Source organism: Manacus vitellinus, unplaced genomic scaffold, assembly GCF_001715985.3.
Source record: "Manacus vitellinus isolate BGI_N305 unplaced genomic scaffold, ASM171598v3 scaffold_1_pilon, whole genome shotgun sequence".
Taxonomy (NCBI): Eukaryota; Metazoa; Chordata; class Aves; order Passeriformes; family Pipridae; genus Manacus; species Manacus vitellinus.
The window spans coordinates 50,158,162-50,302,340 of NW_021939396.1; the positions used below are offsets into that span (position 1 = coordinate 50,158,162).

The window sequence follows — 144,179 nt, forward strand, 5'->3', positions numbered from 1 at the left end:
TCACTCTTCACGAGTACCTGATACTGGGGGTGGGAGGCAGGAGAAAGAACTACTGTATAGACAGCTATACTGCCTAATGTGTACCACTGTATTACATATCACTACCAGTCTTCCAAAATCATCTGTCTGGATCATGTAGCTGTGTGCAATTGTAATGCCACAAACCATTCTCTCCTTCCTTCCTCTGTCACACACACAAATTTCAGGAGATAAATGCTAGGTAAGAAGGGGCATATGACCCTGGCTCTGCCTTTTACTTGATACTCTCAGAATTAAGTCTGTGTAATGCCATACTATAAGATATGTGTTAATGGTGCCACTTACAGTCACCACTTGTTTTTGTCAAATATTATAGTTTCTTATTTGTAACCTAATTATTTTTATTTTGTTTATTTTAGCTTTAATATGTATGCAATTTTTATACTATTCAGCTGCATTGACAAGAGAGATCTTTGTTCAGGTCTTGTATAATACAACATGGAGAAGAAAAAGAGCTTCCAATGAGCAGTGAGATTTAATAATTTACACATTAGGTCTTCAAAACAATAGCCAAACTAGGCCCAGTCATGCTAGGGGTTTTACAAATACACAGAAAATTGCAGCTCCTTTTACGAATGACGTGCAGTCTATGAAAACACAGGCTGAGAGAACAACGTGCTGCAACTGCCTTGGAAATGTAAGACAGTATGTCTAGTTTGTAGCTAGTTACAAGGGCAAGCACTGTTCTTCCCTAGTCATCTCCTTTGGGGCTATACTTTACTGAACTAAAGCATGTTTGTTGAGCTGGGAAATCACAGATCTCTGGGAAAGAGCAAGTCTTTTTTTCATCTTTGTCATATGCAAAAAATGGGAATTAATACCTTCAACTGCACTGCAATATCTCCATCATTAAGATGATGATATTGCACAATGAATCCACCCACAGCCTGAGCAGTGGGTTTTGTTCCTGACCTGGATGCACAGATAAGGCAGAAGCTGTTTATCATGTAGCAGTGTAAAAGTGTTCTGAACCAAGTCCTCCAGGTGAACATAAAGGACACTGTCCTGCAGAGGAAGTCTGTAACTTGTGATGCTCTGCTGAAGCTGTGCAGTGAGGACCTGAACCAGAAGCAGGGCTTCTAGAATGTGCTAAGTTAATCGCGTTGTTCAGTAGTTAACTTTCTTTGTTAGTGATCAGTGAAAGAAATCAACATGGAATTAATAACTTTACCAGCAACAATAATGTCTACAGAGGGCAGATCCTGTCTTCTTTCTTACTTTCTCGATAAAAAATGATAACAATTTAGCAACATAATCCTTTCATTTTCTTTAAAACAGTGACATTTTAAACTTTCCTGATGTTTTGTTTGGTTTTTTGTTTCTGTTTTTGTTTTTTTTCCCTTTCTTTTTCTTCTTAACACTAATGGAGACATAGCTGCAGCCAGGAAAAGACCAGGACAGTTGTATTATAAAATACACTCCTTATTTTGACAACTATTTCTTATAAGTATACAAGAGATAGTAGATCTGTGGTTTGTTTATAGGACTAAGCATAATTGTTTTGTCATGTGTTTTGCTCCCAATACCCTTTAGTTCACCCTGTGGCAATGGAGAACTCTTCCTACTTATGCTGCCCTTTTCTTTCAGCTGTAAAGCAGGAAGAGTACTTTCCATATAAAGGCAACATGATAATTAGTTGAGTTAAATTCTACTCTCAGATGCAGTCAAACAATTCCCTGACCAAATGAGGAGTTACAAACATCCATCTGGAAAGGATAAACTTAGCAAAGGTGTTTTATGTGGAAAGTGCTTTGAATACTAAGAGCATCATAGAAATGCTAAGCATCACCGTATTTATAGCCCATTAAAAGAGGTTCTATGACTATACAGAAAGCCTAAACATTAACAAAAGCATTTGAAATGTCATAGCAAATGAGCTAACTTTCTACAGTACTTTCAGACAAATACACTGACCTCCTCCATCTTGCCCACTAACTTCATACTGTGTTCTCAATGGCCATGCAAGGGAAATTACAGAGAAGCCCTGTGTTCATGCTGTAATTTGCTCAGCATGAACCTCATGCACTGAACCTCATCAGTGTTATTTCTGAAATAGATCTCCATGTATTCCGTACAGAATACAGTGGGTTTTTGAAAGACTGATATCACTTCACAACTTAAAAAGTCAAATATGATGTAATAAAATCCATCCTGTGAGCATTTGTTTTATGCTAAAACTGCCTATAACTTTATAAGACACGCATATTACCAGATGAACTAGATTCTACGTACAGTGCCCAGACTACTATAGCGTGGCCAAATACCTCCCGTCTCTGAAACAGAATGTCAAAATTCTTTTGTGATACAAGTGGACCTAATGACCCATGTGTACTGTGCTTAATACTGTTCTACATTAAGTTGTTTTGTATTGTTGTGGTACACTAACTAGATTTCATATGCTGCAGACAAATGGAACAATCTCAATGACATTTTGAAATATGAGGTCTCAAGTTTAGGCCTTATATTTCAAGATGCTGGTGGAGGCATGAGAAATTTTGTTCCTCCTCACAGCAGCTGAAGTCAAAACCAAGTTACAATCGGATTATCACCTAACAAAAAGCAACATATGTGGAAAGCTATTAATAAGAAAGTGGTAGCAAGCAGGGAGAAATTTATTCAAATTCCAAAGATGCTTTGAGCATTTATTTATGTACTCCATGGTTCTACAAAGACAAGCATTTTGCATATCAAGACAGAGAGAGAGTATTGTAAAAAGTAGGCTTTGGAAACAGACTGGAATACACTAACCTGTTTATGCAGCTAATGTCATTCGAATGTGTGAGTGTGTGCAAATGTGTCTGTGTCCATGTGTAATATTAACTACCTCACTCTGCATTTTTCCAGGAAAAATATTTTGGCTTAGAGGTTTACTATTCAAGAACTTTCTATTCTCAGTTTCACCTCTCCACTAGTCTTATCATTGACAAAATGTCTTTTTCTGTGGGGCAAGATTTGAAATTAAAAAAAAATATATACTAAAATACATATTTCAGGAAATTTTATCCAAACTGTGTTGCCTAAATTACTGCTTGTAATGTGAACCTTATGAGATCAGATCTTGGGTTTAAATAGACAACAGATACACACTGTGTTTCATTTTTATTTTTCAATGGCTTTCTATTAATGTGTGTCTTCTCTGGAAAATAATACAATGCCACTAATCAAAGCAAAGTGTTTGTGTGTGTTTCCCTTACAAGCCTCATTATGTTCTGTGTTTTGTTGAAGTACACCAACATGTAAGTGTATTTGTACAGCAGAGTGTGTCCACTGTATTGTACCCATGTCAAAAATAAAAGCATACCAACAAAGAAAGCTCTTCAAATCTAAACGTGGTTTTTTTAGATAGAAGCAGAGGACAGAAATTACAAAAAGCAGTGGTGAATCTGTCTTAAAAGCAACTGTGTTGTTATAGCACCAGTACAGCTAGCTATACAAAGGACTGTGTTCTGCCACCCTTGCTTAAGTGGAGGAGTTCTTCGCTCCAGGAGCTCTTCTCTTGGACTGCCTCGATGCAGGGTACAAAAGGACACTACTTGGAATCCCGCCTCATTGAAATCAATGGCAAACCACTTTGGGGTTTCCTATCAGACAGTATTTTTTTAACTAGTATGAAATACATAGAGCAAAACTAACTCCAGAAAAATTGTAAAAGTGCATAGTAAAAGTCAAACAAAATTGTCAGGAGCAAGCAAAAATACTACTGGTTCAAAGAGGAAAAAAAGTAGATGGAAGCGACTTGCAAAGAACTATGTTTATTATAGATGTATATTAAAGTAGGAAACAAGTTTGCCAGTGCTCAGTGATCTGTCCAGTTGATGAATGAATGTCCTTACTTGAGTCAGATTGAGCACATGTTCCCCAAACCTGGATCAAAAGGAACTACTGGAAGACTCATTTTAGAGAGGCAAGCACAGTAAGAAAAGGCAAAGGCAGAGCTGCTTACTGGCCTGTGAATTAGGAATTGCAGAGCACCAAAAGTGCCTCCCTGTGTCCTGTAGGAAATACAGTTTTCCAAAGAAAGATGCATTAGTTCTAATTGCAAAAATGCCTGGTATTTCCCAAGTCAGACCCATATTGTTTCTTCACCAACACAACACTTCATGCTTGTCTCTGTGCTATGGAGTTGCTGCTTGTCCTGAAGCTGATTACATGAAAGCATAAAGAGCTACATAAATCCTCCTAGATTTATCTATAATATATCTATAATGTATCTATAATGAGGGTCAGAAGCACTGGATTTTAAGGCAGAAGGAAAAGAAACTGGAGCTATCATATAAAGTATAATGTAGAAAATTCTATTGATTAGACTCTGAATTTGAGACCTTCAAAATTACACCTTTAGTCAGTCTCCTGCTCCCTCTGCTGGACTTTATGCACTTAACACTTCTTGCATCAGAATCATAGAATGGCCCGGGTTGGAAGGGACCTTAAAAATCATCTAGTTCCAGCCTCCCTGCTGTGGGCACATTTGTCACTTCTTAGCCTGTCAGTTCTTTTTCCTCTGACTGAAATGTATGGACAACTGAACTACATGAAATAATGCACAGTTTATTTAGTTTTATTTGGTGGTCCAAAATAATTACCTTTTTATAAAACAAACAACACACAATAAAATGAAATACTGTCAAGTAATCAAAAGAAAACATACTGTAAACACTGATTAATAAAAATTCCCAAGAGAAAAATATGCAATTAATGCCATTACATTGTGGTAGAGGTATTTGTTGTTTAAAACCTTTTAGTTAAAATGTAGACATAGAGCTGATTAAAAAAAAATAAATGACCTGAGTTGGAAAACAACCAGAAAAATCAAAGAGATGCAGGCTCTCACCAATTCTTTTCATTACAAAATGAGAATGCAAAATAACAGATCAACAAAAAAAAACCTCTCTCAGTCCAGACGGGCTTTGCTACAGTTCAGTGCTCAACCCCAGGGCAGGAATGAGGAAAGACTCCACGGAGGTCAAAAGCTCTGCTAAAGTCAAACAATTCTGCATGTTGGCTCTTGGTCAAAACAAGGTTCCTCAAACAGCCACGGAATGAGCTCTTGCTCGTGAGGCAGTTTTGCTTCACGTCAGCTGAAAAAAAAAACATGAAATACATAGAATCTATTTCCAGTGAACAGAAACAATACAAAGATCCAGGTTATTAAACTGCTTCTCCTCCCTCTAAAATGAGAGATAAAACCAACACCTGAGGAACACCAAGTTCTATTCACGTTTGGATGATCTAGGACATACCAACATGAACAGTCTCTGCTGCCTTGTGCAGAGTTTGCAGAAATACTGTGTCCCAGGGGACAATGGGAAATGAGAGGGGAAATCAGAGGAGAAAGCCATTCCATAGAGGTGTTTTTTAAGTTAAATCAAAACTGGTAGAATATGAAGTAACAGTTGAAGTGTACACCATCTCAGACTCCACTGGTAAAGTGGGGTGGGGGTGGAGGGAACACATGTTAAGAGTCACTCTCGTGAGAGTGAGAGCAAGAGGGACAGAAGGGAAGGGAAATATTATTGTACCTACCAGGATAGCCTCCAACGTAAATGGGATTGTTCGTATCTGCAGATGTGGACTGGACGTAGGGATTATCAGTTTGAACCAAATTCCCATCAATTATCAGTGAAATGTGATGTTTGCTTTTGTTTGCTTGAAGCTTGTGCCATTTCCCATCACACAAATTATTTGTGCCTCTTGGTTCATATGAAGCTGTTATTCTGCCAGCTCCATTGTTGACATGGAATAAAACCTGCGTCAACAGCCAGATGCCAATAAAGATATAAAGTAAGAATACATAAACTAATTTGCCTAGATAAAAGCACAATCATGCCGGTATAGATACTTCTATTTTAAATGTTTGGCAGTATGCAAAGTAAATGTTTATTCTGATGGATAGAGTGTAACCTTTTTGAAGTGTCTTTAAAACCTAAAAGACGTAGATCGATCTATGCAATGGTCTATTGGTTTAGCTTGGTATACTTCACTAGGGCTTTCATTGTTTCTTACAAATACAAATCAAGACATTTTTCACAGAACCTGAGAGTTCAGACCTGAAAGAAGATTAACTGTATCTAACGGAAGAGAAAGAAGAGTGAACTGAAAGCGCTTGTCATTGCCAATACACGTATCGATTTTTTTCATGTATTTATTTTTCAAAGCAGTAGACATTTCCCCAACTCTGTGGTGAGGATTAATATGCAAATATTAACTGAGAAAGTATGTCCCACAGAAACAGTGGTATTTAACACTGTCTCTAGCTAGGAAGCTTTGAATAAAAAATGAGCTATTTCTGAGAAAACAAAATACTTAAGAGCAATCAAGTATACATTTTTTATGCGAGACATGACTGGAGAACTGTGTATTGATTGTTAAAAGGTTTATGGAGTATATGGCCAGTAGAAGTAGAGAATGAGTTAATTGCTCATGAATATTGAAGAAGAGATTACAAAACAGTGTGTTTAGTACATGCAATAATGTTTCTCAAGGACAAGTGTAGCTTTATGGCAGAAAAAGTATTAAGCTACAAAAAAGATATATATATGGTTTAAGATACAAGGTACATAGTACAGGAGGTCAGAGTGGCTGCACACTGATATAAATTACACTAATTAAAAATCAAAAAAGTTCCAGTGTCTTTGTTGTTGCTCATTACACATTTTATCATATGATGGCAATGAGAAACCTTGAGACTGAAAATGTCCCATACTCATTCTGTGGGGAGTTGCCTTCATCACATTTCACTGGTATGTATTCAGTGCATTCCAAGAGTTCTAGCCTCCCTGTTTCAAGCAGTCTTTGTGAAATGAATGTGCCAGCACAGGGCAGCCTACCTTGCCGTGTACAATCTCCAGTCCAATGGCATCAACCTTAGCACTGCTGACCCCAAGAAGAACACCATGCACCGCTGTCGTACGGAACTCCAGTGTGATGTTCACATCAGACCGCACTTTGTAACCTTCTCTGACTGAAAAGAAGGTAGAAGACTTGTAACCCACAGTACAAAGTAAAATTGTTAATTATTCTGCTGGAATATGACCTTGCAGTACCTCTGGAAAGTAAATTTTCCAAAGTCATAATTCATATTTTATACTGGAAAAAATAAATTCCCAAATAAGTGGAGCTTTTTATTAATTCAGATTTAATACATTCTGTCTCATTTGTAAGAAACAGTAAAGAGCACAAATGTAATCCTTCATGTTACTTCACAAGTCTTTTGTCTCCATACCCTTTTACAGACTTTAACATCAGGAACATGGATATTCTTAGCTGAAGAAAGAGGTAGTTCATTTCTTTCCCAGTGCTAAAAGCATTAGCTCTTTCATTTGGGGAAGACAGTCCTTTGCAGAAATGACCACTTGCATGTAAAGGACTCAGTTAGAAATACACATGCAGGGCATGCACTTGCTGTGTGAGGAGTCAATTAACTGCACACAGTTCCAGCAAGACCTAAAAAGTGTACATTTTCATTAACATTAATTCAGTAAGGTACTATTTTCATTTAGTGATACTTACCAAGAGCAGCAAAGCCACTTCCATCAAAGAAAGTACCATCCTGCACTTTTACATAGCATTTATTCACAGCAAAGATGGAGACAGGACTCTCGTTGTCCAGTTGTTTGCTATTAATTGTCATGCTACCAATGCAGGCAGGAATACTGTGAGTCACCTAGGCATATAAGAGATAATGTTTATTATAAACAGCTGTAATGCTCTTTTAAGTGATTCACCTGATATTACTGCAGATAAAAAAATTATCTGAATAAATCACAGCAAGATCTAAAATAGTTACATAATTAAATTTCTATTATTATATATAATTATGTAAGGTTACAAACATACATAATGTCTTAGAGTCAAAATAAATAGCTTAGAAGCACAGTATACACTCTCTATAGCATACAAAAAGGATTGTATTCACTTAACTGTGAGCAGGGATGCACCTAGCAGTTAGACATTCCAGACATGCTTCAGCAAATTAATGAGTAAATCAAGATTTTGTAAGGCATTTTGCAAGTTCTATTTGCCAAGATTCATCTGAATTTCTCACTATTACTATTTTCAGTAATTGCAGATTCAAAGTATTAAAAAATTTGTTAACCCCATTATCCAATTAAAAAGCATTGGTGAAGATGGTGTGCCCAGAATTGAGAAGAACTGAGAATTGTCCAACTACTCCAGAGGGTGGTGAGGCACTGGAACAGGCTCCCCAGGAGTGGTCACAGCACTGAGCCTGCAAGAGTTCAAGAAGTGTTTGGACAATGCTCTCAGACACATGGTGTGATTCTTCGCGTGGACTTTGATGATCCTTGTGGGTCCCTTACAACTCAGAATATTCTGTGATTCTATGAGAAACATTATCATAATCACCAGCATCCTCACCGATATAATGGGCTGCACAAGGAAGAAAGCAACAAAAACCTACTCTCTAAAAGCATGTGTACAAAGTATGTTTTAGTCTCAGGTAAACCCAGCCTTTTAAAGATATTTTAATGCAATAGGACTTTGGTACCAAAATGTCTGAGATTCTAGCTCACGTATATGTAAACTATGAAACACAGAAGTTTATATTCTTTATCCATTTTTAACAGAGAGATCGATAGAAGCTATTACTAACAAACAAGGATACAATCTCTAGCTAGAGTAGTTAAGCCATAGAAAGCTGGAAAGATTTACCTGGTAAAGGGTCATTACTTTCTTTGTTGCTTTTTTCCCTAAGTACTTTTTTGCCCATCAGAGACAGGATACTGAATTAGATGGGTTTGATGCAGTATGCTCATTCTAGTCTTGCAAAATGTCAGAGACACCCCACCATCCCAAACCTTCTTACATTCCCAAGATTCTTTGGCACGTAGTCTAAGGGGAGTCCTCCCACATAGAGCTTCCCTTCCACATCCAAAGTGCTACCATCTCCAAGAGCGCTGACAGCTACCAATTCCTGTCCATCCACAATGATGGTACCTTTTCTTTTAATGTATTCCGTCTTTACCTGGAAAAAATGAAAGCATGAAAACATGAATCAGTAAGCTAAATCAGTTATCTAGTCATCATTTGCCACAGAAGTAAGCATGACAATTTTTTAGTTGTTTGATTGCTTTGACACACTGTTCTCAGGCACCCCTTGAAATTCATCCTGAGGTTGAAGCCATTTCAAACTGCAACTGAGCAGCTAAACAGCTTCCTTGCCTCTCGAAGTGTTCACAATGATTGCATGTGGTCCTAAGCTTTTAACAATCATTATTTAAAATTACTAGTTTATTGTCTTAGGATAGAGGTACATCACTGAGTTTGAAGAGAAGAGTGCTGGTCTTCTACAATTACTGTGCTGCCCCCACCAGCTGACCCATCTCAGCTCTCTGAAGTGCAAACTCCTATGCTGTAATATTAGGATGGGTAGTCCTAAATTTGCTATGACTAAAAAGCTTTCCAGTTCTGTCCATCTTGTTCACTCATGTCCCTATACCCTCCTTGCCCTAAAGCAATTGCTTACATGCAGCTGAGGGACTTGATTTGAAGTCAGCCAGCCATTTGCTCTTCTCCATTTACTTTTAGCCCCACTCAGAATTTTGACTACGTTCAACATGAAGTTTCGTGAACATGTGGGTTTGGTAAGCGGATAAAGCTGTAAAGCAGGGTGGTACGGGCAGAGGGCAGAGAATGGAAAGAAGTGGTGCTTCTTTCAGTAGCAATGCATATCAGTTCAAATTGTTTGCAGATTGGCTGCAGTAACCCCCAGCTGTGAAGTGGTGTGACTCAGCCTTAATCTCTGAAAAAGGTGGAAGTTCATGCTTTTATGTCCTGGGTAGTAAAGGTAGGTCAGCTCTTCCATGGAATCTGTTCATGTCTTATAATGTGGATAGTGTAGTATGAGCTTTATGTGAGTATATTTAAACATGCAGCTGTAAATCCCAGAGCATTCTTCCTTTCAGGCAGCAGAGATTAACTGTGATATCTCTCTCTGACAGAAGTTCAAATTTGCTTTCTTTATATTAGTTTTTGCTGGTTTTTCTTCTGCTCATTATGTATGAAAAGCAAAAATAACTCTGCTGATTCCCAAGGCACCTAGGAGAGTTGACAGCTTTGTGTCATCAATCACTTTGTCTCACAGAAGCCACTTACTGGAGTTAAGGCTTCATGTATGAGTAGGGGAGGGGAAGCTTAGCAGGATGAATATTGTCATCCTCAGCTGCCTTTAGGAGAAGTAATGTGGTCAGAGTTACTGTTAAAATTCATGCAGACATCACAGTCATTTTTCACAAAGAAAGCCTGAGTCAGCAGCAGGTGGGCTGCTCAGAGGAACTGGGCCAGTAGAGACTGACATACAGTCTTTGTTCAGAAGACTCTGAATGCTATGTGGCACCTGAAAGCTGTAGCCATAGTTTCTCCTCAAACTCTCCTTAAGCCAAGTCCTCCCCCTCCAGCCTCTCTTCTTTTCAAATGTCTCCCTTTCTCACGTTGCCTGAACCAAGGAAAGGAAAGACAGCACTTCCCTGTTATCACTAGCCACGGTGACATGCTCAGGTATTAAGCAATAAGCTGGAGAAAAATGAAACTGTGCACCCACAAATCTTTCACCCTGTCACATAATGTACGTGTCATTATGACCACATAATTGCAGGTCTTTGGTGACATAGTGCGCGGAAAACTTTCTGTGGAAAATGTCCGAGTTTTTACACCTCTCAAGTTAGCGTCTTCTCTGTTGAAGATGACCATTATTACATATTTAATTTCTAAATAATCTGAGATACTTGATAGTAGTTGGAAGCTGGAATTGATGTATAATTAATGAGAATTTAAAAAGGAAATAACTATCACCAAATAAAAGTTTTCTGAATGGTTACATGATGGGGTTAAAAACCAGTTTGCCTCTGCAACAGAGAAAGCATACAGGAAAGGCAGGGGAAAACCATATCAATAACTCCAGAGAGAAAATGGAACACAAGAGATTGGTGACCACCTACCGTATGCCATTTTCCATCACTTATAACAGCAGGGTGAAGAGCTACTGCTTTTCCTTTGCCTAGATCAAATGAGAAATGGAGCTGTCCCCCATAAAGCTGTAGGGCTGCATAATCAACCTGGTTCTGGTGAGCCATGTAGTAAATCAGGCCACTGGAGGCAAAGGTTCTGAGATTCAACTGGATGGAAAGCCTAGACAATAAAATTTCATTGTTACTGAAAAATATTTCTTCTTCAGTGAAAAAAAGCTTTTCTGGAGGCAGAGAACAGCCTCAACCAATTTATTATTATGAAAGGAAATTTATTTTTCTAAGGCCAGAAAAGCAGGATTTGCATGGATTCTAAGAAAACATGAACTATAATGTATTTCATAATAGAAATCAGTCCTGTACCTGACAGAAATACAAAAAGTGCTTGTCACAGGGTGAGCTGGACTTTAAGAGGGACGGGCTCAGCTATTTGTGACTACAGACTTCCCTACTGCCTCAAGAAAAGAACCCATTCCAGGATAATGTGATGGCATCCATTACTGCTAGCCAGGCATGCTAGGATATAACGGGCAGACTGAGAACAGAGGGAGGCTTGAAAGGCAGAGGAGCTGATTGAGCCATTTATTATGGAGACACTAGGTTCAGAGTACATGGCATCAAACCTCTGCAATGTCCTTATGTTCAATAGCTATAACAGAAAGGCTGGAAGGAAAAATCACTCTTTTCTCATTGCCTGTGGAGACTTCCTGAGTTGAAAGAAGCATATACAAGTGACTTGAAGGCTATGTTTTGGAGACCTTGTTGGGAGCCTCTCAAACAAGTAGAAGAGGCAGAGAGGCTATTGCACCTTAAGTCTCAACAAAATGATTCTTCTTAGTAGTCTTGTCTCCTTCAGGTGCACTTTCAGCAAATACAGAGGAGAGGGTGAGATGTTAGCACCATCAGTCAAAGGAGTAGGCATGTATGAAATCAAATTACTTATGGAAGGTACAGTGAGGCTCTTAAGTCTGAGAGGAAAAAAAAATGCAGAACTCTGACCAGGAGTTAATAAACTCATGACCACTAACCTGGGAAAGACATGTTAGTTACATTATGATGGTTGTGATATTTCCTTCCATGAGAAGTCCACAGGAACCTGAAGTGAGGGCCATGTTCAAAGCTCACAATGCAGTGATCATTCATGGAAACTGTCACTGCACTTCTTGTAGCTCAATACAAAATAACACTGTGTGCATGTGTAATTCATGATATACTCACTTCTTCCTGACAGCAGACTGATTGAAGAGCAGTGTCAAGTGGCTGCCTTTGGCAAGTCCAAACTGATGGGCACCTTGAACATGATCGGGCAGCTCATCTTTTACACAAACTACCTGTTAATAAAAGGAATTTATTAGGAAGAATAGAAGCAAGCGCTGACCAGCAAGTGTTGAATGACAATGTGCCCACGTATAACTTTGTAAGAAGCAAAACTGAGCCACAAGGTAACCACAAAGTACACAGCAACATCAATCAGCTAAACTCACAATCATTCCAAGCTATCTTCAGGCTCATAAAAAACTAGTTCTAATGATTAAGCTATGCCTCATAGACAGCCACTGTCTTTTCTACTGTGAAATGTCTGTAGTTTGAGAAGTATTCATTCACTGTTTGTCTTAACTGATAGCCCTTTTGATAACAAATGCTGGAAAACAGAGTACAATTTCTGTGTGAAAATCTTATGGACTTGGTAGAAATATTTTCCCATTTAATGAGCACACATATAATGTTATGATTTGGGGGATGGAGAGCTGAGTAGCAGAGTATGAGCCAAAGCCATGCTTTAGCTCTAAGAAGGACAACTTATTTCTTTTTATAGCCACAGCTGCATGAAACGTATAAAATTTTGCTTTCTGTTGACACAGAAAAATGATTTCAGGATGCTTTGGAAACGATTCATTATAAAGATGTGCAGCTGGAGAAGGAGAGAAGTAATGCTTCCTTCTCTCTTGGGAATGGGGACCATGTGAGAGGAAACAGGTGCCACACAAGCTGCATTCAGACACTGTGTGTCTCTAGAATGGTTTGTGCCTCCTCTTTGACACAGAGCAGACACTGCATGTGTGTGACCAGGAAAATGTGAATGCAGAATTGCACAGCTAATGCAAATCTCAGCACAGAGCCACTTTGGTAGGAATACACTACAGATAATAGTTACTGTCAAGTCCTTCTGCTGGGAGATTGTCACTCCACTTTCTCTTTTCTTTTTTAGTGTCGCTGCCTGAACAATGATAAACCTAACTACACTTCCATTCCAAGTGGCCAACAGGCTGCTACAAAGATTAACATCAGTATTTCTACAGGGAATAATAATTTCAAATCCACATTCATTGAACCATTCCATACCATAGAAGAGGTAAATATACACAGTCTGTACTTTGATAATTCTCCACAAAGAATGGACAAAAGAAGAAGCAACAGAGCTTTGCTCCAATACATACATTTTTAGTATCTGTAAGAGGTCTCAGGGGAACTGGTAAAGCCTGAAGTTCAGGCTGAATCTCAATGTCTGCGGGCTGCATGGCTGGTTTAGGCTTCTCTGACAGAAAGCAACTATCCATATCCACATGTTCATACTTCATGGAAGTGGTGAAATATAAAAGCCTGTGGTTTTTTTTTAAAAAAAAGACATTTTAAGAGATGCGATCCCCAATCCCTACATTTCCCAAGCACAAGGAGAAGGTCTTTCACTAATAACAGGAGAAAGGGATAGAACTGGCATCTGGGACAAACAGAGTAGTGGCAAATAATCTGTCCATAGAACAATATGAATAGACAATATTTTTGGAAAACCATCCTGTCTGGATGTGAATACAGATGAAATTATAGTAGAGAAAGCAGTGTTTTGTGCAGCATCTCTATAAACATTAAAGACATTTTTAATGCTATTTAGAAATGTAGCTGATAATATTAATTTTCTGGCTGCTATAATACTCAGATCATGAGTATCATTCTTGTCTTATGTTAAAAACCAGGCAAACAGAGATGTCATACAAGAGATCACAAACTACATTTAATAATTACTATACACAGTTTTCCAAAACAAAGCAGTTACCCCTCTGACTTACTCCTTGTTAAAAATAAGATTGCTGATACAGCCATGAAAGGAGCCAGCCAATTTTAGCCCTAAGATGCTTTCTCCTACTGGAATGCCACCAGCATAAAAGCTGGAAATATTAATGGGACTCATTTCTGCTGATGAACCAAGCCTCAATTCCGCAGGTTTACTTTCATCCACCTGTACAGTTATGATCCTGAAAAAGATAAAGCAGGGAAAACATTAAACGAGGTCTAAGACAGCCATTTTCAAATGAAAAGCATTCCTTTCAGCCTCATAAACGCCCTGTTCTAATAAATAAAGATTCCATCACTTTGATAATCCTTTCTATGTCTTAAAACTAAAAGACCTTCTTTAGATGATTTTTAACATGTCAAGTTTTGTCAAGTATCTTTCTAAATTAATTTGATAGCTGTATTTTTTCTAATACTATTTAGTATACTTTACTCAAGTGCCCCAAGCTGTCTAGAGATTTTGAGAGCTTTCAGCTACACCTTTATCAGTAGCTGTATGCTGTATACAATTACCATGTAAATCAGAACATCTGCATCAACAGCAGAAAAACATAGCCCTGATTATTCCACCTAATAAGCTAGCAAAGGCAATTCCTCAGAGAGTGCAGTGAACTGACAACAGCATACAATAATTAAAGAGGTAGTACTCTTTGCAGTTGCATGTACCTCTTACTCCGAATTAGGATGACAGAGTGTTCTTGTCCATCACTGTATGTTCCATTAGCAGACTGAATAACTACTTTCCTAGTACTTGCTCTATCTCCAGCATTAACGTGCACTGCAAGATGACCATCAATCAGCACGATGGAAAAGAAGGGCTGTGGATATAATCAGAAGATTAATTTTTAACTACAGCTCAATTTTCTGACATTTATTGAGTGTTTAAACAACATTCATTGGAAAAATTTTCCTCCAACCTTGTTTTAAACAAACTTTTTAATGAAACTCAGAGACTAGTAGGCATTGTATTGGTACCTCTCAGAGTGCAAAGTCTCCTAAGAGCAAACACAAAAGCTGGAAATTTCTCTAGTCAGGCTCCAGTTAAAATGCAGGAGTTTTTTTATACCATCTCCCCACACACACACTTCTTCTCTTAGAGGCAGGAAATAAGAAGGGGCAGGTATTCCTTTGCCTTTGGATTCTAGAAGTTCCAACTGTCCATCAGATATAAATAGCAACCTAACTTGATTTTACAAAATAAAAATGGCAAAAATAATCCCCCCCAAAATCTTTGTTTTCAGTACTTGCCAAATGTGCTTGTCTTCGTCGTCGCTTTTCCAGCCCCCTGCTGAGTCCAGCAAGGATGATGCCACTGCTGTTCTTGGTAGCAAAAGTTGCCATCAGTTCTGATTCTGGGCTTAAGGACTTAGGTACCAATTCAATATATCCATCGTTCATGATGTTCACACTACGAATAGGCTATTTTATGAAGAAGATAATTAATTACAGAATTTCTCCATACATAGTGACCAGTAAGAAAAAAATGAAAATTCAAGTATAGTTTAATAATTTTAGAATTTTTAAAAATAAATCCACTTCAATTCGCTGTAAACATCACTATTCACTGTTCTATAACAATAAATGTTGCAAAACTTTAGTCTCTTACCTCCAATACACAGCCTTTTCTTACTCCATATGAATTTCTAAGCAAGTCAAAGGTGGAACGAGATATTTCCAGATTCTTGATGCATCCCACATACATTCTACTATTAAGACCTTTCCTGAAACACAAAACAAGTCTTTCTTTCCAAGGAATAGTATTTGGAATCCCCTGGGACAAAAGATTAAGTTCTCTTCAATAAGAAAAAAAGAGAGATCTCATTCAAAGAATGCAGTCAGCCTGGTGTAAGGGAAAACAGAGGTAATTTAGGTCTTACCCTTAGCAGATGCTAAATCTAATCTTAAAGAGAGTCAGATAATGTTGTGCCCAAATGGAAACATACAAGTGTGTATTGTTGTGCTGCCAGGTCAGGCCATTTTCCAAAACTTTAAGATGAATGTTTAGCTGGAACATAATGGATTTTGTGTGAAAGGGTAACTGTAGCTCTCTACTACACTGTATTTCTTTTTGATTTTTCAAGTCTGGAGGATGCCTAATTTGGTCCCAGGTTTAAGTCAGAGAAATCTAAGGCTGTCCTGCCAAAATCTCTCACAGGTTGATATGCCAGCTAAGATTAACAAGTCTGCAGCTCTACAATAACTTTGCAGAGACCAATAATGTGCTAGAATTTACCTTATTGTCAAGACCATGCAGAAAGTTTAATTTGATTTTCTCTTGCCATGTTTATCCTTTCACAGTGAAGCCAGTAGAAAAAATGTGACTTCACAAGTTCAGCATGGATGTACAAAACAAAAAACCTAAACATAAACCAGAAACATACTATAAAATATGTATTTGTAATGTTTTTTGATGATCTCTTCACAATTGTTTCTCCTCTGTTCTAAGTTACAAAACTGAATTACAAGAATTCCTTTCTGAAGTAGATCTTTATGCCTAAGTGCAGTTTTGCCCAAAAATGCCAGCCAGAAAACGCAATATTTGCACAGGTACAGATCAAAGGAGCATTGTTGCAGACAGCAGTGCTGAATTCTTGCTACAGCCTGACCCCAACAGCACATGGTTTCTATGGCAGCTGCTGTGGTGGAAATCACCCATGGAGGAGGAAAACAGAAACTTATTATGATCTGAACTGCAGTGTCATCAGACCTAGCAGTTAAAAGCACCACATTAGAGTCTGAAGTCAAAGGACAGATAACTATGTGGTATACATGGCCATAAAGAAGAATTCAGACTTCACTGATTTTTTCTAATTTCAGTGGAGATAGAGTTTGTTAGTCTTTCCCTCTACTTACAAGAGTCTTAGCAAAGATGGAAAAGTAAGACACTTTACCTCACAGTCCTCGATCTTGGCAGCCCCCCAATGAAGATTGGGTCCTTATCAGAGCGGTTCAGGTCTGAAGCAACCCCAGGAGATTCTCCTTGCCTGGTTTCTTTATAATTAAGGTTATATGCATCCATGACCACCAAAACTCCTGCAAATGAAAGAGAGTAAAGATCTGGAGAAGGACACGAATACAAAATTCTTCCATTTTGGCAATCTTGTCCATAATAGAGGAAAATGCATTCCTTGACTCAGACATGTATGGACAATCTTCTTATTTTTAGAATGAGTAATTTATTGTACTTCCAGCTATTCTGTTAATCTCATTCATTCTTCTCTGCCAAAACCAAATCTGGGGAAGTCTGTAGGAAAATATATACATATGAGAATATCTTATAGCTATTAACACATCCTCTTTGTAATGCATTACTGCCCCAACCTGGGCCCTAAAACACTGTTGTACTAGGTACTATTAAAACACAGAACAGAAAACATGATCTCTGATATACAGACTTGGACAAAGATCTTTCACTCTTTAGAGACTACAGATATGTTTTTGTCCGGTAGTTTCTGCACTACTTGCTCTTTATAAGATATGCTAAACCAAGCATAAGATTTACACTGCTGTCCTTCTAAAGGCAAAGTAACATAGGTGTGGCTACTAAAGACACTGCACTGGAAGTGATCAGATTTGGTTGCAGTGATGTTCCCTGCAGCTGTCTTAGATATTTGTATTTGTAAATGTGCAGACACCTGTTTTCTTTCAGTCTGTAGCCTACCTTGCTTCTTGTTCCGACTAAATGAGATTTTGTACCATGTTCCATTGTTGTAACGGTTTTCCGTTGTAAGAGCAAGAGGTCCTGAACCTAGATCAACAGTCAGTCTCACTCTGCCATCAACAAGCTCGAGGGACAAGAAATCTCTCTGTGAGGGAAAAAAACCAAAACCAAATAAACAACAGATTATATTCCTGGAAATTAAATATTCCAACAGAATGCACTGTTGGCAGGTTTGGGTTACTGCATGAAACAGGCTTGGTAACTCTTGTACCTGACCTATTTGTTAGGGCCAAGATGCTTATCTTTCCTATATCTAGGAAAATTAAGTTACAAATACTTCACAAGGATGTTTCTTTTGTTTTGTTGTTATTCTTATTTAAATGCACCATGAGGTTAGATTACTTGGCAGAAAAAGGCTTAAATAGCAGAGTCACATTTTTCTTTTTTTTGGACTAAGTTGAAAGTAATTTGATTTGACTGCTAGTATAATGATCAAAAACACTATCATGTTCTTTCTGCAAGAAGCAAAGACCCTCTTCACGCAGTAAAAATGACTTCCTGGATTGCATTAAAAGTGCCCCCTCTGAACTGTAAAATTTAAGTCAGATATCACTGTGCAATGTATTCAGGCACTGAGTACATAAAGCAAATGAATAATGCAGTAACTCCAAAACAATCTGTATCAAAACAAAGCTTTGACCTCCTTCAGGAAAACAAAACCCACCAGCTAAGTATGCAGTAAACTGCATGACATGACAATGAAGGTCTGGAGATGGGTCTGGGTTATATTGCTTTTGCAGGGACTTTTATTTAATTTATTTCAGTTTACTGAATTCCCATGTTATGGATTTAATTCAATATGTGTTTTTAACATTACACTGTCCTTCTGCAAGCTCAGTTCCAAAACATGTTATACTGAAAAGGTTCCTCTAATTGAACAAAACTAGAATGTTGTCCCTACTGTTTTCTTTTCTTTCCTTTAGTTAATCTCATTCTAAAATTGAAATGAATTGTGGGGAATTATTTTCATTGTTTAATTTTGTCTTTAGTATAGGTGAATATTTGCTCTAATGAATTATTTCTAGGGTTCTTGTCTTTACTCCTTTGGCTTATGATGTCAGTTACAGGTTCAATCTACACAAAGGGAGTAAACTGCTCTAATATATATAAGCTGAAAAATAACATAGAAAGCAAGAAACCATCGAATCATCTAAACATAGTTTTTGACAGTTCAGGAATCTGATCCATTTTCTTACAGTGCCATTTGAAGCAAGATACAGAAGAAGCCCATTAGGTGAAAAGGTACTGAAAAATATTATTATCTGAGTCACTGTTGAGCGGAGTGCCTTCTCCACAACTGAGTATCCACTGCCATCAAAATGAAATGAAGTGTCCTCATCCTGCGGGCTACAGAAGTAGAAAAACAATTACAAATGTTAACTGAAGATTTGTGTTTTTACAGTAATTTTTATATAAAATACAAGAAAAGTTAGATCATAGAATCATAAAATGGTTTGGGTTGAAAGGGAACTTTAAAGATCACCTCATTCCAACCCCTCTGCCGTGGGCAGGAACACCTTTCACTAGACCAGGTTGCTCAGAGCCCCATCCAAACTCTCACTGAACACTTCCAGGGATGGGGCACCCACAACTTCTCTGGGCAACCTTTTCCAATGCCTCACCACACTCACAGTAAAGAGCTTCTTCCTAGTATCTAATCTAAACCTACTTTCTTTTAGTTTGAATCCATTCCCCCTTGTCCTGTCACTACATGCCCTTGTAACTAGACTCTCTCCATCTTTCTTGTAGGCTCCCTCCAGGTACTGATCAGTCAGTGTAACCCCCAGGAAATATGTTTAGAAAAGTGTGGGAAGAGACTTGAAACTTGATGTTATGAATAACTGAAGGATTCCAGTCAAAGGCTACTTTCATTATAGAATCTCACAATACATGATTTTGCCATGGAGAAGGATGTATACAAGATAAGTATTCTTCCCTTATGTATGAAAAAAAACCCCAATAAAATGCGTCATCCATTTATCAAAATGTTTTGCATAATTGCACTTAAAATAAATGTTATCCCCTTTCCCTGCAATACAAGACGTCTAAAAAATATCTCATACAATCAAGCAGCACCCTCTGCTGTTTCTACTTGAAATATTCTGCAAAAAGGAATCTGGGCAAGCATATTTCTTTTCAATTCTTTAAACATAAAAATAGTACAATCCACAAAAGGTATCAAGCTCAGTGGCTACAGTTTTGCTATGGATTTGTTTTTTAAGACTGCTTTACACTGTTTCTTACTCTAGGAAAGAATAAATTTGCCTTACTGGAAACTACTGAAAAACAAAGATTCCTGAATATTTTGGTTAGCTAGTAGTCCCTACTTCCAATGGACAAAACAGACAACAACAATACACTGTTCTGAAAAAGTGATTAAAAAGTGAGAAAATTCCATACAATAAAAATATTTTACACCAATGGCACATTCAGATTAGTGTTTTCAGAACAGTACGCTAATGATCAAGGAAACACTGAGATTTGTCTGAGCTCATTATTTTTAGTTAGCACAGAAATATAATATTACAAATGTCAATTATTCTAAATCCATTTTTTAAAAAAAACAGAAAAAAAAAGATGAAATACCTTCCAAAACAGCCATTGCACTTGCCCTCTCTCTCTATGTAGTTCCAAAGACCAATAGATTTGCCATTCAGGGATGCCTCTCCCATGCACCCTTTAAAATGGGTCACCTTAACAGCAGGTGATTTCTATAAGACAAGAAATACTTCATGAATACAATTACTTAGTACTCCGAAAATTATGCAGCAAAATTTTTGCTTGGTTGTTTTCCTTGAACTTTAACTTTGGTAGATATAAATCATAACAAGAGAACAACATGTTTCAACATAACCATTAACAATTATCATTCAAATCATAATAGATTAGTATGTAAAAAAGTAAAATAAGTATGTCCTTGACCTACTTACACACTTCATGGCATGAATAACAATGGTAAATTAAAAGAAGCCATGGAAGGTGCAAACAAAAACCAAATTCATTGTTTGATGTCTATACAACCTGCATGCACACACAGCCTATCCTGGTTAATACTTTATGCAAAAATTTTCAGGGAAAATTAACTTCAGGTAACTAGAAGACCCTTACAGTATCTTTGCTTTACAGTCCAAGTACCTGGCATTTCTTGATGAAGTAAACAAATCATGCAATTATTTCTAACACAAAAGTATCTCTCAAACATGTTAAAAACCATTTAGAGAATCTCAGAATTTAACCTTGATTTGCCCTCCAAGTCCTCCGATAAACACTAAGGTCGATTTGTTAACATCCAATATGCTGGCTGTCCCTGGAGAGGTTGCAGATTTAGGTGAAGGCTTCTGATTGGAATTCATTTCCTCTATGCTGAGCGTACCTGTTTTTCCAAACCTGCCAAATACAAATACTAATAAATAGTTTTAGAAATCACCAGGCTTAATCCACACATACTATAGGCTTCTCTTCTAAGGATAAGAAAAGTCTCATCAAAGAAAAACTCAGAAGACGGTTTGTGTACAACATTTACGCATTCTCATTTTAATTACCTGGTGGCATGTATTCTGTGCCATTTGTTATTGTCAATTTGAAAATCCGGGTATTCCAATCTTGTTGATCCAGAGCCCAAATCCCAAAGAAGAGCAACCTTACCCCGTCGCATCTCTACTGCAAGGAAGTCTGTCTGAAAAACAGCACAGCTTATTCTAATACATGGCATCAAATGTGTATTTTAACAAGTAACATCGAGAAAGTCTTTCCAGATTCATGCCCCTACATCCCTTATTACAGGAGTTGACTTTGGCAAAATCAGGAACAGCAAGTTTTCACTCAGTTACCTATAATGAAACAAAACCCCCTTAGGTTATACACAAGTAGGTGAATGTTTTTTTACAGATAAGTAGAAATGTGATGTACACACAGAGAGATGTATAGAAATATAATCTTCTGAGAGAATGTGACATGACTTACCAGTTTGTGAAGAAGTACTCTATTTCACATGATAGCATGCCACAAGGAGCTAATAGCTGTGCATTTTATTGGGATTATAGAGGGAATGAAGAGGATGGCAACGTAGCAGTGAGCCATCAAGTTCTTTTTAAACTGGGTGGATGCACCATGCCCATGAGCACCAAATTCAAGTACTTTTGCTGTGTTACCTAGCAAATCACTTGATATACTCCAGCATGCTATATGAAAGCATTCCATCGAGTGTTAAACTTCACAAGGTTAATGTACAACATAGGAAAAGGAAGGGAGAGTTTCATGACACGGTCAAGAGGCAGTGCTAAGGAATCAGGTGTTTTTATTCTCTACCTTTGAGAACCTCTGGAATCATCTAAGGCACAAATGTATTTCCACCCCTAGTGAACAAATGTGTCTGCAAGGGGCTTTGCTTGGTTACTTAGTTTGAAATCAAGTAAGAAAAAACATAACTACAGTCATTTAAAACATTTGACTCCCATCACCTTCAGAAAATGTACACCAGAAACTTACCTTTCCATTGCTACCCAGGTAGAAAAGCAGGTTATCTGGTTCAGCAGTTTTCACATTGAGTGTTAAGGTGTTGTAATTCGTGGATGAAATTTGGGGTTGGTAGGCACGAATGCAATCTCTGTCTGCTGATACTGCAACTTTAATCTGGGGGGAAAAGAAGGAAATGGAATCTAAAGAAGTCTCACACAGCACATATTTCTGGAGTATGTACTTAGCTTCTGATCAACAAATGCAAGATTTTTGCTGAGATACCCCCATGCAATCTAAGTATTGCCACCTGGGTTAGATCTTAGCAATCTTCCAGGTATCACTTGACAAAGAGATTCACAATAGAAAAGAATGAAATCTGTCTTAATACACTCACTCCGAAGGTTTGAAGTTAGTAAAATAAACTATCCAAATACCTTAGAAAATAACAATAAATCTTGGGTTGGAAGCCCATATATCAGTAAAAGCCACTGTAATAGTAACAGAAAATAAAGATAGAGAAACTGAAAATGTTTTACAATAAAAGAAACCATTTCTAGTCTATGTTGAGAGAAAGGGTTTTTTTATAAACAAATTTAAAAGATACAGAGTCTGTAATATTTCTGGTTATTTCAAAGTTATAACACAGTTTATAAGATTATCCAAAAAATACATTTCTGAATATATAAGAAGTTCAACTTTTTTAAGGTTAAATAAAGAAATTCTTATTCCTGTTGTCATACCACTGATGCCTTTGACCACTGACTAGTATACTGATAAGACATTCATTCAAGCTAAATGCAGTCATCTCCAAAGAGCTTGGTAGTGTAATGACAGAAAACACATTTTAGCAGAAAAGCCTTAACTCCATCAGCTTCATTGACTATGCCTGTAACAAGCAAATGCACATAGCACACGTGTGTATGCATATGGACACAGACATATAAAGTTTCTTTCGTGTAGTAAAAATTTAAAAAAAAACCCCAGAACGAACTCCCAAAATTGGAAAAAGGGATTTTGCTAATACTTCTTTTCACCCCACCAGGAACATCTGTGGCTTACAACACTTCAAAAAATACTATTCCCTCTTTTCTGCAGTGGATTCATTAAGCTTCAGCAGACTGTAACAGAAGCAATAACCATATAATTAAGAAGATTTGCAGAAAGAACCGAGAGTCTTTTTTTTCTTAACAAAACCTCCCTAAACATTACAATAACATATCCACACTAAAGTTAAAGGCATACCAAAAATTATTGAGTGCAAAGTCATTTTCATATTTCTCTCACTTTAATGAGATCCATAGTACACTTTCGCTGTCTTTAAGGGAGAAGCAGGGATTTAAAAACAAGTATACTATTTGTCTTAGAGTATTCTGGACGCACAGCTGCTTCTTGCAAAGAAGAACATATTGCCATGACAGGCCACAGTTGGCAAATTTATTGATAGAATCAACAGTCTTGATAAAAAATTTGTAACTTGATGTTATATGGGGGCACTCCACCTCAATCTTGAAAATAAGCTTAAAAATTAACATCTTGTACTAAAAAGAAGAGCAGCACCCTCCCCCTCCCCTTCTTCTTTCTTTCTCATCAAAAGCTCTTGTGACTGCTTTCTGACATACTGTATTTCACTATTTTTATAGGAAACGGAAGGAAATAGTAGATAAATTACTACCTAGCTGTTCTGATAAACTCACAAATGCAAGAACAAATGTGATGCTGAAACCTTAAAATGTACCAACAGCCCGGCAAGTATGATTTTAGAATCAGTTGGACTTCTCTTTGGACTTTAGTGAGACTCCCTCCCTGCTAAAAGTAAATGTGAAGTCAGTTAAGTCTGGGATGATGGAACTTACAGACGCTGCCTGCTTGCGGGCCTGGCTGATGAGCTCTTTAATTTCAGACAGGTTTCTGTTCAGATTCTCTTCTAGCATTTTCAAAGGTTTGAGTCTATCCAATAAAAGACTTGCTTGTGCTTCAACTTCTTTAACGTGTTTTTCAGCTGTGATTGCTGCAAAAACATAAATGAAATGTTGAAGGAGGGTGAAAGCAAAAGATGCTATTCATTGCTAAAATACTTAGCCAAGGTGGACTGCTTCTGACCATTTTGGTTTCAGCAATTTTAAACATCAGTAAGGAATACATATACTCAGGGGTATCCCATGTGAATCCTCTAAAGGTCTTTTAAAAAAAGTTAACACATTTTTATTGAATTAGGAAGAAACCTTCAGTCCATCAGACTCATATTTAATGCCTATTAAAACTGAATATTAGTACTGCTTCTGCAAGAAGTGACATTTCTATAGAGCAATGAGGCAGTAAACTTACCAGCTTTTGATGAATCAGTAATAAGTTCACTTGTTTTCCTCAAAGTGTCATTAACTTGGGACAGTGTAGAAGATGTGTTCATTAGCTTTTGACTGAAATCCCCAAAGTGGTTTAAACCCACCACAGCACTGGTGTTCGCAGACACAGCCAGCTCTTTCACTTCAAGCATGTATTTCCTCGTATCTGAAACCCAGGATAAAAAAATTTCAAAACTCTGATACATACTTGGGACTAACAAATGCCTGGTTTCATAACAGCAGTTACAAACATAGTCAAAACTCTGTCAGTTATATTCTTTTCATAGTAAGAATTGTATTTTTGTTTGTTTGGGAAATTTGATTCTGCCTATCTCAACAGGAAGACTATATGAATACATCGGGCTCATAGTGTTTAAATTTCCTAAATGAGTGTTGGCACCCAGAGACACTAGTCTGAGACTTATGTTTTGAATCCTACACAATCCTACACCCCTTGCTTTGGGCTACAATCGCTTATGTAGAGAGTGTACCACTCTCAATCTCAGCCTGTGCCTTACACCCTCTGTGCCCAGAACAGTGGGAAGATGCTCTAGGTGGCACGAAAGGTTTGAGTTAGGCCTGAAAGGATCCTCCTTCATCATCAGTACCCTACACAGAGGGTAATGCCACCATGAATCTCTGCCCAGACAGAAAAGAGGCAACTTGAAGAAATGTAAAAACAAAACTGAAATTAAACAATGTTAAACTGGGAGTTAAGAAGGACACTCCTGTAATTTTCATACTGCCTTAATTTTCAGTGTCTAGCTTTATGTTAGATAGCATCCTGCAATTAATATCCAGAGTGACTCTATGTGGCTATCAGAGGTCCTCGTGATTTAAAGTTATGTGAAATGGGAATCAGATGATCGACCTTATATGATAACCCAGTTATGTCTAGTGGGTTTACAAAAAAAATGTAAAATATTCCTTGTAAGGAAGAAGGCTAAATGTAGTCTCCAATATAGTTTATTTCTACATCTCTGCAATCAGACAATGAATGCTTATTACGATTGTACTAGACATTTCTGTAATAAGAAGAATGTTAACATAAATTTCACTTACTGTTGGGCAATACTCTTAGTGTCCACAGAGAATCATTAAGTTGGTTGACAATTTTATTAGTACTTTCCTGAATCTTTTCTACCTTTTTGTTCAACCCATTCAATCCAAATAAAAGTCCTGTGGAAAGAAGTAACATATGCATAAACAAATACCACACAACCCACACAAATCCCAACTACAGGGATAACAAGCATTCATTATTTAATCAATGGAACTTCTTTTTCCCCTCCAACAGAGAAAGTGCATTTTACAAACAGGAATGCAAAATGAATGCAGTATGAACAGATAAACTCCTGTGAGCACTGTTCTATTAAAAGCTATCCTTTTTGGCCAATTCCATGAGACTGGATTGGTAGAAACATAGTGAGGAAAAGGCTATAAATTGATTCAATGATTGTGAACTCTAATAATTTTCATTAGAGTTCTTCACATTTTGTGGTTATTTGACAGAAGCCAAAGAAGTGGGGGGTTTTCTACATATTTGTGATCTGTTTGCAGAATCCTCTCACTAGAAATAAAAATATGTAGAACAGAAGGAACGAAAAAGGCATGCATTTCTGTCCATCTGAACTACACAAAATGGCTCCATAATTGTAAAGCCATTGATATTAAAAGACAAGACCATTTTACAGTTACAGTTTATCTCTGTGAAACCTTCACTTTCTGTCTCATTTTGTCCGAAATTTAACTTGGGGTCTGGTTCTGCTCCTACACAAAGTCTGTGTTCAAAATGCTTTTGAATTTTCGTGGTGTAGACTTCAATCCCTTGCTGGTATCTTTGCAATAATAAAAAAACCAAAAGTATTTTCAAATTTAGGGAGACAAAGTTCAGCTTGTTTTTGTATCTCAGCTGTGTAGAACAAACAAGTAAAAATCATTATGGTTTAAATATATCATCCTACATACATGTGCAATCCATGATTTATTAAATAAAAATGGATTAACTGATTTTTTCACAAACTGTGCTTTTTTTTTGTCTACTGCACAATATCTAATGATTTAATTCATGAAGTTTGGAAAAACAGCCATTTAAAAAAGGCACTGTTTGTAGATAAATGAGGAATAGTGAAGGCCAACTTTTTAAATGTTTACAGAGAAAAAATTATAATCTCATCCCAAAAATGAAAATACTATGACTCCAGAGTACATTAATCTTAATAGTATGAAATTATGTACATAGTCATATTTACCTTAGCTTATGCTAATTTTTTTTTTTAAAAAACACCACATTAAAAAAAAGCCAACGGAAAAAAAAGGACAAACAGAAAATAGAAAAAAAGAAATAGAGGCAGAAATATGAACTCTAAAGAACTAACCATCACTTTTTTTCTTCAGATTTTTAGCCTCACTCTGAAATTCGGAACTAAGCAGTAGAGTTTCTTTTCCAAGTAGACTGAAAGACTCCTCTGGCTGAAAAACACAGACACTGAGTTGCCACATATGAAAAACGGAAATTCAAGTGAAAACATATAAGTATCTGCAGATATCTACTTCAAGTTACTGAATATTCTCATTATTTATGAGATATTCTATTCATTACCTTATTAAGCATCAATTATAAAAACGACAAGTTGCAGTCATTTATCCAGAATGTGACATTAAATCTCTTTGCAAGTTAATAAAAAAAGACAACTATTAAAATCTATCAAATTCTAGTTTGAACACTGCTAGTGATTCAGTGTTGTCTTTTGGAACATCAGTAATTCTAGTTTCAGGTCAAATTCAAAATTTCCAGCACTGAGCACTTTAAAGTGAGATATTTCAAAATCCCAGTCTTGAAAGTGTTCTTCTAATCCAAAATTTCTTCAACAGAAAAAAATCTGAGAAAATTCCTTGAAAGATTCATGCTGTAAAAAGCTTTAATAAAACAGAGCACTATATAATAACATGTGCAAAAAACAATGCCAAGTATTTTGATCACTATCATGTAAATGCATTGTCACATATTTGTTTCTGCAGGTATAATGTGCATGACACTTGTAAAATATAGCCCATTCCTTCCTTGGGTTTACAATAAGGAAAAGCAAAAAGAGGTATATGGGGGAAAATAGAATAATATGAAAGCAAGAAGATCAGACTGGAAACTGGTCAGGTCTTTTTAATCTACTGTTTCAATAACAATCTGATAATCTTTCAAGGCAGAGGGATGGTAGATGAGACACAAACATACACTGATTGTGAAACATTGTCAACTGAGCAAAATAGTTGTGATTGGGAATACCCAGATAGAAATGGAAGAGGGACAGGTCAAATAAGGAGATGGTTGAATAATTCCAAAAATGGAAGGGAGCACTAGAGGGTTTGGGAACTTCAATTCCACAGGAATGCATGTCAGATGACTGATATAGAGCCTCACAGAATTAAATCCAGTACAGCTAGTCATGCATTATATATTAAAAAGAAAACTAACCAAAAAAAAGGTAAATGAGGAAGAGAGAAAAGACAGATAAACAGAACTTGAAATGTGTTACCACTGCAGCCTTGAAGTATGGGTTCAGGATACAGTATATACAAGTTGGTAGGACAGGCTGCCACAAGAAGGACATGCCTCCATCAAGAAGACTCAAGTTTCAGCAAGTGCAAAAACAATCAGAAGAAATATTCCAGCATAAGAGCGGAAGATGTACCTTAAAATACTAATATTGATACTTACTAAATCCAAGGGGCCATTCACGACTCTAGATGCATCATCTGCCAAACTCTCTGTTCTTTCAATCACACTTTTAACACTGGAGTGGGTGTAGATAGCAGCAGTTGTGTTCAGAGTCACATTTCTTACTTTAGAGAGGCCACTAAATAAACAATTTAAAAGTAATTCTGTTTTCAATGAAGCACTGAGTTCCATGTCTTCAATGAAAACATGTACATCTTCCCAGAATACATGATGCATTCTGAAAAAACGAGCACACCTTGCCCAATGTTGCATAACGGGCTTTAAATTAATTATTTTGAATTGAAAAAATCAGTTCAGAGCTTTTCAACTATGTTTTTTCTCTATTTTGTTAGTTTTTGTACTGTTTTGTTCCATTTCCTCTTTTCTGTTTTGTTCCTTTCTGTTTATGTTCAGTTTTTCAATTTATAAAGACACTTAGAACAAATAAATCACATTGCCTAAACAGAACAGAAACAGGTCCCTATCTGGAGCTCAAAAATGAAGTAGAGAAATACAGAATCTAGGAGGAAATTATACACTTCTGAAAGCTATGCTGTATTAAATTTTGCTCTATTGAATTTATGTGGCTGTAGTGAAGTCAAGTGTTGCTCAATGCTACTCAGAGCAAAATTTTATGTTCTCAAACTTAAAAATACGTGTTGTTTTCCAGTGTGATATAATTTAACTTTTAGTTGACTTTAAATGAGAAAACAGCAAGCATCCTATAAGGATTCCTGAGATAGAAAATTAATTTCCACTGAATTAACTGGAATGACTTAACAACTTCAAATTCTAGAAGTGCTTTTGAGTGGACTTGAGATTGCAACCCACTCATTTCTGCAAAATGCTTTGAAAGCAACAATAAAAGAGGTACAGTAAGAATAGCTTCTTGACAAGATTCAGAGGTATATTGTCAAGAAGTTTTCATACACAGACCAAAAGCTTTTCAAGCTGTACCAGGATATACTCACTGGACATTTTATAATTCGCTAGTTACTGCGTAAGTCAACCAAAAAAAATGCATGACTAATCGACCCTCTTCCATATCATTTAACAAAGTTACACTGCAATAAAAGTAAAAAGCACTGAAATGAAATGAGGAATAAAAATTCATCACAGAACCAACTGCATTGGAAGAAACCTTTAAAGATCATCTAGTACAACTTCCCTGCCATGGGCAGGAAATTTATTTAGTGGATTAAGCTACTACCTATTTATATTAAATGTGACATAACATAAATATCATGATTCCATAATTCTTGAGTTAATCACCTCTCCAGTGCATCTGCAAGTCTTTGGAACTGGGTGGCATGGTCCTCAGCTCTGTATACCAGGTCAAGCACTCCTCTCACAGACATCTGCATCACCAGCTCATCCACATGATGTCGCAGTTTGCTGCTCCACAGAAGTAACCCATCCTGGTGGACTTCCAGGTTCTGCAAAACAAAATGTTTTTTCTTTCTTTTTTTCATGACTAAAATACACTCGAGAGTCAAAGAGGATGTTAAAACTTAAGGACTTACAGATGTTGAGTTCTTTACATCTCGGGCAAGAGCAGCAGCAGCATTCACTAGGACTTTTCCTTCTTTAATGTGCATGGTTGCAACTTCTTCACCTTCTTTTATACTTAGCTTTTTGTCCTATAGCATAAATCAAGTGTTTTATAGTAGTCTGTAAAGTCAGCTAGTGCAGATGAGTTCACATAACACATAATATTTTGGTTTTCAAACAGTGGTCTGGTTTCCTTTGAGTTTTTAATGTGTCGTACATATTAAAATGTTTAAATATGTTTAAAAAAAAACCCAAAATCAGCTTTTAAACACAATCTCATTTTTGATATTTCTTATGCAACAATACTGACTATCCAGTCTTACATTTAACTCTGCCAGGTTGCTAGAGATAAGAGGAAACAAGCGATTGGTCTCATTGATGTTCACAAGCGCCTCATTCACCAGGTCTTGGGCATCTTGAAGTCTCCTGTTATGCTTTGCCAAGAGCTGGCTTGCATCCATTTTCAGTTCAGCAAGTTCCTGCTGGGGTTTAAGATACTCCTTCTGAACCTGGATCAACAAGTTTTCCACAGCTCTGACAAAGAGAGGAATCAGAAATTAAACGGGGAAGGAGAAACTTAGGCATGGATTTCTTGAGGAGAAAATGGAGACATTAAATTAATTTAAACGAATCTTCTTACAAAAGTCTACAATTTTTTTCTACAATAGCATACATACACATAGTAGCTTAGTTATTCATCTTACCACACAACTAGATGGTTGGCTGGGGGAGAGGACAGAAATACAGTTCAAAAATTTTGTATGTGATGATTAGAGGGGAAAGGGAGTTAGTATAAATCACATTTGCTTGGTCTTAAACTGGGACATCCCCCACATCAAAATCTCTGTGAAAATTTCCTCTGGGCCTGCTCTTTATCCTAATTGTAGTGATTCATATTTTGAATGCAAGATCAAAACATCAGTTACAAGAACTGACAATGGAAACAAACAAGTAACCAGAACTGAAAGACATATATCCAAGAGTCCAGAGTTTAAATATCAAATAAAAATGAATAGTCTCATTAAAATGAACACTGAAATGAGGAATCTCTGCACTTACCAATATTTTTAATTGGTAACAAGGATTATCTGGCAAATATTAAATCCCCCCCAAATTTGTCAGTTGTTAATCGCTTCAGCTGTTCTATTTGGGAATATTTGCATCTCCATTTGAACACTTTTCAGTATTGAAGAAACTGAACTGAAAATGATCCTGAAAGTCTAATCCTTTGTTTCTCTTCATTTCAGCACATATGCTGAACACTGCAATTCCTGAAATGATACTTTTACATAAATGTTTGTCCCTTTTAATCTGATTGCAAATCACATAGAACTTTAGCCAAAGGAAAAGAAACCTAGTTTATTTCACAGTTATACACAGCAAAACACTTCCCATCTTTCTTACTGAACAGCAGATGTGCATTTGCATGTATTTCCTAAAACTAATAATTCAGAGAATTAGAACCAGAAGCCATAGCCTTAAAAAAGTTGCAAGATTTAAAGTATTTTACATGTCAGTAATGCTTTCTGTTTCAGCATAGAGGAAAAAGGTTATATTCCAAACTGTCTCAGGACTTTGCTTTATATGGCAAATGTGTGGAGACCTCTGTTACAAATGTTGCTTAAAGTACATCATCACAAACTCAATCCACTGCAAGTCATGTGGTAACTTCTGCTTCCTGAAATATGGACCAGCAAGCTGTTTATTTAAATGATTTTCGAATTTACAGATGCATTGCATGAGAAATTCTGCAGAGCAAACAACCTTATATAATGTGTTAACTCTCTTCAATCTTTCAAAGGACCCTCATGAGAGAACTTTCAGAAACTTCAAAAGATCCTATAATTGAAAAAGTTACTTTACAAACACCTTGTATAACAGCTTAAAAACTGATGCTAAAAAGTCTGCCACTATGCAACAGGACATTTTGAGACATAAATTGCACATTCCTAGTCCATTTTCATGTCTATTTAGATTCTATACAATTTTATATTCAGCACAAGAGTCTGCTGAAGAAAATGAGACATGCCAGCAACACAGATAGTCTTTCCTGGTTAATCCAAAGCACTTCATAAAGAAGAGTCATATTTTCAGAAATATTCCACTGTGGTCTAAATCTTTATTCCCTGAAGCCAGTGTTAACATTCCTACAGTTTTTGGTGTCCTGTCACATTACTTAGTATTTCTGAAACTGAAACAAAACTTTTGCTGCCTGTTGGATCAGTAAATTTTTTATCTTGCCAAGTCCAGCAATAAGAACCAATAATTAACAAAAAGCCATTTCAAATAGCTTTTAACTGGGGACAAATCAAGACAACAGAACACAATCCTAAACAATGGCTCAGAATGCTTAAACAAATGCCTTGGTTTCATTTGTAAATCCATGTGATGCATATTACAGTGATAATAAATCATCATGTCCTCCAGCAGGCCTGACATGTCCTGGGCTTGCAATTGACTGAGACAGTTTTATGATGTCTCCAGCCAAAATCAACAAGGACATGTGTATTAGGGCCAGATCTGAAACAAACTGAAACCAGTGACTCTTTTCACTTATTGAAAGAGAATTTTGTATCCCATCCAAATGAACAGGCTTTACCCATATTGGATGACCAAATATCATCAAATCATGTAATTCCAAACTCAAAGTTCATATAGCTCCACCTGGGCTAACTATCCAACACACTGCCACTTAGGGCAAAATGTTTCTCCTCTTCAAAAAGCATTGTTGTACACTATAGACAGATGTGAAATAAAGTTTTCAGTAGAACAGGCTTACTTTAGGACTTGGGTAGCATTATGGTGCTGTTGAACAAAATCTTTCTTGCGTAATGCATCCAAAAGGGCAGAAATATCATCCTGTAGTCTCTGAGATGTAGCATTTGAGAGTGGGAGATCCAGGCCAAGTGTTTCATTTAGTGACATTGCAACTTCAGCAAGTACTGAGGAAAGTAAACAATTTAGTCATACCATTAAAAAATAGAACACATGTGAATCCCTTGTGCAAACTGCAGCACTTTCCATGTAAATAATTCTTTTAAAGTTGCAAAGGAAATATCCTTCTAAATTTTGTAAAGAAGTGGAAATGTGTTAAAAATAGGATACCTTTGATGGTTGTATGTACTGTGTCAATAAAGCCAGCCAGTTCTTGACTTTTATTCCTGGTTTTCTGAGTCATTGTGTTAAGGTGCCAAGCCTTTTTCAAAAATCTAGTCATCTAGAATAAAATCAGAGATAATCTTGGACAGTTCTCCTAAAACTCTCATTAAATCATGACACTTCTGCAGGGGTTTTATGCTTTCTTTCCCAATATTGACAATGCTTAGTGTGAGTAAACAATGCTTTTAGATAAGGTAGATCTAGCTGATTCATAAATCTATGATGCTTCCATGTTTGCTGATGCCTTAATTGTATTTAAAATTCCAGACCCTGAGACCTGTGAAGAATTGAGTTATCAATTATTTTCATAATCAATAAGCTAATAGTTACCAAAGCCATTTCTTTAAGTAAGCAAATATTACATCATTTTTTAACTACAACTAATGTTTCTTAAGAAAATCAGTGTTCTGGATACACCACTATTAACAATAACAACACTGTCAGTAGAAGCACATAGTTAGATTCTGTATAGTCAGAAAATTATAGGAACATGTGGTCAGCAAATGGGACCTAATGGCTGAAGTACTACTGTCAATTTTCTACCTACAATTATTCTTCTGTTAAAACTAAATAAAGAATACAAATGTTGTTGACTTTTCCTGCAACTTTTCAACAGATGTATTTCTGCCGAAATAATTTAAAACACAATACTACAGGTATCAAGGACTTTTTGGTGAATACTCAGCTATGACATAATTTTGAATAAGCTCCATGTGTTAAAACCAGTGAGAAGATAGTATCTCACTTTCTCCGGTTTTAGGACCTTAAGTGATCACAGTACAAAAAACTTATGAACTTTAACAGAAACCAGGTAGATCTCCTGTACAGTATCATAAACCACCTATAACTTGCAGAAGAATTTCACAGAACTCCCCTCTTCAGAAAGACTACAGAATGGACTGAATTCTTTCATTGAACTCCACAGATTTAAAATAATTTCTAAACAGCTCTCTGGTGCTAATCTATCATGCTATGAAACCTCAAATGATCTCTCCAGAAAGGCTAAGAATAAAGAAGTCAGCACCCACCTCTTCATGCAGCTGATCAATTCCTCCTGATAAACTCAGAAGACTTTCTTTTGCTGTAGCTAACGAGTAAGTTGGATTTTCTCTAGGAACTATAGACCTCTATAAGAAACAAGAAGGAACTGTCATTTGAAGACTTTGGTTGTGTGTCCAGAGAAGTAATGGGAAGAAAATAGCTATGAACGCTATTTAGATTATTTATATGTTTAAAAGGACTGATTTGCAAAGCACATAAAATGACAGAAAATAATTACATACACACAGTTCATGCAACACAGTGTACCATTTCTTTAAATAAAGAAACGAGAATCCAGCCATGTCATATTTTCAATTAAGTAAAAAGGAAGGAAGCAGCATTTCTGCTTTCCTGATTCTCAATTTCACCACAGTCTCAGCTGCCAAATAAGCTACTTTGACAAGTTCCAAGGCCCATCAAATTAAATGTTTCCATCCAGTCCCATCACTACTACTGTTTCGGCAGCTGGTCTTGTCAGAACAGCTGCATTTAGGGTGTATCCGTGAGGATGACCCTGGAGATCAGCAGCCCTGTGCATCCCTTTGTCAATGAGAGAAAATAATAGGCTGTATTTGTCTTCAAGGTCACCTCAAAACTGCCCTATATGGCAATAAAGAGGCCACTGTATCCAAGTCTATAATATTTGATACAGTCAAAGCCTGCAACAGAATACCACTTCTCTAGAGCTGCAGAGAAACTTAAGGCATCTCTCACACAGAGAGCAAGTCTATGAAAGGTTATTTTTAGATTTCAGATGTTTCAGAGCAAATCATTGTAAATACCATAGTAAGTACAATTTTGTCCAAGTTTTTAAAGTAATACAAGGGTATTCAACAGCCTTGTGTCAAAGTCCTTTCCTCAGCGTGAAGGAAGAACAAATGAAAGAGAAAGCTGAAGCTCTTGAGCCTCCTGGAATAAAGGACAGCAAGCTTCTTTAAAAGCCTAGTTCTAAAAACCAGAAATGGATAGCAATCAAGTCTAGGTGTATAAGGAGGAGTAAAGTAGGAGGCTTTAATTAAGAAAAACAGAACTACTGAAGCAATGAAGAGTGGCTAATCTGATTTGGTAACCTTCTCATCACTGAAAGGACCCATACCTAAGTTATAGAAAAGCAGAAAAACTCGAAATCCTGAGCTACCAGTATGAGACAGACAAAATATAGTGCAGGGACAGCCCTTCAGGGAAGATCTATAATTCACAGAAATAAACTTGGGGATTTTCTGGCTTCCAGATGCAGTTACTTTGGTACAAGGTAAAAGCCAAGGTAATCTTCAATTAGCCAGAAAAAGGGGAATACCTACTTCCAAAGAGAGAAACATCACAAGACTATAAACTTACCCTCAAGATTAAGTTGTTTAAAAAACACTACAAAATTACATCGTATCACAAGAAGTTTTATATCACTTTTAGCACCCCACTTCCAAGAAAGTGACAGCTGGCTTTGATTTGATTTTAATATAAAAAATGTATGTACTAAAGGAGAAACTTAAACTGCCTTTATTTTTACATAAAATTTGACTTTGTTTTGCAATTTAACTGCTAAACAAAAGCTATATATTGAATAATGTATCCAAGTTCCAGAAGATGACACTCCTATACAAACACAAAACGATTACAGAAAGCAAGTTAGTTGTATCCTTGAAGTACTACAATAATTCAGTACATTTATGCCTTAGGATATAAAGGAAGGGAAGCATAACAAGCTTTAAAACTAGAAGGTTAGCAACTAAAACTAAAGGATAAGAGTATCTCTGCTGAAGCATAAACATGTAACTTAATCTAAGTTTGCCTCAAATATTGTAATTATTAACATCTTGAAGTACACTAACTGGAATTCATTCTGTCTTACATCTTAAACAGAAGAAATTATAATTCAGACTCTTGATTTGCTGAATTTGGCAGCACAAAAAGGCTCACATTATTTTGATTTTGGTGTGAGATTGTGAAATACAAAGAAGATAGCTTGATTCTGACTCAGAGCTTGTCTGCTTGACTATTGCTGAGAAGACTCTTATCAATAAATGTTCCTATTTTAGTGGCCATGAAGTAGGGAGGATCCTGTTTATCTCTGGCTTTGTGCAGAGACCACATGAACTTAATCCTCAGCAACAGCAAATGACCTTCTAGAATCACTAAATGTGGTATTTCCTGCTTTGTTTAAGGGGGAGAGGAGCTGAAGGGATGTTTGCTCCAAGCAGCTTGAAAGTGTCCAACACTGAAACATCCTACCTGACTATAGTTTCCCGAGGTGAGGATAGAGTAAGGCATTTCGACTGCCACACAATTAAAAAGGAAGCACATTACTGCACTCCAAGCACACTGGCTAATGGAGAAGCAGCCTAGCACTCTATGGGAGGACTCAGGGGGCTATAGGGGAACAGCCTCCAAATCTATGCCTCGGCAGCTCTTTTGGTTAAAAGGGGCCAAAAAGGGAGAAGACCTGGCCTGATGTTTCTATTCCACTGCTGAAAATTAATCCCCTTACTGGGCCAGATTTAAGAACACACATAATCCAGCTGAAGCACATACATATAGCACATTCAGTAATCATATTACTGATTGAAAAATATATTAACCCATTTATTTAAATGTTAGTGCTACAAATGAAAATAAACTAATACAGGCAGCCAACATAATGGCCTTAATCAGATATCACACATACAGATATTCAAGCCATGAACTTCAGGAGGGCTTCTATTAAATTGCCAGCACACGAGTGGCTGCAAGTTCTGTTTTAAAGGTGTGACTAAGTATTTCTACTGTTTACATGTTCATTTTACCTTCAGATGTTTTGTTGCATTCTCCAACTCTGATAATATCCCATAGGGCACACGGGCAATACCAGTGAGGTTCACTGAAAGTATGGCCTCGTTGAGATTATCCAAACTGTTTAACAAAACTCCTGTGCAGTTATCATCACAAGCTAAATAAACAATTTTAAGAGAATGAAGAGGTATTAGTATTAAAATGAAGCCATTTTGATTAAGACAGTATGTGCCATCACCATTTGAGTTAAGGTATAATAATTATATATGTATTACAAATATATATATAATAATATTAATATAAGGTAATAAGGTATAATAATTCTGAGTATACAGATCTGTAGTCTTGCCCTCCCCTTCCTGCCCAAGAGTGAACTTAAACTAAACATACTGTCCTTAGTTTAGCACACATTAACTAAACATATTCTCCTTAGTCTAGCACACATTAAAGCCTTATTGGTCCTGATACCTATTGAGCTACTTGCTGTGTTATTAACTTATTGACCTATTTAGCTATTTTACTATAAATAAAGATTGAAGTTACTGACACTCACTCAAACAGGAAATTCAAGCCTATAGTGCTGTAATTCCATTTATTCTCTGTATTTTTTTTTCACTTACACAAAGTAAAATCTGAGTTCCAAATCCTAATTCATTGTAAAAGCAGATTACTGTACCACATGTGTCTTTCTGCTATTTATTCTCTTATAAGGAATTTCAAGACTAATTACTGGTGGAATATGACTAATTATTGATGGAGAATGCCTATAAACCTGAGATAATCCAAAAGTATTATCAGAGTAAACTCACATCCAAAGGGTCAATGACATAGGTATTCAACATTTTCTAACAAACATAGGTATTCTAAAGCCATCAAAAAAGTCTTAAAATGATCTTTCCTAAACTTCTCTGTAACACTAAATAAGCCATTTTAAGGATCAACTGCTTGTCTGATGCTATGATCTCTACTGCAGTTTCCTCTGTGTTCACAGAATGGTTGAGGTTGGACAAGACCTCCAGAGAATACCTTGTCCAAACTCCTCTGTTTTAAAAAATATTAAGTTGATAAGATTTCTTTCCTTCATAGAAAGGGTATGGCATGACACCATAAAAACATTCAAGGAATAATCATGTGCACACAAATATCACTGGAGTAGACCAAAGCCCATTGGGAAAGTAAAAAATTTAAAAAGCACCTACAAACACACTCGTCATCCAGAAGAAGATGCCTCGGTTCACACTCATCACAGAGCTGTCCTGTCACTCCTGGCTTACAGAGGCACTGGCCAGTTGCACGGTCACAATTATCATGAACAGAGCCTCCTGGATTGCACTGACATGGATGGCAGTTGCCACCAGGGAGCTGAGGGTCACCATAATAGCCAAGGGAGCACCTACACAGGGAGGAATGGGACACTGAACATCAGGGGATAACCATCATGAAATCAGAGGTTACACTTATCCTTAAGAATCACTAATAGTTTTTTTTATTAGTAGCTCAACAGTAATTAAGAAATCACTCTAAGTCCTTGAACACTCATTCATATACCTATCTTTGAACACTGAATAATCCATTCTGAGTACAAATATGGCTCACGTCAATCAAACTGTCCTTGGGAGTTGGGGATAAATGGGGACATTGTGTAACTCACCTTTCACAGTACTGTCCTTCATATCCTGGAAGACAAGCATCACAGTGGTAATCCTGAACACCTTTCAGGACACAAGTGGGACTAAAACTGGAGGAAAGATAAACAAACACCTGCTCGCACATAAGACCATACAAAGACAGGTAAGACCTTAAACCACAGGCTAAATACTGCAAGCAACAGCACCTTCTGCTCAATCTGATGCAGTGCTCTAGAATTTTTACTTTAAATTTTTTGTATTAAGTTTGCTTTCCCAATGTTACCTTATTAGAGAATAACATTAGAGAATAACATGCTAAAGCACCTTATGGCTTTCTTTTTAAAAGGTAAGACAATGAAAAATAGATGCTGCATGATATGTATCTAACTGAGGCTTACATGAGAACATCAGAGTTCCCAGACTCTCATTCTGACTCAATGATACAAAAGCAACCAACAAATGTGCTTTTCAAGCTTCTGAAGAAAAAACAGCCTACACAGCATTTTGATTTTCAAAATGCGAAGTTAACTGTTCCTCTACCAAACAAACAGATGTATAAATGTCAGACAAAAGAGTACTTGTTCTTCCCCTAGGACTGATCTCATGAAAAGTTCCTGCATTGACAGGAGATGGCTTGAATCTTTGTAAATACAAAAGCATTGTTATTTGAATGAAGAGACCCACATTTGAAATTAAACAATGTCAGAGCAACTTACTCCATTGTCTATAAAACAGTCTATGTGGCTGATCTACTCTTAGAGAAAAAAAAAATGACTCATCTATGTGTTAATCTTTTTATTTTAAAACCTCACAGAGTTACCACTAGCTGTGAACAACTCGGAATGCAAGCTCCATTTACTAAATAAAATAGGTATCTTTCTAATGTCTAAAAATTAAGGACAAATAATAGTAACTAACTCCTATTGTCACAGTGTGAGAGGAGTAGGAGGAGTAGGAGATTGGACATACAACACAAGAAATACAGAATGGTAAAGTGTACATTGGATTTAGTTAAGTTCTGGTTACCTAACAGGGTTGGCTCTGGGACAGGCACAAAGAGAGCAGTCACTGACAGATCCAGTCACTTTCCCATAGTAGCCTGGGGCACAAGCACTGCAGTAATCACCAACTGTGTTATCTCTGCAGTTCTGATACACAAAATGGAATTCAGACAGTTTAAAGCAACAACAAACAACAGGAGTAACTTCCCTCCAAGCGATATATGTATACAGTTTCCAACAATCATCTCTAAATGTCACTACCCACTGGTCAGCATTCTCTGAGTGGAGGAACCTTTTATGCAAAAATAAACAGAATGCCAGCATATTTTCTCTTATGTGAATCTCCTTCGGGCACACTGACCTAATTTCTGTTCTAAATTTTCATTAAGGTTTATGTATTTCTGCTTCTATTAATCTAATTCAGGCCAGGACATCACAGTACAAAACAAAAAATCCTAAAACAAAACACACCCCAAAACAGACAAAAAACCCCCCCAAAACCAAACAAAACCCCTAAACAAACAACAACAACAACAAAGAACCTGATGGAAAAATAAAACAGAATACATGGATGAAAAATACAAGTTTCAATGTTTCAGCAAGTGCATCTGAATGCTATAAACCAAGGACTATCCACACTTAGGATCCACAGACACTAAATTTAATTTGTCAAGAGTACTGATCAATAACCAGTGCTATTAATATTAAAACATTAAATTGGTATTTTAAACATAATTTAACTGACTAGTCCACCAAGTGAATAAAAATAATTTTCTGGGGTTTTTCCCCTTTTTTCTTTTCACTTTTCCTTTTTTTTTTATTTCATATACTTGCTAGTGTGTATTTTAGAGGTTAGTTGACAACAATAAACAGTAGCAATGCAGTCTCCTAATTGCATGGGAGCAGAAGTCAGAGGTGAAACCCAGTTCTTTTGCCTACAACCCTCAGCTGGAAATATCTAAGTAGTAATCTCAGCACACACAGGTGACTTGCTACCCCTGAAAGAAGGTGAGAGGAAGAATGGTGAGTATTCACAAATGTGACAGACTGATGTATTTCTTTCCAACCTTTGCGATAAAATGAGAAAGTGAGCAAATTAACTTAGCTGAGGCATATTCTTACAATACTTTAGTCTCTGGGTGATAAAAAAGCCTCATCTAAACTCGCCCACAGAATTCTCTTCCTGAGAGACAAAGAATTTGCCTTTGACTTAGTCTGTGCTATGGTATGGCTTACTGCTTCCTTTACTTCTTTTTTTTGTGTGACTAAGCAGACCTTGCTGACAAGCCCAAAAAGTCTCACAGAAAAACAGATAAACTGAACTGATACACAAGTAATTTTAAAAGTAAAACTAAAGCTAAAATAATTAATGGTTTTGAGTATGTTAATGCCCCAAAACCTTGATAATTTTACTGAGTTCACCATAAGGGAAGCACTATTCAGATTTTCCATTTTTTGGAGTTGGGCGGGGGGGTGTGAAATCACACTTTATCCAAATAGTAAAGCCATATACTTCTCCCAGAACCTCCTTTCATAGTTATTGCTATTGTATGTTTGGGTCAAATCAATAGAAAAAGGTATAACATGTACATACCAAGCACTTTCCAGTTTCAGGATCACAGGTTTCACTGTGGTTGTTGCACTGACACGGCACACAAGGCGCCATCAGGGTGTGAGGCTCTTTTACACTGCGTTCTGTATGCCTTCCCCTGTAGTATCCTGAAGCACAGCTCTAGTTGTAGGGGAAGTAAAATAAAATTTAAAAAAAAAAATTATCACAGTTATCAACAGTTACAAACAATTTTAAAAGCCATTTAAGTAATTTTTTTTACTATCTCACTATTAGACACACAAAAAGGATTCAAGGATTCTGTACCTGACAGGACAATCCAGTATAACCAGCAGGACACCTACATTGCTCTACAAGATGAGCTCTAGCTCTGCCTAGATGCATTTCTTCAAACTTGACTGCAATTTCCATTGAGACATTTGCAATTCTGCAAGATACATGCAGAAGAGAGCATGAACATCTAAAGAATCTCTAACAACAAAAACAAGATCCAAAAACATTTTCATGCTTCAAGGTCAGGGTTACCATGCATAATCTTCCATAATCCCTTTCTTCCCATGCAAATATCTCAAAAACTGAAGATTCTTTACTTATTTATGAGATTTCAGAAGTCATTCAAAGTAATATAGATTAATTCCTATTGATCTGCAAAACCTGCCAAACCCACCACGTAAGAGCATGTATTTTTATCTCAGATATATTAGACAACTACATTTGGTTTGTCTCACATATTTTTGGATAGACCTAAGAAAAAGACAGCTGGGGGCATGTGAATAAAAAATAACACAAAATGGAGTTGGAATCAGACTTCTTCCCAGAAGTGAAGATGTATGGATATTGGGTTTTCATTTCTTTGTTTCTCTTGCAAGTGTCCAGACTGACAGATACAATGACCATATCCCATCCTCTCCCTCCCATTAATAACTTAGTTCTGTTCAAAAGGCTTATAAAATGCTACCATTCTGAGGTGGGAATGTCTTACTACCACTGCCCAGAGTGCGTAAAACTACAGGAGATATCTAAATTGGTACAAGAACTCAAGGGACCATGTGTTTAAATAGAAAAAAAAAAAAAACAACAAAAATTCAATATCCATAAAAATAAGATGGGAAATAATCCATAACATATATATTTTTATATGAGTGGTTTTATATATATATATACCACTCATCCTGCAGAACATTGCATCAGCCTGTGCTTCTTTATGCCCTTTGCTATCAAAGTAAGTAGCAGAGACATTTAGTGTTTCACAGAAAGAATTAAAGAGGAATTCTGCTGCCATTAAGGGTCATAAATCTTTTCTTATCAGATACAGAGTAAAAGTCATAAATAGGAAATTGGAAATTTCTCTAATTTGAATTAAATCTTTACTATACAGCTCAGTTGGGATTATGTGTAGGTTAAATTACAGTAAATGGAATACAATAAATAAATGCAATCACAGATTGCTTTACCTGCTTTGCTGTAAACCTTGGCCATAAGCTGCCTTGATAAGGATGTATTCAACATTGCTTAGCACAGACATGAAGTCAGAACGCAAGACGGGCTCATCAGACACAGAGTTAAAATACTTCCAAGAATCCTAGGGAAACATAACACATACTATTAAAACCATGAGTATTTAATCTTACTTCAAGTCATCCTCTGCTCCTCCTTACGTGTTCTTTCAGAAACGCAGTCACAGTGGCTGTCTAAACTCTAAGTCCCAGAAAATCCAAAACTCCATGTTTGCTCCACGTTAGAACAAAACATAGTTTTATATAATTTCTCCTTACTTCCCTGTGTTCAACTTCCATGACTACTTTCTACAGTGAAGCAGTTCAGGCCTGCATAGCAGGCTTTTCTGGATAGATCTGGAGAACCCAGACAGCCAAAAGATCAGGACTTCACAGTATTCATTTCGTGGGCAGTTCAAAAAAGCTGCTGTAAGTGCATCCTGTGAACTGCCGATAGAAACTAGACCACCCCTCAGCCCCAGTCAGCAGAGACTCCCAGAAATCAAAGGAGGCCATCATTATCTCTTCTGAAATTGCCCTGTGAGCACTGCTGCAAATTACTGCTCCTGCTAGGCTAGGGTTCACATGGTGCTATATGCTGTACCTTGGCTGTAAGTGTAACCCACAGGCTAAAAAATTATGAGACTGGCCAAGAGGGACAATCCCTGGCTGCCTGCCATTTATCACCAAAATCTGAGCTGCTTTAGCATAATATTCCCAGCCATTTTTTCCTCCTTAAATAGATGCATTTTAATCCAAGTGCTCTACTTACTCAGTCTATTTGAAATCAGATATGCATTTTTCAAAGTATTTTCTTTAATACATAGAGCTCTTCTGTGCAAGTTGATAGAAGAAAGGTAAGTATTTTTACATCAACGTTTTGGCTTACCTCCTTCATTTCTACTTCCTTGTCAGTTCTTACTCCATTTTCTGGAGAAGGGATGTCTACATATATGACCAACTTGCTGGTGTGACCTCCTTTCATTAGAATCTGTGGCTCAAAATTTGACGTTCCAAAGCCATCCAAAGCATAAAAAGCAACAGTATATCTCAGCTTTCCTCCATAGGCCATGAGCTGTTTGGATTAAAAAATTATTACTCTTATTTATTCTAAGTTTAAAGTTACTAATTGAAAATATTTTAATATCAGCTGTAGACTGCAAAACTGCCAGTTCTTTGGAGAATAGGCAATAAAACATGAAAATTGCCTTAAACTCAGCAGTTTTTCCAGCAAGGTTAAATGCATATTTCTAAAAAGCAGTCTTAGTTTCTTCTTCTAAACCTTTTCAAGGTGTGCACTCAATTTTCATTTAATTCCTAAGCAATAGAGATTTCATGATCTGTATACTGATTCTAGCATCAAGGTTAAAAACTCTTTCAGGTTTCCACAGTGAAACTGAGTATACTACTGTTTCCCCCTCCTAGGATCTCTGAAGAGTAACACAGCAATTAAATATGGGTGTTACCAATTTACAGGGTCAAGAAATACCTCATTAGGTAAGAGAAATGTAAACATATTGTTTGCGCTTGCTATAAATAAGTTCAGTCACTGGATAGTTATAGTATTATGATCTACAAGAATAGAACTAACATAGAAAAATATTATCAAGATAAAGTGACTATTATATAGTGAAGGTCTATTAAGACAATAAAGAAGTCATCTACAGAGCATCTGAGTTATTTAATGTTCTTACCTGGTCTCCCTGAAACTGCTCTGGTAACTTCCAGTAAAACGTTTCTGTATTTAAGTATTTTCTGACTATGGTGGCATCCAGTAAAATATCAGGAAATTGTGAAAATACTCCTTCCACTGTTCCAGTCAGGTTACTTTGAGCTACTACATGCAGAATGGACTGATCTGGAGTTAAGGTTATCTGCAACACAAAGTGCAAACGAATCATTCAACAAAAATATTCTACCTTGTTGTAATATACTATTTACAGTTTTAGCTGTTTTGAAACAGTCAACAGTCCATCTTGGAGTAATGTCCAACACAAAGAACTGGAAAACATGTTTGATATTTACTTTTTTAAGAAGTGAAGAGTGAAACAGAAGTTTTAGAAATAGGACTGTTACCATTTGCCGTTTGCTTTCTTTTCTATTCTGACATATGCCTCCATAAACCAGTCAACTACATTCAGCCTGATTCATTAAATGCACACAACTTTTGGCACACCAGTGTGGTACCTAACATGAGGATAACACCAGACTGTGTCTATATATTTGCGTCACGTCACTTACAGGAATTCTCACATGATCTTCTAGTTCCGAACAAAGTGTGGACATCCCAAAACAGAAGCATGGAGTACATCCCAGTGCATTGTCAGCAGACAGAGCAAAACTTCCAGGTTTACACTCACTGCATTGTAGACCAAATACATTTTCCTGAAGGAAATTAAAAAACAACCACCATAACAGTACACTCATATTACTTCACTAGCTAAATGAAAGATGGCTATTTTTGGAAGAAAAACTAGTTGCTATTTATTGTACCTATTCTGTTTTACTATGCAGCACATTATTTTTTTCAATATTTTCCTACGCTGATTAAAAACCAACCAAACAAAAAAACCCTGACCATGGAACATTCAAGCTAAACTCATATTTGAATTTCTATCAAAAATTGGCAGCTATAAATTTCCATTCAAGACAGAATCTCCCCTCAAATCCTCATCTGGAGCTCTCAAAGCCAAAGAAATTACTCAGTATAAATAGGAATCAGGGGACCTATTTCAAGTGTCTCAATTCCCCAATCTGAACTTGAAAAAACACCCAAAACTACAGTTAGTATCCACTGGCACCTTTAACCAGATATTGGAGAGACACTTATGAAGGTATACATTCGTAGTCTTGAAGTAAGTTTTCTGTCACTCAATCTATCAAGAACAGATTTCCACCTTTTCAGAAAAATCTATACTATCTGTGTGTTTAATGTTTCCTTCTTTTCATACAAGAATGTCAATTCAGGTTTCACTATTAGCAATATATGTTGAGTTATTCTTAAGCACTGACTTTGGTTATAGCATAGGAAACAAATTTGAACTTGCAGTATAAACATATGTAAAAAACCACTGAGATTCTTGATTTTGTATTTATTGGTTTCTTCCTATAATTATAATTTGAATTTTCAGAAAAGCAGGCTATATCATCTGAATCAATATGCTGTTCCCAAACCTAATAAAACCAAATGTGTACGAGCAGAAAAACTTCACTGTATTTCATTTTCTTCCTGGCTAAATAATAACACCTGTTTGGCACAGAAAATCCTTTAGTGGTGATTTAGGTGTACTCATAAACATCTTAAAGAACAGATGCAGATTGCCTTTTGAAGTCCTTTCAGCTCTACACCTTCCATGACTTTAATGCAATAAATGTCCAGAAACCCCCAAAGCTGTCCCAGAAGGGTCTGAATAGTTCAGTACCTTGCAAGTACAGATGCCAGTTTCTTCTTCACAAGCACAAAGTCCTTCAGTGTCATCGCACATCTCCACTTTGGTGCCTCTCAAATCACAGTCACAGGCAACACAGTCTGGGTAGTCCCTGTAGCCTAATGCACACCTGGAACAGTCTCGTCCTCCAAATTCAATTTTGCACTGGCATTGACCTGTCAATACATTACACTGGAGATTGGCTGAACCAGTGTTGCTACAGTTGCAAGCCTTAGATGAAAAGAAGAAATGTTCATAAATAGTAGATCTCTAAAAATAATTTTTTTTACAACAGAAACAGCATAGTAAATTTAGAGTGCCCCTTAAAATCCAGGGTTTATCAACAATTACTATACAATAATAAAAGGGAAGAACTTGCACGGAGAAATGAGGTTGTTTGGTTTGTATTTTGACAAAGAACTGCATTTCCAGTAAATAGTGGATGGTAAAAAGTTAGAAGCCTTGTTGACTCCCAAATATGGGCTGGGAATCAAAGGAGTTGGATGAATCTGTTCCAGAAAACAAACAAACAAACAAACAAATCCAAAATACTTTATTTACAGTACTATGTATTGAGTGCAGCAAGTAAATTAAAATAACGTTATATAAATGATGAATGAAAGAAATCTGTAAGTACCATAATTTTATAAATATGACAGAAAGGAAAATCATTCTTTTAAGATTTCAAGAAGCATTAATAGGGTCTACCATCTTGCTTAAGCTTCATTTACTATTTGATGAGGAAACAAGAATCTCATTGCATCCAAAAGTGGGAAGATCAGTATGCAGTGCAGGTCAGTACCAAAGGAATAGTGTTTACTGGTAGAGTACATCCCTCATTATGCAATCAGTAATATGCAAAACTGGATGTGCTAAATTTGTCATTCTTTTTTGAAGCAAACTGGATTAATCTTCAGTCTTAATTTCATATCTCTGGTTACTTAACAAGACCAATTTTGCTCTGTGGTTATTTCTAACAGTGCAGGTGAAAAGTGCATTCCATCTACCATCACCTGATGTGAGTATTTTCTGTGAGTCTTTTTTTTCATCATCTCTCTTTGAGATGACAAGCCTTTACCCTGTAAAGCCCTCTACACCAAGAACCACAAAATCTATTAGCATTACTATCTACCCTTAAGTATTCTTCACAAGTTTGCTGCTCACCATTAGCACTCTTTGTATTAAGCAGTTTTTTCTCTAGCAGCAAGCTTTATGATCAAATTGACAACTTTGGCTCCCAGATGCCAGTAAAGGTCTACAGCTCTGAACGCCAAACCCTATTTTAAGAATCATAATAGTAATAATTTACATGTACTTCAATCTTTATGTGATAAAGATAAATAAGGACTCTAAGGTACAATGCACTGTGTGGCAGAAATCCTTGTAAAGCATTGTAAGCAAAACAATGACTTCAGCTCTGTTCCATCCCTGCACACAGAAATGGATGCTGAATATCAAGAAAACCACAAGAAACAGAGCCAAATGAAGCGCCCACTTAGGCAGCCCATATTGCAAAAACAGACTGCCTGCGTTTCTGATAGTACTCCCCCCATTTCATGCATGTAGAAAGCGTGCAAAGAGTCTCTCCAGGATTTGCCATAAGACATTGCTCCAGATCTTAACCTAGCACAGCTGACTATGCAGCACAGGAGAGCCTCTGTTGGGACTGTTACCTGAAGATCCCACTATAGTTCATTGCATCAAGAAAGTAAGTAAAATACCTTAGAGTAATTCATGTTAATTACTGTGATGCTGTAACCAAAAGGAATGATAAGCAACTTAGCAGAAGTGAAATATTTAATTACACTTGATCATTGGCAAGTCCTGTGGAATCACCCTATGAAAGGGAAACACAAAAGGACCAGCACGTAGTATTTGCAGTACATTGAGTGAGAATGACAGTAGCTGGTAGCTAACAAAGCAGTGGTTTAAAGACCAGTTGCAAAGTAAGTTGCAATAAATAACTAAGACAATTAACTCTGAAGACTTACTACTTTATCATCTTTACTCTAAAAAATTAGAGAGAGAAAAAAGACAACAATTTGGCTGACACTTAAATGCTTAACGCATGTAAGGACAGACTTTGTCAAGTTGATTGTATTTGTGGTTTCTCCATTGAAATTACCCATTACATTCATGTAATTCTGAGGCTTTTTTAAAAACCTCAATATTTATATAACAAAGATTGGCCCAATGCCATATCTGTCAGGAATTTACTGCATGAACCTAACTGCATAAATGGTTGCTGTTCATCGGAGCTGCACTGACTTGGCATTTTACCGCTTAATCATTAGTATTAAGCTGAGATAATGGGAGCTACCATTGTTCCATACATGAACCATTAACCATATTATACTATTTTAATTACATATATTCAGAAAAAAAACGCCTGCAGTAACATTCAAGATAAGCTAGATTCCATTGTTCTTAAATACATAGTATCATCACTTCTTGATTTGCACAGAAACTATGTTCCCAGCTGCTAATTGTTGCTATTAATCTGGTTTAGTAACACTATTCAAACAATTAAAAGTTAGAATACGCACTTCACAATTTTAATGTGAACTATGCACCTATCCAGAGTAAGCATTCTGATCAGTATTTTCAAATACAGCTTTCTAAAAAGGTTACTCAATAAACACTGTGCACTCTGTTGTTGTGTTGGTGTTTGGTTTTTGTTCTAATGTTAGAGCATGTTGCACTAACACTTTGAGACAGAGAATAAAGATCATGGTTCTCAAAACAAGAGCCCAGTTCTGTAAAGGAAGAATTTCTTTTAACAGCCATGGTTTTTCATGCAGCCTACCATACCTTGCAGCCAAGTTTAGGAGACAGTCCCCAGTGATTTTCTTCACAGAGTTCACATTTCTGTCCCTGAGTGTGAGGGGGACAAATGCACTGGCCTGAATCAGCATTACAGTTGTTCTGAGTATGGGCACAGTCACAGGCTGCAAGAGAAACAGAACCAAATTATATAACTTCTCACAGGCTGCAAGAGAAACAGAACCAAATTATATAACTTCATCCTTGCTTGAGCTACAGAGAAAAAACTCCAAGACCACCTATAGTCTTATTTTTCTTAATTATGCAGTACAGTTTGCCCATTCCTCTAGGAACCCCTTGCCATCCCTAATCACTGAGAAACAAATTATGACCACAGTGACATTTCATCTTTTTATTGGAATCCCATTATTGCTTCTTGACTTGGCCTATTTAGTGTTTTAAAAAGCAATGCTGCATTTCCATGGGGGAATCAACAGAGCTAAACAAAATTACTGTGGAGAAGAGTAAATCTGTAGGAAAACAATTCTATTATAGAAGATATAAAACTCATCAGGAGAAAATATTAATCTCAGGAATTGCTTATGGAATAATAGGGATGGATAACTTTTTTTTATAACTAATAACTGCAAGAAACACTTGTCTATTTAAGAAATGCAGTACTATTCCAGCTAAAAAGCAGAAGTTCAGAAAAGTGGTTTTATTGTTTTAAAACATTTATAAAATTTCCGATACTGAAATGGTTAAAGGTAACTAAGGGATCTTTGATTCTTAGTAAAGACACAGTGTATGTGTTTCAAAACATAATCCCATCACATAATCTCACTGTATATTTCATTTTACTGTACTATTTGAGATATGAAAAGAGTGTTTTTGTCTGGTTGGAAAAACAGTAGGCATTCCTTTAGCTATACTGTGTTGAAAAGGTATCTTATTAGCATGATAAATTAGTTTTTGATGGCATGTTCTCCCTTTGGATGAACATTTTCTTCCTTATCATGACTAAAAGTTGTACACACCCAGGTAATGATGGGAAAATAGAATCAATATCTTATCAAAGCATGAAATATATATTTAAGAACTGAATGGAAAAAATATAAAAATCTTTAAGAGTAGTAGCTCTTCACTTTTACAGTTGCAGAAAAAAAAAGGTTTTATTCCCTCTGTAGGACTGAAGGGTTTTATTGAAGAGACAAAGGAGCTATTGAGGATGTGATGTTTCTCTCATGCACCCTTTATGAGTTATTTCATAGTCATCACCTTTTACAAGGAACCACACGATAAGCAAAGAAATGTTTTGTTCTCCGGCTTAATCGAAGTATTAGTAGACCTTTCTACAGATTCTTCCATACAGTCGTCAAAACAACTGACCTTTGCCAGAGTTCAACATACATTGCGGAAAGAAATTCCATACAGACTCTAAAAGGATCATGGATCAGAGCTTACGTGTGCAGCCACCATCCTGGAATGCATAAAAGCCGTGAGCACAACGATCACACTTTTCTCCAGCCACTCCTGGTACACAGTGACATTGCCCCTGATGATTGCAGCCCTCGGAGACCGAGCCAAATTGACTGCAGTTGCAGGGAATGCAGCCAAGTCCAGTAAGCAGGCCATAATAACCATTCTGTTGGACAAGAAATAAATAGATTTGAGCTATGATTCATAAATTTTTGAAAACAATACAATATACACTCTTGTTTTCTCTTGTTTACTTTCCATGATGTCTGACCTGCATGAATACTGGTCAACACTGTGTGTCTGCTGTGGGAAGACTCCCTGGCCTTATCTCTTCACTGCTCCCACCTACACGCAAGTATACCATATAAACTCAGGTGAAAAGCTGAACACCGAAATGCTCTTGTGGTCCTCCACTCTCACGAATAAGACACTATGTTTTGAAATCTGATGTTATTTTAATTTAAAGACTTGCATGAGATGAGGGTGGGCTGTGCTGATCATGCACAGCTATCTGTGACTATGAATGAAAGCCTAGAACAGAGCTGGTCAGTGACTTATGATACATGTGGATTGAAAGTCATTCAGCTGGGCTGGCACAAGGGCAGTTACTGGGCACAGATTTCCTGCTCTGGTCTTTGATGCAGTTTTACACTTAGTATGGCCCAGAAACTGCTTTGTAAATATTGTAAATATTGTAAATATTCACTGGTTTGTATCACCAGTGAATATTTACTTGTTCTTATAACAGTCTTGCCTTTTAGATGAAACCCTTTTTGGCATTCAGCCATGATGTATTTATTAACACCAACTACGTTTCTTCAGATGTTCCCATGAAGACTTCATTTTACAGAAGCACAGCCCTAAGATCTCTTCAAGTTTGTTATCATTTTTTGGTTTGTTTTTTTTTGGTAAGCCAGCGTGACTGCACCCTGAACAGCCCTACGCAGAAGGGTGCTCAGTCAACTACATAGCTTCACATCTGCAAAGAGCACACGCAGAGGAGTTTGCAATTGCAAAGGCCTGTTGAGACAAACTTTGGTCTCTCCTCCAGTAACAGGTCCCCTCTCCCCTGAATATGCTTGTTGCTATATCTCTGTATCTGCTTGGATCAATATCTATAGATAGAGGAAGACAAGAACATGTATACCTTATCAACAGGTAAATATTTGCTTACCAAGCATTTATCACATCTTTCTCCAATCACATTTGATTTGCAGGAACAGATACCTGTCTCATGTTGACAAGTACTTGAAAGAGAACCATTCACATGGCATGCACAGGCTTCAGACAAAAAGAAACAAAATGAAAAATTATTCATGTGTATCTATATGCATTCATTATTATACAGAATTCCAAATTTGGTATACATTGTGCTTCACCTGTTTATATCTCACAGATACTAATATACTACAGTAATGCCTGTGCATTTGGGCTAAAAGAAAAAAAAAACACCTCTGAATGGCTACATTTGAGAAGTTTGTTTCTTCCAGCCCTATATGTGACATTCAGAAGTAGGAAATGCATACAGCACATCACTGGAGGGAAAGTAAGCCTATAAGTTTCAGGGATATCAAGTGTCAGATCCCAGGATAATACATTCCCCCTCCTCAGCCTAATCCAACACCATAATTTTCAACTTGTACTTGCCAACTCACAACTTGAATATTAAGTCTGTCAGTAAAGGTGCATATTTGCCCATGCATTTTGCTACATGTACACCATATTTTTGTGTTCTTTAAATTTTAAGAGTAATCATAATGGCTTACCACGACAGTTTTTGTCAATCACTGCATCCCCATAATACCCATCAGCACACTTTTCACAGTGGTGACCTGCTGTATTTCCCAGACATTTCAAGCACTGTCCTGTGAAGGTATCACAGTGGCCATCTTCTTGAGGGTTTACATTCCCATTGCATTCACAAGGAGCACATGATTGTCCAGGCATGAGTGGATTTCCATAGTAACCATTAGCACACCTGCATGACAGTTTAGACTTTAGCTGGAATGTGGTCATATTATACATTCTTCCCACTAAAGGGACTATTTCCTATTAAATTTTAATATACGGTGTCTCTGTGTTACAAGGAAAGACAAAATGGAAAATTTTATTAGGAATGTTCTATACATGTGGTATGAACAATTCAAGGCAAGATGCACACTTAGTGATGGCAATGATACAGATATTTTACCCAAAGTTAGTGTACATACCTTTCACACTGAGAACCAGTATAGCCTGGAAGACAGTTGTCACAGACAATTCCACCTTCTTCACTCAGCTGGCAAGTAGGACTGAAACTATCAACAATATTTATGGTATCGGTATCAATACACAGAATCACAAGATTTCTACAAGCATTCAATATCCACCCTTCAAGTCCATGCAACTATCTATATAATCATGTAATTGCAATGTTTTCTAGCTTAACATCAATGTTTCAAACATTACAATATGTCAAAATAAGGCATAATTTTCAAAACCTCTTTTTGAAGTTTTTTTTTCTTTTAATGGAAGATTTTAAAAGTTCCTAAAAACTTGGCTCTCATTCTGGCAAATCTGTACAATTTCTGTACTGAGTTCCTCTTTTTCACATGCAACACTTCTGCCCTTCTGCTGTTTTCTGAAACAACATGAAAGATAACCGTGATTTTGCTGCCAAGTTCAAGGACAGGTTGAATTATTACTTTCAACCACCATGCACAAATTGCACCAGTTCACTCAGCCTCTCTTAGCCTGGTCTATGCATTTGTGGACCTGGAAAAAAAAATGTTTCTATGAGATATAATCAAATCATGGAGTTAAAAAAGCCTTTTTCTCTCTTCTTCAGATTTCATGATGTTTTACTTTATCTTGCTTTCTGGTTTTGCTAAGATGCAAAGGATAGTCTCACATAAGCAGCTTACTTGTTTGCAGCAGAACTGAGAGGACATGCACAGGGCTGGCAGTCCTCAGATGTTCCTTGGGATGGACTTCCATAGAAGCCAGGCAAGCACTTATCACAGAAAGGTCCTGTCGTGTTGTGTTGGCAAGCCTGTGAGACATGGAAAAAATCTTCCTGTATTTTCTCTTGATGTTTTTTCAGCCCCTGAGGGATTCCTACAGCAGTCTGCACGCAGTATAACATTCAAGGAAGTAATTCTTCAAGCCATGAAGAACAGCGTAAACTTTGAAAACAAGTGTTTGATTTCTTTTTCTGAGTCGCAACAGCAAATCCCAATTGTTTTTCCTAAATTTTAGAATATACTTTACACTATGAAACCAGTCACATTACTTATACACATACTTAAATATATTTTACGTATCGAACACATTTGCAGTAACGAACTAAACAATGAAAAGCAAGAAAAATAAACACTTGGTACCCACAGCTTGAAATGCATGTACACTGTAAACTTGTCTCCCACAGTCAAAATGCTCTCTTAACTTCTAAATAGATGCTTAAAACACAAAACACTTTGAAGGGCAACTTACAAAGCAAACACCATGAATATCACACTCAGTTGCATGCCCATTGCACTTGCAGGGTTGACAAATACCTCCAAAGAGTATTCCATCCACACGGTAGTACCCAGGGAGACAGGACTGAAAAGAAATTAGGGGGAAAAAGCAGTAGCTTTATCTGTGTTGAAAGTACACATCAAAACATTTTCAAAGAGTGCACTTCTGACCACCCACCATCTAATTCATTCACGCTGTGGTAACTGAATGCTCTTTCAACTCTATTGATGTCACTGTAGCTCTTTTCTGGAGGTTGTTTTTTACTTGCACTGAATAAAGGGGATAAGAATTAACTTCATAAAACTTTAATTCAGCTCTTTGTCCCCTGGAGGCACAAAAGTTTTGTGCGGTTTAATATGTGAAGTTCTTTATTATGGGATAATATAAAAACCAGATGTTTTACCTCGTCTGCAGAATCATTAACAGTGCTATGGTACAAGGCTTCGTAGCAAAATTATTTGTCAAAATAATTCCTGCTATTCTGCAGATGGGGCTGTGCCTCTCTAATCTTCTATTCACTGATATACAAGACACCACCTTCCACAACACATTTGACCCTTGTGGGTTCTTCCAAAAGCTAGCTTTCCTCCCTGCTAAGGTTCTTTATTGCCCCCATAAACTTAATGACACATAACAGAAATAAACTGTACATGATTCAGATCCATAAAAAGTTCTATTAATGAGTAAGGGAAGCTCAAAACAGCTTCCCAGAGCTTTCACAGCTGATCTCTCTGCAACACTGATATTCTGAAGTGCAACATCATCTTTTAGTGTCACCAAAAAGAATTAAGAAATACGTTTACAATCCCATTTAGCGCATCTGAAAGAAAATATCTACAGCGTTGTGTATAGTAAGCAGCAATTCACCACAGAACATATACTTTTATGGCAGTATAATTAAAGGCAGCCTGCCTTTAAAACTTTGATCCCTTTTGATAGGAGATAATTTTGCATACATAAAACACTGTAAGAGGTTACCTCACATGATATTCCTGTGTAACCTTGAGGACATTCACAGAATTCCACATCTGGTGCTGAAGAAAGATCTATAACATTTGCACTTGCAGTATCCAGAGTCACAGAGTCCAGCCTAGGATCAAGTATGAAAACATCATTTGTTCCCCAGATTTGATTCTGAACTGGAGTTTACTTCTAAGTAAGTAACACCACCAAGTGCTGATCCCCGGCAGGGACAGCTGAGGAACAGGCACAAATCTCTGCTGTAAAAAGTCTATGATCATTGTCTTATCACAGCATTTCCAATTCTGGCAGTAGATGTGCCTTCCTCCTGTTATCATTATTATTACTAATAATTGTCTCTTCTCCTGTGGAGTGGTTTAAACAAAATCCTTCCCCTCTGTTGTGGTATTAGTGGTACCTCAGTGGGCCAGACTTCTGTAGCTGTCCTGAAGTAAGACAGCTTTACTGGCACCATGTTTAAAATGGACACGTATCACAGGTGGATAAGCAGGGAGAAACAGCACCAGCTCATTGATACTGAACACAACAGAACAAAAAATCTCCTACTACAAACAGTGGCATTTTGCAGCAGAGACAATCTTCTCAGCCACATGCAAAATTTTGTTAAGAAATCTTTACAAACATTCCATAAAGATGAACACACTATACCTAAGTGGACATAAATATCACCCAGAATGGTGTTGGTGCACAAAAAGGCACAAAGCAAATTTGCTATCAAGTCCTATTTCATTGGCACGAAATGCTACCAAATTAGGGAATGAGGAAGAAAGGCTGTTCGTGAGTCTAAGGAAACTAAGAAAAAAAAGGATGAGCTTATTCTCTGGGGAGTGACACAACTTTATTCCTGTATCTTGGAGAACAGGTAAAACAGACATCTTTGTGGTCTGATGCAGATACTGCCAATGTTGGAATGATCAGCTAGTCCATTCCAGCACAATTTTCCAATTAACCACTCTCTTAGAGATGAGTGTCAATAACATCTACAAAAAAACATCAAAAGAAATTACAACCAATGTCTTTACTGACAGGTTTCCAATAGTCAGGATTAACTTGCCACATACCAAAACAAGCATACTGTTGAGAGCTTAGAGGTATTTCCCTCTAAACAAAGCAGCCATTGTAATAAAGCTTATATGCAGTATTCCTTTAAAGCACAAAACAATGTTTCTGAGATGTTATATCTTTGAAAGCAAATGCCCCTTTCCACACACTTCATATAACTTTATTTTGAGGACAAGACTGGTCTTGAGAAAATTCAATAAATAACATTTTTTCTAGAAAATATTAACATAAAACCTCAGGAATATTCTACGAATAGTGATTCATACGCAGAAAAATCACAGAAGTATATAGATGAACTTAAATATTTTGTCTCACTCACCTGTACACAGCTTTCTTGGCAATGTTGTAGTTGGCCCTGATCAGAAGATGGGTCACATTTACCAGAACAGTCATCAACATTTCCCGGTCTATAGCTTTTTTTGTATTGAACTCTATGAAATTCTCCGATACGAATCTCACAGCATTAGAGTACTCCTCATATGGCTGTAATGACAAGCCCGCTGCTCTTGTACTCAGAATCTGCCCATTACCCTGAAATTGAAAGACAGAGAAAACATTTTCCACATTTGTATGTAAATTTTATTAAACAATTACATTTAGTGTCAAATATACACCCATGAAATACAGAAAAGAGTCAATCAAACTAGATTTCTTGCATTAGGTAAGTAAAAGGTCTAAATTTTCCATGGCTTCAAGGAAGACCACAATCCCATTCTTTTTTGGTTCAGAAACTTTAGAAATACTTTTCTTTTGGAAAAGAATAAATTAAATTTCAAGAATTGAACACCTCTACAAAACAGAATCTCCTCTCTCCTTTGTTTTATTGCTATGTATATATTAAAAAATAATGCTTCTGGAGTTGCCTGGATTCAATATAGAGCCTTATTTTTTAACTACAAGATAAATCTAGAAAAATAGGCAACCAGCAAGAACACTCATCTGTTTCATAAATGCAAGTTCTTCAAGTTTATTGTAGTCTTGTAAACAGCTTTGTAGAAATGGTAATAAACACCTCACCCATTTACACACAGATTGAATTTTAGGTATTTATCATTTAAAACTAATATTGAATACCTACAATTTCAGACAAACGGGTCAGAAAATCAGAGAAATAAGCAGTAATAAAATCTTGGTAGTGATTTTTAAGGGACTTAAAATTGACAAAACTACTACTATAGAAGTATTATTTTATTTTTTTAACTCCTTCATAGATTCCTAATAATGTCTGAATAGTAACAAGCTGAAAAAAAAATTCACCTGAATGATGACATCCACACTAGATACTATATCACTGTCCACACTCTCCATTGGAATGTCGTAAGATACCGTATACTTCAAGTCTCCACCAAAAGCTGTGAGCTGAAAGAATAAAAAGTAAAGTCTTAACAACACGATAACCTCCAACCAACACAAAGAAATTACATGGGTCAGTACAATGTCCAAATTATAGGAGTACATGGCTTACAAATACCACTTTCCAGGAAAAAATTAACATGCCATGCGTATCAGCACAGGGACAAGCACTGGCTTGTTGCCGTACAGGTGGTGAAAGCTAGCTCAAGGCACTACAGGTGATTCAAGTAAGTGCCCTCATTCAGTGAAACACTTACAGGACTTTCAACAAATAGCAGAGGTATACACAATCATCCTAGCCAAGGGGCACAGCACGCTGGAGTTATTCACATTCCATGCTCCACCTTTCAGAGTCCTTAGCCCCACAACTGCTGCTGACTACTTCAAAGTAAGTTAGCCAACAGTTAGACCTATATTAAATGAATAAGAGATCACAATTTGAGTGCGGGCTGCCCTGCGCAAAAGCTACTCCTGAAGGTTACACTTCTTAGACTTGTCTTCATTTACTGTGTGACTATACCAATAAAACAGGGCTGCATGGGCAGAGACTGAAAAAAATTAAAGATAAGGTTGCAAAGTTCCTCTCTACTCACCACTGGTGAGGCCACAGCTGGAGTTCCGACTCCAGTTCTGGGCTTTCCAGTACAAGAGAGAGGCAGACATGCTGGAAAGAGTCCAGCAAAGAGCCATTAAAATTATTAAGAAACTGGAGCATCTTTCATAAGAGGAAAGACTGATAGTAGCAGGACTGTCCAGACTATAAAAGGCTCAGGGAGATCTCATCGATATACACAAACACCTAAAGGGAGGGTGCAAATAGGATGGAGCCAGATTCTTTCTAATTGTGTCCAGCGCCAGGACAAGAGGCCACAAATGACTGCAACCTGAAACACAGGAAGTTCCCTCTGAACATCACTTTTATTGTGAGGGTGACCAAGCAGTGGTACAGGTTGCCCAGGGAGGTTGTGGAGTCTCCATTCCTGGAGATACTCAGAACCAGCTCTCTGGATGTGGTGCTGGGTAACCTGCTCTAGGTGACCATGTTTGAGCAGGGAGATTGGGCAAGATGACTTCCAGAGGTCCCTTCCAACCTCAACTATTCTGTGATTTTGCTGCCAACAAATAGGAGACCCAGAGCTTTAGCTAGCAACCAGGGCAAAAATTAAAGACTAGTTGGCTGAAAACTAATACATGCAAAACAGAAGATGGACAAGAGACAGGTAAGGGAATTTAATGGTCCTGTCTACTGTATTGGACAAGGCATGAATGGTGTAAGCTTCGGGATAGGAACTAAGAATATGGGGAATGTGAGCATATAAGTCAGTAACAGTCAAGAGAAAAAGAGACATATTTTGTCAAGGACAGGCAGAGTAGAAAGTAGGGAGATGGATGAGCTCAAAGAGCAAAAAGAGGGTACTGGGAATGTCTGGAAAGGAACAGTATGATTTGAAGAGCAGAGATAAGATTGGGAAGTGTCGTAATACCAGGGCTTATGCGTAATTTTGAGTTACAAAAATTATATATTTAGACCAATAGGTTAAGACAGAGAAATTATAAAGGAGTTTTGAATCCCTAGGTGAGTACTTACTTTATTTCCCAGATATGCCTCAGGTGCTGACCAGTAATAAGTATGTTTCAGCACTTTCACAGCCTCAGTGTTGTTAACACTGATTTGACGGGGTCCATCAAATTGGCTTCTCTGAGGTTGCACACTCCTTGCATTATACAGATCAGTAACAAGCCATCCAGTCATGTCTGATATCTGCAAGAAATAGTAATATCAATGGAATTCAGGCTTTGGGTCACTGAGAAAGCATTCACCCTCTCCAAGATAATAATTCAAACTGATGGATATAGAAGCACTTTCATTAGCCATGTCTGACACCCAATATATGCAAATATGCTACTTCAGAATAAGATAGTCTCCACCTCTCTAGTAGACAGGAACAAAAATATAATGAGTGTGATTTTTCATCCTTCCAACAAAATTAACATTATGCCGATGCAATTCCCCAACACAAAAATACAGAACTTCCAAGGCTATGAGTCTGATCATCCCCATTTATAGATAGCACTCAGCTGCAGAAAAGAGAAATCCACAGTCCCAAAAGTGGGAGCAAGATGAGAGAATTTTGTTCTTCTCACTGAGAGTTTTACAGAATCATCTTAGAATTCCAGTCAATTTGATGTATTTTCCTCCCTTTTTATTGGCACGCAAATCAGGAGACTAAAGTGTGACTAGCTCTGCAAAGATACATAAGGAATTTGGTTGGAAAATAGTGTCCCCAAAGCCCCCTAACTCAAGAACTGTCTATTCAGAAGACAGTGATATTTAAATCACTGTGTGCTAAGAAAGAGTATTGGGAATATTGCCAGGTCACTCTGGCCTTGTCCAATAGATACGAGAGCAAGGAAACAAGTTTGGGTTCATCGCTTCAGAATGAAAAAACCAGTCAGAAAAAAACGCATTTTTTCCAGTGCATTACTGCAGCCTCCACTACCCAATATTTCTGATATTACTGCAAGCCAGTGGGGCAAAAACACATGCTGTGATGACATGCTGACTACCTCAGAGCTGCCTAATGATACTGAAAATCCATTCCTCTGTAAGGAGATGCATACCAGAATTTGCAGTTAACTTGGGCACATGTCAAAGAGAAATATTTCACAGCTGCCTGAGGAAAGAATATTAGGTCATGGACAGAACATATAAATACCTGACTAATAGGCCATGTAAGACTGTCACAGACATCAGAAACACCAAAGCAGAAACACTCTGTGCAGCCCTGAGGATTTCTTTCTTGCAAATTGTAGAATCCTGGTTTACAGAGATCACAGTTTTCGCCTTCTACATTTTCCTGTCAAAGGCATATAACATTTGGTTCACATCAGCATTATTATGGTAACAAATACAGTGGATTAGATAGGATTTAGGTACAACAGCATTCAGAAGGTTATAAAAGAAAACATATTTCAGCACAGCAGGATTATTGAATAAGACTCACAGCTTAAAACTGAAACTGATTAGAAAAATTCATCAGAATTTGCCAGTTCATCAAAATCTAAACAAGTCCCAGCAAGGGCTCTATTGCAGTAAAATTTCAGCACACAGGCAGTGTTTGAAAAGCTTCTGCCATCTTGCCAGTCTACATCTCTTGTAGCTTGACTGTGTAGTTTGCTCTGGAGATAAATTCTCACGTTTACTGAATCCAGACGCATTACCTTTCAGATAGCTCACCAGAAAGTTCACTTTTAAGGCCAGGCTCTTGGAGCTACCACAGGCAGCGTCAAGACAACGGTTCCTCAGCCTTCTGTTAATACTTACACTGTGCTCCCCTCTACTGCTGCCATCTCTTCTGGAAGAACACCACATATACTTGTAATGGCTGGCAGCTCTTCCTCCCAGTATGCTCTGGCTAAGGTCCAGAAACTCCTACTCCAAAACCAGAGGTGCTACACTCCTTTAGCTACTTTCGCTGGCCTGCTGCCTCTTTACCATGCAAATTGGGTATTTCAGAGCATACTGCTACATATCTCTTTCAATGCAGACTTTAATGGGGGGGGAAAAAAGCCAAAGCAACACACTCAGTATTTTTTTTAATGTAAAATTTGTACAGCCAATATGTGGTTATTTCATCAAAAAGTTTATAGACAACTGCTGCTGACAGACAGACCAGCAGAGATACTTGATAAATGCCCACAAAGCTGTGTAAATAGTAGATCTCCATGGACATATCTACACAGTAACATACAGAACATTTCCTACTGCCAGGGACAAGATTCCAGTAATGTCCTAGCTTTGCATCAGGACAAAATCTGGACACATACCACTCTCCCATCTCAACCTTTGGTTTCCACTATGGGAAAATTCCACTACAAAGGCAAAGAGAACTTCACAGAGCACCCCACACAGTTCCCAGATGCATATGGGTTAGGACACCAAGGCTGCAGAGTGTACAAGTGAAGCACAACTTCCTTTCTGTTTTGAGGAGGCCTAGATGAGCTCTGCATTGCCACGTGAAATGCAAAACCTGCAGACCAAATTCTGCTTTCAGAAGCAGTTACCAGGGTACCCTCACTTCAGTCAAAAGAATCACTCCAGATTCCAGACTTACATCAGATTTGGTTCCATAGAGAAACTTTCAGGCTTACTAGAAAGAAATCTGAGACTTCCAGCTGTCTCTTCCTCTGCAGTGTTTGGTATGTCAAGTTTATGTAAGACCTCCCTAAATGGGCAGGTTATGGGCTTTTGTAAGCAAAGTACATGTGGGTTTTGCAAAGCATATTAAAAATTTGTGATCCCCAGCTCTGACTCAAAGGCTGAGGATGACTGCTTGTGTTTGTTAATATCCAAACTTGGAAAAAATCTCAGGTAAAGTGGCTCCTGAGATAATGAGATTTTAAAATCTTGGATTTTTACAAAAATAGTATTTATATGGTCTTTTCAGCTTTTTTATTTCTCGATCTTAGGATGCATTTGGATCAAATATTTTACTGTCTCTGCAACATTATTACACAGAAATTATTTATTTCTTAATGAAAAATAAAAATCTTACCCAACAACTAGGCCTCGAGAGTTGTGTTTCGTGAAAGATCAAATATCATGCAAGGCAGCGTATAAAACTATTCTTGTTTTATGCTTGCTCTACTGTGTTCACAGAGCCTACCAAGTCTTACAAATCCTGTTTCCTTCACCTGATATTTGGAGCACACAACTTTTCTCCTTTCATCTCTTTAGGGTGGCCTGATGGCTGGTGACACTCTTAGTGATCTGACCTAAAAATTCTGTATGCCAGGCTCATGCCCATTACGGCACTGAAAGGGGGCAGTTTCTTGTCCAGTTTGTAACAAAATTTTCACCAGTTAGCTGCATTGGCTGATATAGCATTACTCTAGCTCAAAATCAGTCAAAAAGGTTGTATCCCTTTTTTCATATTTAAATTGGCTACTGGAGCCATTTCTTTCTTCCAGACTCTGGTTATTTACATGTTTGATATTTTGGATCAGATAAATTATGCAAAAGGACTAAGAATTTTCAGAAAAATTGTCAAACAAACCACGTTTTTTCTGCTCCTGTTCACTGTCATACTTGGCAACAAATACATAAACTACTAGCTAACATTTGGTTCAGAAAATTAAGTAACTTCTTTAAATATTAACATACAGCTTTGTAATTAAATTCAGCGGTATCTACAGCTGCAAGACATTTTAAGGGGTTTGGATATTTACCAAAATATAAAAGGCTGCAAAATTCTCTCTTTAAACATTTTTTTATGGTTTATATTTTGCAATTGAATAATTAAATCGTGTTTCATACATATGTCTAGTGCAATTGTTCCAACAGTTCTTTCCAAATGCCTGCTGTTTCCTCACACAAAGCAGATGTTTCAAACACATCCAGTTTTTTACAAGAAATCAATCACTTCAGAGAAATATCAGCTCACCCCTAAAACTAAATACTGCTAGGTATACACTCATTCTCTCTGTGACTCCCTCACATTCACATGTACAGTTTTATTTCATTTTAATGTCACCCTGGCCCATTATTATAGCAAATTTTGTATCAGTAACATACAGAACTACTCTATATAAATTACCATATTTTTCAGTACAGAGAATAGTTAGTAATTTTAAGTTCTAGGTTGTCAGATGTACAGTTACACCAGGGTACTTCCTATAAAAGAAGTGATCTCCCCAGTTAATGAAGTAACTTCATTACTAAAAAGGAGTTTACAAATCAGTGCACAGATTCAATTTTAAACAAAAATGACAGTTCAGTACTCACTTTGCAAAGACAAGGTTCCATGCATGGATCTTCATTAATGCTACCAATCAGGCTGCAGTTACAACGCAGGCAGTTTGGATAGCCCTGATAACCAAATGCACAACGATCACATTTTTCTCCCGTGTAACCTTCTCTGCATTGACACTGACCTGGCCAAGTTCCTTGAATAGCAAAAGTAGAGATAAAAATAAATAAGAGCAGGCAATAGGCTGTTTTCAAGATGTCTCAGAGGATGTAAATAATTCAGCATTCCTTTTTTATTACATTCTATGTTATATTCCACACAGATACTTGGCATAAGGTCAGTCTCACCACCCATTTTTCATGCTAAAGTACCAGATGCACAGAAACTGCAGCAAAATGGATTTTGTGACAGCTGTAACAGCATTCACAAACAACAGTGTTAGATCTCAATCCCTCACGCTGCTTTACATAGTAGGAGCCCACAATCCCAACAGAACACATTCAGGGACTTGACCTACCTTAAAATCATAAAATTGTGTTACGCCTTAGCCTCACCTTCCTAAAGATTTACCATTGCTTTGAAGTGGTACCTAACAGGCAGCCATTCAAAAGTAGATAAGTGTTCCCTCAAACTAGAAATACAGCCAGATTTGAAGCTTAGGGAAAAGGCACTTCCCGCTCTCTTACCACGCTGAGAGTCAGAATGGTGCTCATCTTTAATACAGTCAGAACTCAGAGAGCCGAATGGGTCACAGTCACAGGGGTAGCAGGGGTGATCCTCATATGGAGAAACCTACAAAATGATAGTTGTCTGTCAAATTCTGAAATTATTAACTGGGAAAAGTACAGTTACGTCTGTTTCTTGTCTTCGATCACCAAAACTAAAAGTAATGAAGACTGGAAAAAGCTAATATGGAACAATAGATCAAAATAGATCTAGTTTTAGCCAACAGAAAGATCAGGGGATTGCAGTCTAGAAAAAAACTTAAATGTAGGAACAAAATTTGGTCTTCAATAGCACAAAGGTATAGTAACTGCTAAGGGCTAGATGCTGAAGCCTGACACGCTGAGCATAAATGGACATTTTTTTTAATGTAACAGTAATTAACCATTGTGATGGCTTGCCAAAGATAGTGAAATGTTGAAGACAAGAATGGATGCTTTTTGCAAAGATATTCTGGTTCAAAGAGAAAGGAAATTAAAGAAATCTTTGCCTCTGTGTTCAATGGAAGGACAGATTATCTATTAATGTAGACTCATTCTGACTTCATGATCTATATATCTTTGAAACATAAGGTGATGCAATGAATATGGCAAGGACTTTATTTTTTTTCAGGGAAAATTTTCTTTTGAGGTGATTCAGCTGTAAAGCAAATCATTAATGACCTCTAGACACACATTTAATGGCTACAAGTTGATTGAAGACTTTTCTTCAATGCTTCTTACAGCAACTGTAACATAATCTCTGACTCCAATTTACTTCTTTGGATGAGCTGTGCCAGCTACCTAGCCATACTCCTATGGACTCAAACTCTGTTAGCCACATCTTAACAAATGTCTTCTAGAGTTTAGGTCATTTTTCTGAAGAGCGACACTTGTCAATAAACTGGAAAGTACACAGGTTCAGAGAGCACAAGTCCTACAATAATCACATCAAGAAGAATATTTGTTGCAACATCTCATGAGCCAAAGAGTCTGATCTTAAAACCATGTAACAGTCCTTTTTAACACTGTTTGACAGGGCCTGATTCAGGATGGTACATAATGTTAGCACTTTTGAAGACTTTAATACTGGCACTTTTTATAGCTTTATACACAGGAAAAATGGGTTTCCTATCAGAATATGCACATTTGTACACTACTATGTCAAGCTTCATCCTTACTTATTTTTTTCTTCTCCAACAGTTTGACCTGCCCTCCCACACAACTGGACAAGTATTTTGGTTTTTCCTGAAAGTTTTGCTGTTATATGATTTACAAAAAAACCCTCTACAGTTCTTAGCTATTATGTAACTGATCAAAATATATATATCACTTACAATCAGCTGAAATACACACCATGATACTACACTGTAATTCACCAAAACATGAGAATGGTATTTTCTAGATCTTACTTTGTGTGGTCTAAAATATCCATCAGCACACATTTCACAGTTGATCCCAGTAGTATGTTGAGTACAGTTTAAACACACGCCACCTCCTGTATACTGGCCATGAATATCCATGCTCCTTTTCTGATCTGCAATACTCTGATTGTAATAACAATCTTCTGCTTTGTTATGACAGTTGCACTCTGAGAAGAAATGGAAATTTTTTTTTTTATTTATATTGTGTAACAGTTCCTATACCACTGACATTTTTCAAAGTGGAAAATGTAAGTAGAAGAGCCTATCAACTTGTCTCAAAAGTGTGCTTTTTCCCTTTAACCATGCTAGATGCTTCAACAGTCTTAATACACTCTATTTCTTAGCAAGTTAGCATATTTCAAAACCACTATCACCATTTCAATCGCACTGTTTTTAACAGTATTCTGTAGATCCCACTAAGACAATCCTGTCAGGACTGAGGTCAGCAGTGATGTGTTAATTAGTAATAACTGTTCCTTCATTTTACGTCTTCTGCAGAAGAAAATCTGCCTAATTCCTCTCTTATTTGTATTATAGGCAAAAATCTGAGAAGTCAACAATGCCAGTACACAAGTATAAATTTGATTTAGGTTTATGACAGTCCAAACTGTCATAAACAACTACTTTCCAAAGAGTGATATTAAGACTGGTGCAAATGCCTTAACCAAAAATACTACTTTTCCATCCAGAACTTTAAATTTTATCTAATAAGTTCTTAATTGTCTGCAGCTTGTGCTATGCATTAGCACTGTGAAGAGAAAAAAATGCATCGACTAGCCCTAGGAACACAATCAGCCATACCAGCACAGCTTAAGTCAATCTATCAGACAATCTGAAATGTAATTGGCCAATAGGGAGTATTTTTCAAAACCTTTGTTATCAGAACAAAGTTGTTCATCTGACAAAATTTATGATCAATGTAAGAAATTTGCATTTCAAGTAGCTAACAAAATGATTGATGCAAATCTGCTAGTTTCTACAGGACTACAATAAATCCACAAATTCCTTTGAAAAAGAGACTCTGAAAGCTATACTACATGACAACTTCACTAGCCAGGAAGTCAGGTTGGACAGATTATTTAAAATCAACTTAACAGTTACAATTAAAAGTAGGCTTTCTACCTTTGAACAATCCCATGAAGACAGTTCAGAGTTCATGGATTTTTCTTATGAATTAGTACAGATCTATATGAAAGCAAACTCAAGCAAGAAAATAGTAAGACTTCATGAAACTAACTAAATGTCTGCATACTTACTCTCACATTTGTTCCCTGCAGAAAGGGTTCCTGGTCTCCATGGTTTCTGGTGGTAGCCTGGACAGCATTTGTTACAGCTCTCTCCACATGTGTTGTGTTCACACTGGCACTGCAACTTCTAAGAATAAAAAATTTACTTCCTTTAAAAATTTTTTAATGGATAATTTAATCAATGTTGCCAAAAGTCTGCCCAGTATCGGCCTAACTCCAAAAAATGTCAAGACCCACAAATACCCTACAATTAACATTAAATTGCTCAACCATGCTGTATCAACTCTTGGGAAATAGCCTTTCTACAACAGGAGGGGCAAATCTCCTGTGTTGCAAGAGAGACTATTTCTTGTGCCCCTTGAATTGCTTAAATTCAATGCCAAAGAAAATAAGGTTACTTTAAAAAAGTTACACTACCAGAGACCCAGATATGCTTCTCAGAAAAGGAAGAAAAATATGGCAAATAATTTGTATGCACCATATCCTAAGATCTCTTTTACCTTCCTCTTTCTCATTCTCCTTAGGTGATTTTTTATTTTAATTGGAAAAGTTGTTTTGTGAAAATAATGAGATAAAAGAATACCTTTGTGACTTCATCCAGAGGGCAGCTTCGAGCATGGCCATAACAAATACACATACCACCAACAGAGATGTCCTTTATTGAATAGTAGTACTACAAAAAACAAAGTTGAAAAAGGGATGAATAAAAGACATTTAAATGTATTTACATTTCCCTGTCCTACTCTGTAAAATAAAATGTGACTTGAAAAATAAAAAAAATACTTTAAAGTATTTAAAGTATTTGGGGAAACTTTCTATTTTTGCTTTATTTATTTTTCCCATGTTTTTCCTCATTGGTATGAAACAATAACTGACTTTTAAGTAAGTATGTAAAATTCCTCAGCTTCAGAAAAGACTACCAAGTGTGACCTCAGTCAAAATTTACTTGTAAAAAAAACCCACCTTTTTTTCACCCTTTAAGAAACCATAAAGCATTAAAAAATTGCCATATTTTAATGTCAGTCTGGGAACTAAGAGTACGCTTTCTTAACATGGGAACTCCGCCCTCCCTTAAAACCACTTTGTACACTCACTTACAGACCAGCTCTTTGTTACTACCGTGTAGCCACTGAAATATTCTATTCAAACTCTTAGCCTCAAAATTGGTGATACAGCAGAATACTATCCATTAATATTGCCAGGTGGTGAGCAAAAGCAACATACATAAGGAAAGGATTTAATTTTCAAGGAAAAGAAGAGGCAGGAAATGACCATCTGGGTTCAGTTACAGCTGCAGTATCAACATGGTTGGCCTGTTTGTATCCTGGGAATTATGTACTACAGGGGAACGAAAAAGAAACACTTTTTGAGGATACTTCTAAGAGAAGAGTTCAAGACTGTCAGACCTAACAACCTTGAAGTCATCTGCTTCAGGAAGAGGAGGTGTTCCTGGGTGGTCAGACATGCTGACTCCTGGACTGTTATTTCTTTGAACAATCTTGGAACTATAATAAAATAGACTCTTTGATTTCATACTTTTTTGTTTTGTTTTGTTTTAAAATTTCTTATTATATTCAGTGTTTTAGGAGGGTTTTTAATGTTATGCTTGAACTACAAAAATCATTCAGGGACTTATCATGAACAGTAAGTCCTTAACTACAGAGAAGGAGGTTGAGACTGAGAAAAGGAGGAGGACAAGAGCAGAACTGTATTTTTCACTGCATTCCCTCCTTCATCTCCTTTGTGTTATTTTCTTACAGAGTATGGGTCACAGCAGCTGTGTGCAGCTTGAAGTTGAAGGAGAGAGACCAATGCTAATCAAATGCTACAGACAGAAATAAATAAACAAAGACAGAAATAAAGGTGCTATTGAACACTTAGAAAAGTTCTGCATCGGCCATTTTTCAGGACTATGTACAAGAAACCAAACATAATTTGTATCAACAGCTGGATGCAGAGTCTTCAAAAACAATAAAACAGCATCCAAAAAGCTGGAAGGGATTATCTTTGTTACAGTTGGTTGCACAGTGAGACACAAAGTTGAGACATCAGTATTTGGGAACTCCGCCCAATAAAACCTATGTGTTCTGAAAATGTGTAGCTTTTCATGCACAACTGCACTAAGTAGTGCTAGGTGGAGTAGTCCTAAACCCGGGATTGTGCAACTGTGTATGTCACAAAAGCAGTGGGAATGCTTGTCCTCAATATTCTCATTTCTCAGCGGTATGTTTGCATGCTTCCACGTCAACCCTTTCCTTTTGGTGGTGTATTTCTTGATATTCCAATACTATCAATAGATCTAAATATCAACCAGTCTGCTCCACAGGAACACCTCACCTGCTCAGGCTGTGCATTTCCCTACTGCCAGCAAGGCACAAGCTGGAGCAGCCGTCCAATACTGTGCTCTTGAAGTCTTCATGCTAGCAATTCCCATAGGAGTCAGACAGAACATGCAGAACACATCCAGATTTTACACTTTAAAACGCTGCAGCTGAATGAGCACCTGCATGACCAAGGTAGAAGTGGCCCTGACTTGAAAGTACCCACCAAATTTAACCAAATCCAAGTTCCTTTCTCCCTTGTACTCAGCTATCCAGACAGCACAAGGATTGTCTGTATCAGAGAAGTCACAAACTGCAAAAGTCCTGTTCCTGCACAAGGAAGCGTTGCCTGCAGATATTATTCAAGGCAAAGAGCTAGAAAGGAAGGGATAGAGGAAACACTTCTTATGTTTTTCTGTCCTCATCAGAAAGCCTACTTCATAGAAAAACTTGAAGCCTGTGATGTCGTAACCTATGAATTGTGGGCAAATTAAAATGGTCAAAATGGCGAGATACAAAGCAGAAATACTGCACAACTGTCAGTCAAGATAGATGCTGTCATTAGGGTTCCAATACTGAATTTATATGAGAGCATGGAGAAGTCAGCCTAAGTGCTTGGGGCCTCAGTTTCCCCAGTTTCAATATCAAATGTGTACGTATCAGTCAACACACTCAGAATTCTCTCCAAGGTTTTACATTATTATTACATTATTATCATGGGCTTTGAAACAAAAATTAAGAAAATTCTCATGAGACATGAAAATTCACAATGGTAAGGTTTTCAAGTATTTATTTTTATGAATGACAGCACTGGGTTCTGAAATGCTTGATACACCAGAAAAGGTACTACATTTGCATCAACAGCAACCTCAAGTGGTATTTCCATAATCCAAACCATATTTTTAATTTTGATGATAAAGCATTAGAAACACTGTCCCTAGCATAAATCATTTACAGAAGTAAGTAAAACAAACAAAAAAAACCCAAATAAAAACAATCTCTAAAAAGTTTTCTCTCAAAGTTGTTTATGACAAGGTTATTGCTGTTAATGCTGTCAAAGGGAAGGCAAAATTAACAACATATCAAAACAACTCTGTGAATGGCAAGGATTAAGAACTGCCTCTTTCCCAAGGAGATAAGAATATTCTCTCCCATCAAGTTATCTGAATACCCTTTATGAACAATCAGCTTACCCTTCTGGTAACAATGGGGTCTAGTTCTTTAGGATCATTGTGGCTGAGAGTCATGAGGTCAGCATTCAGAGTTCTAATACGTTGAAGTCGTAGGCGAATGTATCGTGCAGAAGTAAATTCCAAAAGCTTCTGTGAAGGATCATCAGCACTAGGCCTACCATTGATCAGTGATGTGTGAATCTAGAAAGAAAGGCTGGCTTAATCATAAATACAATTGTGATTTGTTTGGAACAATATCAGTCTGAGAATCCAAACCATAGAACTTAAACTTCTTTCACAACAGCTCCAGGTGGTGACATGTTAAACTACACAGAATTCCTTTTATTTCCCCATTGTCTATCTACAGGTAAAATTCCTGCTTCCTGACTCACACATTTCTGAAACCACCACTGAAATCACCACTATCACTTCATCATAGTCCCGAGACTCCTGGACTTTTATGAAGATAGTACAAAGAAAAGAACAGTAACAAGGTTAGTCCCTAGTTCCTGCAGTCTTGCTTCCTCTCCCTCATTGGAATGGAACACGTAACTCTGGCCATAGGCACAGTTTTGTCCTTACAGATCTCTTCTCCACAAATAGAAAAGATCTTATTGCAAAACATAATGTGGCACACATTCTCAATCTGGGGTCATTAATTCTACACCTAGAAGTGACAGGGTTGCACAGTCAGCAAGGAGTATTTGGTGATGCGAGAATGCAGTGGGAAGCCACAATACAGATGACAATTGAAAGCAAGGGGCTGCCACCACAAATCCACTCATCCGGTCTCCATCTTTCTTGCACAGTTCTAATCGACCCCCCTAAGTATCATTTGGTATCAAGCTGCACAGTTTACTCTGTGCTTCCTTCTTTCCAAAGTAACTTAGGAAACTTTGTTACTTTCCAAAGTAACTTAGTAACACAAGGATATAGTCTCATATGACCCTACAGTTCCTGTTCCATTTTATGGAAGAAACTGAAAAACAAAACCCTACAGGCAACAAACAAATGTAAAAAAGTTCACCTGGTGTCCATAACAAATGGGTCAGTAAGCCACATTTTAGAGTTCATGACATATCCCCCTTTATGAGGAGTAATTTTGTCTCACATACTACTCTTGAACTTAATAGTTTTAACTTTGTCCAGTACTGTCAAATTGTTCCCCTGAAAATATTTCTAAATAATGAAGAATATTTTACTAGTATTTCAAAAAATCCAAGCACTCAGTGGAGCTAGGGGCTTCCCAGAGAGTAATTGTGTTCTTTCAAAGACATAAAAGGGGAGACTAGTAATGGAGGTCACACTTCCAAAATTATAATTTTGCCATTTATTGGTTACCACCATTCCATCTTAACATTCTACCACACTGTGTTCAAAGAATTCCACTTTTCTGATACCCCATTCATTTTCCAACCGCAGAATAACAGTTCTGAAAACCAAAATTTTTCCAGGTCCAAACCTGCAAATTAACACCACCCTATATAGTGTTCAGTTCTCATAGAAACACAGAGAATTCTTCTAGTCCATTTCCTATGCCAAAGCAGGATTTACTAAATTTGTTAGATGTTTGACCAATCTGTTCTTGAAGACCATGGTTGGTGCTGACTCCACAATCCTCCAAGGCAATCTTTTCCAGCCCTTTCTGGCTTTATTGTTAGAAATGTCCCTAGTCTCTGACCCATATTTTCCTTGTTACAATTTCAGAACTCTTCTTGCATCCTGTCACAGACAGGACTTTTCCTCCTTGTACCCATGTTTTATGCAACTGAAGACTGAAGCTGCCCACCACAGTCAGTCTGTTCTCTTTAGGAAAATTGGTGGCAACATATTCATTCAGAAGTCATGTTTTCTGCTGGGAACTGCAAGGCAGAATTGTTGGTCAAATATTCAAATAGCACTGCACCGCTTCTATTGAAAAATTTAACATACATATAGTCGACTATAGATGTATTCTAAATTCTGTAATAATACACTATAATTTTTAGAGACAGTAAAGGAATCTTTCCAAGCAAGAAAAGGCAAAAACAGTAGGGATAGTGACTAAGACACTAAAGAACAAATATAATGATTCTCTTCACACACTGCTAAATTTGGCTAATATATTGCTTATATAAGCTTAAACACAGAGATATATTTGTATTACATTTTTTTTACTTATTTGTACCCCATAATTCAGGACCATTTTCAAATAACTGCATTTTAAGCCTTGGAATTCATCACAAGCCCTAACTTCATTATGTAAATTTCTGGAAGCAGATCTTCAAGATCAGGCAAACAACAGAACTTACAGTAGAGCAGCTATACCTCTTCAAACTTGTAAAAAATCTAGCAGTTAAAATAGCACAGTGTCTGATTTGGCAAAAAGTGTTATTATTGACATCCACGTTTAGATACGTGGTCTTTTCACCCAAACATCTATTTCACACCAAGACACTTCAAGCTGATTGCAGAACATCAGGATGCTAACAAGTGCTGGATATAAGACAGACGCTTATAGAGATCAGTTGGTCTGCAGGATTCATACAGGGCTATTCTTAAGCTGAACAGAGTGGCCAGAATCAATTACAAAGCACTAAAAAGGGTGCCAAGGGTCCAGGTTGTGAGATATTCTGTGCAGGGAATATTCCTGTCTGACAGACATTCCATTTACAACGCAGCAGTCCGTCCTTCATGAATGACAGGTTTTATGCATGCGTGTTTATCGATTGGTTGGATCTATGGACCGAAGCCAATTGGATGAGGTTCAACAAGGCCAAGTGCTGGGTTTCATGAGGAGCAGCTGAGGAAGCTGGGGTTGTTTAGCCTGAAGAAGAGGAGGCTCAAGGGGGATCTTATTGCTCTCTACAACTACCTGCAAGGAGGTTGTAGCCAGGTTGAGTGTCAGTCTTTTCTCCCAGACAAGTGATACAATAAGAGGAAATGGCTTCGAGTTGTACCAAGGGAGTTTCAGTTTGAAAATTAGGAAAATTTTTTTCAAGGAAAGGGCTGTCAAGCACTGGAACAGGCTGCCCAGGGAAGTGGTGGAGTTACCATCCCAGGAGGTATTAAAAAGACATTAAGTGTGTCACTTAAGGACATGGTTTATTGGTGAACTTAGCAGTGCTGGGTTAATGGTTGGACTAGATGACCTTAAAAGTATTTTCCAATCTAAATGATTCTATGATTTTATGCAATACATTGAAATTTAATGCTGTCATTTTTTATGTTCTTATTTTTTCTGTTACTGCACTCAAAAAAAAAAAGGCATAATATTTGGATAGTGTGACCCAATTAATTATGTGTACCATTGGGAAAAATGAATGAGAAGAAAAAGTCAGTAAATTGAATCTCTGGCATCCTTCGAGCTGGAGTTGTATGCTCTATTAAATGTACATTACAAGAGGCACTGTTCGTACATAGTCAACCTAAAGGTTTTTTGGTTAATTATCTAGACAGGTTAAGTTTCTTTGTTCCATCTGATCTGTTGGGGAGATGCTAACATGACTGCAATAAACATTTGATTGAAGTGAATGGGACTTGATGTTACCGAATTTCATTGTTTTTTCTTGCTGATAATTTCAAGTTTATGTGAATGTTTGACACACTTTGGCCCTTAGCTGCATACATTCCAATCTTTATTTACTCAAGAAATAAAAACATACTGATTTCTATTAAGCTAAGAGTTACTAGCACTCTCCGTGGGATAACGCCACATTTATTATCACGGTCATACATTATAGCATTCACAACAGAATAACCGTGGTTTTAGTGTACCATTTCATTATGTGGCTGCCTCTATGTAATAAATTACACAAGTACCATGAATAGAGTTTGTTAAAAGAAAGAACAATCAACAACGAGGCTGCACAACTCATAGCCCTTTTAATTATGCTACATCCCTGAAACAATGCCAAGGCTTGTTTAGGAGTTCCAGCTGTGCCAAGCACTTCAACAGTGTTTGCAGCTTTATCTCACACAACCAGGTGTTCCTAACACAGGAGTTTTCTCTACTAAATGAAAAACCTGGCAGAACATAGGGCCTCTGTTACAGTCTTTCAGGATAAAGTAACTAATAATTCACAGCTAATAGCTACCATCAAATTATGTGGAAAGAGAGAACAAAGAGCTTAGTAATGGGAATACATAGAGCCAAAGACATGTTTCATCCCAACATTATAAAGTTTACTTTTCTGGTACATGATATAAAGACGATACCATTAAAGAAGATTAACAGATCACCTGGTAGCGCAGATGGCGATGAACTCTGTAACTGGAATTAAAAGGTTTTCAAATTGCTATCAGTCCATGTTCTTCATCAGAAACTACAAGTACAAAAACCAACATACCTCTCCATGTTCCAGGGGAACTAATCTGGAATAATAGGAGGTGCAGATCACTTCATCATCTCTCTTGTAAGTTGGCGGTCCAATTCTTGGAGTAATATTATAACGAGTTAAACATTCGGTATCACTAATTGCATAGTACTGCCATGGTCTGAACTCTGTGCCATCTATGGAGCGTTCCAAAATCCAGTTTCCAGGTCGTGGAGCATTAGCAGCTTTGATGATGACATATGCAACTTGAAAGACCTGAAAAAAAATGCAAGAAGAAAATTTCAATACTTCGTTATGCTCTATAAGACCACTAGAATCAAAGTGGATAGTAAATTAAAAACTTTAAAAGCAGTTTACATAGGGAGAGAGTAAAATTTGGTACAGTAACTCTGGACAAATTTTTTGCACAAACTTTTGACAAGGGGTCCATCTAATTGTGTTTAGGGCATCAGTCTATGCTGATGCAATAGCTGAAATCTATCTGCACTGTACATTTCAGGATTAGTTGGGTGTAACATTCATTCTGTGAGAAATGTGCTATTTAGCTTTTTTGAGCCTTTGAGGGATTCAAAAAGATTTGTGTATCGGTTGGGGGTTTTTTTGTTTGTTTGTTTTGTGTTGGTTGGGGTTTTTTTTTACATAGATGCAGCCTAAAAAACCCTCTTTGTTTCATATTTTAGCTGGGGATTTAATCCTCTTTGTAATAGCATTTCTGATAAGTTTTTTTACACCCTATATTAAAAATTTCTGTGAATTCCCTTTTCATTCTGTGTTAGTTATTTCAGCAGAAGACTACTTACAGACTGCTAAAAATACTGAGGGACAAATAAGGTGAATATGACAAAAATAATGGTGACAAAATAGCTAATATTCCCAAATAAAGTTGTGTAAGAGCTATACAGGTATCTTGACTATTTTTTTAACAACCCTGGGTCCAAAGTGAAATCCCCATCCACATAACAGCACCGTTCATCACTTCTGTGAGCAGGCAGAGCAGTAATTAAGTTCATAACACCTTTTAAATTACTTTGTCATGGGAGCTACATAACCCACACCGGCCCTGAATTAGCTATAGCATTAGACAAGAACACTGAAGTGCACTTATTGCAAAGCTACTATCTTCTCCCTCACCCAATACCTACGACATCACTTCACTTAAAAAGGCTGCATTTTGCAAATTCGTAACACTTCTATACAGGAGTTCAATGTTTCATACACACTAGAGTATCAAGCCACATTTAGGTGAAAGAAAAACTCTTTATTGTTCAACCATCTCAGAGGAATGTATTCCCACTTGAGCAGACTGCCTGGTCGGCTGCTATTATCATCATAATTCCTGTCTGCATGTGCAGTATTAATACTATGTTGAGCTCCAATTTGGCTGAAACCAGTTCTTTCATACATTATAAATTCAAATTTTTAGGCTTTTGTTTTGCAATACACATTAAAGCCAGAGCAAGAATAGTACTTGCCACATAAAAGGGGGTTTTGATTTTTTCAAATGGGGAAATAAACTCCCAAAGATAAATAGTAACTGCATTGTGTATGCAATCAGGAAACTACTTTTGAAACAAGACATTCTTTAAGTGAACAGAACTTTGATTAGGAGGTCTTGCACACATGACAAGGAAAAAAATTTGGTGATACTTATCTTCAGATGACATACTAACTTCAACACCTTAAAAAAAGTAAAACAATCTCAATTTCTTATTAAAATTAGATGGAATTTAAAACATGATATTCACTTGGTCTGATTTTTTTTACAGGCACTTCCCTTTTATCCTCTGAGACATCAAGCAGATACAAACAGAACATTCCTAGTTGTTTCAATAAATATGAAAATTCACACAAAGTGAGGATTTTGCCTACTGTGACATTTCAGCAACGCAAGCAGAAGCAAACAAAAGGAGAAGCCAGCTCAGTGTTTAGTTAGCCGTCCAGTCTTAGAAATAAAATTTCTCTGAGGTCTGTGAATGCTCTGTCGTTCAGCACAGTCTCAAAATTTGATTAAAGTTAAGTGAATATCAAGAATTATAATCCAGCTTCCATGGAGTTACTTTTAAATAAAACTTACATCATGTCAACAATCTCAGACTGAAAAAAAAAAAAAGGAAAAGCCAAAATATATGCTTTTAAAGGAAAAAGGAACATTATTTGGGGAGACTTCAAGTGAAGCAACTATATTCCCTACCTACAACCTGGATTTCATTGATTCAGTCAGAGGTAGTTGAGTTATATATACCTGTTTCGCACTCAGCTTTGCACATCATCATCATTTTGGTACCCTGAACCTGAAGACACTTGTATGTGACAGGTGTCACTTGTATGGGTATTTTCTCCATCACAGATAAGAACTTCGGAAAGCTTCAGAGAAGTTTTATTGACTGAGTTTAGGAACAGCTATGCACTTTATTTATTTATTTTTCCTCTCTGCTTGCTGTCATCAACTAAACTGCTTCCCTACTTATTACACAGTTGGCTGAACAACAAATGATCTACTTTTGATTACACTGAGATATTTCAAGACCCATTATAGTCTGCAGCTGATGTGGCTAGTTTTAAATCCAGTTCCAACTAGTAACAATGAGCTATCTTTCATCACAAACTAACTGCAGTCACTGCTGCAGAAGCAAAAGATATTTACAAGAATATGCAAGTTAAATTTACTTTAAATACCAAGTTTCTTGGTGAGGGGGCAGTGAAGGGAAAAGCCAATTAAAAATTATCATTTTCACAGCAACTGTGCACAAATGCAATGCACAATTCAATAAATTAAATTTTTTCAAGTCAATGTTTTTCCAGGAAAACAGTAGCCATGGTTGGTACCCAAGACATCTAGGGATTGATCTTTTCCGCATGTGTACAGTTCACAAACAGCTAAAATGCAGATATTTAACAGTATTAACGCTAAAGAAGCAGTGAAAAAAATCAGTAAATGATTCTATACACTTTTAAGTATGGACAGTATAGAAAACAATTGCCTTCTTTTCCCATGGATCCTCTCAACTCTCTTCCCTTTACACACATAGCTCATAGGTACCCAAAAACATTTCATAGGTAAATTCATAGGATAATTTGTCAGTCCCTGAAATAATATAGGTTAAATAAAGAAATTACGGATTTTGTATACATGCTCTTCGCCTCAAGAAATCAGAAGACAACCTATCAGTAGGAGGTCTATTCTCAGGGATTATGTTTCCAAGTAAGGGAATGAAGCTGAAGGAAAGGATCAAGGTCATCCATAGTGCTTGCTGACAAAGATGTTTAAAGAATTGTCAGTAGGTTTTGCAGACCTCATATCTCACAAACTCTGCAACCTAAAATGGATCTGAACCAATAAGTCTATGTAATTCAAACTGATTTTCCAACATCCTTTGAGCACTTCTTCACAGAATTTTATAAGTTCATTGGGTTTGAACATCACCAAAAGCAGTTTCTTACCGCTTTCCACATTCATTCAGTGCCCACCAACCAGCTACATGATAAACCTGAGCTGTGGGGCACAAGAGCTAATGATTTCTACACTTTAATTTGACTGTATAACTTTCCCAGAAATAACTTCCTTATTGAACTACAAGGGTAAAAAGGGCAAGTCAAAGCAAGTTAACAATTCTCAAGCAGCCATAGATTAAAAGTGTCATTTTACAAGCATTTCAATCCTGACTGTAAAGATCAGCCAACTAAACTTGTTCTAAGGAACCTCTTCTTTGCAGCAGCTGAGTTTAGTCAGCCAGCAGTGGGGACACAGCAGATGCTAGCCACAAATCCCCATTTCCAAGGGCATGGTCAGTGCTCTACAACCCACACAGACAACACACCCCGGCAAGCACAATTTTCCTGGTAGTCTTTCTGGATAAAGACTCCCAGTCACATTTTTCAATATCTGTGAATTGAAGACAACAACAGAGAAGATTCTGTCTTTGTGTAATTATGAGTATTTGAGCCTCAGGTTCCAAAAATTAAAAGCTAAAGGGAAAGATGAGTCCCAACATATTTTTTTTCTAAATTTCAGGAATATTTAAAGAACAGAGGTACCAACTTCTACTTCAAATCTACATCCCAATTCAAATCCAGACTCCACTTGATCTTGAAAAAACCTGAAAGGAGCATATGATTTCAAAACCTCAGGATTAACTTCAGTGTCCTATTGATGAGTGAAGAAAGGGAATCTAAAAAGCAGCTAAGTATGTTTTTTTAACAGCATGACCAGTCCTGTGGTGAAAATGTTTATTACAGCTAACATTACTTCACATATTTAAAATGAAACTGCAAAATTTATTCAGTTCAGTGTTGTCAACACATATAAACCTGGTTACAAGAAAAGCCTCTTTTTCTCAGATTTCATTTTGCTGTCTAAAATAATCTGTGCAAACCCTCAAAGAGTAGAAGACTATATAAAGGGATATTTTAAATATCTGCTTATATTGTTCACAGAAATGTCTTTTTAAGGGATAAAGATGGTTTCAGTCTTTTAGAGACTGTGAGGCTTAGCAATTGTTTGCAACATTTTGCTCTGAGTGTTCTGTGATGCTAAAAGTGCAAAATACACTAAATTCAGCAGAATTTCTAGTCTCATTAATTATATTTTCTTGAAGATTTTGATTCATTATGTGCAGCCGTTGTTTTGGAATAGAAGGAAAATTCATTTTATTTAAAAATTGCCTTGTAAGAATGTACAGATGAACACCCTGAATCTTGCATCATCAGTTTTACAAAGCCACAAAAGGCTTTTAAGGCAGCTTGCCACATACAACAAATTAGCATTAGTCCAGTGACGTCAACAGAATAATATTTTTTTACACCAGCAAACAATGTATCTCTACAGAAATCTGTTCTTGCCAGTTCATTTCAAGATTAAAGCTTTGTACAAATCATATATTTACATTCTTTTTTACTTTCTAATAGAAGAAACTACAAATTACTCTTATATCAGCCTCTGAGTGGCAATCCGAGGCAAATAGTCTTCATTTAATGGTGTCACAGATTAATATTTTACAGCTGCTCCAATCACACTGCGTAAATATGCAACAGTCAGCATTTATTAAAATCATAATTTCATAATATAACTGTCCAGGGGAGTCAAACTCAGGCAAAAATGCTGTTTTTATCAAAAACTGATGCTGCGTATTTTGTTTCTGTAAAACTAGCAGTGTAGGAAACACAAGGTCATAAATCAAATCTTAGTGTCTTGTACATCAATATGACACCTCATTGCTAAACTACTCTTTCCCCAGTTCTGGATCACTGCCAGATCCCCAGTTCTGGATCACATTCAATGGAAAGAGGGAGCCGGGGCAGGGTGGTGGTAGAGTGTGTGGGAAGGAAAGACAATCAGACATCTGGATCCTGGAAAGACTGAAAGGCACACTAGAATAAATGTACCTAGTTGTTACGGTGTAAGTGAGCTAAAGAATCCTGACATAACCCCTACCTACCATTATAAAATGCTTAGCATTAGCTATAAATAGCACAGATTCCACAAAGGAGGAAGATCAAAACAGCAATTTCAATATTGCTTTTATTAGCCAGACCTCTTCTCTCAATGAGATTCCATCAAACTGCTTTTCAGTCCAGCTGTTTCTAGACTAAATAAACTAAGTACAAGGTAGAATACGAGCTGAAAGAATGTCCTCTATTCCCTTCACCTTTGAGCCAAGAGATGAGTACAGCCTTAGAAATTCACAAAGGGTAAACTGGAGTGCAGTTTTCACCAGCTAAGGCAATCTTCCCCATATTTGCCAGACAAGGCTATGTTTCAGCACTCACAAACCCAATTGCTTAGATTATATCTCTAAAATGTACAATGATAACAATCCCAAGAAACAATCAAATCCTCTTAGATCTAGAACTTCTGGTAATTACAAAAGAACGCATCACAAATATGATCAGATGGTCATTTTTCACATCATGAAAGGCCACTACACTCTGGCAAGGAAAGTTGAAGGACTTGTTTACTTTAATATGCTACTTAACAGATTTCATGCACAAAGCTTGAAATGTAAAAAAAAGAAGTACCAATGCTAAAGTTATATTGTAATCCACGTAGTTACAGGTACTGACTTTCAGGAATACTTTTAAAGGTCCTAGAAGAGTATTTTAACTCATTCTCAAGCTAATGTATGAAGTAAACAATTACTAAAATCACTAAGGTCCTTCATACGCTTTTCTTTTGTTTTCTTTACTCGTGCTGACTCACTTAAAGTAAGCACACCAAGTCAGCTCTAATAACTCACTGACTCAAGCAATCTCTATTAACCGAATCCTTTCTCACAGACCATAATTTACATTCAGTTTGCATAGCCCTAGATGCCTTCTCTCTCTTAAAGTCTCTAAGGAAAACACAGAAGAAAGGCCCCTTAGGGGAAACTTTTCAAATCGAATTAGTGAAACTGAGCGTGGGTCAGGAGAGGAAAGATGTGCATGTGGTGAAACATCAACAGCACTAAGACTGGAGAATAGAAGATTTAGAGGGCAGCTCAAACAATTTCCACAGTGAAATTGTTCTAGGAGCATAAAAACTAAGGCATTCCCTCCTTCATTTTTCCTTCCTGTTTGTCCATCTACAAACTAAACACAAAGCTAACTCTTCAAACAAGAAAGTCTTATCCAAACCTTCTGTCACTGACAAAAGACACCTTGTGATTATTTCCCTAAAAGTTCTGCTTTCTAATTAAAGAGCAAACTAGGCACTTGCTTAACCTATGCTTCATTTGAAAACATCAAAGTTAAACCTTCCATTTTAATCTTTAAAATAACCTTCAAACTGGGTCTAGAGATCTTGCAAAAGCTTCTTACCAACTGTACACCTCAAATATGCATTTCTTAGTAAGTAACAAAGCTTCTTCCAGAGTTTGGAAGCATCCATGTATTAATAATGAATTGCTGAGCTATGACTTTCAAACGACTTAGTTAGCCCAGTGCATAGATATGTTCAAAGCAAAACAACAAGAAAAAGCCAAGAAAAATACATTTTCTTCAGCAATTGTTTTGTCTTTTCTTGGAATAGGGTAAAAGACTTCTGATTCTTCCATGTCTAACAGACAAACTAATAAATTGGCAAATACTCTGTACAGTTGAGCAGCCTAAGAATGATAACCCCTCCAGGTCTGGACATGAAGTGCCAAAACAGAGGAACCAACTTCTGTCCAGACAGTTCCAGATTCCCCAGGGTCAGAAATCACTGTTTCAGAAACATAATCCCTAACTCTTCAGAAAAGCTGACAGCAAAAGTTCATAGAAGATATAATAGAGAACATTTCTTCCCAGGGCTCCTTCCAGCAAGATAGTGATCAGAATCAAATCAGAAAAGAAGCACAAAATGACAAATCAACTTTTCTTTTAGCAGCACCACTTTTGCCTCATTTTATGCATGTTTTGCACTGTAGTCCTTAAGGATATCCCTCAACTGAGGAAAGTCAAGACTTCCCAGGGTTCTGGATATCCTGCAATTGAACTCTTTGACATTTTACACTTCAATCTGACAATTATGTTACAGTAACAGGTTGCAAAAACACTGAGAAATTTAAAAAGTTTCACTTGTGACCTACTGAGAGATAATTGATGTGAATGCAATAACCCTCCAGTCACTTACCTTTCTCTCCTCTGAAACTCATTATCTGAGTTACAATACCTATGGATCTAATATTTGGAAGTATTATGTGTTGTTACCTTACAGCAAATGGCAGTATTTCACCTATGTCCTACTCCAAATTATTTACTCTTTTTAAGAAACTGTACAACAATCAGGTGATGGGCTGACAGTTACAGTTAATAAACAGAAACAAATGTATCCTCACATATAAAATCTGTGCTTAGGCCAATACCCTGAAAACACTGCTGCTTAAAAATAAGTCCTTTATAACAGAGACTTCAAGTAACTCGTAAGAAATCAAAGGTGGAGGAACACAATATCAGAGGATTGCTGGGGAAAAGACAGAAGGGTCAGGTAGAGGAAAGTTATCAAGACATAAGGAATTGGTACAGATGGAATAGGTTACCAAAACAGAAGAAACATGGACGAGAGTTAAAAACTCTCATCCACACATATACAGTTGTTACTGTGCCATGATAGGAAGTCTGATAGGAACAAAATCTTCAAGATGCTCTAAGACAATGATTGAAAATCACATCTGTTTAAAATCAGTTCATATTGGCATATTCAGCCAAAGTGCTATTGAAGAGTTAACTCGCACATATCCTACCACTTAAACACAGAGGAGCTGCAATCAATTGCATTGGCTTATATCTACATACATTTAATTACACTCATCTAAATGTTACTCACCTGCCTTAAATCCAAGGTGATGGTGACCCAGTGGTATTGCCTTCCATTCTGAATGCTGGGACTCTGCCACCAGTTATTGGTACCATCAATTGCACTGGAAATTGGGTGCTGCTCTGTTTCAAAGCAAAATAATTAAACATCTCTTGGAAATAAATCTCACTGCATTTTTCTAACCCAGCACATTTATTTCACACTGAGCACAATTTCTTCCTGTCATAAAAAAGTAAAAGCTGATATTTGCCCTCAGACAATAAGGCTGTCATTGGATCCTGCAGTGCTCAATGGTGATAGAAGGTGCTCACACTTTCTGTCAGCCCTTTGCTCAAAGGTAGTTGCACTCACATAGTAGGGAGACTAAAACTAAAACATATTTGACAGCAATACACTCTGTATTCACAAGGAATGGTTAAAAGAAAGACACAAACCGATGAAACAAAAAAAGAAACACATGAAACTTGCCTTTGGGATTGGCACTGTGACTGTCACAGACACGGCACTGGGCATTGCGGAGGGGCCGTCCAGGGACATGCTCCACCAGTTTGCAGAACATCTCTGGTCCCTTCTCCCCACAGGTGGCATTGGTGGAGATGTGAGCATTGCTGGCCAGGTTCAAAATGGCAGGGAACAGGCCTTGCAAGAAATAACGTGACATTGTAAGACATGCAAAATTGGCACCCTGACAGCAATATCCCTGTTATTTCACTCCACATTTGCATGCTTTATTCTAAGGAAAACAAGAGTTTTTGCAAACCAACTTTCCCACTTGGAAACCTTCCTTTGCACTGTGAATTGATCAAAACCAGGAGGGCAACTGGCCCACTGCCAGAAGCAAGGAGGGACTGTACAGCACGCACTAAGCTGGTATGGAAAACAGCATTTAACAGGAGCTCTCTGCAGCAGCAGCAACACCACCAGCCTGAACAACATGCTCCAGGCTTGCAAGATTTAAGGACTGAACTTTAGCCCTTTGCTACAGGTTCTTCTGCAGTCTTTGTAAAGTCTAAGGGATATTGTGCTTGCTTACTTATTAATCTTTACACAAACACTTTACTGTACATTCAAATGGTGTTGTTCTTGTGCACTGGAATAATGTAACAAAAGACAAAGGGTTTTCAAGATTACTACTACCAGACCAGGAATCCTCAGCCTTCTCTAAAAGGAGTAAAGTTTTACTTTGGCTTGAAGGCTACTGATAAAATGTCAAGAATACTGTATGTCACAAAAGTTAAGCACAGCTTCTCAGTAATGTTGTTATCAGTTTCAAGACATCCATCCTGAGCTAAAAAGCTTTTATTTCTTTCATAGTTATGATGTAACAGATACTCCATTTCCACTCAGAAGCAACTCTAAAAAACAGAAATTAATTTGAAAAGTCCTGTCTTTAGAGATTTCTGCCCATTGGGCAGAAATCAAAGCTAAGAGCCTTGGTATGGTGTATTAAGAGTGCGACAAGAATTGTCAGTGTTGCAATAGTGTGGTATGAAAATCACATTTTTCTTCTGTTATAAGGAATTCTGGAAACAACAAAAAAATAAAACCTTGTCATATTTGGGAAAACATAGGCCTTTTTCACTGCTAAAGCTGTATGAATTATTTTATTTCATTATCTACAACATACATCAAAACAAACTGTAATATTAAAATTTGGCTTTTCTTAGCTGTTCATGCATATAAATATCTCAAATGTGGGTGCCAAGAGGATGATAACAGACTCTTTTCAGTGGTACTAAGCAAGAGGATGAGAAGCAGTGGCCATAAACTAAAACATATGAAGTTTCATCTCAACATAAGGAAGAACTTCTTTACATTGAGGGTGGCAGAGCACTGTAACAGACTGCCCAAGGAAGTCATGGAGTCTCCCTCTCATGTTCCTGTGTAACCTGTTCTAGATGACCCTGCCTTGGCAGGGGGGTTGGACTAGATATCTCTAAAAGTCCCTTCCAACCCTAACAATTCCCTGATTCTGTGTTCTCAACAAGGCAACGTTAAATATTCCTTTAAAGTGTCTTTGCTCAGTAATTGCATTGCCCTGGAAAGCCTGGAGAAAAGTTTCAGTGTTGTTTAAGACTTGCCTTCAGCTATTGAAAATCTGGCTAAATCGTAACCCTCTGTACCACAGCATGAATTACAAATGGTGTGTTTTCAATTGTGCTATACTTGAAACTTAATAGGAGAGAGACGGAGTTTTTTATTTTTTTGAATCCTGACTTAATTTAAGTTAAATCCAGACTAGGTCAGATGCCTTGTTCTCATGATACCTAAATCTGATGCAGATGAGGATGTTAAAGTCATCCTATTGATCACTTTAGTGAGGCTCTTTTGTCAGTAATGTGCTTTCTGCAGAGGCTTCTCTCACCTCTTACAATACATGTGCAGTGTAGCTCCAGATCTATAGCTGAAAGCAAAGAAGAAATGCCACCCCTATTGGACAAGAAAGCTCAGTGGTGGAAGAGGGTATCTTTTCTTACGTTACTTTCCAATTACATAAAATCTTCCTTATTTGGTATTCATTACTGTTCTTGCAGGGGTCTATCAACCTGTTTTCAAGAGCTATCCATTCATCCCCAGGTCATTCACTACCTTCACTCACGTTACAGAGTAGCCCTGCCATTTCTTTCCAGGATCATTTGTTACAGTGACATAAGTTATCTCCAATAAACTTTGGTATGGGGAGTTGTGCCAAAGGAAGACCAAAGATATCTCATGATGAGTTTTCTGGGTCCCACAGAGATAAGAAGAAAGCACACTTCAATCCAAGTGAGTTGCACTGGAGTTTGGCCCCAGAATCCAAATAAAGAGTTTGTTAGCTTTGCTCTGCAAGGTACTGCATCTCTTCAAATCCTAGTTGATTATGTTCACCTCTGAGTCTCTTTAACCCCATTACATATTAGGTGAACTGCAAAGGTGCAGCCACCTTTGCAGCAGGGAAGATTGAGAATAATGTAGAAGATGATTTATTTAGAAACAATAAGCATCTGCAATAAAAAAATTGGGGAAAAAGGCAAATTGCAAATAAATGAGTTGCACCTTTAAAGAACTTTGTTCCTCTTCAGTCTTTTAAGAAAATTTAGGCACTCAGAGTTTGGAGTTCAAAAGCTCTTAGATGCTCCTCTGCCAATCTCCATTCAACCACTGTCTCCCCCCCTCAAAAAAAAAACCCCACCAAACATCTGGTAATATATATTTTTATTGCTTCAAGGAAGAGGTAGGTATGATAAAGATGAGCAACCACAGAATCAGTCACTTAAATGAGCCCTTTACAGATAACAGGTGACTGTGGTCATATCCTGCTATAAAATCCAAGTGGCTGTAACAGACATAAAACTCCAGCAGAAGATCCCATGTTTCTTTAAACTGAACTTTTGGCAAATTATATTTGTGCTCTTGAAGACATCACAGAATCACAAAATCATTTAGGTTGGAAAGGTCCTCTGAGATCATCAAGTCCAACTTTTGATGGATCACCGCCTTGTCAACTAGATCATGGCACTAAGTGCCATGTCCAGTCATTTCTTGAACAGCTCCAGAAGCAATGATTCCACCACTTCCCTGGGCAGTCCATTTCAATGTTTAACAACTCTTCCTGTGATGAAATTACTCCAAATATTCAACTTGGACCACCCTGGCACAGCTTGAAGCTATGTCCTCTCATCCTGTTGCTAGTTGTCTGGGAGAAGAGGCCGACCCCCCCCTTGCTACAGCCTCCTTTCAGGTAGTTGTAGAGAGTGATAAGGTCTCCCCTGAGCCTACTTTTCTCCAGGCTAAAAAAACCCAGCTCCCTCAGCCACTCCTCATAGGACTTACTCTCTAGACCCTTCTTTATATAACTTTTACAGTTGTCTATCTAAAGTATAGCACAAATGATTGATTGAATTGGATTTATCAAATTATTCTCACTAGAAAGGAAGGCAAGTGCTACATATAAAACCATCACTGTTTTACTGCTGAACTTTCAGGCTCCATTATCACACTAGATGACTGAAGTTTTGAACCAGCCTTGAGAGATAGCAACAGCCACATGGATCTATATAGAATTCAGCAGTAGACTTCTCAGCTCGCTAATCAAGTTTGATTGACTATATTCTATTTGTAAAAATACCTTGCAACCAACTTTGCATTTAAGTATTTGCTACTTCATGTTTCCACCATTGGGCCCATCTCTGGGCATTTCAGTTCAGCATTTTGCAAGAGACTGTAGTGGTCCTGAGAAAAGCTGGAAGAATTTTTAAATCCAGCTCATTCACTTCTAACTGCTAGTCAGCTCTTTTCATGGTAAGGTGAACTCGATTTTGTTCCCACCTACTCTGCTGCTCATTTGCCCCAGAGATTCACATACCTCCCAATGCCAGAAACTGAAGTGTATAGATGCTAATTTGACTTTGAGAAAGAATAGCAACTGGTTTGCTACAGCTCAGCGCGAAAGCCAAGCACGTTTTAATTAGATGTTCAGGCAAGTTGCTCTATTTGTAAGGCCTTAGTTTTAGACAGATGTGTGACTAAAACTCAGTAGAGAAGAACTGAAAAGCTGAGTTGGTACTGTCAGAACTATGTCATTCAGAGTTTTCCTACAGGAAAGGTAAAACAGCCCAAGCTCAGAAAAAGCAGAGGGAATCACGTCCATAATAAGGTGATCTGCAATATGGATATGGCAGAATTTGACACATTCACATCCCGCAATTTCATTTCTTCAAGAAATGCCAATAAGGAATAATTCAAAGGCTGGATGGATTTGCTGTATGCATAGCTCAGCAGGCAGACCTTATGGTGAAGGACATCGCATTAATATCTCACAAAACGTCAGGGAAAAGGCTTGTTCATAATGAAGTCAGGTGTAATGTATTTAGATGATGAACAGGTGGTCAGCATGCAGTATGCCAGGGAAAAGGAAGATGGGCAAAGAGCTTTGAGGTAGATGAGGCAGTCAACTTCTATTTTATGGGCCTTCAATATGCCTATTGACTCCAATGCTTCAGAATGAATGGGGACAGTTGGAGCAGGCAGCTTACTGGGGCAGATTCAAAGTGCTGACAATTCACATAAGTCATCATGGATTGATACACATCAGCCATCCTAAGTAAAGGATGGCTGTAGCCAGGACAGCTATCTCTCTATTGTTAAGTTAGTGGTCAATCATACCGCCTGCACTTCTTTAGGAATTATTCTACTTTAAATCAGGTTCTACAGAAGTCCTCAAAAGCTCCTCATTGCAGATGTAAGTACCATCATCTTTTGCCTGGAGACTCAGTTTATTTCTTTGTGGGTTTGTAAGTTTTTACTTTGTTACAGATACAGACTACCAAGCACCCCTGAAGTTTTCACCAAGAAGCATTTCAAGGATTAGGGACATTTCCAGGGTTCTGTGTGACCTGTGCATATCTGTTGCCTCATTCTGGATACACCTGATCTACTGCACCTGAACAGATCAATTCCTTAGTACTTATGCAGTGGGTCTGACATACCCTGGACTTGACCATTTTCTCTAGCTCCGATATCCTGTCCATGTACAGCAGCATCCATGCACTCCAAAGACATTAGACTTATTCTCCATGCTCAGTCTACAGCACATACACATCACTAATGCAAATATAGAAACCATATGCACTTGTGTGCCATTTATTTTTTCTCTTCCTTATATTGAAGAATTCACAGTTTAGGACCCTTGGCTGCATTCTGTACAGCTAGATTTGAATGAAACCCCAATTCCATTTTCTGATTAATGATTTTTCACTTAGGAAATTAATAGTATTTCATCACTGTTCTGTTTTGGGTAGAAGAGAAGTGGATTTGTGCATTTTGGTAAAATCCATGCATTACCTGTGTTTTTGACCATGTTTGACTTTATGGATTCTCAAAATGTGACAGAGGTTGAAAATACTTTTCACAGATGGCATGTAGAAAAAGGGATACAGTCCCCAGAATAACAATCTTCCTAGCAGAGGCATAGCTGATTAAAATAATTTCTTTTACAAACACAGTTGTAAAAACAGAAGGATGCATGTAAGAGTTCTGCTTTACACAGGCTTCACTATATCAGCGCATGTTTAATAAGCACAATAAAGATGATAATATCTTTACAGAAACACTATATTTAAAGACAGCTTCCTCCTGAACCCAGATTCACTGATCTGTCTGATATTCCTTAGAAGCCGAATAAATTACAGAGGTGTTTTTTGGTTTTTGGAGTTTGTTTGCTTTTTTAAAGAAGACAAAAACTGATGGGAAATGAACACAAGAGATACATGAAGCAAGCCACAAACTCAGTCCAGAGTGTGATGTTTTCTGGATTGTTCATCAGTGTGTACAATGAAGACTCCAAAACAGACTTCAGTGACCAACTCTGAGACATTCAGCAATGCAACAGCCTGATTTCAAGTATTTTGGCTTTTTAGTGCTGAGCGTAACAAAACAGTAATCTGCAAGTGAACAAAGTAGATCTGACTTAAAAAACAAAGAGCTGATGTGTGCAGTAACAGTGAGCTTTTTATTGTGTCATTTCTCAGAACATAGAAATACTTGAAGGGGTCTTATCTCATTTGCAAGTTTGCATTTTTAAAAATGTTAAGGCAATCAGTAGTTCATAACAAGCAGGCAGTGTTGAAGTTTGCTCACAAGCAATTGATTCCCCATTTACTGAAAACATTTACAGAGGACACAGTGATAGTTGTTCAGAATAGTTTGATGCACTTCAGGAAAACAGAAAGGACTAAGGACAAAATGTAATAAAATGTCACATTATTAGAATGTATAAAATATGTAATACTATTGCACTGCAGAAGTTGAGATTACATTCTTTATAACATTCTCAGGAAGTTTTCAATAGCACAGACTTGTTTTAGTTGTTCTGTCTTATTCAAGTTTTAGATTAAATGAATTCACTAAATGAAAGCCCTGGAACTATCAGGCTTGGGTTCAGATTCCTAGCCTGCTCAACAGATTTACCCTCATTATATTTTACTAGCAACATTCCCTAGCTTAACCTTTTCTATACGCTTTCATCAGAATCCTATCCCATCATCACATCAAATATCTAGGCTGATTTCTTTCAAACGAATGGGCTGAAATTGCTAACTTCTAACTGTGGGAATTAAGGCACTAATTCCCTGTTCTTAAGAGTCAGCAAGAAATATGGGGTATAACACTCAACCTGCCTTATAATCCACTTTGTGGAGACATTGCCTAAAAATGTGTTAGCTGCATCACTAACCCATTTGAAAAGCTGAAAACTTCACCACAATTTACACAATAGGCTGATGTAGCAAGCCACTAGTTCAAATTTATTTTGAAAGATGATCACTCCTTTTTCTGTAGCTCTCCAAAGAGGAAAATTTCTACTAGCACAACACAAAGTTCACAGGAACTAAGGGGTACGCTGCGGAGTCTTTAGCAAAATCTCTGCAAACTATAATTTGCAATGTTTAGATTAAATTACTTCAGATTAAGAAGAAGCCTCTACCATGACTATCTTCTACTAAAAACGGTTCTCTGTTTCTTCTCATACTGTAGAGCAAAGCTGACTAATGTGTCAGAGAAATACAGCTGGTGAAGATTACATTTATTTAATTCAATCATGTTTCAATGTAAGAACATACTAAATTTGTCTATTCTCAAGAGCTTCCAATGATGGATATTCCTCAACCCCTCAGACAAGTCTACTCGGGTGCTTTATCACATTAAAAGCTACAAATTTTCAGTCTTCTTTGCTGCATTCATGATCTGCCATGATCTTGATTACAGCTTTTGTTTACCCGAAAGGCTAAGGCTTTTATCACACACCCTTTTCTAGACCAGATAAATAACCCTCTCAGTCTTTCCACAGTCAATTTTTTAAACTTATCCTTCTGAATTATTGGCAGTTTGCATTTCTCCAACAGTGTGGCTCCTCAGACCTCAGCAGCACCAGCTAGAGTAGACTTTCTTAAATTCTCCACAGTTTTGTTAACACACACAAAAATAAGTTTTGCGTTTTTTTGAAACATATTACAGTTCACTCTGCACTGCACACTAAGGTAAGTAAAAGATCCTTGTCTGCTGTACTGCAGACTGGTCAGTGAAAAAGAGAAGTATACTCCCCATCAGGCCCTGGGATGAGCTCAGGTTATCTGTAAAACAGATTACTTGGCAGTCATTTGCTGAACACTCAAACACTTGCTTTCAGAACAATCAGCTGATTATTTCAGTCAAGCTTTTGCAAACTACACTTAAACAATCCAAGTGAACCACCAAAAAAAAAAAAAAAAAAAAAAAAAAGGACAACGAGAAAAAAAAAACACATTACAAAAGTAATGTTACCAAAAACATTCTGCTTGAACCCTGCAAGCTGTTAGAGCACAAACAAGCTACAGAGGATGAAACCTTGCCCTTCTTCTAAATGGCAAAGGCTTCTCTGCCAAACATTTTCTGTAGTTGCTTATGTGCATTCAGCATTATTTATAAGAGCCTTAATGCAGACAGGGTACTGCAGCAAAAGCCTATCGCCTACTGTGGTCTGCCTTGGGCTAGATTATGTGCTAGTTAGCATTCAGTGCTCAGAAATGTACTGAAGAGAAGTATAACACTACAAATTAATAAAGTTAACAAAGTAAAAGTTATAACACTACAAATTAATAAAATTCTGTCAAATTCAGACTGCAAACACAAAAGGCAAAAGTTTATTCATTCAAGAATGAATACCAGCTGTACTATTCTCCCACGACTAGTTCCCTCCAATTTAGTTTGTGGAGGTTAAAGAGCAAGTGTCTGGCATAACTTGCATGTCTTCCTTAAAATTCCCAAACACCAGTGCATGGCCAGGTTAATGGCCCTGATGTAACAGAATTTGAACAAGGCAAAAAGTATTTTTTCGTTTCCAAAACAGGGCAGAAAACCTGAGCCCTAATAAATTTTTAAATTTCAAAGCATGTGAAGTGTGCTATAAATATAAGGCAATGGAAAACTAAGGTAAAGAAAGAGTAAGAAAAGCATTGTGTCCTAATTAAGCGTTATTGCAAGATGCTAAATTTCCCAATTTGCAGTATTGGGATCAGGAGTATCAGGAACACGAATTAGAATTAGGGAATTATCAAAGTCGCTGAAAAGTTTGTGACAAAGTTGCCTGTAACAAAGAAATCCCAGACTTCCAGATTAAATGTTTACAACATGGAAAGCTAACTAATACATCTGCAAAAGAAACTGAAACTTGTCATCTCAGTTACTCAGTAACTAATGTTTACTTACACAAAGGACTGAGGTTTTTAATACCATAGATGGGTTAGACACTAGTTTAGGTCGAATGCTAACACTAAAAATATCTGTTAGACTATAAAGCTAAATGTTAACAAGTCAGCTGGTGCAAGCTTCACAATGCCCCATCTTCCAGTCCATCGCATGCCCAGCTTGAAAACACACATGTAAATCACACATAGACTGTGTTACAGCACATGTACTTAAATTACAAGTAGAGAGGATAAGGATGCAAAGACATGGGTCAGGGTGCAAATGCTTAACACTGAAGGAGTTAGAGCTTTTCAGCCCCATCCAGAGATTCCTACAAATGAGTTACCTTGTTCCTTAAAGGAGCGCATATCATCTTTGACAGCCTGAGAATAGAAAACACTGGCAAACACAATAGGTTTAATAGCTTACACACCAGCCCTTAATGTGGTATCTAGTATTATGTCTTGGTACTTTCATAAATTTTAGGGATCTAAGGCAAAAATACATTAATTTCCTAGTATAAATAAAGAGTTCTACCACAGAAATGTTTAATACCTTCAATATTGGCAGTAACTTGCTGCTTATTTGAATCAGAACAAACTAAGGAGTAGAAGAAAGAAAACTAGCTTTCATGCTAGTTTTCAGCATCAGACAGAACAACTTAATAGACAAGATGGGTAATTTGTGAGTACTCTGTCATTCATTTTCAAAGTATAATCAATATTTCTTCTGTCAAGTCATGTCTTGCAAGTATTGATTTTTATTTTTAATGCTGCTGGCCTGTTCAAGAATCTGCCCAGAAATTGCCACAGCATTTACACCAAAGCAAAAGAGCCAGAAGTTGACAGACGGGCAGGCTGCCAAGGAACAACAAACCTGCCAGACCATGAAATTAGTTCTTTCTTGTTCACCCAAAAGCTTTTCCCACTTGTTGAGGAGTCTACATCATTGTGCTTGTTGGTTTGGGGGGTCGTTCGTTCTTTTAGCATTACAATGGCTTTTTCTTAAGTCATCGTTTAGGAACGATCTTCACTCAAACCTAAAGCAAATACAGGCCACAGCTATTAAATACTTCAGTGTCTTGTCAGTTTTGCTTACGTGCTGCTTAAGGCACAATATTAGCTTGGAGCAACATGACAGTAGTACTGGCAATGCGACTGGCATGTCAGCCTAAGGACTTCAGTCACTAGTCACTTATGGTATGTCCCAAAATCAACAAAACCAAATATTTTTGTTCTTATTGATGTTGGACCTAGAGTAGACTTCCCCCACCACCACGTTTTACTATGACTCCTTCAATAAATAATATCTCCCCCTCAACTTCTTTCCTATCACCAGTTTTCTAGCTGAGGCAATAGTCCTACCTGTAAATGAAAATCCTGTTTGGCTTAATCCCAATTAAAGTTGCATACATAAATGTGCAGGTTTCGGGTTCACACCTAATCATTTATTATAAAGACAAGAAGTTATGACCCAAGTATCTATTAGCTCTCTTCTGATTCTAAATTTCTATTTATCACTTGTGAAATCTAAGAGACCTTGAGAATAATTTTAAAGGTTTAGTGGTCCCGGACACTTTGGTACTGTGACTCAGTATGACAACCAAACAAAATATTACTACTTCTTTTCCCGTTAAACATTAAGAAGGTTAAAACACTTATAAATACCCTTGAGTCAGCTGGCATGACCTTGTGATCATGAACGAAGTAACTGTACTACAAAGGAATTTTGAAATATATTTTTTACTTAGTGCATTTAAGCGTTATTCAGTAGCTTTCACTTTCCTAATTTCGAAAAAGTTTATTTTTATTTCACTTTCTTAATACGAATGCATTATCCTAACATTAGAAAATGCAGCTGCTTTAGATGGAGTTAAATGTCTGTTTAAATTAAGTGGAATCTGTCTATTACTGAACAAAAGCTATTTCAAGTCGAAGAGCTTTTGGCACCTCAGTACTACCAGCTCTCCTGTTTTCAGACACGGAAGAAAAATGTTTTCATTCCAGCAGGCACAAAGCCATTATCAGGGCACATACAGCCCTGTATCACTGCCAGATCTTCCTGGGTAGAAGGGAGCACATTTCCTCCAGCTTGAATGGAGCTGAAAGGATTTGCAACTGTGTAACCCTGAAGACATGCAAAACTTGGTCACTCCCTTATCTCTACTGACAAGATTTAGCAATCTCTGATTTAAAAGGTTAATTGGGAAAAACCTCTAGGATTTCTTTATTTCAATTGTAACCAACTGTTCAACATACTACAGAGGTGGTTTTCTGCTCTTTGCAAGAAGTAAAATACTTTTTTTTTTTCTAGGCATTTTACTCTAGGCAACAAAGTAAAATCGCACATCACCATGCTTTGTTTACTTACATCTGCTGCTCTCCAGGCACACAGTTTAACAAATGTACAGGGCACAAATTGCAACTACTTAAAAACATTAATACCAAGTCAACTGTTGCACATTTTCTATGATGCAAATGCTCACCATTTGCAAATTCTTACTATTTTACAGTAAATGCCTTCCTGAAATTCCAAGGCATTTGTGTGTCACACATGAAAAATCCCTGAAAAAGTGTAATTTTTAGCACACAAAAACAAATGCAGGAGGGGAATACTTCTAAACGTTCTTCTGTATTGCCATCAATGCACAAGAACTCAGCCAGCCACATGGAATTTTAATCAAATGTTCCAAAAGTATTTTGCCTTTGGCTTGAAAACAAGAATTATGCATTTCAGCCCAAAGCACAATTTTTGAGGAAAATTCTAACAGGCAGAGTTCAAGTAGTTTAATTTAAAATTCAGCAATGGTACAGTGACACTAAAAAATAGCAAGGTATAGTTGGATCCTGCCTAAAACACTCCAAACATTTTTTTTTGCTGATTTTTGTGGGAAATGTAGCAACAATGTAGGCAGAGCTGCAGAGAGGGCAACTTATTTCCCATTGTCCTTAAGAACAGAAAGGATAAGGAGGACTGCTCAGATTTTAAAGAGAGACTGTATCTTCAGTTGCTGCTCTGTGGTATACCAGAAGGGTTTTTCCTCATTGGGGCAAACATCCTGAACTCTGCCCTGCCACTGTACCACCAAAAAGCCCCTTCTTACCCTCTTTTCCTATCATTCCTGTAAGACTTTTGGCCTACCAGAAACATCCACACTTGGATGTGTCCATTACCACTGCTAGCCATGGCAGCCCAGTAATATCCATTGTAAAAAGAGCTAAACATCACTATGGCAATCTCTGACCCACGCCAAGATACACACTGAATACAGTTGCCCACTAGCAATCATAATTTGTACCTACTGCTTCATTGCTGTCTTTAGGTCACATCCTACAACTCATGACTACAGAGAAATCTATTGTCCTTATGCAATTCATTTTGATGCTCCTTGCCCAGTCACATACATCTCTTTCTCACCACCTGTAAAGGGCAGCCTCCTCCACCTCACAGAAAACCTGCCCTGTACTTTGCAGAATCATTTCTTCAATTAGAAATGTCCCCATTACAATATTATCCAATATGCACAAAACTAAGCTGTCCCTAGTGTGACTACTCCAAGTGGTCATCCAAAGAGGGACTCTGCATTTGCTGCATGCCTTTAGCAATGGTAAAGGCTCTGGAGGACACTGGCAGACACACTGTAAACCTACTTCAATGAAGATAAGTCCTTTTCAGCTCTATCCCAGTTTATTCCTGTAAGTTTCAGCTTAAAATTCATGTTAAATGTCTAAAAACAATTTCAGTAACAAGCTCACATTTTTGCATTAGCAAAAAATGTATGGTTTTTAAAACTCTCATCAAGTCTTAGTGATATTTATAGCTAATATCCAAAAATAAACCTAAAACATATCCCGTTCTAGTAAAAAAAAAAAAATCTTGGAGACACATAGCAGCTTTGCTTTCTATTTGAAAAAAAAATTTCTCTTAATGCTGTAACGAGATATATTACCACATAAAAGCAAATTGAACCACTCGGGCAAGTAAAAAAAGACATACCAAACCAATGCATTAGTTAGCAACAAAGGAAGGAATGGGTAACTCTCCATAGATGTAAGTTCACAGCAATTCCCATAAAGTCAGTGAAGTTCATTTGATCCTTCATTTTCCCCATCAGAATTTTTATCTCTTCAGCATATTTTAAAGGGTGTTGTCTACTAGAAGTCATTGAGCGCACATTTTAGAGACTATAAACTGAAGTAAGTAAAAGGAATCCTAGAAATTTCAACAGCATATATTTCACAACCCTAATTTAAACCAGGGTTTCCACATATCTTGACAATTCAAAGAACCTTCACTTCAAACTTCTGTTATCTAGCCCTTCTCAGCCAATAAAGTAGAAACAACCTAATCATCAGAGGCATTAGCACACAGTTACAAGCCTTTTCTGCCCTCCCCTCTTACAACAGTGCAAGATACAACAAGAAGGCAGCACTGTAAAGAAGGGTAAAATATATGAATGGTGCGTCACGCAGAATAAAAAAACCCACACATTAGCTATTCGTGCATTTGAATGAAAACTAGACAAGAAAAACCAGTGGACTATGTTCAGAGTTTTATCAGTAGTGAAGCACCTTTAGGAGCTGGATTTCTCACTTCTGTAAGGGAACAGTTAGAAACAGGGAAGGTGGAATTTGATTAACTGTTTTTTCAAGCACAGGCCTGTGCTAGACTCTCATCGATTCACTCAGTCTAGATATTATTATTATTCCAGATGGATCTGGAATAACCCTGAGGAATCAGCAAAGTGGTCAGGCTCCACTCCATCCAGCAGCTCTGTCTGGGTAGGGAGCATCTGAGGAACACCGGGTACAGCCAAGCTCCCCAGCCTACTATCCTCCCAGGCACTCAGCCTACCCAACACCTCGTGCCCTGGCTGCAAAGCTCACTCTGCCAGCATCCATATAAACAGTGAGGGACAGGTTGGATCCCTGCTCCAGTGCTCCATGGAAGGGCTGTACTCGAGCACAATTAAGCAACACTGGATGTGTCTGTTGCGACCAGTTTTTTTCCCCTCCTTCCCACACAAACATTTCTTTGCACACATATTTGAGTTTTGTGACAGAAGGCAAAATGCCACCTGTGCTTTCTAAAAACTGAATAAAAACTGTCAATACTAATCTAAATGAGCATCAGTGCTAGCTCCAATTTGCATTTACGCTCAATGGCTAAATTCCAGGGTTTATTACAGTCAGCAAGACTTGTGTCACTGATTTGCAAAGAGCTACGATTTTGCTATTAAAATCTTCTTGCTTCATCAGGTCTACAAGAAAAAGTAATAATCCAATAATCAAATCAAGACTATAGAAGTTAGTTCTTTCAAATTACCTATACCTATAGATTCTGTACTGTCCCCTTGGACTTTCAGCAAATTAAAGCTTATAAAAATAGAATAAAGGAGGCAGTAGGCATGGGCCTATCTTCAAGGTCGTTTTGGTGCAAAACTGCAACAAAAATACAGGCAGAGCCAAGAGGAAAATCAAGTTTCCACTTCGAGAAGACCATTTCTTAAGAAGCTTTTTAACATTTAATCTCATGCGGGAATCAAGAGGGGGGCTGGATCTCACAGAACAATAAATGAGCTCACAGAAAGGAATTGCATTATTCTTGCAAAACAACTTTTAAATCTGAAACTTTAATCTAAAAGAATTGGTTAGGGAATACCTCTGACAGAGTTGTTACCGTATCAAATGACAGTTAAAAAAAAAAATCAAAAGCTAGCAATTTGAAGATGATAAAACAGAAGGAATTGATTGCTAAAGGCTGAAATCTACTCAGCCTACACAAAGCAGCAGTGGGATCTTCATAGCCTTGCCTGGTAAAAATCCCAGAAAGAACAAGACAAGCCACATCAGTCCATCAACTCACATTAGTTGCCACTTTACACAGGCTGCAAACTTGAACCACTTGTGGAAAGGGCAGTGGATGAAAGTGACTGCCATGAATCCTGCCTCCCTTCCAATGACTCCCTAAGCTCACACGGCCATTACAGGAGAGAGATTTCCCAGGGATATTAAAACAAACCCCAAAACAAACAAAAAAACACCCCAAAACCCAAGACACAAAACACAACCCCCTCCAGATAAACCAAGTTTTCAGATAAAACCAAAAAAATCTAAATTATTTGCATCTACACTTATTTGCAACTACCATACTGAATGGTATTTTACAGTCTTACACTTCTGTGCTTCTGAATTTTCAGACTGTTATTATAAAATAAGTCTGACTTTTCCTGTAAAATTGATATGTATATATAGTTTTTAATACCAAAAAATGTGCATAAAATAATTACATTTCAGGGCAAAAGCAGTTCCCCCCCCCCGAAAGCCAGAATGATTGAGAAATCACTAAAATCCTTAAATAGCAGAAGTAACTAAAAAAAAGTGAACACAGATATGCCTGACCTTTTTTTGCTCAGATCCACAAGCAAATGAAGCACTCACCTCAAATCTCAAAAGCCAGAGTTGTACCCATATCCTAGTGCCCAAAGGCCCTGTACACAGCCTCTGAGATACCACTTAAGTACTTAAAAGCATAAATACCCGGGAAATTTGGCTGATGTGCTCCTAAGGTTTATGCCAACTAACAAATCCAAACTCCAGCAAGCTGACCTAACCAATTCTGTCTTGCAAAACTTTTCCAACACACAATTCCTTATTTTGGTCAGGAAGAGATGTCTGCAGGACAGAAAAAAAAAGTAGGTGAAGGCAGCAAACCCCACCTGGAGATCCTTTGTGAGACTGATGCAAATACCAACAATGATCAACCCACACTGATAGCCCTGAACTTCTAGAGATGCATTTTTTAAGCCCTCAGGGAACAGAGAAAAATATTTACGACAGACAAACATTTTTTTTATCTTAATCTTCAGTCTACTTAGAATGCTTTCATGGGATTTTTCTGTTACATACCTTTGTACTCTGACAAAAAAGAAAATAGTCTGTGGCTTTTTAGTGATTTCTTGTACAATAAGTGAAGGAAAAAATAAAGCAGATTTTAAATTTAGGACTCTAATCAATGCCAAGCACAACATTTTCCCCAAAGAATATCCAAGATGTTCCTCACAGACCACCAGAAAAAATGATGTTTCTCACAGTTCTTTCTTTCTCTCCCCCAACCTCAAGTCAGGCCTCAATCAGCAAAATTTGCCCCAGATGAGATTACTTTTTACAGTACTCCTTTTACACTACAAATTCCTTTTTATAGGATCAAGCCTCATTTCTATTTAATAAAAGTTTAAAAATATATTTTTTTATCATGAATTTAGGGAACCTTATCATTTTAACACAATGGTACCCACAAAGTTAACGTTCCAGAGGACATGCAATGTGGTCTCTGTTTGTGGTGACATCATAAACAGATCATCTAAAATTGACTTTGTTCTATACAGTACTCTAAAAAATTCCAATACACTATGGCTTTAACAACCAAACAGAAAACAAAAGTCCAGAGCTCCAGAATTACACCTCCTCTTCTACAGAGCGTTGCTGGGGTGTACCAAGTCCTGTAGCCCAACAGAGAGCGAGCTGCTGCAGCTCCATGTTGCCAGGTCCAGTCAGTAGTAAAGCTGAGCATGTATCCCTAGCCCCTCACTCTGCTGGCTGGTGTAACTTGATGGTTGCTGGCAGTTGCACACTGATACACAGACCCAACACAAAACAGACACAGCCTGGACTCTCCAGCCACGGGCACCCGGGATGCGCAGGCCCTGTAACTTGTGGTGCTCTCCCCAATGGCTGGCACTTACATCTCATGCACACAGCAGAGAACACAACTGTTTTTCCCCTCACCCAAAAGACACAGAGCTTAATAAAAACACAGATGTGATACATCATTACAGGACACATACTGATGAAGCACAGGGCATGGAGAGACATGTAGACTGACTTGCAATCTGTTTAGAGGCAATTGGCCACCTTTAGCATCTTTCACCTCTCCTCACACCCCTCACACTTCTTTCCTAAACCACCTTGATAACCCCTGTCTTTGGCTCTTCCTTTACTCATCCCAAAGTAAGCCTTGTGCAATCCCAAAATGTTCTTTCCCTGCATCCCATGATGAGTCCCATCCCTGCAGACTGCCACCACCCCCACCCCATAAGCTCTGATGGCTGTCACGGGGCAAATCTGGCAGGGGTTCCTTTCTCTGGGTTTGTTATTGCTGTTGCCCCACCTTGTTCCCCTGTGTTCCTTTGTGCATGGACATGAGACTTCTCACATATTTTAACAAGTTAGATAAGAGTGTGGACAGTTAATAAGCACTTTGTGGCCCTGAAGACACAAGGGGTGGGTATATAGGTTCACTGTAACCAAGATTTCCAACCCAGGGAAAATGCAGGAACTTAAGCCAAATATACCATTCTGCCCAATTTTGCCAAAAATTAAAGCTTGCACCTTACCACAATGTTAAGTCATTTCACCTCAGACTTCCATCAGATTTTTAGTTCACCGGTCTCCTACCTCACACTGCAAGTATTAAACAGCACCGCTTTAAGTTTTCGAGAAAGTCTCAAGGGACTTTAGGTTTCTTTTAGTGTTCTCTTATCAGGAAACAATACTCACATCTTTCATAGGAGAAGAGTTAAAGGGAAGTATTTAAAAATAAAGACAAACTTTCCAGGGTATAGAAACTTTTCCATTTCCCACATCACTTAACTCTTTGTTGCAAATACTGGGGAAAAATGGTATTTAAGACTGATGGAAACAAGGTCTATTCAAGCCATTAGCAAACACAAACCCACGATGCAGTATGGTGAAGTACTGGTATTTTCTTCCTCTTATACAGAAAGCATTTGGGAGTACAACATGCAGCTCATCTTGAAAGTCTAAGGAAACTTACTTCAAAGTCTTATGGGCATCCAAGTACACCCTGGAAGTCTGGCTCTCAGTTTTAAAAGTGTCAGATGAAACTATAACAGTGCACAAAAGACCTTTGAATGGATGAGGTTGTAGTGAGGCAACTAAGAGTGTAAGATCCACCTATCTAGGCTTGTAGACTAACAGCCAGATCTACAAAAACCCAAACTCCTGTCAAATTATGTCACTCCTGCAATTAAAGCACATTACCTCTAAGATAAAACTCACCATCCTGAATAAGGCACCAAAGAGTCCTTCTTCACTAAGTGGGATGCACAGCCATCCAGATCAGTGGTGCCAGGCTTGAGTAAACCAATTAAAAAAAAAACCAACGAAACAAGCCAACAACAACAAAAAACCCAGCAGACACCGATACAATAAAAGGAGTTTTGCTACTGAATTTGGATGCCTGATTGTTGTTTGAAGCAAGTGAATAAAAGAGAGGAAGGCCTCCAATTGTATTCTCTTTCCATTTTAAGCACCCTAGTGATAAAACTACAGCATCAGCTTTTTTTCCTTGCCCATTTTCCTTCCACACCCATTAAACTTGTCTTCTTAGCTGCACAGTAGCTCAGTTTCAAACAGAAGTCTGGAGAGATTTCATACACTCTTCCTCTCCTGCATAGCTTATTACAGCAACTTGACAATACAGAACTCCATTCAGAAGTTGGAGATGTGGGTTAAAACCACCTCAAACTAAGGCAATTAATATAAATCTGCCACTTCCTGAGGAAGTGTTTTAACAATATGATTTATAAGCAAGCCATATAACTTATGTTTCAGCAAAAAAATGTGGTTGCTGACCATAATGTCATAATTTGTGTATTAGTCATAGCCTAAGATTACTTACTAAACCAGATTCTCCAAGCAAGGCAGGTCTGAAACCCAAGTAACTGACAGGCATGCGAAATACCTGTGGTTCAGCTCTGCCCAGTGGAGCACCTTCCTGGGACCATGCAATTCCCTGATCATCAGCACTTATCCAAAACCCCAGAGAGGAACAACAGAGCAGGTTACTTCAATGCACCAGCTTCCAAAAACTTGAGGTGAGATGCAGCTGAGGAAATATTTAGTCCACAAGTATAGCCTTAAAAGTTACCATTACCACAAATTTACAGTAGCAGGATTTTGTTTTAATTATAGAAGTCACCTGACAGTGGCAGAATCAAATTTATGAAATACAGACAATAGTGTTCAAAATCATTAACTGATTTTCCTTTCTGCTTTGTAGAAGTGTATCATTTAACTCCAGCCTAATAAAGAATGTATTCCAACAGAGCAAAGCTGCTACAATGAGCCTCTAAAATGGCTATTTGCTTCTGAGGTTGTAAAGTAACTCTACCATATCTGAACACTAGTGATACACACTTCATGAAGAGTTGCTCCTAAAAATACAAACCCAGCTTTTCAATATGATGGAGAAACTTTAAGAAAACACCTACAATTAAAATACCAACTAAGTTTTATAGCTATGTAGATATTAATCTTTAGGCTGAAAGAACCAATCATTAACTTTCAAATTTGTTCAGTGCAATGAATTTAATATCGTGTGTTTCTCTTTCTTAGACTGGATTTCAAGAACATTCTGACAGACCCCTGCAGCCATGGTATGCACTAGTTTCTTCATGTGTTGACAGGACAGCAGCAGAATTGAACAGAAAAACCAATAAACGTTTTGAGTTCTAGCACAGCACTCTCCATGGGTATGTCAAGATACTTTTTCCCCAAAGTTCTCCAATGCTCTTGACAACGGCTTGAGAAATCTTTCCAGCCTTTCTTCAACCTATATTTTCACATCATCACAATGCTTACAAAGTTTGAGCTTCAGTTATTTACTTTCTACAAAGGCAACATGGCCATTCTAATCTGCATCGCATTCTTCACATTGTTTTAGGATCAGTTATCTTGAATTCTGGTTTTTGTAAGGCAGTTCTCCACCAGGGGGGTTGATACTCACAGCTTCCTCAGGAGGATCTGTGCTCCCATGCTGAGAAAAAAAAAGTTTTATCAACTTAATCTCGTAGAAAAAAATGGTCTCCTGACCTGATCTTTCAACCAGAAAAATATAATTATGCATCTAAATATCCCCAGGAGGTTTGGCTCTGAAGCAATCAAATATATTGGTAGCTTCGATCACTGATATAAAACATATGCATTTTATCCAGATGTCTATAACAATGTGAGCTGCTATATAAAAGCTGGAATATCAGCTACTTGCAAAAGCCAAAGATCGTTGCATATTACTGCGATGAGATCACTGCAAAGTTCTATGAAAAAAAGGTATGGACTCTTGTCACCTCTATTTGACCAGCTTCAGGAAAATTCCTACCTTTTTAAACTGCATGCTAACATCCATATTCAAACTGGAATTAAGATTGAATTAAGATTATTTGGTGTGTGTAAGATGGTACCTTACAAAAAAATTGAAAAGTAAATTTTGTATCACGTTGTCTGGATTTTCATTTGTTTCTAAGACTGAATTTTCATAACCAAGGTGAAGTGCATTTATTTACAAGCTGAAACATACAGATTCGAAAATTCACTTGGGTTTGATTTTGTCCTCCTTACCTAGATGTTTTGTATACATAATTATATTAATAAACACTCTCTTTTACTGCAGCCTGTAAACATCCAGATGCTAGTCTTCCACACTATGTATATTTCAAACACCACACTTCACCATAAAGAAAACCAAGTCATCCATCTGCACAACATATGCCTTCCAACCATTTTCCATTCACGTTTTTTTGTTTTTTTGTTTTTTTTTTTTCCTAATAGAGACCTAATGCGGCTGGGACTTCGTGTGCAGGGAGTAGGGATCGCCAGAAATTCTGCTGTGAACCCCAGCAGGAGCCGAATCACGCCAAAGGTGAGAGCGCCTGGTGCCTACCAGAGCTTCCCATCACAACCCAGCACGGCGCAGAGTCAACTACTGTTAACCCAGCAACAGAGTGAGCCGATGTGCCGGTAACTCCGGTCTCATCACGAAAACCCAAACTACAGCCCTTCAAACAAAGAAGGTGCGTGTGATGAAGTTATTCGCAGAGGAAGAGCCCGCCGCGGAGCGTTCCCGTGTCCCGGCCCCAGCGCACCGGCCAGCCCACGTGCAAGGCGGAAAAAAAAAAGAAGAGAACTTTCGTAAATTATCTTCATTACATCTTCATGCTACCTCTGTCTCATGCCCGGAAAGTGGCTTAGATCCCTCCTCACTTCTTATAACAGAGCTTAATCTAGTTTACATCAGTGACAGCATCTCTCGGGGCTGCCGGCGTCGCCCAGTTCCCTTCGCCGAGCGCGGGGACCTTCAGACCCCGGCACTGGCCGGCCTCCTGCCCCGCACTCCGACCTAGCCCCGGTCTCCGCGCCGGGACCAGAGGCTGCGCTTGGGGCCTGCCCCTGGGCCGCCGCAGCCCCTCCATGCCCCAGGGAGGGTCGCCCGCCCTCGCCCCGGGTTTCTGGCCGCCCCGCAATCTAGTCTCTCCGGGCTCCCACAAAGGGGAGTGGGCGGCCCCTGGAGGCGGCCGGGCGGGTTGGCCCGCCCCGCCGGCCGAGGGAGGAGAAACGGAGGGCTGCAGGAAAGTGTGGGGGAGGGGCAGCTGCAAAACGTGGAGATGGGGGAGAAAACAGGGATAAAGGAGATAGGGGGAGGCCGTCGGGAAGAGTGGGCGGCAAACGAGGCGGGCGGCACTGCGGCCCCGCCCCGCCTCCCACCAGCAGGGGCTCCCCACTTGCGGCGCCACACACCACCCGCACAATGGCTCTGCCCTGGGGGGCGGAGCGGCACTCCGTCCGGGCTCCCCCAGCCCTGCGGGGGGCGAAAAGCCTGCCCTGGGACGTGGCGGGCGGCAGCAGACAAGCCCGCGCAGGCACCTGCATTGCAACTGGCGGCGGTGCAACACCCCCGCAACGCCCGAGATAGCCGCGCACCCGCCCGCCGACCGCCCCCCCGCTCGAGCTCACCTCGGGCTGGCCCTGCCCCGGCACCCACGCAGCGAGGCCGCCGCCAGCCAGTGGCCCCGCAGCAAGGAGGCAGCCGCCGCCGCTGCTGCCCATCGCTGCCGCCGGAGAAGCTGCCCGTTGCCCACCGAGCAGCCCGCCTTATATCCTCCCCCACCCGCCCCCGGCCCGCCCCGCCCCGCACCATCGCGGGGGCTCGCTCACACACTCACCCCTTCCCCATACACACAGCCCACACGGTCAGGGTGCCCCGCGCCCCGCACCGCAAGTGTCCGTCCTCGCAAAACCGGCCCCGAAGCACTTGCAGCCTCGGCTGCGCGTTGCGAGAGATGCGTGGGGTGCGACGACCCTGAGTCCCGCGAGTAAAAAGTTCTGGAAAGCTGTAGTTACTGAACTGGAACTTTTTGCAAGGAGAGGGAGAAGGGAAAGGTGAGTATGCAAAATTGCAAGGTAAATGTGTGGGGAGTGAGGAAGCATTGCTATTCTAATTTAATGTACAATTTTCCTGTACGGCTGATATTTTCGCGTGTTAACAAAAATAAAATAAAATAAAGGAATTAAAAAATTATCTGTTGCGGCTTTCCTTGTAAAATTTTCATCCCCTTTGAAACTTCACTCCCGTGCTGATATTTTTCAAGCCCCTATTCCACATACAGTAAATCAGCTATGTTTGTAAATGAAATGAGTTCTCAGTTGCTAAACTATGAGGTTCATTAGTTCTTGTCCAGTAGGAAATTTTTGCAGCTTTTTAATGATCAGCTACCTCACGAAACTAGCATAAAACATAGCAAAAAATTTGTAGAGATTCTTCAAGATGGACACATTTATTCAATGTTTCAGGAAAGTTCGTCCCCCTTAGGCTTTATTGCTGTAAGGTTTGTCGGGTGGCAGAGCTCATATCTGCAATACTCCTTAATGATTTTTTTGAGTAAGTTGCAGCAATGAACATTTTCCTGAGAAAAGAACTGTATGCCAAAATTGGTTGAGGTGGCGGAATTTTAGTCAAAAGATACATCCCTGGAATGCAAATCCCCTCTTGCAATGCATGCTGCTTATTTTTTAGGAACACATGTTCCTCTGTAGGGTGTTGCATTAGAAACAATATTTCAAAATATAATCATTTGTATGTGTTGCATGACTGGAGTTAGTCTACAAGTGCATTCTTCAAATAGTAGGCAGCTGTTTGCAGAATTCAGACTTCAGCTTGTTTGGCTGGAGTTTTTTAATTGATCAGGGTAAAGAAAGTCAGGAACGTAATAGTTAATTTACATATGTTACACATAATAAAGCTATTTCTTATCATATAATTCAGAGTTATGAGTTATACTTAAGAAGCCATAGCAATGTTTATATTCAAAACAGACAAACAGAAAAAAATCTATGGGTCAAGGAGATACAAAATGAAAAATTTTTGCCATAAAACCTTATCAAAGGCCTTCAAGCCTTCAAATAAATAACACTCCACATCTGTCCCTTCCAAGAGATCCATTCTTTGCTCACACCAGGAACTTCTTAAATTTCAGGACAGGCAAGGAGGAGGAAAGCAAAACATCTGTGGAGAGAAAAGTCAACAAATTTCAAGAGCCAAAGTGTCGCTTGTTCTAAAATCATAGAGGTCAGGTTAAGGAGTCCTCTGTGCAGGATCATAAGTACCGGTTGGGAGCCAAGTACAAAGGAAAGAGAAAGAGGGAGCATCTGTGCAACATAAAATCCTGCCAGTTTACAGCTTTATCATCAGTTTAACCATTTCTTCAAATAACAGCAAGCTCAGAAGTACTATCTTGTACCCATGCAATGATAAGTGGCAGTTTATTATTACATGCTTTTATTCTCATCAGACTATTCCACAAGATCTAGAGAATGTGTATTGAGATCCATCTCTGGACTTTGTCATCTAACTTGATCATATAGTTTAATGAAACATTTCTATACAGTTTGTAAATGCAAAATATATGTACATTAACTTAGTCTGCAGGAGTACATCAGCACTGTTCAGTGTCCATTATAATCATTCCCTCAGAAAACTGACTCTTCTCAAATTTCATTTGAGTATGTACCTTCTTGGAGAGAGGATTACTGTGTTTTATATTGTTTCTTTTTCCACAGTTCATTGCTAGTATTACAAAATACCAGGCAATCAGAGTGATCCCCATTTCAAGATACAGCAATATTAATATAATTCTTTCTTAACATAGTTTTCTAATGAGCTTTGAATGATCATGACTATAGATGAGAATTTCAGCTTCATAAGCAAGTGTAACTTCACATTTACACTGAGCAAGTTCATCAGGTATTATAAGTTGAAGATTAGAAATTTCTTAGTATTTGGCAAACTAACCAAATGAGAAAACGGAATGCTGTGGTACAGGTAAGACCACGAATGACTGAAGAAATGTGCACGAGAATGAAATAATTTTAAAGCACTGCACTTTTGTGCATGCTTATATATTTCCCAAAAACCATCTGCATAATCTGAAACTCTGAGTGCTACAATGTCATATATGCATAACATAGGTAATAGAACTAAAAATTCAAATAGTACAGGAGACATCTGTATCATAAGACAATTAAGTTGCTGCTGCTCCAACTTCACTTGAAAGAAAGACAGAGATTGCACAAACTTTAGGAGTGGTAATTTCTGAATGTCTCACACTTATTGGTCTTGATAATTAAAATGTACTACAAAATAAAACAAGCAAATAAACAAATTTGAAATGTAAGACAAAATCTGTGAATACACAGAAAATGCTCAGAGATGTGGTTATAGGGAGCTTAAAGTCTTGTTCTCTCTCACTATTTTCATGAATTAGAATTGCCTGACAGAGTGCTTCAGTTGCAAAGGAATAGAAAATCCTGATATTTAGGATGATGTAGGACAAAGTGAATATGTTAATTCAACCATCTGTGGATAAGAACCTATGGATAAAAACATTTCCGTTGGCAGAAACAAAGGTTTGGGAGAGTTCAAACCAGAGAAAACCCAAATACAGAGTCTGAATGGAACCACTCTGCTATCCTGCACCTAAGTAAACTCGAAGTGAACACCAAATATGTTTTTTCAGCTTTTGTCTGTGTTGCTGTGCTTAAAGCAGAGCTATTGTGTTAATGGCAGGTTCCCTTCAGGCCCCTCAGGAGCATGAGGTCACCTCCTGACCCCAGAGGGCAGTGGGGCATTCATAGCTGTCAGCAGTGCTGTGCTTTTCCTCATCCATAGCATTTAATAACTTGCATATTCCACCACCCCACCTTACCATCCATCCCACTCCCAATGATCCTTTCTCCTCAATGCATATAGGGGCATTTCTATGCTGTGAACACCACTGATGCAATTGCTGTTGGAATTGGGGTAGGGAATTTGGGATAGTTTCCAGAAGGAGGTACAGTGTTATAACCAATTGATAAACCCTCCCAGAACTACATCTAATGGCTAAATAAGGCTTTTATCTGTAGCTGTACTGTACAACAAAGGGTTTCTAATTTTTAGCTAAGTTTTTTTGGGGCTTTTTGCACACATTTGTTATCCATTCTACCTCTCTGCCTCATTATCTCATAAGCACCATCCAAGTGTTCTGAAGAAGCATTCTGGAAATAATTATCACTTGTAATCAGAGGAAAAAACAATACAGTAAACTGCCTGTCTGCCATTAATATAAACATTCGATCACTACTAAAAGCTGGTTTAGATAACTCTTCATCTGTTGTCCAGAACCCTTCAAGTATTTCTCTGCCTCTCTCGGAGAAGTACATCCAGAAGTTAATAAATCTGAGCTGTAACAGACTAAAGAGAGGAGTAAATTCAAAGCAAAAGGCCCTTCACAGCACACCCTGCCCACAACTTCCTCTCAACAGAGACACCACCTCTGCAGCTTGACAGGCTGGAAGTGCAAACCAAGGAAAGAGATGTAGGCTGGGGCATCTCCCAGGCCTCTCCTGGTATTCCTCAGCTGGTAGCCTGACACTCTGCTTCAGCAGTAAGTCTTTGCCCTTTCTATTCCTGAAAGTGATTTAAAGCTGAAACTTGAAATCTATGTTACAATAATTTGTCTCTGAGATGACAAAGACTTCCATGAGGATTGAAGAAAAACTGCTGTTTCAGAGGAATCTGAGAAACAGCTGCCCCGGGAGCCTGCATAAAGTTGTCATGGGATGGTGGAAAAGGCACAAGCAGATTGAGTGCCTCCTACCTGACCAGAAAAAGGCACCATGCCAGCTGCCCCGCACCACAAGCTCCCTCAAGAGTTTGCTTCGTGGTACAAGCTTCACTGACCTCAGGAGTTGCCTGAACTGAAGTGCTCACCTGAGAGGAGAGCTGGCTTTGGAGAGAAGCAGGAGCTTCAAGACGGTCTGGATGCCAAAAAGGGGAAGCTGAAGAAAGAAAACAGGAAACTGTGTAAATCCCTAGTGCTCCTTAGAACCCAAAGTCCTGTAACACAGAGGGTTTTTAAAGCTCGGGCTATCACCCATGCCTGGTACATGCCCGCACCTTCATGTACCTCCATGTCCCTCACACTGATAGCACCTAGGATTAGTGGTACCCGTCCATCCAGGCTTTCAAGGGTCAGTGAACAGCCAGTCACCCCCTCCTATTACCAGCCATAATCCGTACCAGGTGCTACAGGCAGAGGTTCCAGCCACTTCTGCCAGTCTGCTGGAAAGAAGATATCAAGGGCTGCAGCAGAGGTCAAAAACCCTGCCAAGGAGGAGATGTGGGCAGGAGTTAGGAGAGCACAGAAGCATCATCACTGGCTGTTTGTACATGGGGAATGTGCAGGGTCCTTCTGCCATCTAAATAAGAAAGGCACAACAGCAAATAGCATAATAAAAGTGCTTTAATAATAAGATACTAATAAGAGAGGAATACAGACAGTAATTCCTAGATCTCTTCATTTTGGGAACCCTGCTTCAATGCAACATCAGATAGACACAATGAAAGTCGTGTTGTTGCCTCAGACTCTCTGTTTTGAAATTAAATACAGAACTATTTCATTATATTGTGGTAAATGTATCACATGCCTGTATTGTGCCTAGGCACGTGACTGTAGAGACACTGCTTTTAATACTTGTCTCTTCATGGCTACCAAAGCAGGAGAATGCAGGTAGCAAGAGATACTGGGTAGCAGGAAGACGTGCCTGCAAAGGGTGATATGGTTTGGTAATAGGTTAATAGAACCATGCTGATTTCACATTGCGAAATAAGTGATGATGTTTTTCTATTGATTGATTTCTGCTGTTTTCCTGATAGAATAGACTCATTGACATCAACAATGTTGAAGGCAAGCCTCAGCATATTTGCTGTGAACACGTCACAGGCTGGAAATTGTGGTTATTGTCCAACAGGAATGATTGGATGGTACACTGTATTATGGCAAATACAATCCTCCCCAAAAGATCACAGCGAATTCACATTAATTTTTTTCTTTTGTTGAAAAAATGGAACCCACAGGCAATAGGGAATACAATACTGTCACTACTGATAATCAGCAACAACCCTTCCATAATGCTCTTCCCAGTATGGGCATGGGACTTTTCTTTACATTTTGATTAAACTTGACCTTTGATTAAACAAGATCTTGAAGGCTCCAGTAGCATATGTAGGCTAAGTAATGGCCACAGTTAAGTTCATGAGAGACATCTCTAACATGAAGAATAAATGTTAACAGCATGAAAAATCCTACTGATCATCTCCAAACTTATCTTGTTGTGACTGTGGGACTATTGGACTTGTGGGACTTGAAGGATCCAAGCCCATGACCTCCAAATTTGTGTTAGGAATTAGTGAGAATGTAACTTGGCCTTCACAGAGATGTGCAAGCTGAATGCCATTTAATTTATGCTCCTAACATCTCAACAGAGAATTTATAAAGTAATTTAGCTTATACTTTTAAACCACAATTAATTTGTGAGAGCAGTTGGAGTTTGTGGCTAATTTTTGCTTCCTTATTATTTTGCAAAAATTATTACATAGGAGTTAATCAGTTAATCACACCCCCTGATCTTTTCTTCAGTGAATTTGCATTTCTTTTCAAGTGTAGTCAGGTATGCAGTTGGGAAAAGATCTGTAGGACACCAGTGTTGTTCTGGTTGTTGAGCTTTTAACAGCAACTGCTCACATTTTCCTGCTCAGAGAATATACCTGCCTATGTAAAAAAATCTGTGTTAAAAGATATGATGTGAGTTTAGCAAGGATTAATTACCTTTTTTTTTTTTTTGTAGATTACACAGAGATAATTCAAGAAACAAAATTTCAAGAAGGCCAACATCTTAAATATGTGACCTTAGTCCAACTTCTGGAACAATGAACATCTCCAGTTGTCTTCTGTAGCTTTTAGCATTAAGTAATTTATTTATACATTTAAACATGAATTTGATGTCAGCTTTAACCTTCTTTAATAGAAATTTCCCATAGAATCTAATTCAAGAGGGCAATTTAACTTTATTAATGTGGGAGGAAATATGAGCATAATGTGAGCTATTTTTTAATCTTAACTGCCATTCCTGCTATTGCAAGAAAGTGCCTTACACCTATCTGGAAAGCCATTATTAGCAAACTGAATAATTTATCACTTCCAATTTGCAAGAAATTAGCCATGCCTAAGACTGAAACCAGAAGCCATTTAAAAAATAATAATTCAAAAACTTATGTCGGGTTCCTAATTTGAGGAACAGTAGGAGTGTCCTAATGTGCAGTTCAGGGAGCATTATTTTAAAACCTGCATCAACTTTCCCTCTCTATAAAAGCAGGTGGATATGCCTTCCTGCTGTCTTATGGGCAGCGTTACATGTATTTCAACTGAAATTTCACAAGTGGATAAAAATGGGAAACTGTAGTATGGAAATCTCTGGGCTTCACCTTTTTAATGCTGTTTAGAGAGATACTCTGCTATTCAAAAATTACCACTAATATATAGAATGGAAACAGAGTTAACATATTTTATCTTTAAAATGAACTCTGCATTATTTGTAGTGTATGATTTTTTAATTAAATACACTTACATTTAATTAACTGCAGGTAGTTATGGAATCAGTCTTTAAGCTGTGTTGAAAGAACAGCCTGACTCGTAAAATAGGGGAAATCAGATGCCTTAATAATTCATAAATAAATAAATATGGCAAAAGGACAGAGTTTATGGGACAATCTTATGTTAATTACTGTCAGGTGAAATTGCACTGAATCGAACTTATTTATGGTTCCCTTTCTACTTATGGAGCTATCCACAGTGCAAAGTCTGTGTTAAATGCTACCAAGGCTGACAATAGTGTTTCCTGCCTCTTTTGTGCTGTGTAAACAAACACTCATCAGTGAAGAAGCAGTCTAACATTTTTTATTATCTAGCAAGATATCAGCTCCACTTTAAAAAGAACTATGATTAAAAATTGATGAGATACTGGAAATGTTTAGAATCTGAATTACATAACAAAAAGAGACAACTATGTGTACGTAAATATTATACACACGATGGATGGATCGTCAGGCTGTATTTACTAAGGTGACGTTTCTGTGTAAACTCCATTGCTAATTAGAGGTTTGTTTTGGAGAAGACGACACAAAGCCAATCAGTTTGATGAGTAGAGAGCTTAGGAGCTGAGCTCTCTAGCTGTCTTTGACTTTAATTAAGAAATACCTGTGTTTAAACAAATGAAAACATTAGCAAGCTTTAGTCAATGATTATCTGCAGCAACACTGCAGTGCTGGATTTACTGTTTCTGAATTCCTCCCTGCACATTTCTGGTGGTCTGCAGGGAGCAGGCAGAGGTGCTGTCCTGTGAGAGGCAATTAAAATTCTTCCCTATCTGCAAAAACTTTCTTTTCTTCCCCCTTTCCCTTCCATTACCCTGCTGCCCAAGGTGACCCTACCACAGATACTCCCAGGAATGTGCAAATCTCTGATGCGAGGCTCCATCAGCCTGAAGATAATGTTTGTATATCTCATCGTCCCTGAATTCATCATTTTTTCTGGTTTTTTTTTCAGCTTTCCTCATTTGTAAAAGCAAGGAAAAGAACCCTGACTGGTATCTCATGCACAGTACAACCAAGCAAAGTTTTCTTTTCTTTTTTTTTCCTTTCCTTAGCCTCTTTTGTAAATGCTATAAAGGAATAGGTAAATCCTATTGCTGTAGGATTTTTGATAAAATATCGAGAACTACATAAGATTGGAAGTTGTTCTAATGAAGAAGCCAACTATAAAATAAACAAGACAGCTGTAGAGTTTACACCGTGATTTTGGGGCAATACTTTGTATTATAACATTTCCAAAGTACATTACGAACTCTGTAAGCTGATGACACAAACAACATATAAAATTCAATAATTAGCATGACAATGAAGCCACAAACAAAAGACCCTACAGGAAAACCCCCCAATCTTTAAATCCCAAACCAGAGGACTAACATGTAGGTTAAGGACTTTCCTAGGAGTCTGGGTTTCTGGGTTTTTTTATTTTTTTTTATTTCCCATAGAATCATTAAGGTTGGAAAAGACCTTTAGGATCAAAGACTTTTAGGATCAGTAAGTCCAACCATCAGCGTAGCGCCACTACCCTGTCCATCATTGAACCACGTCTCAAGTGCCATATCCACATGTTTTTTGAACACTTCCTGGGAGGGTGACTCCACCACTTCCTTGGGCAGTCTGTTCCAATGCTTTACAATCCTTTCCATGGAATATCTAAATATCTAAAATTCTGAATATCTAAATTAAATCCCCCCTGGCACAACTTGAGGTCATTTCCTCTTGCCCTGTCACTTGTTACCTGGGAGAAGAGACTGACACCCACCTCACTACAACCCCCTTTCAGGTAGTTGTAGAGAGCAATAAGGTCCCCTCTTAGCCCCCTTTTCTTCAGGCTAAACAACCCCAGCTCCCTCAGCTCTTTCTCATAAGCCTTCTGCTCTAGACTCTTCACTGACTCTGTTGCCCTTCCTTCTCTGGACTCACTCCAGAGCCTCAATATCTTTCTTGTAATGGAAGGTCCAGAACTAAACACATCTATCTTTTACTTCATGGGGATATCAGATGCTCTATTTATTCATAAATAAATAAATATGGGCAAAAGGACAAAGCTTATTTTAAGCATTGAAGTTTTTGCACTAGTTCAGTTTTCAGACACTGCTAAGTTATTTGTGATGGGGCTGTGCCTTGGCGCTCTGTATTCTTATACAATATTTAATTGGGTTCTCAATCAAATTGTTAATACTAATACAAAAGTAAATTTGTTTCAAAAGTAGAGAAGTACTTAAAACATATTAAAGAGTAAATACTTGTAATAAAACATAAATATTAAAAACAAGAAATATAAACTACTGTTAATCAATTTAATGTAGTTTCACTTTTAAGACGTGAAAATCTTGCTACACAGTGAAAGCTTCAGTAAGCTTCAAGTTTTCCCGATTTTATTCTGCAGCCCTTAAGGCAGCCACAGGATGGCACTGTAAAACTGCAAGTCGAAACCTCTACTCCTTTCCTATTAACACCCGCGTCAATGTGCTTATTGAAATCAATGCAACCAGTAGTCACAAAGCAGATCCCACCAATTTCCTCTTTAATGACATTTTTTTTTTTTTTCGTTTTCCACACTTTTCCCAAAGCAAATCAGCACCCCTAGGTTCAGGGTCACACAGACCCTGCTGCTGGCTGCTGCAGGCAGGGACTTGATGCTGGCAGTACCCAGCGGGAGGCTAGCCAGCTCTGGGTGCTTCAGGCAGACACAACAGCTACTCCGATGGAAAAAACTACGAGACAGGCTGTCTGTAGGGGAGTTTTCCTACTCCTGAGCGGTTTAACATTAGATTATTTGATAAAGCGTGAGTTTCATGCATTTATCTGTCATTGGCCTGATGTAACTTATTAGCTGCGTGAGTGTCCTCATCATGCATATAGTGCCCAAAGATTGGCAGTATTGGGCTTATTTCACATTGTTCCCCTGACAGCATTTCTGTAACAGGCAGAGTCCAGAGAAGGTTGCAGAAGTGTGGGTGGGAGAGAGATGGGGGTGATTATGTGCAAGGTTTGAAAATTGTTGTGAATACAATGGGTACTTCTTGGCTGTAGCGCTTCACTACATTTAAGGATGTAATATCTACCTTTTACTTCATCTAAATGCCACATTATCCTCATCTCTTTGAAAAATAACTTTCATGGAGCCATTTATTCCTTAAAAATTTCTGATATTAGGCTCCTCCTGATACCATACTGAACTAGCCTATTTACATTTGATGAGTAGGCTACCTTCGAAGTTCACAAGTTTAATTGCTTTGCCAAGATAATGGGTTTAACTTTAATATATTTTGTGTAACATTATGTAATACTGACAAAATTCCACATCCCATCCTGAAGCAAATCTATCATTAGATTCAGTTTGAACTTTAGCACAGAAAAAAAAGGTGAATAACTGAGCCTGGAATTTGGAATTACCACGTGCCAGACTTTGCAACAGCGACTACAATGAAGCCAAAAAAATCCAAAGAATTTTCTTGAGATCAAATTTTTTGCTAGCACTAAATAATTAATAATTAATTGTTACTAAAAAGAAAGACTATCTAGGGAAGCTAATAGCCGTTCAGTTTAAATTCAAATGTCTTTTTTCTCTAATACATATTTTAAAACACCTGTCTTTAAAATAGAGTTCATTTTTGTGCCCATGTGAATTGGCAACCCGTTGTGAAAGAGCCTTTCCAAGAATGTCTGAAACATATCAGCTATCATGACAATTTTCAATAAATCATTCCTGGCTGGGAGTCTCAGAGGAAGAGAAACTCAATGATGATTGAATTATCCTTTTATCTATAAAAGTGATCTTTCTCAATCTGAAGGACTGAGGCACTGTGAGGAAATGGATTTGAAGCACTAATATTTTTGCTGTCATGATTCCCTGTTCTCTGAAGAGCCAATGTACAAAACTTCTACTTCATAGATGAGATTTCACAGGGCAGAGTTGTAAAATGGCCAGTGACTTGATGAAGGGATTGGACTATAAGGTAGTGATAGCCATACAGCACCTAAACTCCTCTTGCAGAAATGCTGGGGATGCAGAAATGCACCTCGTTTAATAGCAAAGTCAGTGTGACATGCATACAGGGCACATAAACTGGGAGTTGCATGGCTAAACCAAGAGTGACACCTCTGAAATAAAAGTTCAGGTCACAACAAGTACCCAATGGCTCTGCTCCATCTACCAGGTTCCCAGCCATGTCTGTGCCATGAGGCAGAGTATGTCTGCCTGGGCTTTGACTTCTTCACCTCCAGAGACAGAGGAGGAAGAAGCATCTGTAGTCAAGGCATGATTTAAAGGCAGGCCAGATATTGCTTGCGGAGCTGAGTGTCCCTCTCTGGCCAGAGCACATCAGCTGAACATCTTTTATTCACAGAAAGATGAATGTTTTCTGAATATGTTTCCGAAGGACATCACCTGTTTTGCAAACAGCAAAGTAAGCACATGCCATGGTTTTTTAGCTTTAAAAAAAAAAAAAAAAGGGATGTGGCCATGGTCTTCTGGCAGTCCAAATCCATCTGGAAACGCAAGCAACAGTCAGAGACAGTGAAGGGCAATGCCATAAGCCACCTACAAATTTTAAAGATCACGGTTTCAACACCTCTCTGAATAAGGAATATTATGACAAAATGCCCAAAAATTATAAGACTTTAAGTCTTATTTTTTTGTAATCTGAATACTAGCAGAATTTGAGTATTTCCTTAAAAGACATATCACTGGCATATTTTAATCACATTATCAGTTGAGGCAATCAATAAAAACACAAATCCTACATCATACATATATTTTGACATATCTAAGCACCTGTTCTTATATAATTGATTAAGTATTTCGGTGGTTACTTTATGTTCTACAAGATGCTCAGTGGTTTAGAGAGAAGAAATCTCACAAATGAACCTTGCAATTGCAAGCCTTACACAAAGCCTGGTTCCTGTACTCCAGTGTCACCTGCATATTCCTTAAAAGTCTTTGAATTAACACCTTAAATATTTATACAGTGACTCCTTTTCCTAGCTTCTGTCAGGAACTAATGGGCTTTCAGTTAATAAATTATATGATGTGCATTTAATAACTTCAGCAATGTGTGCAAACCTCTGTTCAATGAAGATGTATAGACTCACACATTTCTATCTCACCTGCCACAACAACTGAACAAATTCAGTGGATGATGTACAATTACTTCCTGCTAAAATGTCAACAGAGAGTTTAAATAAAAGGAAGTTAGCTGTTCAGGCATACTTTTCTATTAATCATTAGAAGAGCTCTTTCCATTGTCAGAAGTAAGGACAGGATGCAGAGACGTGATTGTAAGAAGAAAATTTTTTACTTTAGTATAAGTGCAAATGCTTAAGATGCAAAGCCGAGTCACATTCCAGCTAAGAACTAACAGGTGTTACTTCCAAAATAAACAATATTGACTGACATTGACTCTGAATTTGGCCTGTTTAGAAAATATTTTTGTCTGGTTAATGCCCCAGAACACAAAATAGCTTCGCACAGTCACAGGTATTCTCAAATTGCCTAAATGCAATGGATTGCATAAAAACGTTATTTTTACATACAAAAATATACATAGAACATAATACAATGTTAATATAATTTTAGTAATCATGTTGGAAATACACAGTGTAGCCCCATTCCTTATAAAATAGTGGCCACCTATAAGGAGACATAACCAGAGGTCATGGTAATATTTAGCACTATATTTGGGGTTTTTTAAGTTTTCTTTTCACTACCATGGAACCATAGAATCACATAGGTTGTAAAAGGCCTCAAAGATCATCAAGTCCAACCGTTAACCCAGCACTGCCAAGTTCACCACTAAACCATGTCTCTGAGTGCTACCTCTACACATCTTTTAAATCCCTTCAGGGATGGTGACTCCATCACTTCCCTGGGTAGCCTGTTCCAATGCTTGAGAACCCTTTTGGTGAAGATATTTTTCCTAACACCCAACCTAAACATCCCCTGGCACAACTTGAGGCTGTTTGCTATTGTCCTATCACTTGTTACTTGGGAGAAGAGCCTGATTGATACCCACCTGGCTACAACCTCCTTGAAGGTAGTTGTAGAGAGCAGTAGGGTCTTCTCTGAGTCTTCTTTTCTCCAGGCTAAACAATCCCTGCTCCCTCAGCTGCTCCTCATAAAACTTGTACTCCTGATTCTTCACCAGCTCCGTTGCCCTTCTCTGAACATGTACCAGCACCTCAATGTCTTTCTTGTAGTGAGGAGCCCAAAACTGAACACAGGATTTGAGGTGTGGTCTTCCCTAGTCCTGCTGGCCACACTATTCCTGATAAAGGCCAGGATTCCACTGGCCTTCTTGGCCACCTGGGCACACTGTTGGCTCATGTTCAGCTTCTGTGGATCAACACTCCCAGAGTCTTTTCTACTGAAAAGCAATCCAGACAATCTGCCCCAAGCCTGTATGGGGTTGCTGTGACCCAAGTGGAGGACCCAGCACTTGGCCTTTTTGAACATCACCCAATTGGTCTCAGCCCATCAAACAAACCTGTCCAGATCCCTCTGCAGAGCCTTCCTACCCTCCAGCAGATCAACACTCCTGCTCAACTTGGTGTCATTTTCAAACTGACTGAGGGTGCACTCAATCCCCTCATCCAGATTACTGATAAAAATGCTAAACATGGCTGGCCCCAATACTGAGCCTGGGGGAATATTGCTTGTATTGGAAGACCCCAAATTGCCTAAATGCCTCATGGAGTAAGTCTTCATCAGGGGCCAGCCTTGCCTTAAGTCAGTACAGAGCAGGAACTGGAGCTCCACTGTCAAAAATGTGGTGTTGGCAAGGCTTACACCTCTGCACCTGAGCTGTGCAGTGGAGACTGTGATCATTGGTGTCCTGAGAAGGACTCACTATAGAGCACTTAAGGAGGAGGCTGGGGCTTAGTGCTGTGGTATTTTGCCTAATTCTATTTCCCTTGTTTTTTTTTGCTTTGTTTTTAAAGCTGCAGTAGTAAAACTTAATTCTTCCTACAAGCTGTACATATAGTAGTGGAAGAAATATAGACCTGTTTGCACCAGAGAGTACAACTGCCCTTCAGAAGCTAGTTAGGACAACTCAACCTCTGTAGCACTGTTAGGTGCTGCTGGTTAGTTCTCTGGTAAAAATATTAAGGGCAATGGCTGGGCTTTCCTGATGGCTGGGCTTTTCTAATAAAAGTAAAGCAGGGAGAAAAGTTTGCCAGGCAGTGAAATGAGAGAGAGACTGTTACTCTGTTATGGCTGATATTCTCAAAAATCAGTGGTGCAGAGCTGTGTTTACTGCATAGAAACAGAATCTCTTACAAAATTAGTTAACATTTTTGCAGTAGATATTATATGCTGCACAGAGACAACTCAGATTGTCTCAGTCTCTCTTCAAATGCTTTTCAGTGATTTCCTGGATAGTTCAATAAGTTATCTGTATACCACTTCTGTGAGGACATGTTATGGTTGTATGCTGCTGCTAATGGAGAATTCACTTTAATTTATCACTTCTACCTTCACAACACTTTTTTTTTTTCATTCAAAGCACTTATTTGAAAACTAATAAAGCATGTAAACGTTATAGTAATAGCTAAGATTTGTTTATGAGATTTATGAGGAGAGTTTAGGTTGACACAAATAACGTCTCTAACTAGTCAAGTATTGTTCTTCCCAGAAGACTGATCCAGGAGAACAGCAGCAATTATCAATATTAAAACACAACATGCCATGTCCAGTGCTTTCCACTTTACCTGTGTCCATACTTGTACACATTGTTTTGCTGATTAAAAACAGAAAGAAGTACTTTTGGCATTTGAGTGTTTCTGTATGAGACCTGATTTGTGAACAGTCCCTTCAGCCCTGTCTTCAGCAGCAAGTGCCTCAGAGGAAGGCAAATTTACATCAAATTGGCAGGTCTTTAGATTGTCCTCCAGTTTACAGTTTCCTAATCCTAATCCTGGCTCAGTCCCTGTGGCCTGAGATGTTTTCTAGAGCCTTTGATAAAATTGACAGGTAAAATCCTACCCCCCCCCCAAAATCTACATAATTCTCAAGTCTGTATGTTGCTCTATCCAAATCTGTGCCGTTTTTGCCAAGCCTACCTGTGTGCTTCTTTCTTCCTGCACTTCTTACAAGGTTAGCAATTTACAACAGCTTTGAGCAGCAAAACCCAACTCTCTCCCTTTTAAAATGCTGATTCAAAGTAATTATTGCTCTTGGGTGAGTGTAATTTAAGGGATAATCATGCAGCTTGCTGTTGCTTACATTCACCTTTTCCCTCTTGTTTAGGAAGCAGCCTTGTTCAGCACAAACAACCGTACAGCTCATATAGGAGAGGGCATATCCTTGACTTATCATCATCTGTGATTTTTTTTCACTTGACAGGTTGAAAAATGTGTACACCTATTTTCTCTGATGGTTCCCTTATCACTGTGGGCCTTCCTGAGGCTAAATCTGCTCAACCATTCAATTTTGATTCTGGAAGCAATGTTAAGGCCATTAGCTGTGTCCACATAAGGATGCTGTTATAAAACTTGACATGCTTATTAATCATAAATTCAGTAGATGTTCTGCTTCAATCTTTCTGGGGTCTGCTTATGCTTCATTTATGATGTAAAGTGAGGGTTTGGGGGGAAAGTGGTGTATTTTTAGATTAGTATTTGTGTCAGGTAGCAGATAGTGTTTGGTGTTTCCATATCGCTTTCCACCCAACGAAGTGCACTTAGCTCTTTTCCACTTGTACTGCACAGGGTTTGCTCCAGTGAGACAGTGAAAAAGTGCAGTTAGAGAAGTTCAAGAACAGGTGGCTGCAGACAAATGTTCCCTCTGCCTTATCAGTGGGGGAATAGCACCGTTCCTTTGTCACCATAGATTACCATTTATTACTTCAGCATCATGATACCATCATTTGAGCGGGAGGTAAAAATGTCATATTAGAAACATTTTTCTTGCTGCTCCATTCCACCAGTGGCTTTTAAAGTGAAGCTGCCAAAATCTATATTCCTGAATTGTTACCTGTCTAAACCTGTAGAACATTGGTGGTTTCCAGACTTCTAGTTAAATACATCTCACGATAATAATTTTTGTATTGCCAAACTGACTCAATTAGGACATTTGTAACACATTGTATATTCAGCCTGGACTCATGAAATAGCTTAGCAAAGTTCATTAGCCTTGAAAAACTAGAATGCATTTCCGTGGACAAGGGAGGGAAACAGACTCTAACCTTCTGCTAGCATCTGCCAGCACATTGCTCTGAGCCCAAGTTATGCCTGCACTCAGCCCTGGCTACAGATAAGATTTCTTATCACTTGGAAAGCAACTGTCTGCAACTCTGTTATAATTGCATTTTCCTCTAATTGCCTACATTTGTTCAAATCCAATAAACTAAAAGTGAAATGCAGCGAGGCAGAAAATGTGTAGATCAGCACCAAAGATAATGTGAACGCAGTGGCCTGTGAACCCAGGCTCCTGAATTTTGCACGTGTAGGGGAGTTGAAGACAGCAGGAGAGGAGGTCGGATTTAAGACCACAATATGGGGAGAGACAATATGGGTCACCACGTCTAGTCTCCAATCTCTCAGGCAACCATATCATAGAATGACTTTCATCAGTTTGTTGAGTTCTGCGTGTAGTAAATTTTAATGACAAATGTGCCAGCCGGTGTTGTTTCAAATCCTCTACAAATATTGCTTGTCATCTTCCCTGGTCCAGGAAGATATGATTAAAAATTAAATACTCCAACTTCTTGCCCTGCTCACCCCACTCCAACCTCCTGTTTTAATATAATTCTTAAATGCCATTTGCATTCCTTTCAAGCGACACATCATTTTCTACCTTTTTGAAAAAGCTTTCCTTGTTGTTAGCTGACCTGGCCACACATCAGAGCATCAGTGCTCCCCTTCCACTTACCTCCACGGCTGCTGAATGTACTGTCGTTCCACCCCAGGTGGAATCATTAACTACAATATCCTGTCTTCTCACAGTCCAATAAGTGCTGAAACCCTGTGGTTGTACACCACAATTAATCTCTTCTGATGTTCAGGCACTGAACAGATTCATGTTTGATTCTCTCTATTGGAAAGTTGCTCATTAGAAGTTGTAAAATAAGACAAATGACAATTATGGGTGGGCCTTTCTTCTTTTTTATTTTGTCTGTACTTGGGCTCGAAGATTGTATTTTCCCTTTGATTTGCTCTGGTTTATTACTTTTAAGGTAATTTTTTATGCAAGTTGCTTTTCATGTGCTTTTTTTACCTACTGAGCTATATCTTCTGCCTCCAGGCTGTGCTCTGTGTGATGTCTTTAGCTCCCCTTACCTACAACTTGGCTTAGATCTCACCAGCCTTTGTTTGACCATACAGTGACTCATATTATTTCATAGGATTTCAAATATTGCTGTCATATAATAATACCTAGATGCATTGCTTTACCAATAGCTTGAGAAGTTTCATTTGTTCATTTAAACCCTTTGAGCTAAGCATTCACTATATTTCCTTAAGTCAGAGCTTGGAAATTTAAAAGTCAAGCTATTAATTGTCAGCATCAAGTCTTCAAATGTCTAGAGGGATGTCTGCCCTTTCATTTGATAATGACTGTGAAAAATCCCAAACTGAGACACCGGTATGTGTTTAGGGAGTTTTAATTAGATTCTGTTTTATCATTTATAGGCATATGAAGGCAAATGCAGAGTTTCTTCTTGTATCAGTAAAATTTGTGTAAGAGTCATGGATCTGGGATTAAGGCTCCACAGAAGCTTTGATTGAATTATTTCCTAAGTTATTTTTTACAGTCATTATTGTAATGGACTCTGGCTGGAAATGCCTGGATCCCTTCACACTGGGTCACATTGATCTGCTGTACCGATTTGCCCAATTTCATGAGGACCAAGATAAGAAGGGCTTGTGCTTTCAGTTGGAGAAGCATGCATTTATTTTAAACACTAAATTAGGCACAAAAAATTGGATCACTTGGTGCTTTATTTTATTTCTAAAAAAGCTTTCAACTTCCCTCTGGCTTTTTCCATTAAGACTTTATGATACAACAGCATTTTCAAATACACCTAAACAATTAGAATAAAAACAAGGGGTATTGGTACAGTAGCAATGAACTTTGCAACAACCTTTAGTCACCTGGTCTTAACTGTAGCATGCAAATTCTCATGGAGCCAGGACACAGGTGCACTGACATTAATAATGCCTGGAGAGAATTGCTTATTTTAAGAAGTCTATCAAAATCAGCATATTGGCAGATTGAGCAGGGAGAGTCCTTAAGGCTCTTACTGGATAATGCTGAATTAATGGTCTTGCTTAAATCCTGTCTGTCTCTGAACTACACATAGGACCCCATGGAAATGCCTGTCTCCTCTCAGGACCCTCAGGGTTATCTCTGCCTTCTGTTTTCAGAACAGAGCATGGATTTTCATATTGCTGAAAAGTAGGTAACTACAGTGACTCATTAAATGTATAATACTTAAGTAGTCTTTGGAGGAGGGACTGGGAATTATACCAGCAGCCCATAGAGTCATGCTTATTTTTGGACTCTTGGCACTCACGGATGGATGTTTAAGAAAACCCTGCTAATTTGAGCAACAGCTTTACAAGAGGTGGGAATATTCCCTTATCTCTGAGTGATGTGTAGCCCCTGGTCACAAGATGCTTCAGAAAGCTTGGCATTGTACACCACAGGGAGTTGAACCGAATCTGCTCTGGGCATTAAAATAAGTCTGGGAGGACTTGTGGTGCCAACCGTGTAGGCATATGATGGATGCTTAGGTGATCTGACTCCTTCTATGAGACAGGCCAAGAAATATCTCTTATTATATTGGATTAGATTTAGGTAAGGATAATTCAGGGTCTCTCTTTTACTTTCCAAAAATGTTTGCTTTCTTTCTTTCTTATGATGCATTAAAATATAAGAAAATGACCTTCAAGAGCTCCATGAAAAAGAGTACCTGAAGCAGAGGTGATGTGGTAGCAGTTATAGTAAAAGCTACTTCATCCAGTTTGGACCATCTGCTCCAACTTTTTTCAGTTTGATTCAGAAAGCCACAGACTATAAGTAGCATTTAGCAAACATCATGTTGCTGCTAGACAGGCTATTTTACTTATGATTGTAGATGTGACTGCTCATAAATGTGGTGACGAAAAATAGAACAGCGTATGGTTTCTATATTGCAACGGTATCCTCTATGTAATGACTTCACATATATTTTTAACTGGTGTCATATCTGTCACCACACTAGCCATAAGAGTAGGAGAAGGCTAGGACATGGAGGCTGTGTGCAGATGGCTAAATAAAGCAGGACAGGGCCCTCCACGTACTCCTGCAGGAGTAGGTGTGCCCTAGGGCATGTCCATGTGCTAAACTTTCCTTTTCCTGCAGAGTGAGCAAGCACCTAAGGCAAGCAGGTCTTGGTGGTGCCTGGGAGAACTGTAATGGACACTGGATGAAAAAGTGCCCCAGAGAACATGGATGATTGTGCAGTGCAGGATCATGAGTGGCCTGTGTTTAATATAGACAGACAGACCAGCTATTTGGCTTGCATATACACAGGGAAATTGTGGCAGAAGTAGGAGGTGACTAACTAGTCATTTATGCGTTTGCTGGAATTTTAAAATATTACAGCAAGTTTGCAGAAAAGAAATAAAACTTCCAGTAATTCCGTGTAACATGAGAATTGCTGCTGGCCCTGACTATCAGGAGGAAGAGCCTGTCATTTCTAGGCTACATACAACCCCAAATCTCTCTCTCTTTATTCCATACTATGGATGGCTCAAACTTGTCTTCTGTCGAGAGGTCTGCAATAAAATCAGCCTCTGCAGAGGCCGTCATTCACCTCCAGGTCCAATTCTTTATGGGTCAGACGATCCAGCAGCTCCACATGGGACCTTAATAAAACATTCCAGGAAAACTCCAGGGACAGACAGTCATTAAAGACTGTTAACAGCACCATAATTAAAAACAAATTAACAGGAAATCTGAAATTGCCTGAAGAATTGTTCCTGTCTTGTGTCACATCTCATAAATCTCAAATTACCTTTGAAATTTGACTTAGTATTTCAGAATAACTGCAAGATCAACAAACCACTGCAAAGTAGTTAAAAGTCTACAAAATTTGCTTCCTTAGCGCTAAGACCAGAGGATATCTCTGACAGTCTGAATAGCACTGATGTTCTTAAAACTCTTTATTTACTTCAGAGGAAAGAAATAGCACAAGGGAAGATGGTTCAGTAGCTGCAGCTGTATTTGTACTGAATATTTCTCCAGCATGACTGTTGCTTTCTGATGAACTTGAAACCAGTTAACCCCTTTTAGCCAAAGCATCCTTCCTGTCACAAGAAGTGTTAGCTATTTTCTGAATCCTCATTTAGATGGATGTTTATTACAAGACCTAGATAATGAATTGAAATGAAAATTTCTTCCAAAAGAATATGGGTTGAACTTACCAGCATTTTAGAAAAGGCTATGCTTAAAGATTTAAAGGATTCCTTCTTATATTAATATATCTTTAATAATACTGAGACAGAGGAACTATATATGATTTTGACTCCATAGAGAACATAGGACTTGCTTCAAAATTAATTACGAATGTATAGATACGTGCTAATAAAAGTATAGGCATCTATTGTGTGCTAAGTAATTTAAAAGACAATGACAGTATTTTGTTTTGAAGCAAAACAAAACTTAAACTCAGTGTGTCAAAATGGCTGTATTTTCCTTAAGAGCCTGATGTTATCAGATATTTTATTAAAAGCTCAAATCCTATGGAGAAGTAATTACATGATGGACTCAAATTTTACTTAAAAACAATTCAACTGGCTTTATTGCAACTTCTGCCTGGCTACAGAGAAAAGCTTGAAAATGTTTCCCAAGTGTATTCTATAGACTCCAAACCTGAAGTCAAATAAAAGAACCCACAGATAATAGACTTTAAAATTCCAGGTCTTTTGTGAACTCATCTTCAGCTTTTTTTTTAGGGCTGACAATCCTGCTTCCTTAAGAAAAAAAATTAATAATTTACATTATTAAAGAATGTCAGAAAATATAACTTGTCATTTTTGTCAGCTTACCAGTTTTTTATCATTGTTAGTAGTGCAGTTTCTCTTACTGTATTAGTTAGACTAAAAAATTCTTTAGCAAGTTGTGGGTTATTTTTTCCCCTTGTACACTAACTTTTTTGTTTAGTCTACAAAGCAGTTATCAACTACACTGTGTCATGTAAAGCCCAGCAATTTTCTTGAGTTATTTTCTCTTCCAAACCTGCATGCCTGAAATTAGTTTCTGCTTTCTACCAGGCTGTGTGGACACAGGTCAGTGTTTTTTCCTGGTCCAGACACCTAAGAGCAGCCCAAAGGAATTGATCCATCCTCACAGCACAGCACAGCACAGCACAGCATGGACCAGGACAGGGAGGCAGGCAACGCAGAGAAAAGCAAAGTGAAAAATGTTTGAACAAAACCCATCCAGGACACCAATGGATAAGGGACTATTTTCGTTCAGAATTTTAGTTCCTGAGATGTCCAGATGAGGCCACTGTTGTTTTACTATCTCGATTTCAAGAAAGAGATTTAATTTGCTTACCTCAGAGTTTTCTGTCTCCACAACTACAAGTGTGCTCAATAGCCTGTTTTTCTGTTGGAGAACAAAGAAAAGGAAATGGTTATTTTTATTTTATTTCACACAGCAGTTACGGTACTCGTGGAGGCAGGAAGGGAACCGGACAATGAGAGCTGCAGATGTGGAATTTCTTTTTTAAATCCCCTTTACTGCTGCTTGCTGCCTGCCAGGCAGGGGAGATACAGCAGTGCAATAGCAGGAGATGCTCTGAGGCTGAAGCAGAGCAAGCATTTTTCTTTGAAAGAGATCCCCGGGTGAAGCTTTCCCACAATAGCCCAGCCCAGACTGTACTGGGCTGTGTCAAAGGCTTAGTTTCAAATGGACAGCGTGGTGCAAAGCCAGGGAGGGGTACAGAGCACTTTGGCTGAGTCACACTTAGGAAACAAGGATTTCTGTGGTGAGAGGCCAGATTAGGCACTGCCAAGTCCCCAGGCAGTGAACTCCAATGTGTTTTGGAGATGAGGATGACATTCTCATCCAAAAATATCTGGCCAGCCATGGGGGCAGGCTGCGACTACAGGAAGACTGTGTTTCCTTTGTGTTTTGTTTTTGTTTCTTACTAAAATGACCTGCAGAAGGAAAGGCTCTGAAGAGACCGTGGGCTGTGGTCACAAGTAGGGGCCCAGTCAAGGGGAGCAATGCTGATCTCTGAGTAGAGCTGTGGCAGGTTCCTCATTCCAGCAGTGAGACTAAAAGAAGGGAAATTCCTAACCTTATAAATGCTCTCTAAAAAGCTTTTTTCTTCTTGCCTTGTTCAAATCCATGGAGGGTCTCTGATAATAGGAGTATTTTTAACACCAGCTGGGCTGACAACCCAGAGACAGAGCTCATGAGAGGCTCTTGCTTTTGCTTCTCCACCTGCTTGGGCTGAAGGGCCATATTTGAGGCTTACACCCCCCATCATGCAAGGCACAATCAAGTCCGAGTTCAGCCAGCTGCTGGGTTTCCTCCACTGAGGGCTCCTCTGCCTGCAGCGGCAGGGTTATCTCTGTCAATCTGGGCAGCACGTGGGAATGATGGTTAACAAGACTCAGACCTTATGACTGCAATGGCATTTAATATAACGTTTGCAAACGGACAAATATTGGCAAAAAGTGCTTGTGAGGGAGGGATCTATGACTCACAGTCAGGCTACCAACCCGCTCTAACCGAACAGATACCTCAGCCCTTTCAGGCCCGCCCTGGCACTCCAGGGAGTGCAATATTTCAGCCTCAGGACCAGTTGGCAGCCCTGTTAAAGCACAGGTTTTAATTGTGTGGCTCACTCAGCTTGCCACCATCTTGTGCTACTCACTGTGGTCCTGACCGCTCTCCTCAGCTGCCAGGGATGCCTCCTCTCTCCCCTTTCTTTCTTCCCAAATGGATGCAGCTCTATGAAGGACCTAAAGCTCAAAGGAGACTGAGTGGTGTTTGTCAGTAAGAAAGGACTGTGGGGATTGATTCCAAAGAGGTTACTCCTGTGCCTTGACTCCCATCTGCAGGTTCTTGCATAATCTCTTAACATCTGAGCTGATGCAAGGTTTCAAGGGGAGGATCTCTGAAATGAGGTGGTAAGGGAGGGTATACTCATCACCATGGATCATCCAATGGAGAGAAAAAGCCCTGAAAGTCTTGTATTGTTTGTTGCAATTTTCACCTAATTTAAATGGTGCCTAAAGTTTTTGCAGATCCTTTTTAGAGTCCCTTTGAGTTTAAACTCACTGCATGCATATTCCTGTAGCAATACAATTTCCTTTCACCAGTAGAGCTTGCTTCAGCTGTTGTTGGGTATTATTATACCTCACTGCTTCCTTCCTCTCCCATCAGTCCCTCTATCTCAGATCTTAATGTCATTTATAGTTCAAACTCTTTGACTGCTAGTCCCCCTGTACCCCAGAACAGCCCAGAAAGACATGAAAGTTCACAGGGAAAGGGATATCAAGAGGGTCTATTTTCTGGAGCATTAAAGAACCAGACCCCAAAAATCTGGTTGATAGGTGTGAAATTAGCACCAGACATTTAGGACAGAGCAATTTGGGCAGAACTGTGAGTGACTGCTCACATTTGGCAACGTGGGTAGCAATCATCCAAGTGGGCGCAGATACCACTGGAAAATGTCACTGCTGCAGTGAAGGTGATACTCTTTCTGAAAAGAAAGAGGACTATCCTCACCACAAAGGGGATATGAAAGCTAACACCTTTTGAGAGTGTTTTTTTCCTTTTTTAGATTTTTTTTTTTACTAAACAGAAAGAAGGACTGACATAACAAGTCAGCATTACTAGTGTTTTTGCAGCATGCAAAATTTTCCAGTAGACTAGTAACTACTTCAGTGAAATCAGGAACATCAAAATAAAAAATATTATGAAAATGTCCTTTAAATCTGAATCTAAATGATGGCTTCTTTGCTTGTTTTCTTCTTTAGCTTACTTGTTTGTTTTTTTTGAAGTCACTCTTGTTAATTGTCCTGCAGCCATGGTATGTACCAGATAGCCAAGAAAGCTGACATGGTGAAGTTATATACAGCATCCTTGTGACCTTTTTGCAGTGAAGACACATATCTGTCTAATAAAGCCCAGGCCAAATGACAGTGACAGCTGTCTTGTGGCATTCAGTTTGAATTGAACAGGTTTGCTCGCAAGTCAGGAGCAAGTATTTCATTACAGACTCTGCACCAAGATCAACATAAGCCCCCAAAAGTGAAACTTTCCCTCAACAGCTACAGAAACTGCCCTGGTGGACTGAGATGCACTTCACAGGCTCCTCCTTTTCTCCTTGCTTTGACTTTCCCACCTCCTGCAAGCTCTCATCCTCTGTTGGCATATTGGCGTAGCACTTGCAAGGGAAAAAAACCTCACTTCTCTCAGGACGGAACCAGAGTATTATGGGAACTGAGCACTCAAAGAACGAGGGGCGAAGGAGCATGGTTTTTCTTAGGAAAGGTCCAAAGTTGCCTGCATGGGAAGACGCCCTTCTCTCAGGGAGAGAGCCCAAGTCACTGCTGAAACGGGGATTGCGTTATGTCAGCTTGAGCCTCATAATGAAAGGGATGACCAACACGCCTGACTTCTTGTGGGGACTGCATGAGGTGCAGAAGCTGAACCTTTCACACAACCAGTTGGTGGTGATTCCTCCTCTGCTGGGGAAACTGGACAGGTTGGTAGTGCTGAACTTGGGGGGTAATTGTCTCAAGAATCTGCCTAAAGAAATCGGGCTGCTGAGGAACCTGAAGGTCTTGTTTGTCAATATGAATTGCCTGACAGAAGTGCCAGCAGAGCTCAGCTTATGCAGGAAGCTGGAGGTTCTGAGCCTCTCGCACAACCGCATCTCACAACTGCCTTTGAGCTTCACTGACCTGACAAGTTTGAGGAAATTGAACCTCAGTAACAACCGCTTTGTGCAAATTCCCCTCTGCATTTTCGCACTGAGGAGCTTACATTTCTTGCACCTAGGGTCCAATAGGCTGGAAAACATCGGAGAGAGTATCCAGTATCTGGTCAATCTGCAAATCTTTATTGCGGAGAATAACAACATACGCAGTCTTCCACGGTCTCTCTGCTACATCACCACTCTAGAGTTACTAAACGTTGATTACAATGCCATACAGACTCTCCCTGATGACCTCTACCTTTTGCACCGGCTGCGCCGCATTGCCTGGAACCCAGTGGATAAAGGCCTCCACGTCACCCACAACCCCTTGTCCCGGCCCCTGCCCGAGGTTGTCGAGGGGGGCCTGGATGCCCTCTTCAGCTACCTCAGGGAGAAAAAGGAGCACAACTGAGCTTCTGCTGATCTTGGGATTAAGCCTGTCATCAAGACTCTCTCATCAGAGACCTTTCTGCACAGGCATTTCCACTTCATAACACTTGGATTTTGAAGGCTGTGGATGGCTTTAGTTACAGTTGGAGGAAAGCAAGTAAAGTATGATGGTCTTGATTAAGTGTGTGAAGAGCAAACTTTCTAAAAATAGCCACCTCTGTAAGCTTCAGTGTTAGTGTGTTTGGGTTTTTTTTAGAAAAAAAAAACAGAAAAACAAACTCATGATAAAATGTTTATTCTTCACTTGACAGAAACAAATTAAGGCAAACTGCCAGACAGGCAGAAACGTGTATTTGACAGCCATTAGGTTGGAGAAACATTAATATAAATTGGATTTACTATATGTGATTGCAATTGCATTTTTATTCCTGCTCACTTCTTCATACACAGGTAGACCACTACATAAACAAACACTGTCATCTAAGTGAATCTCAAGGAAAATGTTTGCTTTTGGCAGTGAATACATCCTGAGCTATATTAGCTCACAGACAATATATTACTGGTAATAATATTTGTTGCTTACCATTTGTTGTTTACCCCACAGCTGTGCTCTGGCCTCTATAAATTACAGGTAAAGATTGCTGTTGATGAGGTGATATTTCCCAGTTCTTTGGAAGAAGATGTCAAACTTCGCAAAGCAGAGAAAAGACGGTGGGCTCTTCCCTCAAACGAAGGATAGAGTTGCTCATTGCTAGATGTACAACTGCTCCCCATTCCCTTTTCCGCCTCCCTTTAATCAGAGCTGTGGAGTAACTTTACTCAGGAGGCAGTACATCTCCTAAAGGTGAAATATTTCTTTCAGTAAAAGCAGCATCAAACCAGTCATCACCTTAAGTAAGAGCTTCAAAAACAAGTAGTTATTTCTGTGATTTTCCGTATAAGCCAGTACCATAAAGTCAGGTCTTATGTGGTTTCTCATATTGATCTTCTGTGAATGTCCTTCATCAAAGTTTTATCTGGTAATAAAGAGGCAGTATGAAAGAGTTGTTAACAATTTATGCAACCTGGGTTTTTTTGTTCCCTGACACCAGTGTAAAACAGAAGCAGCTCTGTTGAAATCAGTTGAGATAAATGTTTGTAATAGCAGCATAGAAGAGGAATGAGACTGTAATTCTTGAGCTAATTAAGAGTATTCAAAGCCATTTTTAAAGTGCTTCCTATGTCAAATCTCAGGATTCAATGATTACTTTCTAAAATATAATTTGCTTAAAATTATGGAAGGCTGTGAAAAGCTGATCCTGCTTCTAGTGAAGTTAAAGGACAAGCCCTGGCTGAGGGAAAAGCTCCTCAGCAGAGATAAGAACAGCCTGATAACAGCAGAAAATTATGTAATTCACAGGTCCATGCAAATAAACACAGCACCTTTGGCAATGCTAACATTATGGGTTGGGTATTGAATGCTAGCAATGAAGAATGCTCACAGAATATTCCATTCGGGGTCTGCCTACCCTGATACTTTGTTGTGTTGGACTGTTTTTTGTATGGTCTGTCATTTTAATTGAGAATTTCAGTGTTAGGCTCAGGAATCACAGTATCCACATGTGCAGTCAAGAACAAATCTCATGTTTCTAGCACACATAAAACCTTTTTGAAGGGCACATTTGTTCAAGCATTAAGCAAACAAAGCAAGAAAACAAATACCGCAGCACAGTTATTTTATCACTTTTTATTTAATGTATGTTTCAAATGCAAAGATATTTTATGTGCAGCTTTACATGTATATATTTCACCCATGTGATGAGATTTAAAGCAAAGTTCCAAGTTCTTAGTGAACAATGCATTTAATAAATTAATATGTGATTTCACTAGCGACAAGAAATAAAGCTGCAATTATTTATAGAAATACCAACAGATAATTCTTGGAGAGGATTAGGCACAGATTATTAACTTTTCTAAATGTCCATTTCATATCCCTAAGTCTGGCATTCACATAAACACTGCGATATTGCTTTGCAGGAAAATGAGATGCCTATGGCATTAATCACCTGAAAAGATTTTCCACATATCAGTATCCAGGATTATATGACACTAGATAGCCTCTGATGTGATCTGACTAGGAGAGGTATGCACAGTAATTTACATGGAAGATGTGAGGCTGGACTGTGTGTTCATTAGGATACCACTACAAGGGTGAGAAAGAGTACAGAGTGAGAAAGAAAATGGTCTCCAAACAGGGGATTAAAAGGCAAATTTGACATAATCAAATGCATCCGGAAAAGCAGTTATAATATGAAGTGCAATACCAACAATTTAAAATTCAATTATTCAATTGAATAATAATAACCTTTTACTCAAGCTAATAAACCTCTGTAAGCATACAAAACACATAAAAGTGACTGTCATTCTAAACAGAATAATAAAATTGATTGAATAAATGGTACTTTAATGTATAATTCAGATTTTACCATTAGGAAAATAATTTCTACTGATCTGGTTTAATTTTTCTTTCATTCCTCAATCAAGACTCTCATAAATACCTTTCTCAGAGATACAGAAAATGATCTCACAGGACTGAAGGTAGTGTTCTGAATTCTTCTTGTAAAAAGAAAAGACTGTATATCACTGTTAAAGTATAGAAATACGCAAAAAAGGCAAATAAAGATATAGGTATTTGCATCTGAGAGGGATCAACATAGAAAAAGCAAGCAAGGGCACAAGAGGGGGATAAAATGCATTATGTCAAATGCTGGCTCTAGTTTTGAGCAGGGCACTAGAAAGGAATTGGTGGATCTCAGAGTTGTCATCTGCTATTAGTTGCACAGATGACAGGAACTGAAACACTGCAGGAACTGTGGTCATATCTCATAATATATGACAACAGTACCATTTCTATATATATCAAATTACATGAGTTTAAGTTTATAATCTTTCAGAGAACTGTATGCCAAACATTACATTTGTTTCTAGTGCACACTGAAGTTGACTCATCCTAAGTCTTAGAGCAGCACAATTTTTGAGGCATCTATTATTTTTTTGGTGGTGGTACTCTTAGAGGAATGGAAAAAGTGGGATCCACTCATGGAAAGGATATTTTTTAGGCAGGGTGACTTTTCTATGGCTTTCACTCAGAGAAGCTCTGAAAGTGCTTAGAAAAAGTCTCGATGTGAATGAAACAAAGGGCAAAACCAAGAACAAACTAGAAAGAAGACAGTCAGGGGTCAAATGGTTGGGATAAATGTAATACACAATAGGGCTATACGATTTGTTGCTCAGTTCTCATCAAATACACTGGTGGTACATTTGAAAAGAAAGCCTTTGAAAACTGGAAGGTCAGGCTTTTGGTCTAACCCAAGTTAGTGTTTCAACCTTTGACTGAAAGAAAAACATTTTCATCTGAAGTATTGCTGTAATACCTCAAAGGAAGTTAAAGCTGAAATGTGTTGTACCTACTTCTCTGGGGCTACTGGGCAACTCTGGCACATTGGCAAATTTCTTCATGCCACTTGTGACTGGTAACTTCCCAAAATCCATTGCCATGTCCCAGCAGCCAGGTGGGACACCTGAGGGCATGTAACTTGGCCAGGAACACCAGCCCATTACATGAACAAAGCATCAAGAACCTACAAAGACCAATTTCCAAGATATGGAAAATTTCCAAGATGTGAACTGAAGAGGCATTTCAAAACAGAGCTTTTCAGATTCCAGCTGAAACCTCTTGCAATTCAGATTTAAAAAGTTTATGATTATTAATTTTGTTGAAAAATATGTTTAATTTTTTTGCCAACTTGCCAATATTTTCTCCATACTTTTTTTTAATTTTCATCAAAATTCTTCTGCTTTTTGTCAACCTCAAAAACAGTTTCTAGGGGTTTTTTACTGTAAGAATATGCATTCTACAATTTAAACTTTTTAGTATACAAATGAATAAATTTCCTATTACTACACTATAGCTTCAGGAAACCATGTCTTTCAGTTAATATTTTTAAGTCATCATTTCAGTGAAGGAGGATGGACCTAAAAAATATTGCATTGATTCTGGAGAGACTTGGATTAATTATTTACTTTGCTAGGCCAGCACATTACTTGAAAAAACATGCCACAGCACATAATTTCTGCAAGTAGAAAAATCATTGATGTTTCAGCTTTTTTTCTTTAAACAATGAAAAAAAAAAGCCTCAAAGGTCTTCACCACGTGAGAGATAAATAAAAGTAAATAAGGAGTGATAAAGAAAGCAAGCAAAGAAAATGAACTAATCATCTGCTCAGTATGGTTTCACTAAATTTCAAGGATAAATTTGCTGCACAGTCTTCAGACAGCAGTTCTTGAGTGATTCAAGGAGCGTTTCAGACTGCCTTGCACAGTTCTACAAAGTATAATTTATATGCATGAAAATAATTCTATGAAAATAACAATATATATAATAATTTGTAAAATGTTAAGAAAATAAGCATATTATTATGTCACATGTGCTTCTGCAGTTCTCACATTTGGGAGCTGATATCCTGAAATAGTTACAGCTGAAGGCAAACTTCTGGCTGTAGAAGGACCTTCATTTATATGAGAATATATACTTTTCCCATTTTATATGTGGCAAAACCAAGATTTAAAAACTCAGTAGATGTTTAAATTTGCATAAGGCTTCAGATGTATTCGTACAGAGGTACACTTAAATACTCACATGTGGAGTAAGTCTGAAAATCTTTTTATAAAATTGCATGATTCTTCCTCTGTACAAGTAAGAGGTAGAATAACAATTATAAAAGATTCCCCTCCCCCACTGATTCCATGCATTTATCTGTGGTGTAACAAGGGCCAACCAACCTTCAAAAACCATCCCTTATTGCTGGCTTCTGCAGCCCAGCAGTACCGACAGCATCCTGCACCAGTACAGCCACTTACAGTATGGGATTACTTTGCAGGGTTTAATGACAAAACCTAAAATTTGTACTCCAATATATGTGGAGTCACATCATGCATGGCTAAAAAGGTGGTTTCCAGTGAAGCAGGAAGTGTATCAACAGCTTCAGAAAAGGTCACTGCAAATTATGTTGCCTCATAAAGTAAGCTTATCCAGGCAGACTGAAAAGAAGACCAAAGGGCAGAGCTTTATGTTTTCCTAGGGCTCAAGGGAGTTTCAGATACCATAAATTCATTGGTGGATAGCCTGTTTTTAATTTCCACTTCCCAGACATTAAAAAAAAAAAAAAAAGTTGCTCTTTTGATACAACCCTTTGAGGGAAATAGGTATTGCTCCATTTTCTTCCTGATCTTCCTGATCTCAGCCTTTGCTCCATCGACGTATCCACAGAAGTAACTAATCGCTTTTCTCCTTCTGCAAAGGCAGCGTTGCCAGGTGTGGGTGGGCATGAAAATTTATGGAGAGTCCTATCTCTCACCTTTCATGCAAGGAGTGCAGAACAGAGGAGGCTGGCAGGCTCCACAACTACTGGTCATAGGGTGAGTAACCTGCCCAAAACAGGTGTCGTGCTCACAACACCAGCTTTATGCACCTGCCTTGGAGGTATCAGACAGAGGTTAGTCCCAGGGCACTGTTTCCATGGTTGACAGAGATGGATGCAGTCCTCCTTAGAGGCACTGGGAAAGGAGAAGTACTTGCTGAAGTACCATGCTGTCCTGCAGTCTCTTCCCTCTGGCCTGAGAGAGCTCCAGGATATCTGCAGGCTTATTTAGGCATCTGAAATAAGGTCAGCGAAGCTGTAGGGTACAAATGCCTTCCTTTGCCTGGCCTTCCTTCCCTCAGCAACGTGTGTGCAGAGGGCACGAAGTACTATCTCTCAATACAGTGTAGCATTCAGATTTACTAAGATGTATCACAGAAACACCAACACACCTTCAATGCTCTGTGCCAAATGCTTCGGATGTCAGAAAACCCTTTCTCCCTCACTATTAAAATGTTCCACTTCAAAACAGGGGTAAGCAGGACACATTTAAAAGAAATCCCTGTATTTTTTTAGAAACAGCATTCCAAAATCAGCTAAAAGAAATTACCAAGTGAGTAACAGCAAAACTATTACAGTAAAAAATTGCTTTGTCCTAGAAAACATGGTTATTTTCGTTATACTTTCCTTGCTTGTTCTTTGTCCTTTTTGTTCTTAAAAATGTAATGGAAGTGTCTGTATGTATATATGGGGTTTTGTATTGGTCCATGCATGTATACATATTTTCACTATTCATATAGGGAACAACAGACGCTATTAGTGGTTCCTAAACTGTTTGCCTGTGTAAGCAGAGAAGTCTCTCTGGCATAGAGTAATACAGTGCCCTGTCAATGGCACTGATAGAAGCACTGAAGAATACAAAAGAATAAAACCTTCACTTTGGGAAATTTGTTCAATTGAGTGTGACTTGGTTAAGATAATGCCTTTCCACAGCCATTTCTGTGCACAAGGGTCTTGTATATCTTTCAGCATACTTACCTTCTCTTTCCAGTTGGAAAATAACACTGTGAAGAATGGCATTTGTGTGTTCTGTCTACATACAAATGAAGCCACAAAGATACTAACCTTGAATTCAATTCATTAAATAAAATGAACACGTGTGTGTGTGCACCTTTGAGTGTGTGTAATTTTGGAGTTTTGCAATGTAGTATCTGAGGAATATGTGTGAGCCAACTGAAAAGTAGCATCTTCTGCTGCAAATAAAATGCTGGTAATTTAGTGTCAAAACAGGACTTAAAACGTGTGATGGTAAATTATGTTGCTTTTGAATTACTTGTGTGTCAGTTCTTTTGCGTGTTTTTAGTGTTAGATATCACAAAGTTCTTTAGCATTTTTATCAGGCTATGTGGGGATTTAAAATATGGAAGAATTCACATTTGGTCTTTTTTTTATTGATCAATAATCATATCAGCAGACACATTCATTTTCTGTGTGTGGAAAGTCACCAGAGACTCAGAAATCTCCCTGGTGTCTCAGGTGTCGATTAGAGAGGCTATTTAATGTTCTTTAGTAAGGCTAATATGTTGCAAAGCAGCGACATTTCAAGACTTCTCCATGAAGCTAATAGCTTTTCTCACTAAGTCATTTTCACATTTACATCAATTTAATATAGACTAGATTTGGATAAAGATAAGCACTGCTTTTCTCTTGCCAGTGTTGCCAGGGTGATAATCACCAAACTGTCCCAACAGTCTGCAACAGTCTGTCCTCTCATGTGTGCCCCAAACCCACAGCTGGCTATTCTGGAGGACCTAGGCTTGTGAGCATATTCAATAAAAAATGCACAGCAGAAATGCCCCACAGTTGCCTTGATGCAGTTCATTCTAGCAACAGAATATTTTAAAATATCAGATAATTAGTAAATATAGGGTGGGACAAAGGGGAAAGGATTACTACTTAGAGGCTGCTGGCAGACATGTTGTTGCTTTAGTAAGAAGCCAGAACAACTGATGTACTTAAGTTTCTTCTATACTAGCTATCTGCATTTTCCCATTAATTCTGTTGCTTTTTCCTTTGATTTGTCCTTCATCCTTTTTTTATTATGCTCTCTCTTTCCTATTGCTAGCCACTCTCCTTCCTTCTTTTGTTTTAGTCTCTTTGTTGCTTATTAACAATTTTTTAACATTTTTAATTAAAGTTGACTGCTTCACTGATGCCAGTTCAACCCTCCTTTTCTGAATTTGCCATCCAAAACAAGTTAATCATTAGTAGAGGTCTCTCTTCATCAACTACACAGAGGGCTAGCAAAAAAAAAAAAAAAAAGGCAGAAGAAAAAACCAACTAGAATAAGTAAAAATTGGAGAACAAGCCTCAGAAAGCAGCATCTAGCCTGAGGAGCAGAATATACTTTGGACTTATCAGCATTTTTCTGTGTCCCTGTAGCTCATCAATCCTCCATTTCCAGTATGATTCCAGATGGACATTTATGTTAACCAGCTCCTGAAGGGCTATTGCAAATGTTAAAGACATAGGAAAGAGTTCCATGTGCCCAATGTTCTCCAGAGATTCCCTCCTGTTTCCAGTGAAGCTCCACATAAACTCACTGCCTCTCTTATCTGTATTTTGGATGTGAGGGATTTTGGTCCCCTTGTTGTCATATTGGCACAGAAGGATTTAGAAACATATTTAGAAACACAGAACATAACATTCTATTGTCTAGCCCTAGATTTTTCCATGTGCTGTAGACAGTGAGATTTATGTCTAGTTCTCCTTTTCTGCTGTAAAAACAGGCTGCCTCGCCCCCTTTCACCTGTGTCTAATGCTCCTACTCTTTGGTGTTGGTCCTGTAAAAGGGAAGCTGCAGGTTGAAACAGGAGCAATGACGCGTAGCCACAACTACAGAGCAGTGACAATTACATTGTTCACAAGGAGGCACTCCCTTTAATTTCAGGGCAGGAGGAAAAATGTAGAATAAAGAAAGGGAAGGCAGCAGGATCCAGTAAAGAAGCACAAACTTTCTTCTTGGTTTGGACAGACCTAGCTGATGTGCATGTGTGGTGTGAAGCTCAGCACTGCTCTGTCATGACTGTAAGGTGTTTTTTTCTTTCTGGGAGGGGGTCTCCTTTCATGAGGTACTCACCCCAGCAAAGCAGGACCAAGGGAATAGCTCCAACCAGCTTCACCCCCTACTGAATACAGTGGGAGCTGTAGGCATACAGCAGTGAAGAGAGATGGACCCTGAAGTCCTGGAATTCTTCCTAGTTCTGGAAGGAATCAGTCAGGGCTGAAAATAGTGTTCTTGCTTACTGCTGGGTGCCTGAAGGTGCATCCAGCTCCATGGAAGGTGGTGCTGCATCAGTTTTACATTTAAGGGAAGGACACAAAAACTCTTCTGCCTCGGAGGAGAACCTCCTGTTTCAGAACCCGTAGAAACTCAGAGACAGATCAGAACTGGCTATGACAATCAGTTTTAAAGTCCCTTTCAACCTGACACTGCAAAATATTAATCAAACCACTGTATGGTATCACTGAACAAATGCGGTTAGAGTCCTATCACATAAAAGCAGGCAAATAATATGACTAGAAGGACATTTTAATACATTATACTTGTTACATGGTAGTTTGATGTCAAATACATGAAATATTAAGCAAAATATAATAATCCCTCTAGTAATGTAAAAATGTTCATTTTTAATCTAGAGATCTCACTGATAAGGCATGATTGTTCAACATCCTAGAAGGCAGCTTTCTAAATTATGCTACTCCCTGTGGCAAGTGCAGGACAGATCACAGACTTAATGGAAAGAGCATTTTCATTTTCCCTGTTGCACAATGGGATTTACATTTCAGCCCTCCAGCAAGCAGAGTTACTCATGATACCTTCTAAATTAGTACCACCTCGTAAGTTGCACCCAGGGTACCTCCTAAATTAACAAGCAGTGCATTTAGGAATCCCTGAAAGGCTTATTATCTCCTTATATATCATTAGCACTGTATATAATTTCTGACACAATGTGCCCACCCCCTTTTCTAGTGAAAGATTCCCATAGGTTAAATAGGGCATTGTAGAGGTCCATTTCTGGCTTCCCATTATACTTCTGTATCTGCAGAGGAATTAAGGCTAACTGCAAAAGAATCATTCCTCTGGCATTTCAGTCTATATGCTTTTATAGCTGCAGAACAACTGCAGAAGTGACGGTCCATTATGTTATCATTTTTATTTGGCAGTATAAAAGTAAATGCTATATTCATAACCCTATCTTCAGAGGAAAGAGAGCTGTCGTTCCAAGGTGAGGATATCTGCTTCCATATCCCAAGGCCTCCTGGCTGTTTTAGATACCTATGCTGCTGCAGTCATCTTTGAGCGGCCTGTGCACCTCTATGTTACCACTCATGATAGCAGCAGGAAACAACACGGGGAGAAGAAATGCTGATATAACAGTTCCCGTTGGGAAGTAGCTACTCTTTAATATGTTCACAGGCTGTCACACTTTGAGATATTGGTCAAAGGTGTTTGCAAGAAATCAAGAAATATTCTTCCGCCTTGTCTGTGCTAAGAATTTAACTCATTGCTGACAGAACACAGCAGTTGGAGCAGGTCCCACGAGTGTAGCCAGAGCATGGAGAGATTGCTAACAGCATAATACATCCCCCCCAACCCTCATCTGAGTTCCTCCCACTGTTGCTTCTAACCCAGAGCATGCCTGTGGCACCGAGATCTGATTGCTTCAAAGGGCTTTGCTCACTAAACATCAGTGTCAGATGCCTTCATCCCACATAGAGGGTTGCCAGCAGCACAAAACTGTTTCTAGGCCAACTGGATCCCTGCAGACATGTGCTGTGACAAAGGCACCTGAGACTGGGCCTGGCTCTCCACGGCTTGCAGGAGTTATAACCATTCCTCACTTCCCAGAGTTAGTTCCCACAGCCATGCCTTGCTGAAGTTCAGTTCTACTCTCCCCAGCAGATGTTAGGCAGAGCAAATGTTGAAATTCCTGACTTCAGAGGGAACATCCATCACTTTATTTAGATTTTATTGCGCTAGTTGGAATAACTTGCATCTGTGAACTTTTAATAATGTTCTTAATGTAGCTTATAAGCACTGACACAAAGATGTCCATCACCTTCTTGGAAACAGGCAGCCAAGAGTTTACACAATAGAAGGGTAGGGTTTTCTTCCGACTCACAAGAAGACGTGTTTCTTCCTCGAGAAATCTTCCAGCTGCCCAGTGAGGTAACAAAGAAATAAATCCATCTACAGACTCTCTGTTACTTCTTTTTGTGAATAGCCACCATTTGCATTATAAACATTTTAACAAAGACACATTGAGCTAATTTTAACCCTATGACTTTGATGAGTTTAGTCCATTGACTTTGTGGAGGAAAATACAGAGCTGAGTCTTGTTTTCGATTAAGCTCATTAGTACAAAGAACTCTCTCAAAAATTGCCACTGTGGGACCTCAGCCAGCAGAGGTCCATAACCAAATAATGGGAACTTGTTATCACCCTTTGATTATAAGTATCTGTTGGCTAAATATGCAAAAAATGAGTGTCTCTTATTTCTAACAGATAACCTCGTTGCATCTATTTTTTGAAGAACGAAGTCTCTGTTCTCCATTTTTGAAGGTCTCGATAACTAACTTAAATATGGGATATTGGATTCCAGAATGAATAAATTTGATTTGCAACAAGAAACAGATCAAGAGATTTTTCTTATCTCAATGCAAATGTTGCTCACCTGTGTGAATTAGGAGTCTCAGTCAACTCTGTGTTGACTCTCACAAACTTCTAGAATTCAATTTCCTGAGCAGGAGACAATATAGATTAGTTTGATTTCTAATAAATTTCAACCCTCCCAAAGTAGCTACTGCCAGAAGTGTCTCCTTTTTCAGAGCTGTAGATCTTAAAGTATAGGAGTCAGATACTAAGGTTAATAATTAATGTGAAGCCTCTAGATCTTATAGCTATTCCAATCTAAAGTAATCATATAAAGTTCTAAGAAGCCAAGGAAGAATCAGTCAGAAGAAATGCATCCTTGATGCAGCCTGTGTGCGCTGAGGCAGAGATTCAGGTACTTTAGCAATGGAGTATGTGTTCATTCATTACCATTAGAGACTGGGATTCATATTTGAACCCATGCATGAGCTGACTTCAGTTCTTGGAAGTCATCTCTCATTATAACAAACGCTTCATCACAAGTTTTACCCCTTTCTGAAATTCAAATTTAAATCCTTGATTGTGAAGATCAGGTCTGAAACATGAAGCATCTCTGAGTTACCACAGAGCATCTGTTGCCCCAGAATCCCACACTGTCTAATTCCAAAAGCCTCGCCTCCACACGTCGTTAATGAGTCTAGGAACAGCAGCAGAGGACATAGAGGACAGCTTGAAAGTCTGCAAATTAACAGAAAACTGAAGCTGAAAACCCACAGCAGATGAATTGCAGGGATTCTGCAGCACATGTACAAAAAGAATAGGTGCCTGAGAAATGGTCTAATGAGGAAAATTAGTAGATGTTGGAATATGTCAAGAATAGCCTTTTGCCTACAAACATTTTTGAAGCAGAATGGTCCTAGTAGGGGGGATTTTTTTAATGGAGCCTCTTAAGTACAACACCTCCTAGGCTAATGAGGTTAGACTATCCATCCTGCAAAATGTCCTTAAGGAATAGGTTAAACATCCAGGAGGTCACACGTAAGGGAATCATTTTATCAAAACTCCATTCCTACTCTGTCCTGGATATGTTTTTGGGGAACTATTTAAAAAAAGGAAGGATGTCAAGTAAAGGCTAAAAGTATTAGATATATAAACATGAATATATGGATTATAGACTTAAATCCACCAGAATTGTGCATGGAGTGGCTACACCTGTATCTTATGAGTTCTGTCAGGTTTAATATTTAGCAATAAGTTTGTAGAGCTGTGATGCAAGGCATTATAAAAATTCATAATATTAACTTTTCTATTATAATTGCTTCAGATAATTTAATATATTAAGGCATTTAGAGGTGTAATGAACACTGGAAAAAGGACTGTGTATAAAAATATGGATTGAAAGTGACACCACATTTGCAGAAGTAACAGAAAGCCGTTTTAGAAGGTGATAGAAATACATCACAGGGAAGGGATTGGACAGCAGCTGTTTGGTTGCTTACACATTCACAATGCATGTCTTGCTGATGGACAGCTTTATAGAGGGCTGATCCTTCAAAAGTGTCTGAGCATGGGCTCCTGCTACACTGAGAGAGAGAGAAAATCTTTTTTCTTTTTTTTTTTTTTAAGTGGGCAATGTCTCTGACAAGGACAGTCCAGAAATGTTTTTTTCAGGAAGCCTGTATAAACAGTTGGGTACAAAGGCTGGGACAGAGGGAAGGATGGGTTTCATCTTGTCCCCCTCAGCTCAGTTCTACATGTGAGCTTTCAGATTTGCTGCCACCGCTGCAGCAGAGCAGGAGAGAGCTAAAATCATCTGGTTTCCATAAGGGAGTATGCAGCAGATGGCACTGTTGCTTTAGCAGTCCTGACTCAGTCTCTTTTTCCTTTTGTAGGAAGTCCCAGGTATGTTTTTCCTTCCTACTCTCTCTTTCTGTGATCAGGTCCATCCACACCCGAGTGCGATGCTGCAGCATTAGGATCCCTAGGTGGGAGCCTTGCCTCCTGGGCAGTCCCGTATCCATCCCGCTCATTGCTTGACACCACACTAACTCCTAGGTTTTGCTTTATGAGAGAGAACCTTGCATTTGCATAATAGTATCTTCCCACTGGTTGCCTTGCATGACCAATTTAATTAGTTTGTAGCATTTCAGTAGATTTTTCTCTCGGACGGTAATAGCCTGTTGGGGACTCTGACCACATTTCTGCCATGTCTTTTCACTTGAAGTGCACATTGACTTTTATCTCTTTCCATAACTTTGTCTCAGTGATTTTTTTTTTCATTTGGTTTTTCATCCTAGATGGCTTGATGTTTATCTCCATTCCTTTTACAATTCTTATGCCAAACAATTTTTAAAACACTAATATTTCTGGGTTTTCCTTACCTCTTTATAACCTGTCATTTAGATGCTAAATTAGTTTAGACTTTCCTAGATGTGTTTTAATTAGATACATACTTGTTTATTTACCACTAGCTGCATATGCATGAGCTGGCTTTTTAATACAGTCCTATCCTGAAAGCTGCTGAAAGCTTCAATGAAAATCAACCAGCATCAAGGCAATGGAATCTTATTGAAGATAAAGTCATTAAAAAAAAAAGGAATTTCAACTACTTTATGTCTGCCCTGGCTAATGTTTACCCAAACAGGACTCTGTCCTATAAAAAACCATAGTCTTGGTACCAAAATGTGTATTCCTGAGGTGCCTGGCCACCTGTATGGAAACTGAAACCCACTAGTTCACACCATTCTTGTAGAAACAATGGTTTGATGTTTCAGATCAGGGAGATGAGCGTCCCACAAGGAGAATGGAAGGTACCTAGTGCAGCTTATAGGAAACCCTGGGCACAGAGGGGTGTCTGAATCACACTCCACAGCTCAGATTCTGTGTCCTGAACCAAAGCTGCAGGCAAGATCTGTTGTGTCCCTGGATACAACAGGTAGAACTATTGTCTGAGGGTAGTGACCCATATACCTTCTTTCTTTGAGCTGGACATAGAGCACTGTTTCATTTTGGAACAGGAGAGGAAACATGGGACGTGTGGGTACTGGCATACAGCTCTTATTTGTCTAAGTAGTAGGAAACCTGTTACCAGACTGAGATTTCTCATGCCTATTTTTACCTTTTCCTGTGGAAGTAGGGGAACAGTAAAGAAATAAAAGTGACCTTCATGGAAGATACAATTCAAAGCAAGCCTGACTTGAGATCTTGAATGTTAGCATTCCCTCAGGTGGTTGAGGCATTGCTTTTCTTTGCGCCTCAGCTTCCCAGCATGTCAGGCCACAAAGAAGGTACTCAGTAAAGGTGTCAGCAGGATTGACTTCTGAGTGCCAGGGAGGGCCACAGTTATAGTTTTGAAATTAGGCATGAATCCTCTTTTGGTAACCAAAATTATATCTATGCTGTGAAAGTCACAAGTTCTTCCCACTTTCTGTTCTTGATGAAAACCATAATCATGCAGTGCTGCCAGTTTGAGAAAA

The 144,179-nt window shown here is 38.3% G+C and overlaps 2 protein-coding genes across 2 annotated transcripts; one reads left to right on the forward strand and one right to left on the reverse strand.

Moving 5' to 3' along the window:
• Positions 1-4,259: 4,259 nt before the first annotated feature.
• Positions 4,260-87,834, reverse strand: LAMA1 (laminin subunit alpha 1). Its single transcript, XM_018075227.2, has 63 exons — positions 87,777-87,834; positions 82,777-82,947; positions 82,318-82,430; positions 74,046-74,288; positions 69,739-69,918; positions 66,808-66,897; positions 66,234-66,351; positions 64,966-65,144; positions 63,539-63,644; positions 62,888-63,048; positions 59,820-59,960; positions 58,691-58,864; positions 57,007-57,108; positions 56,069-56,280; positions 54,685-54,796; positions 53,680-53,790; positions 53,112-53,239; positions 52,419-52,505; positions 51,975-52,186; positions 51,383-51,489; positions 50,194-50,374; positions 48,778-48,914; positions 45,961-46,197; positions 44,780-44,923; positions 44,233-44,412; positions 43,428-43,613; positions 42,497-42,624; positions 41,349-41,469; positions 41,067-41,204; positions 39,498-39,619; positions 38,495-38,581; positions 38,043-38,236; positions 36,858-37,000; positions 34,065-34,163; positions 32,983-33,094; positions 32,657-32,819; positions 30,201-30,411; positions 29,850-29,966; positions 29,599-29,762; positions 28,327-28,465; positions 26,990-27,083; positions 25,674-25,790; positions 24,595-24,777; positions 24,123-24,277; positions 22,300-22,443; positions 21,354-21,487; positions 21,048-21,198; positions 20,398-20,522; positions 19,008-19,158; positions 17,752-17,896; positions 16,982-17,123; positions 15,697-15,811; positions 15,339-15,509; positions 14,757-14,908; positions 14,087-14,272; positions 13,460-13,622; positions 12,240-12,352; positions 10,995-11,184; positions 8,864-9,022; positions 7,549-7,702; positions 6,867-7,000; positions 5,563-5,785; positions 4,260-5,117 (listed from the first exon to the last, which is right to left on the reverse strand). Exons 1-63 carry the CDS (start codon positions 87,832-87,834, stop codon positions 4,957-4,959), a joined length of 9,270 nt encoding a protein of 3,089 aa, XP_017930716.2. The 3' UTR covers positions 4,260-4,956.
• A 40,757-nt stretch (positions 87,835-128,591) lies between these two features.
• Positions 128,592-129,951, forward strand: LRRC30 (leucine rich repeat containing 30). The gene has a single exon (XM_008925551.2). It carries the CDS (start codon positions 128,773-128,775, stop codon positions 129,667-129,669), a length of 897 nt encoding a protein of 298 aa, XP_008923799.2. The 5' UTR covers positions 128,592-128,772; the 3' UTR covers positions 129,670-129,951.
• Positions 129,952-144,179: the final 14,228 nt, after the last annotated feature.

What these genes read in the sequence shown, in the direction of transcription:
- LAMA1 (XM_018075227.2), bottom strand. Translation starts at nt 87,834, where the DNA reads ATGGATGCTGCTGTACATGGACAGGATATCGGAGCTAGAGAAAATGGT. An exon ending in TCACCTTGGATTTAAGGCAG is followed by an intron (nt 74,289 to 82,317) that starts GTGAGTAACATT and finishes ATTTTTTTTCAG; the next exon opens with GTCTTTCAAGTTGCATATGT. An exon ending in GAAGGACAGTACTGTGAAAG is followed by an intron (nt 38,237 to 38,494) that starts GTGAGTTACACA and finishes CTCCCTGTGTAG; the next exon opens with GTGCTCCCTTGGCTATTATG.
- LRRC30 (XM_008925551.2), top strand. Translation starts at nt 128,773, where the DNA reads ATGGGAACTGAGCACTCAAAGAACGAGGGGCGAAGGAGCATGGTTTTT.